Source organism: Abrus precatorius, unplaced genomic scaffold (genome assembly GCF_003935025.1).
Source record: "Abrus precatorius isolate BTA unplaced genomic scaffold, Abrus_2018 Scaffold6, whole genome shotgun sequence".
Lineage (NCBI taxonomy): Eukaryota > Viridiplantae > Streptophyta > Magnoliopsida > Fabales > Fabaceae > Abrus > Abrus precatorius.
The window spans coordinates 10219094-10342343 of NW_020874406.1; the positions used below are offsets into that span (position 1 = coordinate 10219094).

General features: G+C 32.0%; 14 protein-coding genes and 1 pseudogene across 21 annotated transcripts; 6 read left to right on the top strand and 9 right to left on the bottom strand.

The window, feature by feature from the left end:
* Positions 1-10665: 10665 nt before the first annotated feature.
* On the bottom strand, positions 10666-13029 carry LOC113868709 (FCS-Like Zinc finger 8-like). The gene is made up of 3 exons (XM_027504537.1): positions 12704-13029; positions 11816-12595; positions 10666-11295 (listed from the first exon to the last, which is right to left on the bottom strand). The coding sequence occupies exons 2-3, from the start codon at positions 12586-12588 to the stop codon at positions 11208-11210; spliced, it is 861 nt and encodes a 286-aa protein (XP_027360338.1). The 5' UTR covers positions 12589-12595; positions 12704-13029; the 3' UTR covers positions 10666-11207.
* Positions 13030-14629: 1600 nt separating this feature from the next.
* LOC113870145 (uncharacterized N-acetyltransferase YoaA-like) lies at positions 14630-15148 on the bottom strand. Its single transcript, XM_027506745.1, has one exon. It carries the CDS (start codon positions 15143-15145, stop codon positions 14630-14632), a length of 516 nt encoding a protein of 171 aa, XP_027362546.1. The 5' UTR covers positions 15146-15148.
* Positions 15149-19277: 4129 nt separating this feature from the next.
* Positions 19278-21614, top strand: LOC113868391 (40S ribosomal protein S3a). Its single transcript, XM_027503898.1, has 6 exons — positions 19278-19420; positions 19509-19614; positions 20039-20176; positions 20253-20438; positions 20819-21019; positions 21298-21614. The coding sequence occupies exons 1-6, from the start codon at positions 19362-19364 to the stop codon at positions 21391-21393; spliced, it is 786 nt and encodes a 261-aa protein (XP_027359699.1). The 5' UTR covers positions 19278-19361; the 3' UTR covers positions 21394-21614.
* LOC113868392 (uncharacterized N-acetyltransferase YoaA-like) lies at positions 20478-23490 on the bottom strand. The gene has a single exon (XM_027503900.1). The coding sequence runs from the start codon at positions 23222-23224 to the stop codon at positions 22691-22693; it is 534 nt and encodes a 177-aa protein (XP_027359701.1). The 5' UTR covers positions 23225-23490; the 3' UTR covers positions 20478-22690.
* Positions 23144-33954, bottom strand: LOC113868390 (protein NETWORKED 1A-like). The gene is made up of 6 exons (XM_027503897.1): positions 33637-33954; positions 32995-33073; positions 32638-32867; positions 27566-31530; positions 26258-27436; positions 23144-23255 (listed from the first exon to the last, which is right to left on the bottom strand). Exons 3-5 carry the CDS (start codon positions 32738-32740, stop codon positions 26279-26281), a joined length of 5226 nt encoding a protein of 1741 aa, XP_027359698.1. The 5' UTR covers positions 32741-32867; positions 32995-33073; positions 33637-33954; the 3' UTR covers positions 23144-23255; positions 26258-26278.
* A 4157-nt stretch (positions 33955-38111) lies between these two features.
* LOC113869260 (protein tesmin/TSO1-like CXC 2) lies at positions 38112-43812 on the bottom strand. The gene is made up of 10 exons (XM_027505503.1): positions 43557-43812; positions 42142-42302; positions 41292-42021; positions 40187-40650; positions 40009-40083; positions 39442-39622; positions 39263-39358; positions 39118-39184; positions 38809-38959; positions 38112-38718 (listed from the first exon to the last, which is right to left on the bottom strand). Exons 1-10 carry the CDS (start codon positions 43605-43607, stop codon positions 38382-38384), a joined length of 2313 nt encoding a protein of 770 aa, XP_027361304.1. The 5' UTR covers positions 43608-43812; the 3' UTR covers positions 38112-38381.
* Positions 43813-49867: 6055 nt separating this feature from the next.
* On the bottom strand, positions 49868-51045 carry LOC113870147. Its single transcript, XM_027506746.1, has 4 exons — positions 50905-51045; positions 50494-50618; positions 50103-50387; positions 49868-49922 (listed from the first exon to the last, which is right to left on the bottom strand). The coding sequence occupies exons 1-4, from the start codon at positions 51043-51045 to the stop codon at positions 49868-49870; spliced, it is 606 nt and encodes a 201-aa protein (XP_027362547.1).
* A 4538-nt stretch (positions 51046-55583) lies between these two features.
* On the top strand, positions 55584-59143 carry LOC113868736 (serine/threonine-protein kinase STY13-like). 3 transcript variants are annotated; one of them, XM_027504584.1, is made up of 7 exons: positions 55584-55922; positions 56476-56806; positions 57407-57528; positions 57783-57991; positions 58079-58253; positions 58404-58538; positions 58659-59143. In XM_027504584.1, the coding sequence occupies exons 2-7, from the start codon at positions 56482-56484 to the stop codon at positions 58863-58865; spliced, it is 1173 nt and encodes a 390-aa protein (XP_027360385.1). In that variant the 5' UTR covers positions 55584-55922; positions 56476-56481; the 3' UTR covers positions 58866-59143. The 3 variants fall into 3 exon arrangements, with proteins under 3 accessions (XP_027360385.1, XP_027360383.1, XP_027360384.1); XM_027504582.1 differs by having other exon boundaries at positions 55631-56100; positions 56446-56806; XM_027504583.1 differs by having other exon boundaries at positions 55631-55922; positions 56446-56806.
* Positions 59144-60315: 1172 nt separating this feature from the next.
* Positions 60316-62825, top strand: LOC113870148 (annotated as a pseudogene).
* Positions 62826-63636: 811 nt separating this feature from the next.
* Positions 63637-64825, bottom strand: LOC113868737 (protein RDM1). The gene is made up of 2 exons (XM_027504585.1): positions 64590-64825; positions 63637-64045 (listed from the first exon to the last, which is right to left on the bottom strand). The coding sequence occupies exons 1-2, from the start codon at positions 64675-64677 to the stop codon at positions 63666-63668; spliced, it is 468 nt and encodes a 155-aa protein (XP_027360386.1). The 5' UTR covers positions 64678-64825; the 3' UTR covers positions 63637-63665.
* A 725-nt stretch (positions 64826-65550) lies between these two features.
* LOC113869517 (pentatricopeptide repeat-containing protein At3g22670, mitochondrial) lies at positions 65551-67680 on the top strand. The gene has a single exon (XM_027505874.1). The coding sequence runs from the start codon at positions 65676-65678 to the stop codon at positions 67320-67322; it is 1647 nt and encodes a 548-aa protein (XP_027361675.1). The 5' UTR covers positions 65551-65675; the 3' UTR covers positions 67323-67680.
* A 313-nt stretch (positions 67681-67993) lies between these two features.
* On the bottom strand, positions 67994-74566 carry LOC113869067 (DExH-box ATP-dependent RNA helicase DExH16, mitochondrial). 3 transcript variants are annotated; one of them, XM_027505196.1, is made up of 16 exons: positions 74307-74566; positions 73827-73950; positions 73509-73630; positions 73221-73411; positions 72458-72598; positions 72087-72209; positions 71251-71328; positions 70713-70881; positions 70000-70112; positions 69774-69854; positions 69449-69514; positions 69221-69285; positions 69007-69052; positions 68809-68925; positions 68408-68499; positions 67994-68332 (listed from the first exon to the last, which is right to left on the bottom strand). In XM_027505196.1, exons 1-16 carry the CDS (start codon positions 74359-74361, stop codon positions 68224-68226), a joined length of 1692 nt encoding a protein of 563 aa, XP_027360997.1. In that variant the 5' UTR covers positions 74362-74566; the 3' UTR covers positions 67994-68223. The 3 variants fall into 3 exon arrangements, with proteins under 3 accessions (XP_027360997.1, XP_027360998.1, XP_027360999.1); XM_027505197.1 differs by having other exon boundaries at positions 68065-68332; positions 71251-71325; positions 74307-74544; XM_027505198.1 differs by lacking the exon at positions 69449-69514 and having other exon boundaries at positions 68065-68332; positions 74307-74544.
* Positions 74567-82793: 8227 nt separating this feature from the next.
* Positions 82794-92511, top strand: LOC113868768 (12-oxophytodienoate reductase 1-like). Of its 3 annotated transcripts, XM_027504645.1 has the most exons (5): positions 82829-82917; positions 83009-83280; positions 83438-83614; positions 83723-84109; positions 92315-92511. In XM_027504645.1, exons 1-5 carry the CDS (start codon positions 82856-82858, stop codon positions 92509-92511), a joined length of 1095 nt encoding a protein of 364 aa, XP_027360446.1. In that variant the 5' UTR covers positions 82829-82855. The 3 variants fall into 3 exon arrangements, with proteins under 3 accessions (XP_027360445.1, XP_027360446.1, XP_027360447.1); XM_027504644.1 differs by lacking the exon at positions 92315-92511 and having other exon boundaries at positions 82794-82917; positions 83723-84620; XM_027504646.1 differs by lacking the exon at positions 92315-92511 and having other exon boundaries at positions 82877-82917; positions 83039-83280; positions 83723-84611.
* A 6558-nt stretch (positions 92512-99069) lies between these two features.
* LOC113869362 (type IV inositol polyphosphate 5-phosphatase 7-like) lies at positions 99070-103531 on the top strand. Of its 2 annotated transcripts, XM_027505654.1 has the most exons (13): positions 99070-99166; positions 99338-99428; positions 99912-99986; positions 100091-100175; positions 100273-100377; positions 100464-101154; positions 101273-101466; positions 101687-101795; positions 101902-102050; positions 102181-102438; positions 102936-103021; positions 103148-103337; positions 103453-103531. In XM_027505654.1, the coding sequence occupies exons 1-10, from the start codon at positions 99137-99139 to the stop codon at positions 102401-102403; spliced, it is 1752 nt and encodes a 583-aa protein (XP_027361455.1). In that variant the 5' UTR covers positions 99070-99136; the 3' UTR covers positions 102404-102438; positions 102936-103021; positions 103148-103337; positions 103453-103531. The 2 variants fall into 2 exon arrangements, with proteins under 2 accessions (XP_027361455.1, XP_027361454.1); XM_027505653.1 differs by lacking the exon at positions 102936-103021.
* Positions 103532-112902: 9371 nt separating this feature from the next.
* On the bottom strand, positions 112903-113703 carry LOC113870149 (transcription factor TCP12-like). The gene has a single exon (XM_027506747.1). It carries the CDS (start codon positions 113701-113703, stop codon positions 112903-112905), a length of 801 nt encoding a protein of 266 aa, XP_027362548.1.
* Between the last annotated feature and the right edge of the window lie 9547 nt (positions 113704-123250).

Here is a 123250-nt window from a genome sequence, read left to right on the forward strand (position 1 = left end):
TCCTCTAATTCCTAACTCATTAATCCTCTTTTGTGCCTAATTGGTTGAGTTGGATCATTTTATGATGTTTGAATTTTATTTGGGCTTTATTTAATTTTTCCAGTATTTGGCAAATTCTGATGCTGTTTTGATTTCTGAACCATATCTTGAGTTGTAGAACTCCTTTCATTGTGATTCTTGATTTGTAAGAAAGCTAAGAGAAAGTTGCATAATTCCTATGAAGAGGTTATTCCTATGAAGAGGTCAAAAACCAATTTTGATGATAAGAAGCTGAAACTGGGCCTGGAAAAAGTCAGAACGCTGCAGTCGCGGATCCTGAGTAAAGTGCAGTATTTGGGCCATATCTCAGTCCACAGACATCTGATTGAGCCCAATCCAGTGGCGTTTTGAAGCTGACATCCAAGGCTACAATTGTCCTTCAGGCCACAAACCAAAAAGAGGCCGTTTTCATAGCCGAAAAAAATGGAACAAAGTGACAAACGGAATTTTAAATTTTGAATTTTGAATTTAATTTTTTTGGCTCTTCTCTTCTCTCTCTCGCTCTCTCTCCCCTTTACGAATTGTTTCCCTCCATCCATTGAGGCTTAGATTTCCATCTAATTCAAGGATTAAAAGGGACGTGACACTCTTGAGGATTGATCTCACATTGGCATAAATTCAATAATAATTTTGGTTTCATCTCTTCCTTATTTTCTCCTTTTGCTAATTATATTTTCAAATTGAAGTTATTCATTTGGATTGATGATTATGCATCTGTTTGATTACGTATTATTCAATTGATGTATGTAATTAAGTTTTAAGGAACATGAATTGGATTTTCAGGTTTAAAAACTACAATTAACGGCATTGGTAAATTAAATTGGTACAATTCAATTAGGTTCTAGAGTTTTCTGAATTTTAATTAATTATGTGCTAATCGAATGCATGAAGGTTTTCATGTGAATGCTGAGTTTGAATTGAGGTTTCATTCGGATTCATTGTTAATTACCGAATTGTTTGTTGATGTACTCTCTTAAAAATCCGGTGATAGAGTAGTCATTTTTCTTCTTAATTCTTGGATTGAAATTTCAATTTTTGTTCACTCTTCATTCTAATAATAATTAAGTGCTTTTTTGGTTTCTTTTATAAACAAACCCCCCGTTTTATATACTCTCTAAATAGATTAATTTGTCCTTCTGATTCTTTGAGAAACGACCCTAGTTGCTTATTTTGTACTATAGTAATTAGGTGTATTTTGACCCGTGTGCAACCACGTGTCAGGCCGCGGAGTCGAACACCCACATATCATCCTCGGAAGGAAGGATCCACACCTTTACCTTGTTCCTATCCATCTATATAAATAAAAGAAAAGCGATATGAAACAACACAAACGAAGGGGTGAGTTCTCCAAACACAATCATCATATATAGCCATACCCCAAGGAAGGCGGCGTACAGTCACAACTCAATCTAACAATCCATATTCAGTATCATCAAAGGTTCAATCATATGATAGAGAGATAAATGTAATCATAATCATAGCAAATCTCACAAGTATTCAATCATCCCTAATAGTAATGCACATGATGCATGAATGCAGATTTCGATCTCACCCATATAGTCAGTCATGTGTTAATAGCATGCAAATGATGCATGGAGATCCCATTCCTCTATGACTGGTGAGTTGCTCAGCTTTTAGCATAGAGATAGATAGATAGATTCAAGTCATATGGCGATTGGAGGACTCTATTTCCTACTCTGCACAGTGATATCATAGATAGAAAAAATAGAATAATAGCACATCATTGATGTGTAGTGCCATTTGGCACGTTCAGGAATGGACCTCTATGACCCTAGTATTATGGAGTTCATGTCAGGTTTGGCTAAGGTCTTGCAAGCGGGCCATGGCCCAGCTACAGGGAGCTCAGCTGCCATGTGCCACTTAGGTCGAATGTTCCCCCTTTCGCCACCCCCAAAAGGTTTACTTTGGACCGAACTTCTAATACCTACAAATGTGCCTCTGTAATGCCATCAAGTCGTTTCACAAAATAATATATGATGTATGAAGTTGCATTTTCAGTTTTCTTGTGATAGTTTTCTCAATTCATTTCATTTAGCTACTTGGGGCTATTGCACAGTAATAATAGGAGTCACTATGGACTTAACATCATAGCATATAGCATCAAGCTAAAAGTCATCATAGACTTAGCAACATGGATAGATAATCTCCATGAGTCACATGCCTCAGCATGGATAGATAGATACCATGAGTTTCACAATCAATCTCACTGAGTTCATAATAATTTCAAGATAATATAGTTTAGGAACTCAGGGCATAACATATATTTCTCATCATAAGTCATAATCTCATGGTTTTATAATTTCACACTCATGAATAATTTTAGTGCAACACATAATATATTGAACCATAGCTTAGGCAAATCATTCAAGCCTTCATAATTCCTTTCCTTTTTCTCAAGTTACTCTTTATTTCACATTTCAATTCAATCCCTCTTGCGATTTAGCACAGTCCCATTCCTCAATCCTTACAATCTCTCCTTTCAAGTTCATCATAACCATCACATTTATTTTCATTAACCTCTAACACCTTCTAAACCATAAATCATTTCACTCAAACTCTTACCCTCTTGGTTTTCTTCTCTCGGTTTTTTTTTTCCATAAAGGAACACATCATCAAACTTAATTCTTCTCTAAACCATCAATTAAACAAGTTAATTCACAATGATTAAAGGATATTACCTCTCGGTTTCTCACTCTTTATTAGGTTATCTCAATCAAACTTAAGTACTTTTGTTACACCAATTAATTCAATCCATCTCATACACAATCTAAGTCCTTTCCTCTCATTTATCACATTTTTCTTGCATTGTCACTTGCTGATTTTTCATTCTCAATGCTCAATCACTCAAAAGGCAACTAGATCATAATACTTTCAATAATTCCAATCATATTCGTGGTCCATTTCCATCAAACAGCCCTTAAAGGCTCTAGATTATCAACATTGCAATGTTATATAATCATTTTCGCTGCACCTTGTTATAATTCATCATTTCTTTCATAAGGTATGCAATGATGCATGTGATGCTCTCAAATAGCAATTTCATAGCTAAATTCACAATGAATAGTAAGGAAATCTAAATTTCCAGCCAAGCATCACTTCAAATATACCTCAAGGCTCTCAAACACAATTACCAAGGATGAATAGTATATATCTTACATCATTCACATTTTTTCCAGCAAGTTATTCAAGTAAATTTCATGAATTTCCACATCCAAAATCAAGTAATTTCAAGTCTTGCACTAATATGACTAATATTCATCCAAGGTCAATGATGCAAAATTTACAAGCAACCATCAACCTTTCAACAAGCAATTTCAGCATAGTTCAATCAAATCAAGTCATGGCAAGACACTTTCAATTTCACTTTTGCTTCCTTACACAAATTAAGGAATACAAGATAATTTTTTTTTAAAAAAATTTGCAATACTTTTCAATACCAAAATCGAGACCATCCAAGCTAAATTTCACCTTTCCCTTTATAAAATTTTCTCTCATCACTCTTGCCAATCTTTTCCAAATGTTCCAAGATTCCAAAACACATTAATTTCAACCTTTTTCCTCATAATACTCAAAACAGTCCAGCCTTCAAAATCTCATCATTTGTCAAGTCCTTAACAAGCAAAATAGGGAAAAATCAACATGCAAACACAAGGTTCCATCATCCAAGTGAAGCACTTTAATTTTCAGCAAAGGATTATGTTTAAAAAGTCCAAACCGAGGCAATATAAGGCCAATTTAACATTCAAACCCTTAAAATCACTAAAGGAACTCTTTTTATGAAATTAAGTTTGGTAATAAAATGTTCAAGACATGTAAACTCACAGTTCCAAGGTCTCAAAGGTAGATCTTTATTTATTCAAGAGATTTAGCAAGGCAACCTCAAAACCAAAACATACACAAAGGGTTTCCAACACTTTTCAAGTTCAAAATTTCGTACAAAGGTAGAAAGTCACATGCAAAGGTTAAAAACTTAAATTTTCTAAAGGATTTTTTTTTTTTACACAAAACAAAACCGAGACTTTGAAGGTGGGTAGGGTGATTTTCAAGTGAAAATTCAACGTGTAAGTGAAGGAATACAACATGCAAGCTCATGGTTCATGGCCTCAAAGGTGGATGATCATAGAAATCAAGAGTTTGAAACATGCAAAGGCAAAACCGAAATGTGTTCAAGGAAGAAATTACATGCATAAGTCCAAAACTCAAACTTTCCAAAGAATCAAGTCATCCAACATAAACCAAAAATTAGGAATCATAAAAAAAAAACAAGTGAAAGTGAAAACTTGACATGCAAGGGATTCATTCTACTCATTTGAAGTTTTTGAAGACAAAGATGCAAGCTTTTACAAGGTTCTTCACGAAATCAACCAAGGGGAAGTAAACAAAATATAGAAAGGTGAGAACTCCCCCCTTGCCTTTGAGTCTTTGGGCGTGAAATGGTAGGAGAAGAGGCTGGAATTGATGGATCTCGAAGGAAGCTTGCTGGACCGAGAAAACAACACCAAGAGTCTACAAGTTTCTCCTCCAAGGTTGGTTCCTTCCACACGAAAATTGAAGAGAAGATGAAGGACTTGTGTAGTGAGGGAATGGTGGTGTTGTATTTGGAAGTTTTGGATGGAGGATTGGTGAGGTGTGGGGGCTGGAGTCTCTCGGTTTTCCTTGCAAGAATTTAAGAGAGCTTGAGACTTTTGATAGAATGAGAGTGAAAGAGAGTGAGAGAGAATGAGAAGGGATTTTCGGATTTTAGGTAGCAAAATGGGCAAAATGGTGAAGTTGGCCCTTTTATATGGAGGATCAAATCTTTGAGTGGCCAATTGCCACTAAGCACCTCACGGTTGGCTTATTTGGCAAGGTTCCAAAATTTAAAAACTGGACATGCTTTAATTGGTGCAAAATTGAAGTGAAATTGAAGTGAAATTGGTGCAATGGTGCAAGAAAGGTGTCACGGTTTTTAGTGCATGAATAGTGAAATTTTTTAGGCAAACTTACAAGTAAAGTTTGTGCAATTTCAGCAAGCAAAATGCATGGAACAACCTAGGGCTGCATGCACACGGTTTGGATACCACAAATCCGAAAATCGACACAAAATTCCAAAGCTAAGATTTTGGGCAGCAATGCATGAAATTCGATTGGTCAAAAAAATGCGACATAACTAGGTTGACATGTGGACGAGACTTTTGATGTGGCGCTAAATTCAAGAGAATGCAATTGATGAAAATAATCATGGTGTCGGTATTTTAGAAGACATGAAAAGAAAGTTCCAAAATGATTATGTTTGCAATTCGGGAGACAAAAATTTTTTGCATGAAATTCTAGTGGCCGATACTTGATTTCGGAAGATTCAGGTAATCACGATATTTGTAAATGTAGAGACAAAGTTCCGTTGCATGAAAATCTAGTGGCCGATGCTAGATTTGGAAATTTCCATGTAATGATTACTAGATCTCGCGAGATTCCGTGCAACAATTTTGACGGCTAAGAAATCATTACTAAATCTTTGTAATGATTACAAAATCTCACATTTTTTGAGGAAGATACTTATGATTTGACAATTATTTAAATAAGACAAAAATTGACTTTTCGGATAAGACTCTCAGGAGTATTTTAGACAGTACTGCTGAATATAATCAAAGAAATTCTTGGACGATAATGAAACCAAATATATTGCATGTAACCCTAAAATGCCGAATTCAAAAATAAATCAATTATTCTAAAAAATAAAATTCAGCATCTATCCAATTATTACGATGCTAGCAAGCCGAAATTAGCAAGCAATTAAAATTCAAGAACTAATAATCAATAACGAAAATTGGGGCGTTACATGATGGATGAATAGTCATCATTCAGTCTAGTGAGAAACCAAATTACCTTGTCTTGTTCTTTGTAGAGCCTAGCATTCTAGATAGCCAAACAGGAACACTTCACATTGCATGTGCAAAGAGGCATAGGTCTATAGTTTTCCAGCCAAAGATTCTTCAATTCTTTAAAAAAATCAGTAACATTCAAATTTCTTGTTGCAATTTTCAAATTTTAATAATGTCTCCCTGTGCAAATCATTCTTTGATATCTTTCCATACCTCAGATGCCAGATCAATGTACACTTTGCTTTATGCAATTGATGTTGAAACTGAGTGAATTAACCATAAATAAACAAGATTATTACATCTCTCCCACGGCTCAAACATAGGCTTAAAACTTATAGGCATCGTAATTGAACTATTGACAAACTTGAGCTTATTTTTCAAAATCAGTGTTCTCTTCAACAATCGTGAACATGTGTGATAATTATTTCTATTGCCAATCGATGAAACCAGAGAAATCGAAGGATTTTCACTTGGATGGATGTAATAGGGATTTGTAGGATCTTGTGTAGGATTGAGATCATTGTCGTTGACATTTGTGTTCTAGTGCTATTGCCCAAGTCCTCACGTCATTGGAGAAGAAAGAATCGAGCTCTGAAGTTCCAGAGCTTTGATACCATAAAAAATTTAGAGAGAAAACTGAATATACTTGTTGATTGAAGTTTATTGAAAATCAAATCATAGAAACTAATACAACAAGAATTTATATTGCTAGCTTGATGTAATGTTACTACTAAATACACACAACACAGGAAAATAAAACTCTCAACAAAATAACTAGAAAAGTTAATTTCCTAACTAACTATTCTCCATATGGTACTGAGCTGTCTTGCCACTGAACTGTCTTGGTAGCTGGTTCTGTTAGGAAAGACGTTAGAATTATCCTAGCAACTCCATGAATGAGAATTTTGAAGGGGGTGGGATTTAGGTGTATAAGAAAGCATGCATCTAGTAGCACAACACTATCTTGTATGGAGATCACGAGCGAAATATATTCAGTTTATTTTAGTAAAGTGAATGACTACTTTAGTTTGAAGTGAAATCTCGTGCAATTAACATCTAATAAAGTTTTGAGAAAAATGCACCTTCTTCATTATATTATTACTTCCTTTATCTAATCTTTTGTTAGTGCAAGTAATGTCGAATTTGTAAGCAATAAGAACAAAACTTAGCTATTGCTTTACAAAGTCAGACAATTAGCAAATAATTGACTAAGATCGGTCTTGTCCTTCATAATAGCATCAAAATTGGACGCAAGATTAACAAAAATTAAAAGCATGTTAATAATGTGTTCCTAACCTTTCTTTTATAGATAGACATTAAGAACAGCAAAAAATCAGGTGAATTCTAATATCCTTCCTTCTTTTGTAATAAGTGTGTTGATTCAAGCATTGCTTTGGCATAAGTGATTCATATTTGAGTCTGAGTCGTTGATAAAAATAGTTTAAAAATGGATGGCTAAGATTAAAGGTTAAAAAGGTTAACAAATGCAGAGAGAAGTTATCAATGAGGCAGATAAAGAGAGGTAATAATGTAAAACTAATATTTTGGATTCTGCATAACGTAAAACATGCATAAAATTTTTAAATTTTTTGTATAAACTAATCTGCAGAAACCAACACATGAGTGTATAAAGCTCAAGACACAGAATTCTAATATCAATGCATTGTATAATTTTGAAATTGTATGTAATTAAGTCTAATTTATTATCCTTAAAATTTAAATACCCAAACATGTGTTTATGAAAATAAAATTGCGTAGAGATCAAAATGTGGTCTTTACTAGTTGGAACTTAGTATGTGGTTTTTCCTCGTTCTCCTCCGTGGCTATTTCCATAATTTCCTCTGAATCTCATGCACCGTCCTGTCAATCAAAACTAGGTTTCAATTTGTATAACAAAAAACAGGCTGAGATATGACCGAAAAAATCTTACCGGAAAGGGAAAGACCTCTGACAAAGACAAAAAGAAGATAAAATGTTGTTGGAAAAAAGTAAAAATAGAGAAGACAAATAAAAAATATTTTTTTAAAAATGCAACTTTCTACATTGGTTTTCTCATAAAACAGATGCAAAAAGTACTTTTAAAAAAAATATATAACTTTCTACATTAATTTTCTGGAGAGAATTGATTTAGAAATATATTTTTTTCACGTAGTTACTTTTACATCAGTTCTCTCAGAAAAATGATGCAGAAAGTATTTTTAAAAAATAATTTTCTACATTAGTTCTATGAGAAGAACTGATGTAGAAAGTTGTTTTTTACGTAGTAGTTACTTCTATATTGATTATGTTATCCAACTGTTGTAAAAGATTCCAACCTCATTCTCACATGAACCTGGATAAGTTGTACAATTTAATTCTATAACCGACGTGAAAACATTTATGTACAATTTTAAAAGAATGCAATACACGACATCAGTCTGTCCTATAGGAGCTGTTAAATGATGAAAGCGTGGATTTGCAATCATTACCATTTTTTACATCTTAGTTCATATCACATTTTATTGCATTTGTACACCATAAATGGCTCCATCTTTGCAAAAGAAAGGTAGAAGTGCAGAAACTATTTTACCATTGATGAACATTGTCTTTTTTATTTTTGTTTTTAATATTTTTTTCTATAAACTATTGTGCCTACATTGTCCAAATTTGCTATTCTGCTCACTTGGCCAATCCATGGAGCTTTTGAAAATGCAGTGCACCCAGGTAAATCAAAAAAGAGATAAATACAGAGGTTAAATAAGCATCTCACACCCAAAAGGTGCCCCACATAGGTCTTCCCCGAAACCTCCTAATAACTAGGGTAAACAACATAAAAAAAAAAAAAAAGCACTCATTTATATACCGGTTCCTGAAGAGTGAAGAAAAAGAGGATGTTTTGTTAATGAGAATAAGAAAGTGTTTATAGTTGTAGCCATATAAACAAGAATACTCACCTGAAGTGCAAGAACATATACATAGAGAATGTGAGAATTTTTACTTTATTACAGATAAGGAAAGTTTCACAATAACCATAATATTAAATTTACTAATATATCCTTTCAAACATATTATTTATATCACTAGTTACCTCTCTTTCATTTGTTACCGTTAGATTTCATCAACAATTTATAATGTTTCAACACTTTTTAAAAAAATATATGTCTTAGTTATTATAAAAGAAGGAAGAATATTAGAATTTAAAAAAAAAAAAAAAAGAAGGATTGACTACATTCCGTCAGGACATAATCTTGCTGCTGTATAAAAGGATCCTGAACATTTGCAATCTGACATTTTTTTTCACAAACAAGTATGATAGTTGAATGGAAGAATCAGAATGTAATTAATGAGTTTTGAAATTTGAACCACTCTTCATCATACCATTTGAAATTATTTTACTCTTTATTTAGTCACATCAAAAGCAAAAAAATTTGTGTCCCCTATGATGTCTTGCAGGAGAGTGGGCAAAGAAAAATTTCCAAAATCATATACAGGACCAACATGACTTAACTGAAAAAAACAATCACCAACACAATCCTACTTTCAGCTTACTTTTCCATAAGAAAGGCGTGTATTCTCAAAGACCAATTCTAAGGTTTCCTTTTATCACAAAAAGGAAGTAACCAAAAAATCAAATGGAAAAACAAAACCCTACCGACAAGCAACTTATATAGAATGGTCCCTACCCACTAAGTTGGAAAATGCTTTCTATGAGTGGTTTCTGAGTAGTTTATAAGCCGAAAATGTAATGAACATACCCCAGTTAAGGAACAAATAAAACAGGGGAATTCAATTTGGAAAACAAGCAATTGCGTAAGCTAAATTATAGTAACATACTAAGCATACATTTTTACAAATACCAAAAATTTTAAATGCTTGCATTCAAGCTTATGCTAAACTGTATTCTACTTAGGAATATATGTTGCATTAGGGGATTGAATTCAACAACCACATACAACAAACAACAAACAGAGCTTAATTTAACGACGGAACTCTTGTAGAATCCAAACTTGTTCTACACTCATTTCTTTGATCGCCAAGCAACTTAGATATCAGTCAAATCAACAACTAAATCGCCAAACTACATGGAAAAGAAGGCTATCGGTTGTCACCTGGAACGACGGAATCGGAGTGAGGCGAATCTCGGAGAGCTAAGAGACCATGGAAATTGGAGAATTTCATCCACAAATACACCATTCATCAATCAAATTTTGCGCAATTCTCTTATATAATTTTTTTTCTGAGATCATTTACTATTTATAGGTTTTTAAAAATACGAATAAATTGATTCAATTCAAATCTCAAAAAATCATATCAAGTTTAATTATATTTAGTATTATTATCTAAATTAGTTACACTTTAATTTTATACCTTATTTATTCTAAAATTTCTTTGAGTAAACAATGCTGGGATACAAGGAGAACTCTAAACTTATGTTACTAAATAATCTTTTTTACATTAATGTGGCTCGTTCATAACAGCAAAACACGAATTTAATAGCAAAAAGTGTATTGCAGTGGGTGTCTACAATTTCCAATAAAAGAAAACATGATATGTCCCTATGAATAAAATTACTTTTTCTCTCCTTATTTTCTTTCGTATTTTTCCATTCTTAGTAGTCTCTACATTTTTGCAATTGGTTTTTCACTTAATTTTTTTTCTTTCTTCTCTTATCTCTTTGTTTTCTTTCTCAAAGGAAATAAAAATATTGTGATTATAAAGTTTATGAGGAGAGGGCATAAGGAGTAAGGACACAGATGTGATGTGCTTCCCTTCGAAAATATCAATATAGCAACCAACGAAACTAGGGTCGGATGTTAGTTGTTAGTGTCTTTATCTTTTGTCAAGATAACCTCAAATTGGCCCTCTTCTAATCTTCCTTTCGAAATTTGCACGGATTCACTGATCAAAATTTGTCAGAAAACTGTTCCCACATCGTGTGGAGATCCTCAAAAGAATCTAGTTGAAATGAAGTGATTGGTCCTACGTGGGTAATTACAGTTTACTTATAAGCAATAGACAAAGCTCCTAATTCATCGTTTCAAATTCAATAAAAATGACCTAGCCTTTCGCTTTCAATCTTTTCCCACCTTCTACAGAACTACCACCGAGAAAAAGAGAAACAGAGAGAACAAAAGCAAGTACGGTGAGTGATCCAGGATCTTCAAGGCCCACTTCATGTCCCAAAAATTAATCGAGTGTAGACAACTCGTAAAAATGAGAGAGTTATTCTAAGCTCTTTCAAGCAAAGCAAGACTAAGAGTTGTTGGTGAGGATCTAAAGATAAGCCATATGGAAAGGAACATTCAATTATACATCTTCTTCCAATTTGCTCATCCCCTCCTCCAACAGCATCCCCTGGTAACGGCATTCACGGCTGCAAAATGCCCTCTCGCCCCTGAATTACAATCACACAACTACCCTCATAAGCTGTTTGGATTATTAATTAGCCAACATATTTTCACTTCATTTCATTCATAAACAGTGTTTTTATCCTAAGCCACAATTATCAACTGAAAATACTAAATTCAAAATTTTCCAATATTTTGAAATGCCACTTTGACATGGAGCAAAGATGGAAGGAATGATATTGAATTATACATCCATTATGATTATGCTACATTAAATTCACTCTGCTGTCAAAAGCCAAAGCAGAAGGCAATCTGAAACTTAATTGATTTTTTTTTTTTTGAAATAGACAACTGATCAACAATACAGAACAATTAAGACATCATATTAAATTTGATGCAGAGATGAAAACTTGAACTCCACAAACAGGTCAAAGTTACTACTCCTTATCATCCAAGCCCAACGTGCTATTCAGGTGTTCACTTAGAAATCAAATTTTAGAACTTTATATGCATTCGTGCCTAGAATATTACCGTTCTTGTTTATGAGGATACAGAAAATATAATTACCTGTACATGTAGATATCCACACCCTGCCCAAGATTTTTGTTGCAGTAAAAGCAGACGCTCATGAAGCTGTGAGAGGGATAAATGATGTGATGAGGAAGAAACACATTTTCCATGGCAGAAGAAGAGCATCCAGCATCAAAACATCCACTCTCAACGATGCAGTTATCGAATATGTGAGTAGTTCTTGGGTTAGGCCCGTGGGAAATCACGCGAGTGTAGTGCTCAGAGAGCTCCATTTCACTGGCAGAGAGGCACCCAGTGAAAACTCGAGGAGATTTGGAGGTTTGAAGAGCTGAATTGGCAGATCCAAATTTAGATGATGCTGATTTAGGCGATTGAGACGGAGAAGGTGTTGCATGAGGCAGGGGAGGAATCTGAATCTTAAGCTGGGATCCAAACAGCACCATTCTGCTTTGTGAATTTGATGCTATTTGTCCAGGTTTGTCATCAACAAGAGCATCCACAAGGCCTCTTGAATCCAATTTATTCCAATAACGCTTGTGATCACCAATTGGGGTTCTTGGGCTGTTTGTTTCTAACCAAAATGGGTTTTTCATGCCACAAAATGGCTTACTGTCGAGTATGGAGGTGGGACTCATCATAGCCTCAGCTTCATACAACACTTTGGATGCGAAATTGGCGAACAACCTCGGAGAACTGAAGAAAAATGATATGGGCTTCTTGTATTTTTCTGCCATAGATGGCGAGGAACTAGAAACCGCCATCAGAATCGGAGGATGCTCTTGCTGGATCACTTTATCGCCACACTTCATTTTTATTCTGCATGAAATCCCATACCAAAATATGAAAACATTCTTAATAGTCTGTTTATTTTTGTGTGTGTGAGAGTGAGAGGAAGAGAGAGAGAGAGATTATAGGAACAATCACCTGAAAGGACACTGCCATGACTTTGAGAAGAGAGTAACAAATCAAAACCAACTCCAACCTTCTCAACAGTGTTGGAGGCTGCACTTTTGAAGGCTTGTATCGTACTACAGTCTACAACGTATGTGCAAAACTGCAGTCAAAATTCACCTTTATGTGCAGAGTCAGAAACCAGAAATTGGAATCTGTTTCTATCACTAGGCGTTAAACGTTAATATTGTACCTCTATAACCTCCATTTGGAAAGCACAAAGAAAAATAGAGAAAGAAATTGAAAAGCTAAATGGGAATGGTGACATTTTTCCCCGGCTTTGTGGTTCTTTCCTCTTCATCTTCCCCCGTCTGAGAGAAAAGAATCTCAAAAACGACATGCAAAGAGAGGCTCAGTGGTCATGATCAAAGGACCAGACGTGCATGCATCAGACATCAGAAACAAAGGAGGTTTGTTTGTATTTTTGTTCCCTTCTTTTCGCTACCTTTCAATTTTTCGTATTTCTGTCTCCCAGCGCTATTATTTTTTCCAACGTGTCACAATTGCATCGCACCAAACCAAAAACTGGTCCCTAAAATAATCCCATTTCACCACCAAAACAGAAAAGGCCAAATAACAATAAATAGTAATAAGAAAGAGGAAAAGAAGTAACGGTGATAAATGATGAAAGTGTCTTCTTTTCGTGACTAAGTGGGGTTATCTTTTCCCTTTGCCCACTACTTGACTCTACCATCATCAAACCCGCAGCGCAATGGGGAGAAAGTAGAAACAGGAAGCGGTTTTGTGGGTTATTATGGAGACGCGTGTGCATCAGAATCAGTGGTTTTCATACACTCTCCTCTCAGCAATGACAGTTTGCAATGTTACTAACTACATTAACTATGTTTGGCTTTGTTTGAGTGTGAGTGTCCCATAAAATTAACATCATCTGTACAAGGTGGCGTCATATGACTGGAATTTTCTGTCGGCTATATCTGTCTCTGCCTCTTAGCGTCACTGAATCACACACAGACACAGTCACACCCTCAATCCCCATGCACTAGTTTGTCCCATAAAATTAATCTAAATTCATGTTTGTTTTATAATTTGAAAAATATTTAACAAAAAAACATATACCGATAAATATGTGATTCAAAATAATTGAAGGGTGTATTTAAATTTTATGCAACACTTTAAAATCAATTGTATCAATATTTAGATTAAACAGAGACTGAACATGTGTGTGACTCTAAGTGGCGATTGAAATAATCAAGGGGGGGGGGGGGGGCATTTTGGAATGATGGCTGGCCTTGGAGCACAGGTTGATAGTGGTCCATAGATCAGAATCCTTGGTATGAAATTGATCGTCTTTACATTCATTTAACGTGGAGAAATATGAAGAGAAAAGGAAAGAAGTAAAAACAAAGGGCCTGCGAAGTTGGCTTGCATAACTTGAAAAGCTCCAAAGTGTGGTTGAGGAGCTAGTTATCACTCGCATATGCACGAATCATTAAACATAAACACTAGTAGTAATTCCAAGACAGACCAATCTCACTCATCTTATATACTTTATTAAAGCTCCAAACCGTCATTGACGAGATTGTCTCGCAGATACCTCAATATATATATATATATATATATATATGAGAGAGAAATAAAAAATGATAATATTAGAAAATATAATTTAATTAGAATGTATTGACAGTTTTAAATTTTTTACACTGTCATATAATAGTAAATTATTTCATAACTTGTAAAATATTTTGATTTGAAAAAGCTCATGATTCAAATAATGTTTCAGAATAAAAGAGAGACAGAAAATTATAGAATAGGACAAACTTTCATGTTAAATAAAAATGTCACCGTTTCACATAACCCCTTTCCTAGTGAAATCGTTAAAAACATATAAAACTAGTACATATCTGTGGAACATAGAGATGATATATAAGGAGGAATACATCAGTTGAGTTTATCTGTGGCCAAGAAGCTAAAGATAAGGAAATCCTTGATCTCCCCTTTACAAAATGCATACTTCCTAAGCAACCCTTCCATGACGAAACCAAGTTTAAGAAGCACCCTTTGAGACCCCTTATTCTCGACCTCCACCAAAGCCTCAAGTCTCAGCAGCTGAGGAAATTGCTTGAAGACAGTGGGTATTGCCATCTTCAAAGCCTCCGTAACTATTCCTTGTCCCCAATATTCGGCAGCCACAGCGTAGCTAACGTGTGCCTTGCACCGGTAATCACCGGTTTCCGGCTTGACGGAAACATATCCTATGGAACGGTCATGAAGGCATATAGATTGACGCCATGGGTGGGGCATAGCAACCTTCTCTATATACACCAAAGCTTCTTCTTTGGATGTGATGGAGTTCCATCTCAGGTAGCGTGTCACTCTATCGTCACTAGCCCATTTCAGCATGTCATCCGCATCAGATGGCTTGAAAGGTCGTAGACAAATTATTGAGCGATCCATAGCAATTACAATGAACAATAAGATTGTGTTTGTGAGATTTCAATATCATAAGTTTTTTTTTCCTCCAATTCATTGTATGATGTCCCATTCGATTCGGGTCAACAAAGGCGGGCTCATGTAAAGGTGAATATTGGTTTAGCAATAACACGACATTTCCTTCAAATTATATTTTCATAACTATTGATAAAATTATTTAATAATCATCCGATTATATCTGCATGCTATGCAGTTTATAGCATAGTCCAATTCTGAGCGAAGAAATTGTTTTTGGAATAATGACTGCGGCCTACCACCATAAGCATAGTTGTTGTCCACAAATCAATGTGCTTGGGCTGGAATTGATTGGCAATACATTTATCATGCTGTTATTTTATTTATAAAAGTTTTGTTAAAGACATTTTTTAAGATTTTAAAAATTAATGATTTTTATTAAAAATACACTAAATGCTTTCGTTTATAATAAAATTTACTATTTTTAAATAACTCTTCACAAGTTATTAGTTCTCTCCCTTGTATTCCTCTCTCTCTCTCTCTCTCTCTCACAAATATAACACTGCCCAGAAACATTTTCCAATAATTAAAGTTACTTTTTCAACTAAGCAACCGTTTTATACTCCATAACACTATTAGATTTAATTATATTTTTAAAAATTTCTATCTTAAGTGAAGAATACTCCTTCCAAGGAGTGTAGAATATATGATTATTCATTTGATGTGCCAAATATGCACATCTTGTACAAGGAATCGTTTAGAGAACAAGGGAACCAAGATTTGGACGAAAATTACAACACCAATAAAAGAATACAATAACAGCAGAAATTGAAAGAGAAATTAACGCAGAAATAATGAACAAGACCATAAACAAATATCCGTCATCACCACCAGGTAAAGAAACAAGATGGGTGCATGCTAGTAAACAACCAATTCCGGAAACCAAAATAGAAAACAATGGAGCACCGCTGAGGCCATGAAGAAGACTCAGAAACCAGATCCTCCATTGCCATCCTCTGCCTAATGCCTCTGTAACGCTCATTTGCACAGAATGTACTGAAGAAGGGGGAGAGAGAGTGGGTGTTGGCGGTGGCAGATTAAGGGAAGAAATATATGGGAGTGTTAGAGGCAGTTACGAGGAGGTAAAAGGAAAGGATTTAAAGCAACAATGAGTGCCAAAATTGCGGAAGGAAGGGAAAGAAGAGAGAAGAATGTGGAAGACTAGATTAAAACCTACCGTTAAACAAAAATCTCACTACTGTTGGGTTCAAATTTTAAGTCAAAAATAAAATATATGGTAATTTGTCAGAATTATTTAATTAAGTTGTATAAAGTAAAAGAAAATATAGTATATTATAAAGACTCATAAAAATAGTAAATGGGTATACAACTTATGAGATATTTCACGTTAAAGTTGCTGTAAGCATTTCAAACAAATGGACAGGTAGCTAGGCACGTAGGTTGTTGTTTTATCTATAAATTAAGGTACGATCATAAAATATACCGAGTCATATTCATTTCAAACAAGAACATATGCTCGCATCATCAAAAAGTATACGCATGTAAAAAACAAAAACAAGGATGAAATTGAGCATTAAATAGCAAGTATATGCATGATCAGTAACAAAAAGTACCTTTAGGAACTCCGTTTAGACAGGTAATCTGGTCACCCACTGGCAGAAGCTACACAACACAGTTGCATAATGTGAAAAACATAATATTAGTTATAAAAGAAGATTATACATATATGTAATAAGGAAAATAATAGAATCATTTGAGGGCTACTTGATGAATGCTCCTTGCTTGGTGAGAGGAAGAGAAGTAAATGATCGGAGATTGACATCAAGAAGAGAGAGCACGCACGGCAAAGGAATGTCCATGTACCATTGCAGCATGTGCTCCCTTTCTTCTGTCAACCTCCCTAAAGCACATCCTAATACGTTATGTTCTCTTCTTCATTTTTCTTCTCCTTTCCTTTCTTCCAATCTCTTTATTCTTCCACCCATTTAAAACTGAAAAAAAGTTGGTGTTCAACTTAACATTATTTTTCTAAAATATTATATTTCATCATCTCGTCTTGGTCGAGCGAGATAACGTATGCGACGTGTGTTGGTGTAAATAGGGTGCATTTGAAGAGATTGAAGAGGGAAAAAGGGACAAGCTAGCAATAGGGAAGGGTGAAGAGGTAGTGATTTGGTGTCGAAGGAGCATTGGTCCATATGAAGCATTGAATAGTGCTAGAATGTAGAAACTACTAGTTCCTACTGTTCCTTGCTCAGGTATGGTTTCAGTTTGACTGGCCAGACAGCATAGTAGATGCCCTTTATCTCATCTAATTTTACCCAACCCGTACTCCTCTTTGCAGGGATGATAAATGCCTTGTTTCACTATACGCATGTTATTATATTTGTTTCTCAAAATCATACAACTTATATACTATTATTTTTATTTTTTTTCATATTATCACTTGTTTTTTATTTGTATAAATAGAATTTTTCATTGTGATAAGAGAATTTGTTAGACCTAAATAAGTTCTTTTCTTGTGCCTTATTCCCGTTAAACACACACATATATACATGTAACAAGATTTTTCAGTATAAGTCTAAAAATTCTTATATTCGATTTAAATTTTTTATTTAATTTACATCTAACGAGTTATAATTTATTACTTCATTAACTATTAAATATAAATTAAATAAAAAACTCAAATTGATTATAAGAATTTTTAAACTTACAGTAGTGTGAGAAAATCCTATATATATAAATACAAGAGTATACAATTATTAGTTAAAGTTGTAAAAATTAAATAGTGATCTAAGTTTAATCTTAATTTTTTAAGCTATCAGAAAGTAGATCAATGGTTACAATATCAGGAAAAGAATTCAGCAAAGGAATATCTTTGAATTCCAGGACATCAATATCCTACTACAAGCTCCATTATAACTGAAAGAAGTAATCAAGAGTTTCTAGTCTAAAAAATAAGATTGATGGCCAATTTACATGCTGCTAAATAAAAAAAAAAACTTAATGAGATAATTCAACAATTATTTTCAAAAGTTTCTGAAACTATCTTAGAAAAAGAAGAATATAATGAAGATAATGGTTATAGAATCTACTTTCTATTTCACCAAAGATAAAAATATCATTAAAAAGTATTGGCAGAAGAAGACAAAATTATAAAAAACTGGCAAAATTTGAAAAAAAAAAGACAAAAAGTAATTTCAATACAATTATGAGATAATAAAGTCGACAATGCTTGATTAAAGGACAATAATGTGAAGTAAAACATAACAAGAAGATAAGAAAGAATCCATAAATAAATTCTCTAATCTCTCAAGTATAATAGTGAATTTTTCACCCAATTATAATTTAAGAAAAGATAAAATCTACAACCTATAATAGATAAAGATTGATATCTATCTTACATTTGGAATAATCATAAATTATTTTATATCAATAAATAATAAAGTTAGTAATTTAGTTAAAAAAATGTTAGTATTATATGATCTTTAAAATATTAAAGGAATAAGCTTTTTTTTTTTTAAAATATAGTCATGTTTCTATCACAACTTATTTCTCTAAATATTTAACTTTACTTATATCTAATATCTTTAAAAGCACTCAAATTGTTAATCACCTTTGATTTTATATAGTATTCTTTTTCTTAAATTACAATTATTTGTACCTTTTAAATAATTCTTTTCACTTTATCATTTACTTTAATGTATTCCTTGAAATCTCACTTGCTTATACTTTTTTTTTCTTTTTGCAAGAAGATTTTTCCCTCTTCCAAAGGCATTAAATTATGGCATATTATTTAGAGTGTGTTTTGATCATTCAGTTTTACTTTTCTTAAAGATTAGTGTAATTCATAACTTTTATTATTTTAAATTTCCAATTCATTTTTTAACTTTTTTTAAAAAAATTTCGCCCGTATTAACCATGAAAATATATTTTTATCATGAAGGAAAAGTTTTTGGTCCAAAAAAAAACTCTGTAGTCACATGACCAATTCGAATTCGAAAGAATTTTTTACTTTTTGTTTTGGGTCAAGAAGGGTTAGTATTGTAAAGAGATCTATGAGCCCAAAAGAAAGCCCAAGAAGGGTTTTAGGGAATATAAGAAGCGCCACTCGCACTAACAGAGACTGGGAATTAGGGTTTCATCTTTCTCTCGTTGCCGCTGGTGTTGAGCTTGCAGGAGAAGGAGAAGAAGAAGAAGAGCGATGGCCGTCGGCAAGAACAAGAGGATCTCCAAGGGAAAGAAGGGTGGCAAGAAGAAGGCGTTAGTTCTCATTCCCTTAACTTCCTAAGTTCAATCGTTTTCGTATTCTATTTTTGAATTAAGTTTTGTTTCTTCTCTCATTACGCAGCGCTGATCCCTTTGCGAAGAAGGACTGGTACGATATCAAGGCTCCTTCTGTGTTCCAGGTCAAGAATGTTGGCAAGACACTCGTCACTCGTACCCAGGGTACCAAGGTATTTTTCTCTCTATCCACAACTGTGTACAAATCATAAGGTTTTGGATCTACATATACTCGCATCAACGTATAGTGGAATATCGTGTATGGATTAGATTTTTTTTTTGTTTGGCTACACTTCATCAGTGGTATATGTTTTGTTATTTGCATTGAGCAGAATTCTGCTTAATGTATTCTATTGTTCTGCATCTTGACAGCATTTTAATATTTTGATGTCTCGTTGATTTTTTTCTTATAGTATTATAGGTTTATAATAATCCGGTACTCACATTATTGAGTTTGTTTTAAGTGTGAAATATGGATGTGGGTTTTAATAGTTTATTATTACTACTACAAATTGATTTGGCTTACGTGCAATTTAAATTGCTGAGACTTGTGCCTGCTTACATAGATGTTGACACAATGGGTATTTAAAATTACAGATTGCTTCTGAAGGACTCAAACATAGAGTGTTTGAGGTTTCCTTGGCTGATCTTCAAGGTGATGAGGACCATGCTTTCAAGAAGATTCGCTTGAGAGCTGAAGATGTTCAAGGGAAGAATGTTCTGACTAACTTCTGGGTATGTTGGTGGCTGAGCTTCTTTTGATGAATGCTATTGACTTGTGATTGTAATCTAATTAAGCTTATCTCTGTAGGGGATGGATTTCACCACTGACAAGTTGAGGTCATTGGTGCGAAAGTGGCAAACTTTGATTGAAGCTCATGTGGATGTGAAGACCACAGATAATTATACTTTGAGGATGTTCTGCATTGGGTTTACTAAGAGACGTAGTAACCAGGTGAAGAGGACATGCTATGCTCAATCAAGCCAAATTAGACAGGTATATTCTCTGCAACTTTCTTAGCTGTGACTGTGGTAATTGGTTTTGTTTTCAATCTTCATTTTTAAACATAGTATATGTTCTAGCTTATATTAACTTGGGAACATGTTTTTGATTTAATATCTCTCTATTGAAGTACCTGAGCTAATAACATTAATTTAAAAGGGATGTGATGTTTCTTTAATTTTCTGTCATATGTTTACTGGCATTGCAATCCTTTGAATTGAACCCTATTTTTCAGGATTTGCTTCCTGAACATGACAACTGAAAAATGGTTTTTGTCTCTTGTTACATCATATTTTGTTTTAGATTTTATATTTATTTTGGGGAGATGGGCAATTGCATGTCTAACTGTTTAAAACACACCTTTATCTGTTCAGATCCGAAGGAAGATGAGAGAGATCATGATCAACCAGGCAACCTCCTGTGATCTGAAAGAATTGGTCCGTAAGTTCATTCCTGAGATGATCGGAAAAGAGATTGAGAAGGCAACATCTAGCATCTATCCTTTACAGAATGTATTTATCCGTAAAGTTAAGATCCTGAAAGCCCCAAAGTTTGATCTTGGGAAACTGATGGAGGTATGTCTTTTTGCTTGGAAATTTTACTTGCACTTCTGATTCTTGTATCTAATGAAAAATGTTTTAATATGTTCATGATTCTGCATAGAAATTCTATTCAATCTTTAATGTTTTAATGTCTTTTTGTTCTCGGTTGATTTATAGACCATTTTAAACGGAGTCCTTTGGAACGGAAGCAATTTTTCAAGAAATTTCTTATGAATTGGTTTTGGTTGCAAGCATGTGGTTTAAAACCTGATCAGTAGTGGTATTAATGCTTATGTTTTCAAACCATGTAGGTTCATGGTGATTACTCAGAAGATGTTGGTACAAAGGTGGACAGACCTGCTGATGAAACCATGGTTGAGGGAGCCACTGAAGTAGTTGGAGCTTGATCTGGCTATGGATTTTTGTTTGTTTAGGTTTCCTTTTTACTTTTACTAATTTATTGCAGTTTTGTTTAGACATTGAGAAACATTTGTTTGCAATCTAAATCTGGATTTTTGGTTTGGCGAATTTAAGTACTGTTGCAATAACTAAGCACGTCATGAAGACGTTAATCTTGTTTCCTTGTGTGTTCTCATCTTATAATTCGTGCATTATTTGCATATTGTTTTTAGCGTCAAGGTTTTCTTGCAAACGAGATATTTTGTTGGCGCCTATGGAATTGATCTTGTACCAAGTACGAGATAGTAACAGGCTTATTTAGCGGTCCTTCAGCCTGTTTGCCATTGTACTGTTTTCTTTTTGTTTCAGTTCGCCTAATTATTTACTGACAGCTGTTAAACCAAAAGGTGATTCACAATGTTCATATATCGTAGTGATTCATCGAATCTTTATTACAACCAAATATGATAAATTCATTCTGCTTTCAGGATCAGATATGTGGTGTGATAGATTTATTATTTGGATATTAAGTTAAAATATCAAACTTGATATTATATATTTATTAATAATTGATGATTTGTTTTTCTATACATTTTAAAATAACTATCAGAATTGAAGAGACGGTTAATGTTTCAAAATTGTTATATACATGGAAGAATCGAAATTGTCAGAATGTTATTTTATATTGTTGTAAAACTGTCTTTAGAGAGTAACTTGGAATGAAATCGTGTTTTTTTTTATAATTCCCTGGCAAGACTACACTTTATATTGCTGAAAGCCAAGTGAGGTTTTAAGGGCTAAATTTGATTTATTAATGTAATTAATTGAGGGCTCAATGTGACACGAATTCGACTCGTATGTCTTGTAATGAAATTATTAGACGTGACAGTATTCCGTTTTACATTTTGAAGGAAATTAATAAGTTATTCGTTCGTGTTTCCTTATTTGGTAATGGGATCTTCCAAGGGCAAGTAAGATATTAGTTTCAAAGAGCAGAAGCATATAATTTTCAAGCTCCAATCATGCAAATGAAGTTTGAAGAAGACAAATGGTGACGTGTCTGCTATAGTTCCATTGGCCACCTTACGGGAGTAGCCGCCTTTGTTGAATGTGAAGTCTCTGGCTGTGCCATCATACAAGTCATGGAAAATTGTATGGATCATTAATTTATTTTACTTGGATTAATTCTCATCTCGGGATTTTAGACAGCGGAATCCAAAGATGGTAAAAGAAATCAAAGTTGAGGATATTGATGATTAAATCATATATTAATTCCAATTTCCAAATGAAACATGGTAAAAGAAATCAAAGTTGAGGATCAGTGGAAAGAAGACTAAACATGACCATATCTGTGCTTTTTCCCTTGACAAAGCCATACTTTCTGAGAATTCCCTCTCTTTGGAAACCAACCTTCTCCAACACTCTCTGAGACCCAACATTTTGCACGTCAACAAGAGCTTCTACCCTCTCCAACTCTTCCAACTCATTGAATGCAGCCTTCACTGCTTGTTTCACAGCTACCGTGGCAATCCCTTGACCCCAGTATTTGGAGGCAATAACATAGCCAAGTTCCACGGCTTTCTCCCTTGAGGTCAGAGAAATACACCCAATTGCACCACCCTTTAGGCATATTGCTCTGCACCATACAAACTTGTTGGGTATGTCTTGGATGAACTTTATGCCATCTTCTTTGGTAGTGTTAGGTTCCCAAGAGCAAAATCTCGCCACCTTTTCATCATTCCTCCACACCATGAGATCATCGAGGTCAGAAAATTGAAGGGGTCGAAGGGATATTTGAGTCAGATCAACGCTTTCTTTCTCCATTTCGTTTGGATGCATACCGTCGATTGATCAGGTTGTAAGCTTTTGCCTATTTATAGGAAAAGAAAAGGAATGTGCAGTGCATGGAAGATGGGTATACTTTTACGCAGACAGTCGACGATTTTGACTCAAATTTTTTAAGGAACCATTATATATTGACTAAAATATTTAATCAAAATTCAGATTAGTTATATATAATTTTATAAATTTTTTAAAATAATATATTAGTAAGGTAGAATGATTGATATTGGGAGTGTTTAAATTTTTTTTAATATAGAAATGTAAGTAGTAAAAGATTTTTTTGGAAGAGCACACCTTCATAGCAAGGCCGGCTACCATGGTTGACTATGAAGGAACAAATTATTACGTGGTGTAGACCATGTTTCCATTATTCCCATGCCATCACATCCATGATCTCTATCAGATCATCTCCTGTCTATGCTATCAACCAATCTCTAGGTAGAAAGTGAAAAAAAAAAAAAATCGATTCAAATAAAAGATTTAATGGGGTTTGTCTAAGTTGCCCTATGTGGTGTAACTCTATCTTAAGTCTGTAGTCATGAAGATTAGAGTATCAAAATTTGTATTAACTTTTTAAAAACAAAATTTCAATACTAGTTATTTACACGCTTTTATAAGGTGTTGTGTTGATATGCTTTTTTTAATTAATAAAATAAATTGTAATTTTCTATCGTTTTAAAAAAGATTTGAAAGATAAAATCTTACAATATTATTACTTTTCTGATAAACAAAACCTAGCCAATAGCAAGTTTAGTGAGTTAAACAAATTAACAAATTTAATTTGATTTTTATTAAATTTAAAAATATTTACAAATGCAAGAGAAACGTACTAGTTACTTTTCTGAATCCTAAACAATCTTTTTGACCGAACTGAAAGGAAACAAAGTATATACTTCTACTAAAGCAAAAAGAAGTATATATTTCTACTAAGACAGCATAAGTCAGTAAAACTCAAAACATCTCATTTTATGTTTTCAAAGTGGCGGGTTCTAATATCCTCCATTCTTTTGTAAAAAGTAAAAAAAAGAAATTTTTTGCAAAAGTTATCATGTATTATGAACCGTTGATTTTAATCGAATGGTTAAGAATGAATTACAGGATACTGATTATTCAAATTAGATTTTGAAAAGATATATTGGTAATTTGTACTTTTATTTTTCTTCATGTTTTGTTCCTCTTCTTCTTCTTGGTGTTGGTCATCTTGTTTTCTTCAGCGTTATATTAAAAATTATATTTACAGAATAACAGGTAGGTGTAGAGTGTTTACAATATTAAAAACATGAAATTTTAAATATTAAGTATGTATAAAGTTAAGATAAAAAGAACATCAGGTTGTGGAGATTTAATATAAAAAGTAGGAGGTAACTATATTATTACAATGAAATTGGTTGTGCAATTTAGAGACGGTGAAAAAAATAATGAATATTGGATAATTTCTGCAAGGGATCGAGAGTTAAAAGATGAACAATAGTTTGTGGGCCTTTACATTTGCATCGGTTGTGTTATAAAATCAATATAATTAGGTGAACACCTTTTATATTTGCGCATGAATTCAATTTGCATCGGGTCTGTGGCAAGTCTGATGTTATTAAGCAACCACTTTATACATTTTCCGCATGGACTGTATTTACATCGGTTGTGTTGGGTTTATGTTGCTAATTTTTACATCGGTTATCTGAGAAAACCCATGTAGAAATTACATTTTAATTTTTTAAATATATTTTATAAAGAATTATTGCTTCGGTCATCCAATTCAACTGATGTAGAAGTGACTTTTTCCAACCACATTTCATGTTCTTCCAGCCATGTCTCATTGGAATCCAGATTGATAGGCCAGTGCATGTAATTCAGAGGAAATTATGAAGGAAGTCATAGAGGAGAAATCTCATTTTTGTTAATTTTATCAAACAAATTTCAAAGTTTAGATGGAAAAAAAATTTGGGAATGAAGTAGGTTGAGAAAAAACAAGAGAGATGAAAATGAAGGAGTTGCAGAGGAAATTATGAAGGAAGTCATAGAGGAGAAATCTCATCTTAGTTAATTTTATCCAACAAATTTCAAAGTTTAAATGAAAAAAAAAACTAGAAACGAAGAAGGTTGAGAAGAATAAGAGAGATGAAAATAGAGTTGTCGTATAGATGAAGAAGAAAGAGATAAAGGAGAAGTAGTTATGTACATCGGTTATCTGAGAAAACCCATGTAGAAATTACATTTTAATTTTTTAAATATATTTTATAAAGAATTATTGCTTCAGTCATCCAATTCAACTGATGTAGAATTGACTTTTTTCAACCACGTTTCATGTTCTTCCAGCCATGTCTCATTGGAATCCAGATTGATAGGCCAATGCATGTAATTTAGAGGAAATAATGAAGGAAGTCACAGAGAAGAAATCTCATCTTAGTTAATTTTATCCAACAAATTTCAAAGTTTAGATAAAAAAAAATTTTGGGAATGAAGGAGGTTGAGAAGAAACAAAAGAGATGAAAATGGAGGAGCAGTCGTAAAGATGAAGAGGAAAGAGATAAAGGAGAAGTAACAATTTACTTATTTACCCTTCTTTAACATTTTATTACTCAATGTAGTTATCGGTTCCTTTTACCTTTTCATCAATTAATCTTAGTCATTCATTTTATATCTACAAATATCAACGGTTCAAAGTTAATTTCTTTTTACTTATTGAAAAGCATTGTATTTACTTTTTACAAAATAAAGGAGTATATTAAAACCCGCCTTCCAAAGTAAGGAACTAAGGATAATATAAAGTGTTCCAAGTAAGGATAACATAAAGTGCAAATTCATTGCAGGGAAAGTCTTATTTACTGTTACAAAGCGATTCTTCACACAAGTCACTCTTAACATATCTTTTGGAAGCTAAAACATACATACAGATATGAAAAAAGTTGCTATGATCAGATAATCCTAAACTGATAATCTCTTATTTCTCATGATAAAGCTTCAATTTTACTAGCTCAGTTAAGAATTTGATACGCCTGTTATAGAAACGTCCCAAATGAATAAAGTACTCACAACATTCAGTCTCTAAATTCCTTAGTCCTCATTAGTTGAAGGCCTTGAACATCCACAAGCACACACCTTACGCCGCCTTCTGCTATTTTTCTTCCCAATGTGAATGAAGTCCCTCAGCAACACACCTGTTGGTCTAGAGAATCTGTTTTTCCCTTTGTAGTTGACATCAGCCAATTTCAGCAAAATGTATTGGATGTTCTGCACCTCAAACTGCAACCGTCCTATTTGTTCAGAACCTCTTCGAGCTTGCTCTGTTACTCTTCTTCTTTGGATTTGTCCTCCATGGTTCTCCAACTGCATTGAAGCATCTGTGTCTGAAGATGAGGTTCTCTCATCAATATCCTTTACCAGTTGATCATATATGCCTATTTGGTGCATGACAGCTTCCTCAACATCCTCCATATGTCTTTTAACTGTTTCATATTCAACTTCATTTACCTTCTTGTTCTTCTTCTTTGTCTCTGGCTCCTTTTTCAAATCTTGTAGAGTCATTTTAAGAATGGCCAATTTCTGAGAATCTGAAGCAAGCCTCTCCAAGATCTTCCTCTTGCTATCTTCAGTTGTCTCTTTTCTAGTCATCGACAACTCCAGCTTGTCAATGCCCAATTCCTTCTCTGTCTCCAATTCTGAAGAGTAATTTTGACATTTTTCTGAGTTGCTTGACTCATGACATGTAATTACATCCTCTATTGAAGTAGAACTAAGCTTATTTTCTTCAGTAATATCATGTTGATCAGTTTCACATAACTCAAAGGTATGATCATCAGTCCTACTATTATGCCCTCTGGTGCAATACTTGGAGTCTGCATCATCCGAGTTGTGATCAAGTGGAATATCTTTCATCAATGACCTTTTTTGAGATTTTGTTCTCCATGCTTTGTGGTCTCTTGTGCAGTCTTCCTTAATTTTCATCACTTTTCTGTTGTCAATTTCTGGATATGTAGCAATATCCAAATTTGAATCCTTGGTCAATTCTGTCAGAGCTCCTTCTTCAACATTGGAAGTTAGATTTTCCTCTTTGACATGTCTTTCCAGTTCTTCAAACATTACCTTTTCAACAGCTCTAATCTTTGTCTGCATATTCAGCAAATCTGCAACCGCATCCAGTATTAAGGTGCTTTCATTTTGCCTTAAACTTGGATAGCTATTTTCATGTAGACAGGACTCAATCACTACATCCTGGACAAACATTCATGATAGGCATGGATAAGTTGAAAATATATGTGAACTGCATAAGATGTTTTGACAAGAGAAAAGGAAGAAGTAAAAAACGAAAGTACATAATATTGTGTGAAAACATAATGCTACCTTTTGTTCTATGTTGCCTACAGTAAAAGTTTTGTTGGTCCAAAGAAAGTAAGTGTGCTCGAGAGATGCAAAATCATCTTTCAAAGAAGCAATGACAGGAGTATATGCAGATAACTTCCCCTTCAGTCCTCCAATTTCATTTTCTAGTAAACTGATTCTTTCTATCATCTGTTCAATCGCCATGCTTTTTGCAGCACTTTCATCATCAAGTCTCCTGCAAACTCCAGTAAGCTCAGCAACCTTACCTTTCAGCAGTCCTTCACTGATGGATGAAATCTGAAGATCCAAATAGAATGCAGCAGCTTCAGCCTCCAAACGTTGGAGTTCATTTGTTTTATCCAGCAACTCTGAATTCACTGTTTGTTCCCTAACCTTTTGTAGTTCAACTTCATGCAGTAATGATCTCATCGCAGACATAAAACTTCCATTTTCTTCAGTAAGTTGTTCAATTTCTTTTTTCTGGTTCATAAAATTTTCTGATAGTTCAAGAATCTGCCTGTCTAGAGCTCCTCTGATCAATCTTGATTCTTCTTGATCCGTCTTCATCTCCTTAATGCATTTGCAAAATTCAGCATTCAATGCCTCAGCAACCTTTAACCTTTTCTCCATTTCTAGCAGCTCAACTTCTTTCTTCCTAAGAAGATTCTCTGAATTTTCAACTTGATGACATAAATGACAATTTGCATACTTGATTTCCTGCAGCTCTTTGTTCATCCTCTTAGTAGACTCGTTCAGATAAACATTCTCTGCTTCTTTCACCTCAAACTCCTTTCTTAACACGTCAAGTTCCTGATTGAGGTCATTGTTCAAACGGCTAAGATTGCTGCTTAGATGTCCAGAGAGTGCTTTTTGTTCAATGACTTTCTCGGTGAGAAAGCTCTCATAAACCAAACTGAGGTTTCTTAGAGCTAGTACCTCATGGAGTATTGCACTGTTTTCATCTTCAGCAATGGACATTGCTTTTTTGAGGTCCAAAACACTCCGAAGAAATGAATTTTTCTCCTCAACCATCTTACTATTTTCTTCCTGAAGCATTTGATTTGTTCTCCATGAATCTATCAACTCCGCTTGCAGAGCTGCCAATTTGGACTTTGATGTATTCTCCTTTTCTTCTCCATTAGCCACATCAATCTGCAGTTTCTTGTTCTTCTCTAGAAGTTCACCCTTATCTTTCTGCAACGTTACATTAAGCTCTCTCATGTTTTCCAGCTCTTGCTCCATGATCTTTTTCTCTGACTCCAGTTCTTCTCTCTCATATTGATGTTGCTGAAGTGAAGTTAGGAGGGCAGAGTTCTCCACAACCAGCTGGTGCTTCTCCTCTTGGATTTTCACAATAGCAATTTTCAAGCCCTCAATGTTGTCCAAAACATGTGATATGGGTATTTCCTCTTGCTTGGTTCCTTTGTCATGCCCACTATCTGGATCAATCTGAAGAGCCTGACACAACTGATGAATAGCCATTTTAAGCTTTCTAATTTCATGCAACAAAAACTCTTCTTCCATCAGTTGCATAAGATTTTCTGTCTCCAACTCAGAGATAACTTTGTTAGAAAATTTTGATGCCTCTACATGCTTTTCACATTCAGTTAACAAGGCCATGTTCTTCTGCTCTAGATCTTCTATACTATTTTGCATGATGAACATCTCGACCTGAGCATTTATAGCTTTGTCAAGTTCTTTTTCAAATTTCATCTTCCCCAACTGCAGTTCTTCCTGTAGTACATGAACAAGATTCTCCAAATTTGTTAGTCGGGCTTCACTTGAGTGTGTATGATTAGCATACTTTTCTTTTTGCACCAAAATTGAAGCACGGAGTTCTTCTACTTGATTGTCTGTGTTTTCTTTGTCCTTCTCCACATCAGCTAATTTTTCTTCTAATTGTATAAACATATTTTCCAGGTTGCTTAGTTTGGCCTCAACGCTCTCCAACCGAGATACTAGGATGCTTCTTTCATTTAGAAGACTGTACTTTTCATCATTTAGCAACTTGCAGATTTCTTCCAAGTCAGTTGATTTAGCCTTCAAACCTTCAAGCTCACTGTTTGCATCCGAGAGGGACTTCTCTAGCAAGACATTCTTCTCCAATAACTTTGGCATACTTTCAGCGGTAATTTGTAACTGTGTAAGTAGGGCTGATTTCTCATCAACAAGAGTGGATTTTTCTTCCTGGAGAACTTGGCAAGACTCTTGAAATTTCCTCACCGTTGCCCTTAGCTCATCTAACTCATCATTTAATCTTGACAGGGAAAATTCCATGAAGGCATTTTCTATCAGAAGTTCATCCATATCCTTCGATTTTTCACGAAGAACATCTTTCTCATTGCGTTCCGTTTTGCATAGCTCCTTTGCCATTGAGTTCTCATTTTGTAAATCTTTCAGAGATGCTGCAAAACATTTAGGATTCAGACCTAAAGTCTGTAATTGCTCCAACATAGCCTGATATTTGTTATTCAAATGCTGGATATCATCCTTTATTTGATGAGCGTCCTGCAGGAGGGCATTGCTTTCTTCAGCATTTACAACAAACTCTCGTTCAAGTTTCTCTTTGATCTCCTTCAATTTAGAGATTTCAGTTTGCTGTTTTCTTAATAATGACTTAGTGGAAGAGAGAGTAAGTTCATGCAAAAGTCTGTTATCTTCCACATTCTCTTGCACTTCTTCTTTAAAACCTTGTTTGGAAAGCTCCAAGTCCTTCAACAGCTGAAGCCCATATTTAAGCTCCAAAACAAGAGTTCCTTGCTCCTGTTGTGATTTGGAGTACAACTTCTGTAAAGTCTGCAGAGTGGATTCAATTTGAAGAAAGTGAGAATGTTCTTCATGCATTAGAGTCTGCAGTCTCTCTATCTCAGTTTGCTTCTCTAGAAGTTCTTGATCCTTCATAGCGATCTTCTGCACCAGACTTTCAGCCTCTGACCGAAGAGATTGATTTGATTTCTCCAACACATCATAATGTTTTTCAGCAGTCTTAAGTTTTTCAGCCCCTTTCTCAATTTCTCTTTGTAGTTTTTCAGAATTTTCTTGGGCACGCAAAATTTCATTCTCCATTTTAGCTATTTTCTCCAAGCATTGATGGTAAAGGACAGCTACAGATTCTTTCTCTTCATTCAGTTCAACAAGATTTTGTCTCAGTGCTTTAACTTCCAGTTCTGCTCTTTCAAGTTGCTCATTTAACATCCTGGAATTCTCCTCAGCAAGGGTTATCTTGGCCTCCAAAACTGAAATCTTTTCAAGACACTGCTTATATTGAAGAAAACCAGCGTCTTTCTGAACTTCCAATCTGCTAAGTTCTTCTTTTAGATTTTTGGCTTCAATTTCTACCTTAGCAGCTCTCTCATCAAGTCCCTTGGCATCCAGCTGGGCCAGAGATAACATGGTCTCCAGTTTAGCTATAATTTCTAGACACTGGTTGTACTGAACTTGACCAGCATCCTTCTCAACTTTTAGCTGTGCCAGGGCTTCGTTCAATATTTTAGTTTCAATTTCAGCTTTACTTGCTCGTTCATCAAGGCCTCCCACATCTTTTTGTGCCTTATTAAGATCACCTTCCATTTTGGTTATCTTCTCCAAACTCTTCTGATACTGAAGAAAGATAGCATCCTTGTCAGACTGTATTTTGGCCAGGGCTTTCCTTAAGGTTTGAACTTCACTATCTGCTCTCCCTGAATGGTCAGCCTCTCTTGGTGTGTGTGATTCAGCACCGGGTCCTGAAGAACCATAAGGTGAATCATCAGTCAGAATGTAATGTGCTTGGTTGGGAAATGCTTCTTGTATGGTTTTATGGGCATAGCGTAGCTCTCCCATTGCATGATCATATCTCTCTGCTAATGCACGGTATGCTCGGTAGAACTCCTCCACTAATTTCATGAGTTCCGGTCGCTTCTTATAGTACATTTCTGCCCTCCTAGCAAATGAATCTGCTTCCTCTTCAATGAGCTTTATCATTGCTTTGACTTTGGTATCTATGTCTATGTAAACATAACATCACTTTAATTTGTTGGACTAAACAATAGAAGCATGGATACAAATCAACCATCATTTCCTTAATTTCTCACACTTATATAACATCTTTCACAAATTATAACAACTGGATTTGTCATTCATAAACTGTTTGCAACCACTTTTTCTTAAGCGTTAACTCAAAATTTAACTTTTAGCAATTCTTTTATTCTACTTCCATGTAATTTCTTAGATGTTAGTTGCAGAGGTGCTATTTTATGTAAGTTTTAATGCCAAATGAGAATATTACACGGTCGAACAGTGAGTCAAAAAAAAAAAAAAATAGTAGTTCAACCTTTTCTGGGTGATTGCATTTAGAATTGGCACCATCGGCACCCTTTCAAAAGGAAATCTTGTGTGCAACCTTCAAATGCCATTTGCATATAAAATAACCACCAAAACAAAATAAGAACCATATTTATTATATAGATACTCATGCAAGCTTGAGTCTTAATTTCCCTCATCAATTTAACATAATGAATTCCAATTTCATGATTACGTTGGCCTGCAAGCAACAACATGCAAAGTGTGTATATATTATTCCCGCGGGGTAGTTTATGGCTTACACTTTTAGAAGACTGGTGATAAATAGACATTATGATTATGACACAATGACCGAGGAATTTTTATTTTTGGCACTAAACAGATATTAGCTTGAAAGTAGTAAACACCAAAAGAGTGATTAGGCTATAATGAAGAATTTCATTACAGTGAACAATTGTATTCTTATGAAATTTGGATAAAAGATGAGTAACAATTTAGTGTGCCTAATATTTAAAATTTATGGACATCTATCGTGTGCTTAAATTCTTCATTCCAGAGAAAGCGACCTGATATTTTACAGGGCTTTCTATCTGTTACTTTCTTATTGCGGATTGTGGAAAGATATTCTTTTGGTAGATCTTAATGTGCAAAGCACTTACCACTGGTTGTGTAACTTTAGTCTCGTCATTATGGCAGCAAATTTAACCCAGTTGCAAACCAGATAACGTTACAAGTAACAAGTTCAAAACAATATATTCAGAACACTTTAGCACAATTGTAGATATATATATATGTAGAGGAAAAAGACACACCTGCAAGGTTTTCCTGAAGCCATTTTGAATTCTTTGGGCTAATGTGGCTATCCCACCACCAAGAATATGAGCGCCTAGACTCGGAATGTGACAGGGTTGCCATGACTCCAGCGAAGAACTACAACACAAATAGTCTTGATACTGCTAGAGCCTGGTGTTGGACTTCCACCACCAGTGACAGTGTTTTGCTAATTTGAGACCCTACAATTGAGTTTAGCCATTTCTTGTACCTACATCGAATAAATGTATTAATAGTACATTTAATAAGAATTGCTCCAGATTCATGAGTCCAACTTTACTCCCATGGCTTAATGCATAAGAAAGTATTAAACTCTTTTAACATAGAAGTTGTATTACCTACCAAATTGGACACAGCTCCAGTTAATCAGTGAAGGAAACTTGTTTCAAATTTTCAGACAATTTGCTATCAGGGGGACTGCCAAAGAAAGGAACAAGAAAGAGTAAAAAAAAAACGTCTTTAAACTGCAGGGAAAGTGCATAAGCATGAAATACCAAATGCATACTAGAAGCATCGATCCTTCAGCATGATGAATTTTATCAAAATAAAAGACTTCCAAATGTGAAACACAGTTCCAAAATCCAAACACAATAAGAAAATACATTTTCTATCTTGCTCAAATTTTGTATGCATTTATTGGTTGATTTAATGGAGAAATTTTCCTTCAAGCAAGGGTAATTTCCATGATCAAGCAACAGACCCGAAGGTAACCGGAAAAAAAATGTACTCGCAAAACGACCAACAAAGATGTCAAGAGCAGAGGAAATATAACAATGAACACTGGTATTTGGTAGCATCCTATGCAAAATGATTACTGATGATCATGAAGGGTTAAAGGAGAGGACAGAAATAGACAAAAAGTTTAAAGAAAAGGTACATCAAAAGGAACAAAAGCTAATGATCATGAGCAAAACGAATGATGAATTCAACAAAAGCATACCCTTGTAATAGCTATAGCCTATATAAGAGCAAGTTCTTACCAAGTGAATGAACTTGATCAACGACAACTTAGAGGAGCAAAATGTTATCAAACCAGCCAAATGGGTATCCAGAAAACCACACAAAGTTCATGCTTTGGAACAATTCAGATCAACCACACCCCAAAACGATGGAATCAAACAATGGGATCCTCATCAGCAGCTGATAACAGAATCCTAAACAGCTGCAAAACTTGAATTTTACCCCATTTTCTGAATCGCAAGACACAAAGTGGCAACCTTCATTTAGTGTCTTTGAAGTGGGACATTGGCAATATAAAATTGTGGCGTGTCGGCTCTGACACTGTATGTATGACTCATCAACTGTAAAAAGGACAACCAACACACACTGATCACAGCAAAATCAGAATGTTCTGGTTTAATTTTAATTCTCTTGTTTTAGAGAGGTTATTATAATTATAATAATTTCGTTACAGTATCCTTTAAGGAAAAGATGCGTGTGAATGCATAGTAAGCGGAGTCTCCCATTCCAACAAACATTAATGAGATCCAAAATCATGATTATGCTTTAATCACTATAATTAATTCGGAGATATTAAGCATTGTAAAACGGTCGTATTCTTCAGTATTAGAGCAAAGGAAGTATGGAATGTAAAGTTTGTAATCTAATTATGAGGTTCTATGTTTTATATAATCTCTATTCCTTCCCACCTTGCAAATAGAATGACAATAATTGGAATAAAGTGGGAATGCTAAAGCCAAAAGCTGTGGTGGTTGGAAGAGTTTGTCTTTTGTAAAGTACAAATGCATTAAACAAATTGTAAATCCTATAATACTTGTTTTCAAATATACATTACAAATAATTTCCTTTAGAGAATATGATAAAATACATAATGGTTGTGTATTACTAGCATAAGATTCTTGACTCTACTACTAACATGGAACACACATATATGATAGTCAAGGTGTTTGGTCAGAAAGAGAAAGTGTCCCACCCAATAATTAATGATTCACAACAGCAAACCCAAAAGGAAATACTTATGGTCACTGGTGATGCCCAGTTGTTACCATTAGTGAATATTGTAATCATTTCATAGTGGTCAAAATAAATATTTAAATTAACTGAAAATTTAATTTGGCTTATCAGTTAACCATTATTGCAAACAGTTTCATCCGCAATTAATAGATCAAAGTGGACAAGTTCTCCTGTGTTAATAATATATCCTATTCTTCACAACTTTTGTTTGAGTCTTGGATACTTTTTATGCTAGATACCTTTTTATATAATATAAATTTCATAAATTTAATTGTTCAATTATTTGATATTGTCTTGTGTATCAAATTTTAGATAAATTGAATATTAATAAATAATATATTTGTAGCTGATATAACATTTTGAAATAATAATAATAATAATATATTACAATAAATTTAATTGATGAAATATTAAATAATTTTTAAATTATATAAAAATTAATGACTTGATCTACTTAATAAAAATAGCGATGATTCAATTGATAAAATTTAATATTTATAAAAAAATATTAAGTGAACTAAGTATTTCAAAATTTATTCTTTGAGTAAGTGAGCTTATTTCTTTTCTTTATTATTAATTTTTTTTATATCTTTATATAAATAACACAAATAGAAACACACTAAACACGAGTATATATTAAAAAAAATATGAAAACGTGTGCTTTTCAGCGACAAAATATATTTTCTTTGAGAAGTGTCAAATGATGTAAAGATTTAAAAGAAAACAAATTAAATGGAGTTGAATCGTCACAAACTGTATCACAATCTAGAATCTGATAAGTGTTATATTTTTATTATCAAATATAATCCATGATGAAAGAAGGAATTAAAAATAGAAGAAACACAGGTTTATTGAATATGCAATTTGATGACAAGTTAGCTAGTTGACACCGTTGATTTTTGGTCACAACCCACGTGATGCATTTGAATTGACAATCATTTTAGATAATATAATGTAAGAAAATCATTTTATACCGACTATCCATAATAGCAAGACCTTCTCAGTTAATAGTTATTTAAAAATTGGTAAAATACAGTACATCTCCACTGATAGTGTACGAGTACTGGCTAGAAATTATATACTCATTATATATTGTTTACCAGTAAAAATTGATTTTTTATTCTGGAATAAAGAACATATTTTTTAATAAAAATATTATTTTAAATATAATTTAGAGTATAAAATAAAATAAAACCTTATATTTGGCTCATGTTTCTTGCTCTTTGGCATCTAAAAAATAGTGCTGCTTTCTCTAAATTTGTTGGCTTCTGAAAAACTGAGAACTATGTTTTGAAAACGTGCTCACGTGTCTCTGGTCCTATTTATCGTATCAACTAAAACTCCTGTTTCTCCATAACTACAGAAACTGTTGGTAGTTGCCGACATTTCGCGAAATCAAGTTTTATTTTGTTGACTTCTCTTTTCTTTTATTTATTTATTTATTTATCAGACTCTTATAGAATTATTATTTTTTATTCATACATTTTAAATATTTTTAGTTTTAGATTTTCTTACTTGCCCTTAAAAGAAAGTAGCATGTAGCATGTAACATGAAAAATGACCAATGACAACATCTAACATAAAAGTAACAATTAAAAAAAAAAACTAAAATGTATTTGAAGGATTAAAAATCCTATTTATTATTATTTCTTTGAACATTAAAAATGAGATAAAAAAAATAAATTGGGTATGACATCGCTTGGTTGACAACAGTGGTTCACCTCTTTTACGAGGCAAAGACAATTTAGAGCCCACTTCAATCAACCTTCTTCCTTTTGTAGGTACTATTTGATATTTGATGTTACTACCTAACAAAACTAAGAACAAGTACTTGCAGAGGTTGAAAATCACCGACCCACATGATGTGATCTTGCTCCATACAATGGCCCCTCTCTTTATATCATTGGTTGTAAGCAAAGATGAATGAGACATGTATTGGTACACACGTATGGTATGTATGTATGTATGTTGGTTCTATCTCTAGTGATTGAGAAACTTGAGTTATATCTTATGCACCTCTGTTCTTAAAGAGCAACACAACCCTCACCAACCAAAAGAGCAACTTAGTGTCTTCCAAGTCTAGAATTAGAAAGCGTTGTGGAAAAGCTACTCTTACGGTCCCAACCCCGTTTCCGAAAAGATTATGAATGAGATTGTGTTTTCCTTTTTTGGTAGCTTTGCAAGCCGTACGGGTCATTATTTCACCAATTGTGCAGGGTGGCGTGCTAAAAGTTCAAGACAGAACAGAGAGGGTGGGTGCTGTGGGGATTCACAATTTTATTGTGCAATCAATAACTCACTTATACACAATTGATCATGTATTCAATTTTCCCTTGGTTGTTTCTTTGTGGATTTTGTTCATAGATTCTTGGGATTAAGATGTCACAAAATGTTGATATCTCTACCAAGTTCAAGTAACCACCTTTGTCCCGTTTTATTAAAGAGTGAATTTACTTAAGGGGTCCAAATAATTATATAATGCTTTCTGAAGGCAACTCTTTGTTCAAAATCTCTGTTGAATATGGAACATATGCAGGTCATAATTGAATGATCTTGTTATCGCATTACCGAGCCCAAATTCTGGATCCATTAACTAAGGTTAGGCTATCTCACATAATGATTACTCAAGTTAGTTGGTGTTGACAACGTTCAAAATCTTTGGTATAATCAGTGCCACACTTGTTACAACAGTGGTCAACTACTTCTGAATTATTTTTTTGATTTGACTACTGATTAAATAAAAAAATATCAAATTTATTAAAATTTAAAAATGCATTAAAAACCATAAATACAGTGTATTAATAACATTATTAATAAAAGTTTTCTAATCTTAATTTCTCAAAAATACCCTAACAGCCTTTATTACTATTTTCCTTTTTTAAACCAATTCTTAACATTGATAACGTAAAACTCTTAACAAATATAGTTAATAATTATAGAATCATCGTACGTTTTAATTTATCCTAGAGCAATATGTGCCATTATCTTTTGTTGTGACTGTTTTATTGAAGGAAAAATTCTTGCATATACCACGAAACTGCAAGAATGACATTGCAACTCTATAATAAAACAAATAAATTAATAATGATAACAATAGTTATGATTCAGACGGGAGTAGAGGTTAGCACTTTCAAATTCATGTGACGATGCATAGTGGTCAAAAATATTCCATTTTCATAATGGTTTCCTTGCTCGTACCAAATCAAGACCATGGAGTGATAGCTGGCAGGTAATAATGATTAAAAGAGTAAATAAATTTTAACAAAAGATTTCATACTAATATACAAATAAGTATTTCTTTTATTCATAAACTAAGATGGGTGGTAAGCATTTGCTCTGACAAGAAGGGTCCACAGCAAGGTGTATATAGAAATTTTAGATTGGTTACAACTATACATCTCGTTTGGTTGATAAAGTTGCAATATGATTCTCATTCACTTTTTGGGACAAGTCAACACAAGCTTAGATGAAAATAATTTACAGCAAAGCTCATTAGGAACTTAATCACAACCAAATGTCCAAAATCATAACAGAAAAACGTAAAGATTAATCCCTGTAATGATTATAACCATTACTTCAATAGTACATTATGGAAGGAATGCAACATATTATTACAAAAGTAAAACAAAGCTCAATATACATAAACCTAAGCATAACTTCTACTGCAACAAACTAAAACATGCTTAAAGAAAAAGGAGGGGGGGGGGGGGGAGGAGAGGAGGACTAACTTACAAGGAAAAATATCCCCATTCTAAGGGTGAGGGGTGAGAGAAGGAAATGAAGGAATGGCTTGTAATCTCAACTTCCTCACACCTCTGCGACTAGGAGATGATCCCAAGTCACAGTTGGGAGAGGAGATTCTCTTTCCATTTGGAGAAGAAGTTTTGATGCAAGTGATAGGAGAGCTATCACCTCGGAGAATTTCTGGCATTTCGTCATCTGGGACAGTTTGAAAATGCTTAGCTTGAGACCAGAGATGATTTGGTTTTCCAAGCTTTTGGCTGGCAAACAATGCAGAACCAGAGATGGTTGTAACAAAAGACCTTGGTGGCTTTCCCTTTGATGAAAAGGGCAACGGAAGCAATGGCCTGTCCCACAGAAATTCAATAACATTTAATCAATAAGGGATATTAGTTTTGTCATCTCATCTCAGCTGACAAAAAGTCAGCATGTCAAACCTGGAAAGCCGTAATGGTGTTGACACAATAGCAGAATCTGGATGATCTTCAGCATTCTGAATTTCCGTTTTCTGCAGGGCTTTTTCCGCCACACCCTTGTCAGATGCTTCTGTTTCTTCTGAGTCAGTTTCTAGGCATATAGGAGCAGAACCTGAACCAGAAGTAAAGAAGGAAAAATCAACAAGCTATTTAACTACAGGAAAACTGTTATCATGTAAAACAAGCAAAATGCTAAACTTCTAATATGCCAAATTGAAAGTCAATTTGATGGTCTTGATTGGCAATATACTGCAGTCATAAGGGACTTACCATCCTTTCTACCATAAGCATTCTTGCACCCTTCACATCTACAGCTAATGGAGCAACCAACCCCACCCTTCAAAAGAAAACTACCATTTGTAATTCACATTATAACTGAAATTGGGAGCATACGTGATATAACAAGGGTGAAAACCTGATAACATTCACAATATTTCTTTAGGCAGTTCGATTTCTTGCAGTTGCATCCTCTTTTGTGTCGTGCTGAAGCTGGAGTTTTGTTTGGATCATCCTGAAAGAAGATAATAATTAATACACTATAAAATGTGGTTTAAATTGCACAGGAGAAAAACTGAATTAAATTTATTTTCTAACCCCAATATCAGGTACAGAATCAGAACTTCTGATGACTTTAGGAGCAAATGCAAGAGGGTTACGAGATTCAATCTGCTTGCGAGTTTGAAGAACAGTGTCTTCATGAATTGGTTTGTTGAAGCACTCCTGACAGGAGCAGGGCTCTATGCAGTAGACACCAGCGGCAAAGCACTCACAATAGCTAATAAAAAAACAAGGGAAAAAGTATAAAATAAGGTTGATTTCAAGTACTGGGAGGAAATTCACAGGCAATAATATCCTGTAGACCATAACAGGACTGATTAAACATGGAGAATTGACACCAATTCATTTGGTGTAAGTCATTTAAACTCTACAGAATATAAAACTTAGCTTACATGGTTTTCTAGGTTTTAATCAAAGACTAGTTGAAGGATGATTATTAGATGATACTATATGAGAATTCAAAATTAAAGCTGCATTAGTGTGGTACAACTTAATAAAGCTAGGACAATAGAACTTCATCAACACATACATACAGTACACTACCCAAACTCATTGCTGCAACCCAAAAGTAGAGAGTTAAAAGGAGGATTTATTTCAGCTTACAGCTTCAAACACTTCGATTTTTTGCAATTACATCGTTTACAGCCCTCAGTTTCTCCAGCTGGCTCCAACTTACGCCTGCAAATTCAATGCGGTATAAGGTTAATGAAGAAAGTAAAAACTCAAAATAATGGACTGAATTTATCAAGCATAAGCACGGGTAATCAATAACTGCATTTGCCTTTTCTTTTTGGGGCTACTCTGATTGAAGTCTTCACCAGCCATGTATGCCTGGTAACAATCTTCAGCTGGTTGAACCCCATTGTCTGATGGATCCAATTCTCTTTCAGATGATACAGGTACCAATGCTAGTTGCTGATCATCTTGGCTAGTAGAGATTTGCAAAGAAGAGCTGGGCAGATTGAGTTGTGTTCCAGAAGATGATTTTTCATTTTGTATGCCATTGTAATCTTTTAAGGCAGCAAGTGCATTCAAGTGTAAACCAATTCCCCGCAGGATGCCCCTCTGAAAATTTCCATTGCGTTTTGCAGGAAGCTGTTGCTTTTCATTACCAACATTCCTCTCATCAGACTGTAGCACACCAGAACTGGTGTTTGAATTATCATCTGAGTTCTTCCTTCGCACACTGGCCATCTCAAAGTCTAGACAGCGCCTCCGTATAGCACGGTGCGTGACAGAAACAAGCTTCAAACAAAACACAAAAGTGCTTCTAGAGTGATTGATGTGTTAAATACATTATTAAAACAAGTAGAAAGAAAAAAAAATTAAGTTCCAAATATTTGTAAACCACAAAAAGAACACAAAATGCCATATAACATTTCTTTACTACAGCATGTACTAGGCAATGCAAAATGAAGCACAATATTAATTGAAAACAAATTAGATTTAATCTTGTTGTGATGTATTTAAAAAAACAATGATTGGCTAAAGACCATGAAAATTTGATTTTTTACCGAGTTCAATGGCATCATGTGATACATATAGCCAATCTCACTTAATGGGATAAGGCTTGGAGTTGGAAGGGAGGATACCAATAATAATATGCAATCATACACATAAAAATGTGGAAACGGATGTTTATATGATTTAATAGTATAACAGTATATGTAACAGGATAATGCACAATTTTTACAGTTGAACATTTTTGAGGAAAATGTTTTGTAAGTGTACTTTGTATGAATCAGTACTGATACTCAAACCAAGATCAATGCAACAGATCCTAGAAAACCATGCCTTTGTGATAAACTCAGAAATATCCAACTAAATGCAAGAAAAATTATACTACACATAATTCACTTCAACACTGACTTATTTCACTTTCCTACCTCATCATTTGCCTTCTCGTTTGGATTGCTAGTCATCAAAGCAACATTGGCAAGATTACCCTGTGTTTGCTCTCTGTCTGTGGCTGTTATTGGCTCAGAACAGTGATCTTCAATTTCATGTTCAGAACCTGAAGCAACTGAATCAACAATGTGTATTTTCCTACCATTATCGATGGTAGATTGTGGAAGCAGAGGCATAAAATCACAAACTCGTATAGAAGAGTCCAAGGGTTTGTGCATCAGACCCTTAAAAGCTTCTGCTTCACCTGGGGAATTAAAAATTAACATATCAGTGGCATTGGGAATTAAACTATCCCAATAACAGTCTGGACCCTCATCCTTTGGTTCAATCTGACATATTTCTTGAAAATGAACTTCACCCTCAACTGGATCCGTTTTACAGCCTTCCTGAACATAGGCAACATCTGATGCTGCCTCACCAGGCAACTCCAAAAGAGAGTTAGCCTCATCACCACAAAGTGGAGGATCATAGCCAGGGCTACCACAATTATATTTTAAAGTTTGTGGTAGCTCAACTGAGAATTTTGTGTGCTCACTCAATAGCTCAATTGAAGAATCTCCTACAGAAATCCCCTTATCAGTGTTTTCCTGTAATTTGCCGGAGTTATGATGTGGACGTGTAGAATCTGCAAGAGTCTCCTCACTCGAGTGAACTTTATTTACATCTTCAGATAAAACCTTGGGCTTTGAAGCATCCAGTGGGTATTGTCTAGAGATGAATAATTGGTAACCATCAGAAATGGGTCACTAAAACATCTATATAAATAAACAAAACTCAATAATCAAAGAACATCAAATAGGATAAAAAATTAAAAGTTTTCAAGGTTACCTTCGGAGAAATCTTGATTCCTTGAGACAGCTGACATGGGGTGATGTAAAAACAGATGGAGGTGAAGAAAAGCTTAGTGAATTGAAAGTCTGACTAATGTGAACAGACTTGACAGGCTTTATAGGAGACAAACTATTGATATAGTTGAATACAGGTGAATCCTGCATACAGCAAAGGTGAAAAATATAATTGAAGTGAATGGATTGAAGGATTATCTTATAAACACACAGAAAAGAAGAGTAACTTTTGTTATTATAAAAAACCATGGAGAGTTATTTCACAGGATACCAACAACTGCAGCAAATCTGAAAATAACTTTTTACCGGACCAGATCAAACAAGGATTGCTCATTAAGCATTATAGATTTGCACATAACAGATGCAATAATGTAGAAAGGGAAGGCTCATATCAATCACCCATGCATGGATAACCCATTTCTACAACATTTTCATACAACACACTTTTTCTCTTTATCTGTCTTTGTCACATCACTTATCTCATAACACACTTCATTCTTCTCTTCTTATCTCTCTCTATTGTGAATAAAAATTGCTAGGTAAAAATGTGGTACAAATAAAATAACTCAAAAGTTCGCCCGCGCGAGAGAGAAATACAATTGTCCCAAAACAGAAGAATGTATGAACTGAAAAAGTGAGACCAGAATGTGACTCTTTATCAAGTTTGTCGTGAAACATTACTATTAAAACTTTAGGGCCAGTGGAATCTGGCCATAGAAAATTAACTTACTCTCAGATATACATCGGCAGAAGTAAAAAGACTGGGAGAGAGAAATTAAGCAAAAGGGAAGAAAAGAAACTAATGGAATTTTCTCAATTTGATTGCAAATACCAAATAATTTTTTTTAAAAATAAAAGCAAGTAAACATATGCGATTTAAAATATCAACTGCAACCCTCCAAGTTTAGACTTCTATCAACACTGTATAGCCCTAAAGAAAAAGAAGGGAAAATTTTCCATAAACACCAAAGAAAAAACACATGAAACCCAAAGCCCAAAGCAAAAATTAGAAACTATTAAAAGGACTTGTAAACTGAACTTGACAATAGATCTACAGCACTGAAGTAATTCACAAGATGACATACAAGTTTTGCCTCAAAAACTCCCAAAATAGAAACTTACCCGCAGAAAGAAGTTCCCCAAATCCCTGAACAAATTAAAAAGAAAAACATTTTCGAAAAAGGCCAAAAAGAACAAGAAGAATAAATCTTGGAAACTAAAACAAGAAAAAGAAAAAACCCAAACGGGGAAATTTGAGATAGAAAAGAAAAGACTTCATAATCCAAGGCATGCAGACAAACCCCAGAAAGAAATTGCAGTGAAAACCGCAGAACCCACAAAATTAAAGATGAAAAAGAATAGAAAAATGAAGAATTGGAAATGGGGTGTCAAGCAAACCTCAAACTTAGAGCAGGGAGGGTTGATCTGGTTCCTCTCTGGTGTGTCCATGTCCAGAGAGGTAGCACCACTACATTACTCTCTCTCACACACACTCTTTCTCTCTCTACTTTGTGAGTCTTTCTCTCTTTCTAAATGGACTTTGGCTAAGGGATGAGAATTCAAGAAGCGGGAAGGCGGGAGAAGAAAGATTTTCTGGTGGGGACAACCCCGGACCACAAGCAAACCTCTCCACAGCTGTCTCTCTATTGTGTCTCCTTTCTTTCTCTCTCTTTTATTTTCTTTTATTTGCAAAAGTAATAAGAATCCAGATTCTCTCTATCTTTACTGTATCTCAATTATCTTCTTATACGGTGTCTTTAATATTTACATTATTAATTTAATTAACTGTTTTCAGTGAAGTTCTTCTTCCTATGATTACCCTCAAATTACTCTTTTATCATTTGGCGTTTTCTGCCTCTATTCAGTGATCATAACACAATGTTATGTGACTATTGCTAATGCTTTCTTCTGTGTCAACCTCCTTTCTTAGTGCTGTTTCTTTATACTTTTGAATAAAAAATTGTATATCTGGATTATACCGTTTTTATTTTTGCCTTCAAAGACATTAAAATCTTAAATTGTATTTATTTATGACATAAATATGCAATCATCCCAAAACTTCTTTATAAATAAATGCTAAATGAAAATTTTTAAGATAAAAACTGTTTGAAACTGTACCCAAAAGAAATTTGTCAGTGGGATCAAATGTCTGTATATTTGTTTACCAAACTTCTACTTAAAATTAAACCAATAGAATAAAAAATATTGCTTTAGTTGTGTGAATAGAAAGAGGTAGGTACTACAATCATGATCATATTCCAACCGCAATGAATAATCTATTTACATCTCCAGCGTATTTGGAAGACTGTGATTTAGTTAGCTCCAAACCCTTTTCTTTGTATGTACTCAGCTATCAAAAGAAATTTTCATATCCTCTCAAAGTTTTTTGTGCTTGAGAGGACTCTAAACTCACCATCAATTTCCAGCCTATGTCAAAAACCATATAGAAAACGTCTTAGGCTCATGCATCATAGTTTGATTCCATTTGATAAAAAATGATTAGCTTGTTTAATGATGACAACATTCAAGGCAAGACATTGTTAAATTATCTTGTCTAATAAATAGTCATTATATTTTGTTTATGTGAAAATTATAATAAAGTGATTAATACTGTAATAATAAATTTAAAAGAATATTTCATATTTTTAAAAATTAACAGTTATGATTATTTTATTTAGAAAGATCTAAAATATTTTTTTAACATTGTAATTTTTTTTAAAAAATTTTAACAGAAGTTGAAAGATAAGAGAGGGATTCGAAATGTGGCCAAATCTCAGCCATGATCATAAGATAGGCAACCTCTATAAGATAGTCTACAAGTTTTTGGGCGGGGTTAATTTGAAAAGGGTGTGGTCTGGTGTAAGTGAGGCACACAGAAACTGAGGAAGACTCGCGTGCATTGTACGTTGATGAAGCATACTTGATTATGGGACAAACTGAAAGACAGGAGGCTCCATTCTCTAATGAAGAGCGCAAACCCATATCACGCACTTCCACGTAGCAAAATTTAATATCCAATTATCGACATACGTAGGTTGGTTGTCAACCTAAGACCTTATGCTCTGTCTGTTGGGCTGTTTCCATCAAGCCTTTTGCAATTCATTAATCAAGGTTTTTATCGTGTGCCTATAATTATATTATATTATTAGCTCAAAATCTTAAGAGTGAATTGAAATATTTAAAAATACTTATTATATTTTTAATATATGTAACATTGTATATTTATTATTTTACATATAATGTTTTAAATACATTGAAATAATATAACTTAATACATTAATAATATTAAATGTTATAATTTTTTATAAAGCTTATTTTATCATGTACAATATTGTACATGTCAAAAAAATTAATTTATATAAAAAAATATTTATTATAAATTATAAAATTTAATACATTAATCCTATTCAATGTTATAATTTATGATAAAAATTTATCATTTATTATTTAAAATATTAACAAGTCAAATTTTGTATGTAATAAATGTTTTTCTAAAATAAGAATATTATTTTATCTATTTAAACACAATATTAAAAATTAAGATTAATAAAATTGACAATTTTATGGCATAAAAATATTAAATGGAAATTCTATGAGATACTTTTAAAAATATGAAAAAAAAATATATTTTTTATTCTCGCACAAGCACTTTTCAAAAACATTATACAAGACTTAAGAAAATAATAAATTCTCTTGAAATTTAGGAAAAAAATGACAAAATTATGTTTTTTTTTAGTACTATGTGTTTTTAGCATTGCATTTAAAAAAATTAAAAATAAAAGACACAAGCAATAGGAAAGATAAAGTTAGAAATAATAATATTTTTGTTGTAATATATAAGAATAGATTATTTATAAAAAAAAAAAACTACAATTACAGTTATTTCAGTATATGGGAAGTTTTTTTTTTTTTTTTTCAATACACTCATTAAACTTTCATAGATAATCATGTAATTGAGAAAATTTTGACAAAAAAAGAAATCCAAATGAGCAACTAGTGCTTGTCCTTTTAATCATGTTTATAGAAAAAAGAGAGCGGAAAATAAAAACTCACTTGAATTCTTTATATAATTTAAAAAAAAATAAAAATTCTAAACCTCAACAATTCACAAGTGTACGATGATGATGCTCTTATGTATGATCCGTAAATGTACATTTATTCAAGGTAGAGGTCCAAAATTAATATGTTCATGATTTTTGCCCCTACCTTATCCTTCCTTTGTGTTCCCAATCTCCACCGTTTTCTCTTTTCCAAAGATTAAGAGGTCCCCTTTAATGGGGCAGGTGGTCCCTAAAGCATGTAACTCACATATACAAGTGTTGCTCACGTGATTTATCCCGCTCTCATCAATACAAAATAGTGAAAAACAAAATATACAATTTAATAAACAAATGAAATATAATGATGTGAGAGTGGAGTGGTCAATGACTCAAGAGTGTGCTGTGTCTTTTGATTTGGTTCTTTTCCAAGCATCTCACCACATTTCCAGGGAGGTGAAGTTCATGCGAATGCGAAATCATAGTGTTGACTATTGGAGTAACATTCGTACTTTGTCTGTCACGTGACATATCACTGGCAAGGACATCCTGGCTACAAACTTTATCCTACACATTCTCACTGATTAATAATAGCAATAATGCAGTATTGGTCTTTTTAGATAACTTAGCTGACAAATGAAGCATATTCAACTCAAGATTAGTTTCTTTTTATGTGGGCTACATTAACACATGTTCTTTTGGCAGTTTCATTTATAAAATATTGAACATTGATCACTTGCTACTGTGACCTTGTATTGGAAATGAATAATAAGGGAAGTGTTTGAGGGGAAGAGAGTGTCAGAGAGTGTAGATTTTTATTTAGAAAAGAATAGAGTTTGACAAATATTATAGAGTTGCTGGCATGGATATGTCCAAAATATATACCAAAAGTCTTTGATTAAGTATTAATCTATTTGGTGGGTGAAGTCTATTCTTTTGGTGTCAGGAGAAATATAATCCATTAGAAGCTCATGTGCTTCCCAGATAATGCCAATAATGTTTAATTGCTTTTGTTTAATCATTTAATTATTATTGTACTGCTTACAATTCTTCATTATTTTTGTTTGACTTAGTGTACCTTTCTGAAGGAAACTTCTTGCATGGGTATGGCCAATCCAAACAAGCCATGCTAATTTTAGGGTTTTCTTTTCCAGTTTTAGACATTTTATTAAATCATTCATTAAGAAAAATCATAATTACAAAGAATAAGCACACTATATTTTATTAAATGGCAAAATTCAACATATGCACCGGTCAAGTAATTAAAATTTGTTTCCCAGGGACACTTATGGTTTCTTTAACAAGTGACTTAAACCTCGTAATATCCAGCGATGCTTCGGTTTCTTTTAAAAGAAGTGTTCTTTATAATATTTTATAAATTAAGAAAGTATTGTATGTCCTCTTACTTGTAAAATAATTATTATATTAATTTTATATTAAATATATATAATAGATAGCTAAATAGTATTTTATTTAAAAAATATAAATAATTTTTAAGTTTTAATTTTTAAATAATAAAAAATTATTATCGTCAATTTTTAAAAAATATAAAATATTTTCTCAAATCTATAGACGTTAATAAATACTCAAGTTCATTCCTTCTAAATCCATGTATATGTCCCGGCCTTGTGACTTTGATCCAGTTTAGTAATATAAATTTTTAGTTTTTATTATTATAAAGCTAGTATAATTATTTGAGAAAAAGAGTTCTACCAATTAAAAGTATTATATTAAAAATTAACTACTAATTTTTTTAATTTTATGATTAATATTTTATGTAATTTTCATTCATACAAAATAATTATATTTTTTCTTTTAATAATTTAACATATTTTAATTAATTTTATCAATCAGTTCTAATTTAATAAACTAAGACCTAATTTAGATAAATTTTTAAAGTAATATTTATATAAAAAATTAATAAAATTTCTCTTATAAGTTAGAAACAACGTGTGTTTATTAATTTTTTTAGAAGTTTTTTCATTTAATTTTTTAAAATTTTTAAAAAATAAATAATTTTTAATTTATAAGAAAATATTTATTTTTTATACTATTTTTTCTATAAATACTTCTAAAAATATATTCCAGCTCCAAATTATAAATTATAATGACCTTCTAGTCTAACGCTAATAATACATTCCTGAAACAGAAACTGTCAAAGGATAATTTGCAAAATTGTGAAATTTAATTGTCGGACTTAATTATAATAGAACCAGCATATTGAAATATATTAAAAAATTAAAAATTTACAAATATAAATTTTTTAATATTCTACTTTTTAAAATTAAATCTTAAATATTATAAAATAATAGAAAATAACATATATTAAATCACAAAAATAATTTTATAAATGTATTCATGCTATTAATCTTTTTAATAATTATCATATTCTATACATATATAGTTTAATTAACCTTGTTTCTTCTTTATTTTTAAAATCCACCTTCAAAACATGCCCTAAACATGTTGAATCATGTTAACATTTTTTTCACGGATCCTTAATAATCGAACGATGCAATGAAAATTCATGATATTGATTCATTATATATATTTTATATAATAAATATAAGTCATGTTCTTAAATGAGAACATTTTAGGATCTTAAATATTCATTATTATAACAAAAAATATTTACTCCTTTTTAAATTATAAAAATTATTAAATTTAAAATAATCATATAACATACATTTTTTTTTATTTAACAATAATACCTATACCGCTCATGAAAATTGACTAATTATATTATAAATATAATAATTACTATCTAATGAGAACAATTATAGAAATGGTTCACATTTTTCTACATTTTATGAATTTGAATGCTTACTTTTTAATGAGATGTTTTTAAAAAAAATTTGTTCTTTATTATAATCAAGCTACTAACATCACCTGCATTAAGTATTATTTTTACTTCTTTTAAACATTATCAATTAAATTTAGCTAGTCTAACTTTAAATTGAATTTTAACTCTTAATATGCCATATAATATATATATATATATATATATATATATGAGATAAATTAAATTTTAACACATCATATTAAATTAATAGATTATAACAGTTCTGCTAGATTTGAACATGATTACTTTAAGTGAAGAATACATGAGTTTAACCTAAAAAAATAGACATAATAATAATAATAATAATAATAATAATAATAATAATAATAATAATAATAATAATAATAATAATAATAATAATAATATCGTATCTTAATTAAAAAATATTTTTTTATATTTTCCACATTTAAAAAATATTTTAATTAATTTTTTAAAAAATTTCGTATGGTATAATTTTGCCATTATTTTATAAAAAACTGAAGCTATAATAGAGGAACTTGATACATGGTAGTTGAACTTACAAATACCGTGATGGCTTTATTTGTGAAGTTATTTGAACAAACAGAATACACAAAGTTGCGTAAAAGATGAAGAGAAAGAAAGCCACATCACTGTTCCACTCCCTCCCAAGAGTGAAGACGGGCTAGTAATAGTATCAAACATTAGCTTATTTACAAGCTTATCATAAAAAATATGAAATGAAAAAAATATAAATATATATATATCCAATATCTTATCACCTTCTCATCTTCCATTTTCAAATTCTGAAAACTAAAGATGGAAGCGAATGCACCACTTAATCGGCCACCACTTTGATTAAGGGAAATAGATCAACGCCTGCGGCTTTCAATTCCCACCGACTTCAATGTCTCAGCGGTTCTAGGACTGCAACAAACCACCTTCATTAATGTTTAATCACAAATACAAGTACCATATTTATGCCATTCCAATAAACGTAAACTTGCATGATAAACATACGTATGAAAATAAGAATAATCAGTGGAATATAAACGTTTTTGTATTGTATTTGTTGTGGAAACACAAGGTGTAAAAGAAGGAACTTACTGAGTGAAAGGATTGGGGTGAACAGGGTCGTTGAGTGTGGCCTTGTTTTCTTGAATATAAGACATTTTCCTTAAGAAGGAACCATCAATGAATTTGGTGGCGGATTTGATGGTGCGATCGGGATCATACACCTCTGGCATGGATTCTCTTCTTTTCTTGTTGACATGAACAGATGGAGACCGTGCCAGTTGTTGATAAGCAGTGTGTGATCCAATTGTCAAAGCCACAACCACCATTCCACACACAATATACACCGGTGCAAACTCAGCCTTCAGAGTGCTCATGCTACCGTCACCAGTTACATACACATCATAGTATTAATTTCCAATTAATATCAATATAAGATAAAAGTGTAACAAATGTTTTATTGATAGCTGGAGGCACCCCACACCTTGAGGTGGAAGCATGGTGAGCAGCATCTACTGTTGGGGACATGGGCTTCAATTTTGGAGTGGTGGGGGTGGCAAATGATCGCGTTCCTCCTCCCAATTGAGTCAGCATTGATCGCCAATTCTTCTGCATGTGTAGAAGAAACCAATTATATAGCACTAATAAACAAAATCTGATTTAAAAGAGGAAACAGTTCATACAAATTATATGTAACGTTTAGTATAAGAATAAGGTTAATCATATAGTGTGAAAATCATAATGAAGATATTTATAAAGGTAAAAATGGCAACAGGCATTGATTTACCGCTGCCCTGAAAGCCATTTCTTGTTGTAGGATTAGAACAAATGAAGCATACAGAAAAGACGTTGTTGTAGGCCATAGGAGAATTCATGGGAATCCATTTATATAGACTTGACTTGAGTGTAGAAGACCCATCAGAACCAACCACGTGGCATCCATTGAAGACTTAGCACACGTGGTGGAACAATATAGGGCAGCATTTGTCACCACATAAGAGACGACCCTTCCCAAACCCACATTTTCCTGTTCCATTTGTGGATAATCCAAACCGCTACAGAGTCGGTAAAACCGTTAATGACTAGGTAACTGTACAAGTGATCAAATCAAATCCCTCAACGCCAGTTTTAGAGACTGGGTATGCCTTTGAATCCATCAAACTCAATTTATGAATGCAAATCCTTGAAAACAATTGTTAAATAAATGGGAAAAAGGTAATAACATTTTAAAATTATGCAAATAAATTATTAAAATATAAAAAGACAATCTACAAAGAACATGTGAGTAAATTTATTGTCAAGAAAAGAATACTTTTTATATTTGAGGCAATGGTCTCGGAGTCGGAACTTGCAAATTAAATGACGAAAAGTAAAAGTCAATACTAGACTACAAAGGAAAATGTCAGACAGAACTCAGAAATAAAGAATGTCAGAATACGTTGTTACAACATACATATGGACAATTCTAACGAAACAGTTCTCTGTGGACTGTGGCATGTGTGGAGCACAAACCCTTATGTTATTAGAGTCTTTTCCTTTTCAACATGTCACGTTGCTCACGAACTTTCCCAGATATACTGTTTCCTTTTCTTATTTGTTTTAGAATCCAATATTTTTCTATGTATGACAGTACAAAGTACCAGTATTTAATTGTCCTTATCCATTCTCAATTTGTTACAAAACGTTGCATTTTACACCTCAAATTCAAATCATTTTGAGCTATGTAAAATACCATTCAACGTTAATTGGGACGATGTTGCGTCTAGCATTGAATGTCCTGTTCTGCTTTTCCTTTTCCTTTTCCTTTTCCTTTTATTTTCTGTGTATTTGAAAGAGTTTGATGAAAATAGTTAAAGATTTTTACAATTTTTAAATTTATTTTAATAAGATTTATATATAATTTATCAAAATAAATAATTTTCAGTTTATATCAATTTATAAAAATGAGTAAATAAAGACAAAATTAAAGCCATACCCAAAGGCACCTTATGCATAAGAGCTTAACAAGTTTGGGACGTATCTATCTATATATGTTTGTGGCATTGGAGTGGGCCATTGAATGCATTAAGGTCATCTTTATCATAATGGACCACTTTAGGCTTACATCATACAAACGTAGGTGAATGTTTATGAACATTGATGAAACCTCTGCCAAATTTAATGGACATGGGCCTAATATGAAGCTATGAACTCTTTAGTTAAACCAACATGTTTAAGAAAAGCTTGAGCCCAAAAGAAAAACCAACGTCTGCTAATAAAAAGCAAGAAAAAGTATATTTGTTTTAATTTATGAAAATTGGAGAAGCACAGAATGATATGATTTAAGTAAAAGAAAAAATATATTATAAATGAAAAATTGTATATGTGAATTAAATTGTATTCTAAATTTATTTTTAATAATAATAATAATATTCTTTGTTTTTTGGCATATAATAATATTCTTTATGATTAAAAAAATTGATCGGCAGAATATTATCGGTTGTCACGTTCTCTACTCTGCTAGATTCTGAAAACAGCTTCTTCCTTTGGACCATTCTCCGCCGACCTAAAATCAAAATTGACATGCAATGCTCATTCATAGTTCATACACACTTTGGAAAACACAAGCACTCGTAATAAAAAATGATTAATTAATAAAATTCAGTGTAAGAGATTTAATTAAACAGTTAAAAACTATACAAATTAAGTATAAACAAAGAATAAAATATAATAAAATAAAAGGGCTTACTTGAGAAAATATGTTTTTCATAATTTAGATGTTTGAGAGTAAGTGGAAAGACAGAAAAAATGTGAGCAACAAAGGGGGAGAAGACTATGGTAGTTTTCGTATTTTTATAATGCTTATTTATTTTAAATAATATGTTATACAATTAAAATATATTTTAAAAAATAAAACTATTTTTTCTAAGAAATAAATATGGTAGTAAATATTTTTATTCTAATTTTTACTCATTTAATTAAGTAAAAATTAAACATATTTATCTCACTTTTTATTTATTTTTTGTTTATTAAAAAAACTACAAAAAATAATAAAAATATAAAAAGAACTAAAGGACTAGGTTTTTTCTGAAGAACAAGCTTAATCCATTGCAAGTATAACTCACTTGGACTCGTCAAAAATTAGGTTCGGAGAATCGGGACGAGCCTAAATAACACGGATCCTGAACCATTAAATGCAATTTATTTTGGCACTCTTATTAAGAGAGTTTTTTTTTAATAATATTATTTATATGAATTTTTTTTCTTTTAGCTTTTATTATTTTTAATTTAAATTTTTAATTATTTTCAATCAATTGTACACATTTTCTATAACCTTAATTTTCTCATCATATATATATATATATATATATTCTATAACCTTAATTTTCTCATCATATATATATATATATATATATATATAAATTATACCTATGTTATTTTTTATATTTCTAAATTAATTATTTAGTTTTGATTTACACATTAAAATTAATTAATTCTAATGAACGCGCGTATGTTTGTCTTAAATTATTCATGCCCAAATATTGCATTGTGTATCTAACCTATCAAAGTTGAGTTGGGTAAGAGGTTTGAGATGTAATAATATAATTGTATATTCAGTGGTTTAAGTTTGAATAATAAATTAAACAAATTCTTATATAAATAATAATTTTTCTTTTTTATTACATGTTTATATATATATATATATATATATATATATATATATATATATATATATATATATATGATGCTTTTGAATGAGAGTATATTTAATAAAAAATATATTTTATTTTAAAATTGCCTACAAGACTCTTTGATGTGAGAAAAAAATATTACTATGATAAATTATACAAAATATTTCATTAAAATAATATATTTTTTAATAAACTTTTTAAACTCTTCCAAATTTACTTGACATTGCACTCTATTCTTATGGGCAACAATTAAACCATATTGACTTGTTAAAATAGATTCATCAAAGCATGCCAATAGATTCAACATTACTGTAGAGTTTGACTTCATAATAGATTTAAAAATATATTTAATTTATATATGAGTGTTTTGTTGTATTTTCTATTTCTGACACTATAATATCATTATAAAATATTTGTATAGAAATTTAAATATATAAACTAGTTAATAAATAAGTGTGGATTATAAAATTTATTTTAACGCAAACAATTTAATTTAATTATGAAATGCTAATAACGTTTCAACGTTCTGTCTATTTTACTTGAAAAATGAATTCTTTATACTGTATATATATTTCAATGTAAACTGAAATCATTTAACTATATATTTTGATGATTAAAAATTATTATTATTATTAAATTTAATTTTTACTTAACAAGTGGTAAGTACGTTAGGAAGTATTTCTGAAAATATCTCGGAGTGCGAGAGATGATTAATTTCAAAATGAATTGAAATTATTGATAAATAAATGTTGAGAAGTAATTGAAATATTTTTATGATTATTTTTAAAGTTTAATTATGCTTTTAATTTCTATAATTATATATATATATAATTTTTTTAATTTTAATTATTTATATTTAATCTCTAAAAATTTTAAAACATATAATTTTTATTATTTTAATTTTAATTATTCATATTTAATATCTCTAACTTTCTAAACGTGCAATTTTGTTCTCTCAATTTTAATTATTCACATTTATAATATTTTATATTTTTATTTAAATATTTTATATATTTTTCCTATAATTATTTATATAAATTAATAAAATATCAACTGTAATTATATTTTTATTAAATGTTAGATAATTTTTTTAAATAAAAAACTTAGTTTAAATTTATTAATTTTATAATTAGCTCATACGTTTTCAACAAGTATATAATTTTAAAAATTATTTGATATTTTATCATGTATAAAATTTAAAATCTAACTTTGCACAATAATAAAAAATATAATATTATTTAATAAGTAAATTAATAAAATATAATTTATTTTTTACTTATTTATTAAATGAAGTAAGTAATTAAGAGTTACTTTTTGACCTCTTTAATTCATATTATGTGTAATTTAAATTAATTAATTAATTATAGTGATTTAAGTCTTTTAATTTTATTTTAGTTAAAATTATCAAATTATTAATTTTTATAAAAGAAAGATCAAATTAAAGTTTTAATAAAATAAATTCTTCTACTTACAAATGGATCAAATATATTTACAAAATCTTTAGGCAAACAATTTCCCTATAATAATAAGATTTGGTTTATTATAATAGAACAGAATACACTTATTATTATTATCTTCTTATTCTTATTTTCTTTATATGTGCACCCTTATTCCATTTATTGCAATTAACGTCATCATGAAACAAGTAAAACGACAAAAATCACTTGTGACCGACAATTTGTGATTGTAATAAAAACAATGTACTAAGTGTATATATATATATATATTTGGTCCTTGTTTGTTTAGATGTATTGGGAGAAAAAGAAGGGGAATGAGGCGAGAATTAAGAGAAAAACTGCATGTGTATGAGGATTAGGAATCAAGGTGTCCTTTCTAACCGAAAAGACATGTCGTCAACAGACAAACGGTATATTTTAAAAACATAGGAGAAGTGAAACGAGGTAAGGTTGTTGGCATTTTGCTTCAAGTTTTCAATTACACCTTATTTTGAAAGAGTCTTTCTGTAATCTCTCTCCTCCACCCCATTTAAGGGAACACGCGCGCTTCTTTCTGCAATCTTTACCGCTGGTTTTGTTTTGTTTTGTTTTTTTCTGCCTTTGCCCCTTCAAAATCGCTTCTTTACCAAATTTACGTTTCATTTGAGGGATGCATTGTTGGGATCCTATTCCTGTTGGCATCTCAGAGTTGCTGATGACCACCTCGGCAATGCTTACCTTCTGCTTTTCTCTTATTACAAAATCCAACAAACCCTTTTCTTTCTTAGCTTAGAATACCTCGAAAGGTATCCATTCATTCACTCTTCACGCACCTACTTTTTTTTTTTTTGGGAAAAAAAAAGTCAAATTTTTCGGCTATGGCTTCTCTTCCTTATTTTGCTAATTCTTGATCTGTTTTTGCTTGTGTGTCTTTCTCGTTCGCTTGATGCTTCTTCTGCCCGTTTTGTGGTTGCTGCTTTCAAGGTTTGTGCTTTGGCATATACTTTTTTTTTTTTTTCAAAGATTTTTCTGGTTCACTGGTCTTGGTCGTCGAATAGTGCGAAATGGGTCATTTTCTGATAGCTATGCATTTCTTTATTCCGGTACTATTTTCTCAAGTGAAGATAGTCAATAAAACAAATGGTTGGAGAGAGAAAATTCTGTGTTTGTTTGAATCACGGAATGTCAATTTTCTAAACAGGATATAATATATATTTTGAAGGGATGTTGCTCCTATCTATCAGTTATTATCAAGCAAACATATTTTTCAAACCTTTTTGTTTTCTGAATTGAATCCTCTTTTGAATATAATTATTTTACCATCTTTAGGGTTGTCCAAATTCGTCTTGGAATTTGAAGTTGTGAATGTTGAAGATGGGTTCTGAAGGCGAGGGTGTTAGGACACCAAAGATGGAATTGGAAGCAGAAGGAACTTTAAATTCAAAGATGAAGGGTGTTGGAAACCAGAGCAGTAAAGACATGATTTTCAGAGCTGACAGAATTGATCTTAAGAGTTTGGACGCCCAGCTAGAAAAGCACTTGAGCAGGGTTTGGTCGAGAAGCCTTGATACAAAAAGGCCTACAGAAGAGTGGGAGATTGATCTGGCCAAATTGGATTTACGGTATGTTGTGGCTCATGGGGCCTATGGTACTGTATACAGGGGTACATATGATAACCTAGACGTTGCAGGTATTTGCATTTCAATTATTTATACAAAATACATGTTATGCACTTTTAGTTTGGCTCTTTTTATCCTTTTAAAATAATGAGTGATAAGAAATTGAAATCTGTTATTCAACGCTGAGAGTTTGGCACTCTTAGCCATAATGTTGAATAAGAATAACTAATGATTTGAGTTGCAACTGTTTTTTTTCTCTTTTTGCAAAAGAGAATTTATCAAAGAGAATAAGGCGGGTTTTGCCTATTTTTTTCCTCCTTGAGGTTATCTGTTGGTCTAATGACACAACCTGATTTTTAATAATGAAGTTAAATGGTGAAATCATGTGTTTTAAAGCCACTTTGCTGGTTGGCTGCCTTCATCCTTCTTGCTAATAAAACTAAAGCTTATAGAATTTTTAAAATAAGTGGAGTTCTTTTGATTTTATCAAACAAAAATATTTAATCCTTGTATTCACTTAATGTCAAAAAATGTTTTAAGAATGTGTGGTATAAATATGGGATGGGGAATCTAGCAGTATACTAATTCTATTATCCTTTTGGGTCTCTTAGACTAGGGAGGAATAAGAGATGATTTCTGTAACTCCTGTATTGTCATCTTGAATTTTTTAGTGAAAGTGTTGGACTGGGGTGAGGATGGTGTAGCCACTGCTGCTGAAACTGCTGCTTTACGGGCATCTTTTAGGCAGGAGGTTGCTGTCTGGCACAAACTTGAGCATCCAAATGTGACAAAAGTAACAATTCATAGTCTTCAATCTCATTTATTTAAATTAATGGCTGCTACTAGATAGTTAGCAGAGTTGAAGAAAGAAGTGGCTGTTATAGATAATATATTGCTGTTAATAATGACATTCATGGAACTCCACCGTTTTCTTCAGCATGCTTTCACAGGGGATATGAATTAGATTAATTGTTCTGCACAGAAATTTTGTTTTGATGAATTAACTTTTTCAGATTAGTAAATGTCTTGTACTCATTTCTGCAACAGTTTATTGGAGCTTCAATGGGTGTTTCAAGTCTTAAGATTCCCTCGAAAAACTCTTCGAGTGGGACTGAAGAGACCCTTCCTTCTAGAGCATGTTGTGTTCTTGTTGAGTTTCTCTCTGGTGGGACACTAAAGCAATACTTGATCAGAAATAGGCGGAAGAAACTTGCTTATAAGATTGTGATTCAGCTGGCTTTGGACCTCTCTAGGGGGTACGTCCAATATTTTTCATTTGTACTCTTACAAGATTCTAATATATCTTTTGCCAGTATAAATTGTTTGTTTTTCCCAATATGCAGTCTTAGTTATCTGCATTCGAAGAAGATTGTTCATCGCGATGTGAAATCAGAGAATATGTTACTAGATGCCAACCGGAATCTAAAAATAGCTGATTTTGGAGTTGCTCGGGTTGAAGCTATGAATCCAAGTGACATGACGGGTGAAACTGGAACCCTTGGATACATGGCCCCTGAGGTTGGTGTTTTCATGGGATTGATTCAACGATATATTAAATGATTTCAAATACATATGCAAGATGCAAATAACAAGTTACTTGCAAGGTGTTGTTTCTATTACTATTTGTATGCATACATTCAAACCTTAATCTTGGCATTACATCTGTAGGTTCTGGATGGGAAGCCTTACAACAGGAGGTGTGATGTCTATAGCTTTGGCATTTGCTTGTGGGAAATTTATTGCTGTGATATGCCTTATCCAGATCTAAGCTTTGCTGATGTATCATCTGCAGTTGTTCGCCAGGTAAGTTCATGTGACGAATTATTTGTGGAAACATTACACCGTGGCATGTTTTCCTAACTTTTAAAGTGCCTAAGATACATGCATGGATTTCAATTTCATAATTTTTGTATTGTTGCACAGAATTTGCGACCAGAAATTCCGAGGTGCTGTCCAAGCGCCTTGGCAAATATCATGCGCAAATGTTGGGATGCAAATCCAAACAAGCGTCCAGAAATGGAGGAGGTGGTGAGAATGCTGGAGGCACTTGATACAAGCAAAGGTGGTGGAATGATACCTGAAGATCAGGCTTCGGGTTGCTTTTGTTTTGCACCAACCCGTGGTCCCTAATTCTTGATCTTCATGTTCTGTGTTGAAGAGATGAGATGAAGAAGCACTGCAACTGGCAATTGATATTTTATGGTTTTGCCAGTTTACAGCTGAACATCCTTTTCTGATGGCGAGGATGGTTGTGAAAAGAAAGGAAGGGAATTGCATTTTTTTTTTAAATTTTTGGCTAAAGGAGCTAATCTTTTGCTTCTTACATAAGATATTGTATTTAGTACTGAGAACTGGTTCCATTTGTGCATGAAAATGGGTTATAATGTCTAATCAAAATTTCCCCTTCTACTACTTGTGCCTGGCTACCAAGAGTAACGTTATTCTGTATACCTAGTTTATACAAGATGTGTGTCTGCTTTTGTGAGAAATTCAATCTGACAAGTTCTGTTTTTTGTGAAGGACTCGGTGAATTCTGATTGGGAAAAGTCTCGAGATTTTGTAGACAAAATGATTATGTGAAACGTGTATAAGTTATTCAATCATATAAAATTCGGTGGAAAAAATGGTTGGGATTTTCTGATTTTATAAATATATAAGTAAAATTGATGGTGTTAAATTAATTGTGCATATTTTTATGTGCTTTATATGCTCTACATACATATAGGGGTTAGTCATAACCCTGCGTGCCCTACTCTTTTGACATGAGGAACAAATGGGAGTCGGAATTCAGCACAATAGGTTCCAGAAATTGTGCTACCAGTATTAATCATTTGAATGATAAATTATAATGAGTGTTTGATTGTGCTCAAATGCATATTTTGTGTTGAAAGTATGTGTCCTTATTACTAAAATGGAATATGATATATTATATTCTCTCTCTAAATTAAGACTATAAGTTAAGAGATGTAATTTTTTTGATATCTTAAAAATTAAAAAATATTTATGTTTTTTTCAAATAAATCACTAATTTCATTATGTAAGACAACATAAAATACTCTCTCATTCTATATAACACTGTATAATTTACCTAAATTAATTATCCTAATTTACATTTATATGTCACATCATTTTGCTATAATATTTATAAACAAATTAAGTCCATAACATTTATAAATCATATTTATTGATTAAATTTTTATCAATTAACTAGATACATAGGATTTTTATCAATTAAATATTTTTTCCCTTATATTGTTAGATTCATAAAAACATGGTATCATGGGCCCATATTTGTCCTTTTTTTTTTTAACAAAAAAGTTTTTTAACATGTTGTACATAATAAAAATTAATATTTAATTAAAAATGATATGATATCAAAAAAAATATTATGTTAATAATATTAAATATTATGTTTTTTAAAATAAAAATTTACAATTTATTAATTTGTTAGATGTGTTATCCTTATTTTATACTGGATTGGAGTTGGAACTGGAGAAGACATACACATTCGGTGATGCTGCTAACTGATTCGTTTTGCTTTTGAATTGCACTTCCAACACACCCAAATACCGTCACGGCCATGGCTGCGACCCTTCATCCATCTTCTATTCTTTCACTCGCCCCAATCCAAAAGGAACCCATTACCACAAGCTCATCTTCAAAGTTACTTGTTAACTGCAAATCCATGAAGGAGCTGAAGCAGACACTGTGACATGATGAAGAAAGGCCTGTCACAAAACTCGTGGTGTTGACCTTAACAAGCTTATAGCTGCTTGTGTCCAGATAGGTACCCATGAGAGCCTCGACTATGCTCGCAATGCTATAGAGGAGAACGAGGGAACCGTGGCTTCATTGTTCATGTATAATTGTCTGATTAGAGGTTATGCATCAGCTGGGTTAGGTGACCAAGCAATCTTGCTTTACGTTCAGATGATGGTGATGGGCGGCATTGTGCCTGACAAGTTCACGTTCCCTTTTTTGGTGAGTGCATGCTCCAAGATTTTGGCGTTTTCTGAGGGTGTTCAAGTTCATGGGGCGGTTGTTAAGATGGGTTTGGAGGAAAATATCTTTGTTCGGAATTCTTTGATACATTTCTATGCTGAATGTGGCAGGGTTGATTTGGGGAAAAAGGTGTTTGACAGAATGCTTGAGAGAAATGTTGTGTCTTGGACCAGTTTAATCAATGGTTATGCTGGGAGGGACTTGGCAAAGGAGGCTGTTTCTCTGTTCTTTGAGATGGTTGAGGATGGTGTGGAACCCAATCCGTTGACCATGGTTTGTGTTATATCTGCTTGTGCCAAGTTGAAGGATTTTGAATTGGGTAAAAACGTGTGTGCTTATGTAAGCAAGTTGGGTGTGAAACTCAATACACTCATGGCGAATGCACTGGTTGATATGCACATGAAATGTGGGGATATATGTGCTGCCAGGAGAATTTTTGATGAATGTACTGATAAGAATTTGGTTATGTACAATACTATCATGTCAAATTATGTACACCATGGGCAGGCCAGTGAGGTGCTACTAATATTGGATGAGATGCTGCAAAAGGGACCACGACCAGATAAGGTTACCATGCTATCTACTATTGCAGCCTGTGCTCAGTTAGGTGATCTTTCTGTTGGGAAGTCAGCCCATGCTTATGTCTTGCGGAATGGACTTCAAGGTTGGGATAACATTTCCAATGTCATCATTGACATTTAAATGAAATGCGGCAGAAGAGAAGCAGCATGCAAAGTTTTTGAGCATATGTTAAACAAGACGGTGGTGACTTGGAATTCGTTAATTGCAGGTTTGGCTAGAGATGGTGATGTGGAATTAGCTTGGAGAATCTTTGATGAGATGCTGGAGAGGGATCTTGTATCTTGGAACACTCTGATTGGTGCAATGGTTCGAGCGAGCATGTTTGAGGAAGCCATTGAGCTATTCAGGTAGATGCAAAACCAGGGGATTGAAGGAGATGGAGTGACAATGGTGGGGATTGCTTCTGCCTGTGGATATTTAGGGGCTCTTGATCTTGCTAAGTGGGTCTATATTTACACTGAGAAAAATGACATTCACATTGACCTGCAGCTTGGCACAGCTTTGGTTGATATGTTTTCTAGGTGTGGTGATGCCCCAAGTGCTACGCATGTTTTCAAAAAAATGGAAAAACGGGATGTGTCTGCCTGGACTGCTGCCATCGGAGTTATGGCAATGGAGGGAAATACCAAAGGTGCTATTGATCTTTGAAAAGAGATGCTCCAGCAAAAGGTGAAACCAGATGATGTTGTTTTTGTGGCACTATTGACAGCATGTAGCCATGGAGGCTCTGTGGACCAAGGGAGGCAACTTTTTTGGTCAATGGAAGAAAACCATGGAATAAGTCCTCGGATTGTCCACCATGGATGTATGGTTGATTTGCTTGGTCGAGCTGGGTTGTTGGAAGAAGCTCTTGATCTCATACAAAGCATGCCAATGGAACCTAATGATGTTATGTGGGGATCTCTGCTAGCAGCTTGTCGCAAACACAAAAATGTTGAATTGGCACATTATGCAGCTGAAAAGATAACACAACTAGGTCCTGAAAGAGTTGGGATTCATGTTCTGTTATCCAATATATGCATCAGCTGAAAAATGGACTGATGTAGCAAGACTGCAAGAGTGAGGATGCAGATGAAGGAGAAAGGGGTCCAGAAAGTGCCTGGATCAAGCTCAATAGAGGTTCACGGATTGATTCACGAGTTCACCTCAGGTGACGAATCACACGCAGAGAACACGCAGATTGGATTAATGCTACATGAAATAAACTGCAGGCTAAGCAAGGCAGGGTATGTTCCTGATACAACCAATGTGTTACTTGATGTTGATGAGCAGGGAAAGGAGCAGTTGCTCAGCAGGCACAGTGAGAAACTAGCTGTGGCTTATGGACTAATTTCTACCGGTCTAGGTACACCCTTACGTGTAGTCAAAAACCTTCGGATGTGTTCTGATTGTCATTCATTTGCAAAATTCATGTTAGAACTATACAATAGGGAAATTACAGTTAGAGATAATAACAGGTATCATTTTTTCAAGGAAGGACTCTGTTCTTGTAGAGATTATTGGTAATAGATTTACTAAGAGCAACTTCTCACCTTTGGTTTACAAAACAACTTCACCATTGGCAATCTAAGTCAAACATTTACTAATGAGCTCCTATTTTTCATAAATGGAAGATATTATAAAAGCAGGCAGAAACCAAAGGACTTACTTTTTGTTTTACATTGTGCAAGAAGGAAATATGATTTTGTTCAACTCCATTGTAAAATAATGTGTAAAATGTTGAACAATACAAAGGGGGAAGAAAACTGAACAATAAATAACAGATGTCCCAGAAGCGTTGGCAGAAAGCAAAGGCCACCACGTTAGGGAATACAAATTCTCGTTGACAAGATGTATTTTACATTGAACATCATGCGCATGCAGATTTGAAATTTTGAAACAAGAATAAGTTTAGTATCATATATGGTTTTAATTTCCTCAATGCAAAAGCAACATTTTGCTACTTTTCTATTAAATAAAATTTGATTAACAGGTGTTAACAAAAATGCCCGTTTAATTTATCTTTTCTAGTAATTATACATCTAAACATAATTTGATTGACACTATCCAAACAACATTCCAAACTCACTTGTGCCTGCAAGAAGTGTGGATTTCCTTTGTTCGATAGGTTTGGGGTGACTGAAAAATCTTTCAATCCAGGATTTTGACCATGATGGGAATATCACGTATCTCAGCAAGCTGGGAGACAAATACTGAGACGCAGCCATGTACAAAATGAAAAATAGTCAAAACCAGAAAAGTAAGGAGGACAGGATCAAGGAAGTGGTTCCATTTTGCTTATTCCTAAAGGAAAACATCTCTGAAACAAGTTGCAAGATACAGTCAAAGCCTCTAAACTAAATGGCTTCATGATGTGTGCTCAAAAGTAGGGAATATGTAATCAACAAAACTATTGAACATTGGATCCACCTTCCACAGCTCAGCAACATGAAAATACGAGGAGGTTTGTCGATGGATTTCTTCAATGAGCCAGATGGTGGCTTCAGCTTTGCAGGGATGAATTATGTCGTCCAAGGGCTTATATTCATCGTCACTGCCAATCCTCAACTGATCCCACTGCTTAAGGAGAACATTTGTGAGGTAATGAAGAGGCTGCCCATATAACTGCTTAATGGATCTGCCTAATCCCATCCATGAGGTAAATGGAATCACAGAGCCTCTGTGGCTTGGAACTGGAATCTGCTTCATGAAATCCTGATACATTTGTGCGCGTCTGATGAGTATATCTGCATACAATCATAAAAATGCCAAGCAGCCTAAGATTAACAGGTAAATTAAGAAAGATACACACAGGTTCTCCACAGTATTGATAAGAAGTTTGTCAAAATGGTAACACCAATGAGTTACGTTAAGAGCTAAGAATCTTGAAAGAGAATGACACAAAGGTATGCCATTTTCAAAATTGATAAGAAAAAAAGAAAAATCTTCCATCTGTGTTCTCTTAGCAGTTACACTTGAAAGCAATTGTCAAAATAAAGATTTTGAACAATGTGAAAAAAATACAAAATAAAAATAAAAATAAAAAAAACAAAAACAATTCTTGTGGTAGGTTAAATACATGTTACTGACATTGCCGCAAGATTAAAACTTTATAAAGCAAAGTTAACATCTCACTAATAATTAACATAAAAAAAGAAAATGATAAATAAGATGCTTCAAAAGTAAAAACGATCCATTTATATCGTATCAATCAAAATATTATTAACAGGTAACTAATTGAAGTGAAGTGATAGCATTAACATCTTAATTGAAGGGATGTATCGTGTTTACCTTGGTGGTTGATGAGTATGGGGGGATCAGAATGAAGGGAATTTGGGGAAGAAGAGACATTAATTTGATTATCACATGACATATCCATCTCAGAAGAGTGAACGAATGAATGAAACAAAAACCCTAATTGAAACGGTTGAACAAAGTCTCAGATTGCATCGAAGTGCACACTGCAAACCCTCAGCAAGCTATGCTCTCAGTTCCCCCCAATTTGCTTTTCTCTTACTTCAAACGTCTCGTTCGGTCACTGCTTATTAATATACATATGACTTTGTGGTATCCTCTTGATAACCATTTTTTTTTTTTTTTATAAAATGTGTATGTGTATTTATCATTTTCAAAATATGCATTCAGTGAAAAAAATATTAACATTAATATTACTAAAAATGATAAAATTTTGCTTAAATAAAATTTTGTTAATTATTATCTTTATTAAAAATAATTTTTTTATTTTATTTTATGTTTATAAAAAAAACATCAATATCAACTTTTTAGAGTTAAATTTAACTATCTAATAATAATAAAATTTTACTAAAAAATATTTATTATACTTTTTATATACTTAAACCTAAACTTAATCTCAATATTTAAAATTAATAATGTTTTTATACTAATATTTTAAAGTACAGGTTAATAAATTAAAAAATATTAAAATTAGGATAAAAATGTATTAATAATAGTTTCAATATTTTTTAATTAGTGTTATAAGAACATAGGTTAACATTTTTTAATGCATTTATTACATAATAATCAATTTTTTTATTTTATTAAAGACTAATAATAAATAAAACTTTTATAAGTATTACCGCCATTTTAAAACTACATTTGATTAGACTTTTTTCAAGTTAAGATTGATAATAAAAATGTTTATTTTTAAAAATTATATATTTAATATTTTTTTTCAAAAATTATATAGTATATTTTAATTTAATAATATGTTCAATAAATTCTGCTCATCAGTCACCACTGATCATTGGGGTTAGACATCATTATCGGAACAAACTTGGTCTTATGTTTTGAGTGCAAAGTAAACCTTCCGACTCACATTGAAACCTCTCTTCTCCATATTCAGAGTACCCCCAAAAAATGCTCTCTAGGGTCCGATTCCTCAACCTCTTCGTTCACCGTGTTTCCCCAACAATCACCACCGTCAATGGCTCGTATCGCTCCCTTTACAGCAACCCTTTCTGCACCATTGTTAAGTCGCAAGAGTCACCGGAACTCCCACCTTGGGTCAATTTCTCCGACAAGCCACCCCCTCGAAAGGCAAACTCAGATGATGACTTCGTTATTCCTTCACTTGCCTATTGGGTCGACACCCACATGCTCAGTGCCAAGCCCATAGTTGTGAAACAAACTTTCAAGGAAAACAAGGTCGAAGATGTCGAATCAATAACCGTGGTTCTAAAGAAACGGTTCTCTTCTCCTGAGTTAGTTGCTCCAGCACTTGATGGACTCGGTTTTAAGGTTTCAAATAGTTTGGTGAAACAGGTTCTGAAGAGATTCAGCAACGACTGGGTCCCAGCTTTCGGATTTTTCAAATGGGCCAAAGCTCAAACAGGTTACCAGCATTCTCCTGAACTGTACAACTTGATGGTTGACATCTTGGGGAAGTCCAATAATTTTGATCTTATGTGGGAATTGGTGGAGGAAATGGCACAGCTTGAAGGCTATGTGACATTGTACACTATGGCTAACGTAATGAGGAGGCTTGCTAAGGCTTGCAAGCATCAAGAAGCCATTGAAGCATTTCACAGAATGGGGGAGTTTGGTGTCAAGAAGGACACTGAAGCGTTGAATGTGCTGATGGATGCATTGGTGAAAGGAAATAGTGTTGAGCGTGCCCACGGTGTTTTTTTGGAATTCAAGAGTGGGGTTCCTTTGAATTCTCATTCTTTCAATGTTTTGATGCATGGGTGGTGCAAAGCTAGAAACTTTGACAAGGCCCAGAAAGCAATGGAGGAGATGAAGGAACATGGGTTTGTCCCTGATGTTTTCTCATATACGTGTTTCATTGAAGCATATTGCCGTGAGAAGGATTTCCGCAAGGTGGATCAAGTTTTAGAGGAGATGAGGGGAAATGGGTGCACCCCTAATGCTGTGACTTATACCATTGTGATGCTTGCTTTGGGGAAGGCAGGCCAACTGACTAAAGCTTTGCAGGTTTATGATAAAATGAAGAGTGATGGCTGTGTTCCCGACACTGCATTTTATAACTCATTGATATTCATTCTTGGCAGTGCCGGCAGGTTAAGGGATGCTTGCGAAGTGTTTGAGGATATGCCCAAGCAAGGGGTGGTGCGTGATGTGTTGACATACTCTACTATGATTAATATTGCTTGTGAATACTCACGAGAAGAGACTGCTTTTAGGTTGCTTAAGGAAATGGAAGATGGATCATGCAAGCCTAATGTTGAGACGTATCATCCGTTGCTCAAGATGTGCTGCAAGAAGAAGAGAATGAAGTTGATCAAGTTTTTGTTGGATCACATGCTCAAAAATGATGTCAGCCTTGATTTGGGAACTTATACTCTCTTGGTACATCGTACGTGTAAAAGTGGAAAACTTGAGCATGCTTGCTTATTCTTTGAGGAAATGGTCTGGCGGGGATTTACTCCCAAGCCCAACACCCTCCCGCTATTGGTTCGAATGCTCCAGTCCAAGAGGATGTTTAAGGAGCAAGAACATGTTCAGAAATTAATGGAACGCGTCTCCGAGTCACCAAATATTTAGTGGTTTTGGCATGGATTTACTTCCTGAAGTCAGCAAAATGCTTTTGCTTAATTCTTCATTTCATAAAATAGAAACTACCTTAGTTTTTTGTGTGTCAGTGGTTTTTTTCTAAATAGCGTGGAATCTGCACTAATATCCGTTTTATTTGCTCAATCACAGCCTAGAGTGTGCTTGCTTTTTCAAGGTGATTCATGCATGCGTATCTTCATACTCAATAGACGTGATTACCGATTAAGAGAAGACGGGTGGGTAGTTCTTATTTTCACTATCAAATGTGAAAATCGTAATCAGAAACGTTAACAAAACACTTTGTAACACATTTTCACAACACTTTACTTTCCAATAACATTTACGTTTCTGTTATTTGAATTCAACGCACTCAGTTCCACCTCCTTCACTAGACACATTTTAAAATTTGTTATACACCGTACTTAAATTGTCGCAACCAGAAAGTCATGTAAACAACTATGACTTCCAGGGTTAGTATTAAACAGTTCTTGTCTTCAGATATTGGGGTTAATAGACAATCCAGACCTCTCAAATAACGATGCTCTTGGCTGATCGTATAATAGGAGACCACCTCGCAGTAGAAAGACTTTAGTAAAGATTGACAAGCATTTTTGTTCAATTCCAGTACAGCTTGAAAATGAGCCCAAACAAACAAGTTTTAAAAAATGTAATCGATGATATTTGTTTTCATCATTTAGGTGAATCATTATAGAATGAGTATAAACATGTCCTGATAAAAAAAATGACAACCAACAAGAGGTAGAAAAGGGTAAAAAAGAACCTACAAATGTACATCATATTTGATCTTGATTGTGAAACTTATACAATGCACAACATTCTGTAAGTGTGGGAAGGGATAGTGGTGCTGGAACGGGAAGGGAACAACTTAAAGCTATTGCCTTATGTGTTGGGATAATAGAGAACTCGACATTTTACGCGAAGGCAACCTTCTAGCCATTGGCTTCTGCCACCCGAGTCTTTCTAGGAATTCCTCAATCAACCTATAAATTCAAATTGATAAATATGTACTACAGGGATAAAAGCAGTAAACCAAATAAAAACTAATTAACACGCACATGCTGCAAATGGCCTTTTGGGAAGAAGCCAGTTCACGGTCTGGGAAAGATTCTTCCAACCGAAAGCTCAACCAAACATAGAGATCCAAGACCTGCAGTTTTAGCACCAATTAAAACTTGTGAATAAATAGAAAGTTAATTACTTCAAAATCAGTTAAAAACTGGACTTGTTATAACAATTTTCCAACAAACTGAACGAAGGAAAAATATTGCCAACTCTTTACAGTGCTCATGATTTTTAAAATGACGATTTACGTCATGACATTGCAAATGACCATGACCATTGATTGAACCCTCACAATTAGGTTGTAAAGCAACAACTGAGGGTTGCACTTGCACCAAGGCTCACCCTCTCACTGGACCATTCAAGTGAACTGAAAAATAAATACAACAAAAATAACCTTGTGGATGGATTCGAGCTCCTTAAGAGCATCTGGTGTCCTAGGCACTTTAAGTGACCCTGGTGTGAACATTTCTCGAAGCCGGACAAGGCCTTTCTTTGCGTAATTCTCTGCAAACTGGTTCATCATAAGTTGCATCATTTTTACGACCATTCAAACTAACATTAAGCTATATCATACTAACGATATGATAGTTACCTGTGTCAGGCCTTGAGATGAAATCTCATCATCCATGTCAGCTGGACTGGATATTCAAAGTATTGGTTAGAAAATAACTGAAAAGGTTAACGGATATAAAAAACAGATACTATAATTTGTTTGTTCCACTAGGTTTTAAATTCATAGAATTGTCCTACAAACTTGGATATTGCATTCTGAAATTTCGTTATTTTCTGAAAAGATAAGAATATACCTGATAACAAAAAGGTATTTCTCATGCAATCCAAGGGGAAGCTCATCAATAACAGAAGCCACTTTCTATCGCCAGCATGTATAAACACAACCCACCAAACAAAAGGGAACCCAGTAGATAATATCAAATAAAGAAGGAATTTGATAACTGACATTACAAATGAATAACGAGATAGCATTGATAAGAAATATCCATGATTCAATGGCAAGGAAGCTATTAAAGACATACCAATAATTGATCACAATTAACAATGAAATAGTTTTCAGATAATTTTGCATTGTCAAGAAAATGTTCCTGCAATATAAAAAAAAAGATATATAATTATGTCGTTTTGGGAAGTAATAAGATAATGCATTTCAATGTTAAGAAACTTAAAGATCTCCAACTTTGATGATTTGACACATGAAGTTGAGTGGAATTTGATGCTGGCCCACTGGGTAAGTAATTTTCTTTGCACTTGTAATGGACAACAATAAACAACAACACTGTTTATAGAGTACTACAGATGACATAATGGAAGAGAGAGCAGGGCAGCAACAGGGAGATAACTTACTAGTATTTGATAGAAACCATTTTTTGGGTGTAATCGTGAATACATATACATCAGATCAAAGGTAGGAAGCAACCCAGCACGCTGCATAAGGTAAATCATCAACAATAAATTTGAAATAAAGTAAGCAAAGTCAAATAAAAAGTGCATATTTACTAGAAGAAGCTTTTAATGTTCAGTTTTGCCTAGGTTATACTGAGAATAGAGGAGTAGTTAGCCATCAGGTTACCTCTAAAGTGGGTGATGGAGAATTCAATGATGAATGGAGCAAGGGTAGATCCTCTGCATCCATGCATGTTACTTCTCCTACGGGAAAATTTGACCCATATCTGCCGGCTCTCCCTGCAAGCATACATGCATTCAATGCAACCAAGAATAACATACAAACTTAAACCAGAAGTTTAAATTCTAATTTACAACGTAGCACATATTTTTCCATGAAACATCTTTTGATGGTCCTACAAAGAATCTTGACAGTTCTGAACTGTATCATAGAAGCAAATAAATCAAAATATCAACTTATTTAAAGCACAATTTTGAACTCAGATAAGTACCTATCTTGAAGTATCCAGCAACACTCAGCATTCAACAAAGATAAGGTATAAATAATAAGGATGCTTTGATGTCTACTTATCCAAGCTATACAAGTTAATTTCAATTTCAATACATAGGTACAGCTGCATACTTCATGATAAAAGATAGGAATAGAAAAATTATGCAGTGCTAATCCTTAAATGTTACTCAGCTTGAAAATTGACATAACATTTGTAGAATCTCCAAAATAATTGAGTTACATGCTCACTTAGTCAAGATAATATATCTTTTAATTGACAAAAAGAATTCAAAACAACATAACATATCATCATGTCATTATATATCAGCCACAATCCTTTAATCAGAATCAGAAACAAGACCAATCTACTCGTATGAAAATCATGCTACCTGCAATCTGTTTGATCTCAGGTACAGTCAGCTCCCGCATCTCAAAACCATCAAACTTCTTCAAGGTTGAAAATATGATCCTAGAGATGTTTAGATTGAGACCCATTCCAATGGCATCACTGGCCACAAGAACATCAAACTCACTACTTGCATCATTGAACATGCTTGCCTGCAGTCCTAATGAAACTCTAAAATCAGCAAATCCTTGGCATAGATTAGGGACAATACAATGGAAAAATGAAATATTTATCAACATATACCAATAAATATAGAAGTGAACAGAGATAAACCTATAAACTGAAAACAAAAGAGAAGGGATTTACAAAAACAATCACAAATAACACTGAAACCACATAAACTGGTTATGGTCAGCATCAACATTTTTGTCAATCACACAAAAATCACAAAGGAACAAAACATATGGCATGATTATTGTGTGGGACGTAAATGTTAACTATTAAAGAATTACATTACCATGAAACAAGTGTAATTCAAAAGGAAAACCTAAAACTACATAGAGAGAGGTAGGAGCTCATACCTGCCTTGTTCGAGTCTCTGGTGGCAGTGAACCATAAACTACTGAACAAAGATGCCTTCCTTCTTTTTGAACTCTCTTCTGAGCAATAGGAATATTAACTTTTATAAGTTAGTTTGCAGTGGAGAAACTAACTTGCAAAACATGCAATTGAATCTGTTTTCTGATATGATTGAATCGTATACCCTAGTAAATCACACACTTTCAACTATAACTAAACCATAGTTGAACCATAGTTGAATTAGAAATGCTTGAACTAAAAACTTAGCCCATTCATGGTTTAACTAAATCAACCTGCTGTCGTCATATACAGTTCCAGAGTTAGCTTCACTATGCAAATCACATCTTCTGCTTAGGGGCCATTATATACAAGTGTTGGAGTTAGAGACCTAGAGTATGTTTGTTTCTTTTTTTAAAAAGGGTTTTCTGTTTTTAAAAGTAAAATATAGTACAAATTTACATTATATTTTATTTTTAAAAACAGAAAACTCTTTTTAAAAAAGAAAACAAACATACTCCTAGACTCTGCTAGTAAAATCTCATTGTTAAGGTTTAGTTATCTTATAATTCTCTTCTCAACCTAAAGGTCCTGTCTCATCTTACTGAAATCAGTTGCAACCTTTGTTAAATTGTAAACTTTTGATATACCACTTCACCAATATTCAAAATAAATTCCTAAAAAAGTCAGATCACCTCATTTTCCAGAGCTACTTAACATGACAAACAGCAAAAGAGGAAATAACAACAGTGAAAATGAATAAACACACATTTAGACGTAAAACAAAATATGAAAGCATGCAAGTTAATTTCAAGAGCAGTTAAATAATGTAAAATCGCACCTTCAACCTGTATATCTCCCGACGTGAAAAGGTTACAAGGCAATCACCATTTCTCACATTAGAGACAGATCCAAGAGGAACCTTCAGTGGGACTAAAGGTGACAATCTTTCATAAAATTGAATCTGCAGCATGTATGAAGAAGAAAATTTAGCCAAAGAGATTCAAACAACACTTCAATAAAAACACCTTGAATAAGCAGAGCCACAGAGGGCCTTGACAACAGTTGTTAGTTAGCACAGTGACAAATCAGGATAATGAAATTACTACAAGAAATTATTGGTCTAATCTATCTGCTCCCTTCCTATGCCCCGCAAGAAGTATGGTTCTTGGTATTGTTCAGAGACTCAATAAAAAACACAAGTTTCAGTACCTCCACTTCATCACCAGTAACTGTCAGTATCTCCCGAATAAGGGGAACAGCAGCTGGATCACCACAAAGGTGAAGTTCATCAGCAGCAATTCCTAGTAAAGCACGAGTAAACGCATATCCCCTTGTAGTACACCCTATCATCTGGATATAGAAAGAAAGATAAAGGTTAGAAGGGAAAATAAGTCACAATAACAAGCATATCATGAAAGGTTATAACAAATATTTCCATTAAGATGTCTCACATTGGCTAAAAATAGAGTTAGAATACCCTTTATAAGAGTTTGGGTAGTTCTTCTCTTATGAGCTAATTTTTGGGGGGTGAGTTAAGCCAAAGTTTCTTAATATGGCATCAAAGCCTATCAAGTTTGAATGTTAGACTATCCACAGATGATCAATCTTGTTGGGCCACTTAGAGATGTCTAGTTCTGCAAATTTCACGCACCAAATGTCTAGTTCTGAACATGAGTAGTTATCCTCCCTATGAGCTAACTTATAAGAATGAGTTAGGCCCAAATTTCCTAATAATTTCCATAAAATGAACTAGTAAGATTATTTCAATCATATATTCATAACACCATTAAAATTGAAACTTTACCTGAGAAGATTATTGTAAGAACAAGACCTTTAGGGTGGAACCTAAAGTGCTATGGTTCTACCCTTTTTATGTGAATTTATTATGTTGGACCACATAAAACCAAGTAATTGTAGGAGCTATTATAGATATAAAATGAAAAAGGAATATCCCAATGAAAATTTTACTTGCCTGAATTTCATCAATAATAGCACATTGATAATCAGCTGATACATCGGCCATTTCAACTGTAACAGCCTTGTGATTTGCACCATCAACTTCCTCTCTCTCCTGACCTGTAATGAGATCACAAGGAACTTTTGCCTTGTTCAACCGTTTTGCTATTTCCCATGCCAACAACCTTAAAGGGCCGCAATATAATCCTGCAAAGTACAAAAATACTTAGTCTCCCTACAAAGTTTTCATCCTCCCACGTTATTATTTATCTCTACCATTGCAAAAGATGGATGAGTAATTTACCAGAAGCACTTGACTCAAGTTGCTTCAGGGCATTATGTGTTTTACCACTATTTGTTGGACCAACATGCAGGATAACCCTACGATGTTTCCTTCGGGCCTGTGGATACCACGTATGAGGGCAACTAAGACAACCAACAATTAAGCATCAGCATTCAAGACCGTTAAATGTAAACTAAAATAACATAACCATGACCATTGTCATAAAGATTTATAATTCATAAAGATTTATAATTATATAAAGTTTAGTTAACAGCTTTTTACAGCAAATATAAGCAGTTTTACTTTCAAACTAACAAAATATGCTACATGTATACTTACGTCAAATCAGTAAAATCACTACTGATGGGACCATTACTGCTGCTATAAGGGTGTACTTTGTTTGCAGCACTACCTAAACATTGGAAGTTGAACTGAAAGTATAGACGAAGAGGCCGTCTGTCACCTGGATAAGCAGTAAGGTGATGAGATATAATCAACACCATATAAACAGCAAAAGTTTACATTGGAATTCAGACAAGAACAATAGCACAAGAGTTATATTACATTGGGTTCAAAAGCACCAAATAAACACGAATTAGCAATGTAAACACCCATGTCCTGATTGATGAAAGGACAACTTGAATTTAGAGTCTTGATATAAAAAAATGTAAGATGTCAGGAATAAACTAATTGTTCCGAGTTGAAGGGAATAAAATTAAAAGTGTTTGATAGTGAAATTTTGGGCAAAAGGGGAAAGGCAGAAAAAGAATAAGGAAAACAAAATGTGGAATATAATAACAAGGAATTGAAGGAGCGAACCGAGAAGAGGGCGAGTGAATGCATTGAGGCTGCGGCGAAGAAGAAAGGAAGCCATTGTTGTTGGATTGAGAAGATAGTGTGAAAGTGAAGTTAGAAAGAAAGGGGTCAAATAGATAAAGAATTGGAGAAGAAGGGAACGGAAACAGTAACATGCGATTGCGGTAGCTATGCTCTGTGGATGGATCCAAAACGTTGCTTTGTTTGACCACACAACCACCGAACCTCACTCTCCGCCTCTTCAACCACGCAACAGGAGTATTACAACGTTACTCAAAATATTAATGATTAATATATTTAAAAATTGATCAATATTTTTATAATTAAAAATTATTAGTTAATTTTTGTAAAAATTTAACAGAATAATATCTAACTTCATATATTATAATATAAAGAATGATTATTATTATTTATAAATTATAAATATATTAATAATATTAATATTTATATATTTTTCTTTTTTCCATGAAAACATTTTTCATATTATTTCACATTAACTTTTTTTCTTTCTTTTAGTGCTTGTTTAAACTTTGAGAATTAAAATCCTGTATGTTCCACCAAGAATGATTATAGAGGCAAAATTTGTTTAAAAGGCACGAAGAAAAAGAGAGATAAGATAAAGTAAAAATGATAAATTAGTTGATTTGGAATATATTTAGATTAACTTATGAATAATTTATAAAAAAATGTATTATATTCTGTTCATTTCAATAAATTTATTAATATTAACATAAATTTATGAAATATTTAAAATTTGTCAAACTTATTTACAAAGATCATCACATAAAATATATTTTATAAAACTGTTTTGGATGCTTATGCTAATTATTAATTAAATAAAATATTACAGTCCAACAAAAGTAGTAATATGAGCCTAATCTGCAACCAATGTCCAAGTCAACATAGAAAAGATGAGGGTGCATAGAATCACCTAATAGAAAAAAATAAAAGTTGAACAGAACTCTGGCACTGAGACACTGCAAAGTAATACAGATTTCTTTAAGAAGCAAAGAATAGAGAGTGGCATGAGACTGATTTTTGACACTGAAGGAAAAGGTGAAGCATCAGAAACAGAGTCATCAGCATAAGAGGTTGCTCAGGACTATCAACTTAATGTAAGCAACCAGTTTCTTGAAAGACTCGACCTACTCATACTTAGTAGAATATCAAGAGAATATAGATAACTCATTAGAAACCAAAGGAATATCTGTTACCTTTCTAGAATAACATATTTTAGCTAAGAATTGGAACTCGTCGCCTCCATTTGCATAAAGCAACCTTATTTTAGACTCACGTAATTAATATACATTTTGTTCATATTCACACAAACAACTATAAATACATGTTCATAATGTATCAAAACCATCAAGAAATTACAAGCATTTCTCCTTAACAGCAACTTATTTCTCTCCTGCTTATGTTCTTCTTCCTTTTTCTATACTTCTTAAGCTTATGAATCCTCTAATCCCTCTCTTTAAATTTCGTTCCAAAACAACTGGCAATTCCACTAAAAAAGTATAGAGCTTATGAAAAAAGAATAACAGAATGTCACATGCAAGTGGCTATCTTTCAATCTGGAAGACTCTTAGATGATGAAGATGTACAACAGGGGCGGGGTGCCCCATCAAAGGATCCTAACAACGGTGAAGTAATGTTGATTTTCTAACTTTTGGTATTGAGAATTACTTCTCCCAATTCTCAAAATAAAGAAAAGAGAGATGAACATTTAGCATGTTAATTGCTACATGAAAAAGAATAATTTATTTTAAATGGTCTTCAATTTCTTGCTTAAGCCATTGTGTTTTGAGTAGCAAAGGCTAAGGGAGGTATAAATATTGGACAATTAGTTTATAGATTTTGTACCTACCTTAGAGGCTTAGATGATGGGAAAAATGCCAAGATAAGACAAGAACTATGATAATATTGTAGATGATCTCTATGCAAACACCATTTTTCTTCCACATTTCTCTTGATTCAGTACGACATCTGCTTGTTGCGTTTATTAGCTTGTTATTTCTTGATTGAAATGAAATTTACTAGAACCTTATATAAACATATAATGACATCCCTTTATTTCAATTTTAATTAAGAATGAGTTTACATTCTCATCACCTAAGGGATTGTTTGGATCCACATCGTATTGCAACATTTGATTTCTTCTGTGGCGACCTGGAACTGGAAACTACATCCTAGGATCTTGATGGCATAATGACTAAAACCTTGTGATTTGAAACAGTAAATGGATAAGTTGCAATCTTAAAGTTGAATCACTAAAAACTAAATGCTATTATTATTATTATTATTATTATTATTATTATTATTACCTATTAACTAATTTTATTCACAATGTCTTGAAGTTGTAGTGAGATATATCACTGTGTGCATCCTTTATTAGCACGTGCTTTATGGATATCACAACTTATGTATGATTAGTTTTACTTTAAAAGGAAAAAAGAAGCAAAGGTACTTTAGGACCACATCAAAGAAGTATTATTAATGGGATAACTCATAAGCACATTTGATAAATGTTGCAAGTTGCACTTTCGATGACTGGTAAGTGTGAGCTTAAAGAGAAAGAAGGTGAAAGCATATTATTTCATTTGATCGCCTCCTAAATATCAAAAGAAGAATAAGATATTTTGTTCAAATATGTTCATTTCAAGAAGTTCTTACAACTATCACATAGCTAAGCTAAGTATACAATCTTTGAATTTTTAATTTGGCAATTTATTCATTTTCCTATATACGTCGACTAATGAGGTGTGTTTTGTTAGAAGGAGAGCGATCCAATGCTTATAGTGAGCAATGGATATAAAAGTAAGTCCTTTGAAAGAATGCAAGAGAACAAAACTCATAAATTAAATTAAAAATGAGTCTCACATTTGATAAGACAACTAAGCATCTTTTTAAGTATGCCTCCCTCATGACTTGTTTCTTTCTTCTAAGAGAACGACTGCATTTTATAATTGAAAAATGAAAAAAAGAAAAATATAAGACAATAAAAATTGTTCCTACAAAGTAAATCCATTTCAAAGGTTACCTAGGTCATAATCCTACAATAAATTCAAACTCTACATTCATTCTTGATCTTTCGAGGCATCAACAATCAAGAGCTCCAATAGTAACACTTGTAGAGATGAAAATGAATGCATGGCAAAAACAAAGCGTACAAACTAAAGAGCATAACAGTATCTAATTGGAAGAGTAACAACATGTTGCTTCTTACTACAAAAATAATATATGATATGTACATCTACATCATACATCTTCATAGTTTTATGTAAATTTAATTTAATAATAAATAATTGCATTGTATAATTATCAAATCATATAGTATGATTAATTATATAAGTCAATAACATGTACACATATTGTCAGGCTTATTGGCCAAAAATATTATATTATATGCTTGATTGAACTTAGATATTAGATAATATTTATATGTTCATATCAACATCTCTTGTTTTACATCAAGCGGTTGAGATAAACAAAAAGGAAGTCTAGATTAATTTAGCTTGTTATAAATACTAATAGAAACAACAGTATATTTTACAAGGGAAAGATATGTAACTTGATGAACTTATACAAAGTGAATCTTACAATAAATTGTATCATGAACAACAAATTCGCGTAAAAGAGAAATAAACATACCTTTATTAAGCACATGTTGTATTAAATCTATATAACCCCTAATTTTATTATTATTTGCATTTTTTTTACACTTGCTAATTCATAAATTTATAATGCATAAATAAAATATTTAAGATGACAAGTGTACTTATTTAATATATGGTGCTTGTATAAAGATTATGGTAATGATGATTGAATGTTATTATATCTAATATTCTTACCTTTTATGATATTATATTTATCTTTATCAATTCATATAATAAGTTAAAAAATTGAGATACTTACAATTTAATACTAGTAATACAAAAAATATCAAATATACATGCCACAAAAACATGTCACAAAGTCTTCAAAGAACATTAATATCATAAGAATTTTCAACATACAAAATATCTCATTATGAATATCACGCACTATGTGTCACAATGAATCATATTACATTGTGAATATGCGCAACATCACGTCACAATGAATCATATCTCATGTAAATATTGCACAACTACAAATGCTATAAGGAATTTCCAATCTAAAAATATTTTTTTCTCTTCAAAGTAACAAAATACAAAGACAAAAGTTCTTAAAATAACACATTTATAAATCAATAAAGTGTCATAATGAAAAAGCATAAGAAACATCATAGTACAATTTATTATATTTGACATGATTTTGCTCCTATTTGTCTTTTTCCGGTCAAAGGGCGAGAATACTCTATATCAAGGATTTTCAAGCCAACTTTCAATTTGTCAATGCAAGCAAAAGAAAAAACAAAAACAACCAACAGAGGTGAAGTTGAGATTATCAAACCAGGTGCCTTCAAAATCAAAGAAAATCAGTTGCAAGAGGACAAACTTTTACGAACGATAATAAAATTAAATCCTCTAGAGAAAGCAAGGTGCAAGAACTTGGAAAAGCATCAAAATAAGAAAAAATGATAGAAACAACAATAAAATAAAGATATTGAGAGAGAGAAAATGAAGCTTGAAATTCAAGATAGACAATAAGGGTTGAGAAGGGTGACCTATGAATGACAAAGAGTGAGAGCGAAAAATATTTTGAATCATCAATAACTTTTAAGGAATTTTGAGTCTGAACATAAAGTGAGAAACACTTGAAAATAGACGCCTGAAAGAACAAGCTACTTGTTGTCTCTTAGAAATGTGGCACTTCATGTAAAGCTCTTTGAATAACGAGAAGCAAAGCTTTTTAGTATGACTTTCAATTTTATAGCCATATACATAATTTGACGAGGACTAGAAGTATTAGAAAGGCTCATGGTATCAAATTTGAAAGCTTTAGAAGAATAGAAATATGTTCAAGAGAAGGAACGATCTGGTTCCAACCAACAATGAAGGATTAATGTAGCAAAGCCAAAAAAAAAAAAAAAAAAACAGAATGGCAGATAGAGCACAACACTTAAAGACCTTCAAAAGCCAACTCATAGGCCGAACATGAAAAATAGTAGAAAGCAACAAAAGAAGAGGAAGAAAAGAAACTTATCAAATATAATAGAACAATTATTTCACATCAAAAGGTAAATTTCTAATTTTTTACAAAAATATTATTTTTCATTGTCAAGCTTCTTGCAGCAAGTCAAATCAAATTACGTAACTCTAATCTATTATAAAACAATGAATATTACTTTATAAAAGTATACTTAAACAACTTAGTATGTCTTATAAAGAAGCAAGTGTAAATAAAATTCACTAAAGGGAAAAAGTAAATCTTTCGTCCTTGAAATTCAAAAGAGATGTTTGTTTTATGAAGACAAAAGAAGAGCACTTAAAAATGTCAACACTAGAAACAACTTCTTAAAGTACAATGGCGTCCAAGGAAATTCTTGATAGAATAGACTTGAGCATAGCAGAAAAGGACCTATTGCAGTAGAAGAAGTCGCAACTGGATTACAACAAGATGAAGCTAGGAATCTGACGCAAATGTTCATAATAAATAGAAAAGAAGTCATTACCTAAAGGAGGAGTAGGATCAAAGTCACGCTAAGAAAAAAGTATGTCAAGCACCAAACACACTAAAGCATTAGACAGTTCAAAACAAGGAAGAGGAAGCTAGGGGAAGATGCTGGAAGCAACCAAGGCTGGTTCAGATGGAAGAGTTTAGAAGTCTGTCTTTGACGAAGCATTATTTTGAGATAAGCAGAATCACGAGAAGGAGAAGAAGCTATAAAAGCGTAAAAGAAGAGACAAAAGGTAATAAATGTTCATCAGAAAAAGCATCAAGAAGATGTCACAACTAAAAGAAACAATGGTAAATGCAAAGGGATTGGAAAAATCAATTAAACTGCTCAAAGATGACAAAAAATTGGAGCTCAATGAAGAGGTTCTTTTCAGTAAGTGAATGTTTCGCCCAAGAAATATTTGAACACACAAAATTTATTTCATGGGCGCAAGGAGGCAATTGTTTTGAACGCTTATGCCAATTACAGCCTAACAAAGGTGGTAACATGAGCGTACACCCCACATCTGCAACTAACGTCCAAGTCAACATAGAAAAAGACAAAAGCTTAGGAGAACCATAAAGTAATACAGATTTCTTTAAGAAGCAAAGCATACAACGTGGCATGAGACTAATTTTTGACACTACAAAGTCATGTATTCCAATAACATGCGATGCAATCCTAGTTGTTCATGAACACAAAAGGTTACTTGAGACCACTAACTTAATGTAAGTGACCAATTTTTGAAAGACTCGAGTACTCATACTCAATGGAATATCAAGAGAACAGATAGCTCATCAGAAATGAAAGGAATATCTGTTACCTTTCCAGAACAACATATTTTAGCTAAGAATTGGAACTTGTCTCCCGTCTGCATAAAGCAGCCTTATTTTGGGCTCATTTAATTAATATAAATTTTATTCATATTCACACAAATAACTATAAATACATGTTTGTAATGTATCAAAACCTTCAAGAAATTACACGCATTTTCTCTTAACATAAGCTTATTTCTCTCTGCCTTCATTCTTCTTTCTTTCTCTCTACTTTTTAAGCTTACGAATCCTTTAGTTTCTCTCTTTAAATTTTATTTCAAAATATATTTAAAAATTGATCAATATTTTTTATAATTAAAAAATTATTAGTTAATTTTTATAAAAATTTAATAGAATAATATCTAACTTAATATATTATAATATAAAGAATTATTATTATTATTTACAAAAATTTATATATTTTTCTTTTTTTATTACATCATCTTTTACATATTTTTTTTAATGATTCTTTTATCTATCTCTAAGAATATATATTCAATGGATTGTCTGTAAAACCATTTTTTATACTATTTCACATTAGGTTTTTTCTTTATTCCTTTTAGTGCTTGTTTAAACTTTAAAAACTAAAATCCTGTATGCTCCACTAAAAATGATGAATTAACTGATTTAGGATATACTTAGATTTACTTGTGAATAATTTATAAAGAAAAACTCTATTACTTTCATAATTTATATTTAGTTTATTTCAATAAATTTATTAGTATCAACGTAACTTTGTAAAAACATTTAAAATTTATCAAACTTTTTTATAAATATCATCACATAAAATATATTTTATAAGACATTTTTAAAAAATTAATAAGGATCAATAACAGACATACAGTGAAAATTAATTAATAATGTTAGATCCACATTCATATATTGTTTGATGTGAAGGTAGCATAGTAGCTACGAATTTTTAACATAAACAAAATAAAAAAATAGATATTAAACTACATGCTTCAGTCAGAATCTATTTAAAAACTGATTTTATATGTAATAAAAGTTGACTTAAATTGATTTTAAATTTTTTAGTTTTTAAATAAGAGTTAATTATAGTTAATTTTTTTAGTCTTACATTATGACAAAATAACAATATAACAGTTGATTATAGTAGATTTTTACTGCGTAAGTCGATTAAGTGTAAATTTTGCTAGATGTCAATTTTAATAGATTTCAATTCAAAAACTAATATTGATTTTAATAGATTATAATTCAAAACAAAAGTTGATTATAGAATATTTTAGTATCCACTAACATGTATTAAAAATATCTCGTATTATAAATATACAACTTTCAATTCTATATTGTTTGAGATTGAATGTGAAAATTATGATGAAATGACATGGATCTTTATTTATCTTTTTATATATTACAATGGTGAAATTGTAAATAAAGAGATATTGATATGAAATATTTTAGTATGATCATGCATTCATATTTTATATTTAAATAAATTAAATTAATTAAAAATATTATATAAATAAATAAAATTAATTTAAATCAATGTGATTAGTTATTTTTTTCATTTTTCTATTAACTATAATTTAAGCATACTTTTAATTTATAGAAAAATATTAATTATAAAATTTAAAATAAAAATAAATATTTTTAAAAATATTCAAATATATATTTAAAACATAAAAATGAAAAAAATAAATATGATTTTAGTGTAAAAAATAATTTTTAAATATTTAAATTTTAATAATTTAAGACATTTTCAAAATGTACTAAAATCTATTAAAATTGACATATTTTACAATAAAATATTTTAAAAAAATACTTTAATAGACTTCTACTGAACAGTAAAAATTTAATATAATCAACTTTTATATATTTAATATAAAATTTAATATTTAAAAATTGATTTTTTCCAATATTTTTGGTCAAGATTTTTTCACTTGAACAAGTGAAAAGAACCTATGGGCTGCGCGGGATGGGTTTGCTTGGTTTGGGTGATGTCATAGGTGAGGTGGTGGCGTTAAGGGTCAAAGTCAAAGCTGACTGCTGCTACGCAATGGCACACGCCACCGCAGAAACCACTCTCGTTCTTCTATAAATACCACTCACTCTCTCTTTACAATTCTCATTTCTCGTCCAAGTTCAGTCTCTGTTATTCATCATCACTCTCCACTCTTATTATTTCATCTTCTGAAATGGCAGCGCCTAATCCTCTTCTCACTCCTTACAAAATGGGCCAATTCGATCTCTCCCATAGGTACCTACTGATACACTGTTCATGAATCATTCCTCTATTTTCCCATTCCAATTTACCATTTTACTGATTGATTTTCATTATTGAATTTCAGAGTTGTTTTGGCACCCCTCACTCGACAGAGATCTTACGGCAACGTTCCTCAACCCCACGCCATTCTCTATTATTCTCAGAGAACTTCCAAAGGAGGCCTTCTCATTACTGAAGCCACTGGCGTTTCCGACACCGCTCAAGGCTATCCCCAGACCCCTGGCATATGGACGAAGGAGCAAGTCCAAGCTTGGAAGCCCATTGTCGATGCCGTTCATGCCAAAGGTGGTATATTCTTTTGTCAAATTTGGCATGTTGGAAGGGTTTCAGATTCAGGTATTTGCTGTTTATTATTTCATTCCTCAATTCAATTTTACTTTTAACCTATTCAAGTATCAAGAGCTTATTGTTTTTATGTTTGGGTTTAAGGTTAACTAACTATATAAATTCTCATTTTTTAAACAAATTAATGGAATAATTTTTTTTTTCACAGAGTATCAGCCCAATGGACAAGCACCGATATCTTCTACAGACAAGCCACTCTCGCCGCAAATTCGGAGTAATGGCATTGATGAAGTGCAATTCACGCCACCAAGGAGGCTAAGGACAGATGAAATTCCTAGTGTTGTCAATGACTTCAGACTTGCTGCAAGGAATGCTATGGAAGCTGGTAACTTGCCTCACCTTTTAGTTTCTTCAAATTGCGATTTTATAGTTTCAGATGATAGACTGTTGTTGCTTTACTAATCATGTATGGTGTTACTGGTGCAAATTGTAGGTTTTGATGGGGTTGAGATTCATGGGGCTCATGGTTACCTGCTTGAGCAATTCATGAAAGATAAAGTGAATGACCGAACAGATGAATATGGTGGATCGCTTGAGAACCGTTGCCGATTTCCTCTGGAAATTGTTGAAGCTGTTGTGAATGAGATAGGGGCGGAGAGAGTTGGAATTAGGTTGTCACCTTTTGCAGAATATGCAGAATGTGGAGACTCAAATCCTAAACAACTCGGCCTTTATATGGTGAATGCCCTGAATAAATATGGTATTTTGTACTGCCACATGGTAGAACCCAGAATGAAAACTGTTGGAGAAAAAGTTGAATGCCCTCACAGCTTGGTGCCTATGAGAAAGGCCTTCAATGGCACTTTTATTGCTGCAGGAGGTTATGACCGGAAAGACGGCATCGATGCCGTGGCTGAAAACAGGACAGATCTTGTTGCTTATGGTCGTTTGTTCCTGGCTAATCCAGATTTGCCTAATAGATTTTCACTTGATGCTACTCTCAACAAGTATATCAGGGAGACATTCTACACTAATGATCCGGTTCTTGGTTATACAGACTACCCGTTTCTTGAATAATGCAACCAATGTTGTAACATCCAAGGGTCTAACTAAGAGCCTCCTTTCACAATAAGCTTTTCTTCCATTACACATTCCTGTTTGAATTTGGTTGGTTTGTGTAGATGATTTATTGGCATATTCTTTACATAGTTCTCTGCTCACGCTTTGGATCCAGTTGACACTTGTTCAACGTGGTGAAGGCATATAGTATGTAAAACTATTATAGTTGTAATAATGTCGCTGGATGCCAACAAGAAGTGTTAGGCAAAAGCTATGTACCTGATTTGTAATACCATACGAACTTTGTGCTAATAAGACGATTATTTCTGTACCCAAATTTGTTCATAGGTATTAGCAACCTTCATGATACTAACAACTCCCGACTGATTAATACTATAGAAAAGAGCCAATTTTCTTGCTCTTTGAAAAGAGGTCAAAGGCGAGGAAGATTTTTCTCCTTTTTTTATTGGATCCACTCTATTTTTTATTAGGTCAACGTAAAGGAAATTTATAAAAAAGTTCTTAAAATTTATTAGAAAACAATCATTTGCGTGGCGCATGATGTTGCAAAATTTCCAAGATGAGACTGTTCAGCAGAGATGGTAATGGGTAGGGTATGAGTAGGGTACTACAGTACTCATTTCCATACTCGCGTTTTAAAAAAATACCCGTACCCGATCCCATACCCGCGTGAGTATAAACATTAATCCCTGTACCCGTACCCTTTGGATACTCGCATACCCGTCTTGTACCCATTACCTGCGCTTGTTAAAGAAAAAAATATTTATAAAGAAAAATATGTTTATATAACTTCACATAAGTAGCATAATAATACAAAAATTCAATATGTAGTTGTCAAACAAGGTATAAACATAGATAACAAACAAATATTCAAAGATCATAAACGTTAAATGTATCTTAATATAATAATTTTTTAAACTAAAATTCTTAGAAATAATAAGCAAAACTAAACACACAAGTTATTTGTCAGTGATAATAGAGTTAAGTTTGAAAACTAATTCACTTAGTATCTTCTTGTGACGGCATTGAAAACTAATTCTAATTAATAACGTTTCATAGTTGTTAAGTTTTAGTGAGACAGACATTGAGAATGAGAATAGAGTTAGAGTAGAGAAGTTCAATATTAACAACAGAAAGTGGATACATAAAATATTTTTTTTAACTTTTGAATTTGAAATTGTAAGAAAAATAATATATTTAATTAAAATAATATAATATAATTAATATATATATATATATATATATTAATACTAGTATTTTTTAACTCATATACTATACGAAAGTATTTTATCAAAAATATAAATTTTTGAAAAATTATTTTAGTGAATTAAATATTTATAATGTATATAAATTTTAAAAGAAAGAATTTGAATAAAAGATAAATAGTTACAATAAAATTTTATAATAAAGAAATATACGTGTATATTAAAAAAATTATACTTTTTTATCTGAAAAAATTAACAAATAAAAATTAACAATAATTTTTTATATTTATATCTTTTCAAAAACTTCTTTGAATGTGAATAAATAGTAAGAATAATATTATTTAGATTCAATATATTATAGTTGTACTTATAATACATATGTTGCATAGAAAAATATTATTTTCAATTAAAATATAAAAAATAAAATTTAAATATTATTAATAAATAATAAGTTTATGGTAATAGTAGGTGATTGTAAAATTTATAAAATATTTATAATATATTTATTATTTATCATTCACTTTATGATTTAAACATCAATATGATTTTATTAACAAAAATATTTGTGTAAAAAATATTTTATGTGTGTCATATATAAATAATATTTTAAAAAAAGTCAATCTCATATTAACTATGTAATAATTAAATTGTGTTAGCCTAATTAAATGATATAAAATAGTAAATAAATTTTTCTATTAAAAATATAAACCAAAATAAATTTTTTAGTTTACTTTATTATTAAATATATTTTTATATTAATCTTATATAACTTCACATAAGTAATATAATAATACAAAAATTCAATGCATAATTGTAGAATAAAGTTCAAGCATATATATATATGCGGGTATGGGGCGGGGTGGGTACTTAGATACCCATACCCACACCCATTCCCATTAAAATTTGCGGACTTTTACCCATACCCATACCCGTACCTGTATAGCGGATAAATATTTGCAGGTGCCCATCAGGTACTTTACCCATTGTCATCCCTAAGGTAGTTAAAATCGGGATTTTACTTTAAATCATAAAAGAAAGTGAAAATCGTAAATCGTAAAATCGTAAATTGAATCGTAAGATTTTATAAATTCATATATATAATATAAATTCATGTTATTCATATAAAATATCATAAATTAAGAGAAAAAAGCTTTAAATCAGTAAAAGCACTTAAACAATGTAGCACTCACAAATCATAATTTATTCCATAACAATGTAATGCATTTACATGAGTAAAAAATAGACCAGAACAGAAAATATGCAAGAACAACAACAATAGATTTAGTTGTAGACCAGGTTGCACGCACTAGGAGGACTATTAAATGTTCACAACAATGTTAGGGTTCAAAGCTGCTAGAGTCAAATTAGATTCCATAAAAAGGAGATATATGAAAGAGGCATCAGCTACGATAGGGTTCAACAAAATAGACTTTGCGGAAAATTTTTTAAATCGAAGTGAAATCGTGAAATCTCATAATTTGAGGGATTTTATGATTCAAATCGGGATTTTACAAGGATTTTACTCAATTAGGATTTTATCCACGATTTAAATCGGTGAAACTTCCAAAATCGTAAAATTGTAAGATTTTAAGATTCAAATCGGGATTTTAACTACCTTGTTCATCCATACTGTTCAGTACCTAACGAAGGCATCCCAAAATTCAACACAGTACCATATAACCCCATGTACGAGTTCCTTCCAAAGTTGCAATTAAACTGTATAGGCAAGAAATTTGAAATTAAATTTAAAAGACTAAAATAAAAATAAAATAAAATTGAAAGACTAAATTAAAATGAAAAATAAAATTAGAGAATTAAAATATTTATTTTACCCAAAAAAAATACTAAGCAAATTCATAAATTTGGCGATTTTGAAGGACGTCTATTATGGTCTTTATGGTACTTATTTGAAATACATCTATCATATAAGCAATTTCAAATTCTTTTTTCACAATGGGTATTTGAATTTGATGGTTAATATTGCAGTACAGAAAAATTGACGATATAAGTAAATTTTGGTGAATGATAGTTATGTAATTTCGTCAAATTTGGTGGCTTATCTGCATGTAAGTTGATTAAGTAATTGTAATGTTTATTTTATTTATTATTTTGTTAAAAATCCTTCACATTCTTGAGCATTTGAGACCATAGTAAAAAAGAAGAAATGAGATGATGGAAGGAGATGATTTATTTTGCATGTAGAGTGGAACGGTGTGCTAAGAGATTGTGACAGGTGAGTTATTTTCTTTCTCCATCCCGTATAGAAGAAACCTGAATGTGTTGAAGAATTTTGTGGAAGGTGGGTTGTTAATCTATGTTATTTTTGCATTAATTTGGAAAAAAAAAAGTGAGATGAGATGAAATTTTGTTTGTTGTGTTAATTTAGTTCAAAGGTGTGAGAAATAATAAATTTTAAGTACATAAATTTTTTGGTATAGTTCATGAAGAGGTTGTGCTATGAGGTATTTTTATTTTAAGTTTTATTTTGATGGATTTTTTTTACTAAATATATATGATATCTTGTACAACAATGTTATTTGTTATGGACTGTGATAAATGATTTGTTTATTTTGTGTCTTCTTCATGTTTGATATATTGAATGAGGTTTGTGTTTGATAGTTCTGTTTTTTTATTTATTATTATTAAATATGTATCGGGTAAAGCAATGAAATTGTTATTTGCAGAATAAATAATCCTTATCTGTTTGTGGCATAAAAATTTTAGGTAGAATAAATGAAGATAGTTTAGTTATTATTTATTGAATAAGAGTTTGATTATTTATTTGTTGTAATAATTTTTATTATTATACATGGTTTGGTGTTACATGTTTGTCCTAAAACAAATATTTACCCTTTGTGATGATACGTTTATGTTTTTTAATTTGATTGAAAAAATTTGAATGTTTCCTATATGGTTATGGTTTACAATTTTTTGTTTGCAATGGTGCATTTCAACATATGGTAATTATATTTGTGATAACAATTTTGTATATATGATTCAATTTTTAAATTTGTGTGTAGAGGCATTGTATATGACTTAATATTTTAGGATATTTTAACATGGTGTTATAATTTATCAGAAACATTGATATGATATAATAATGTGATGAAATATTTTTTTGATATGTGTATGCTTTTTTAAATTTTTGTGCAAAGGGTGAAAATGACATAGTTTTGTTGTTTATTACATGCTATTGTTGAAGATTGAATGTGTTGTCAGGGATGTAAAAACACAAGTTAAGGTGATCTTATTAGTATAATTGAAAGTTTTGAAGTTTGACTTGTTTGTAATATAATATTTAGTTATAGCATTTTCTATTGATTTCATATGTTTGCTCAAGATCATTCTTTCATTCCATTCTTGAAATTATTTCACTGCATGACCGAATTGATACTAAAAATTAGAGTAAATGTTAAGAGAGTTGATATAAAACTATTTCTTAGCCATGGGTGATAAATATTAGGTTCAATTTATGATTTGAATGATGGGGGTTGATTGAAATTTTTGTATGAGGGAGAACACGTCTTCAAGATTAGAGTGTATGATACATTTCTTAATGAAATAGTGCACTCATATTGTGTAAGACATTGCAAAACTTCATCTCAATGTATGGCAGAAGCATGACATGAACTTGCAAGATAGTTTAGTAATGAAATTTTGTTTGACAATGAATTTGAAGATAACAGGTTTCATTTCTTGTTTTAGAAATGTCTTTTTGTATTACAACAAACTTTTTGGTAAGTTGATGTTGTTTTTAAATATAAAATATGTATTATGTTACATTATATAATGGATGAATGATTTATAAATTTTGTATTACATAATAGGTTTTGCCTATTGAATTTTGTGCTAAAGGTCTAGGTCTAGTATATAAACCTAAAAAGTACTTACTTCAACTTAGCGATAGTAACTTGTTTGAAGTTGAGGTGCATTGGACTGGAAGAAAAAAGGGATTTTCATATCTGAAGTTTGGATGACATCAATTTTATCTTATGAATGACATTAATGTTAAAAATATCCTCAGATTTAGCATAAAAAACAATAGAAACAAAATTATCTATGTCAGAGAGTTATAATAATTAGTTGTAACAACAATTAAGGGCAAAACTAATTCATATTCATAAACTTGACATTTGAAATTGAAAATCATTTGGTTTCATTGTAAGAAAATATTTTTTTGCAGTAACATAACCATAAATCACATACCTACATACCTAATATCAAATAATATAACAACTATTAATGTTACATAAGTTAAAAATGCACAGGGATAATTTATTTTCAAGTAAGAAAGACTGAGAATTTGTAATGATAAAGTGCAGAGTGTGTTGTCTTATCAAAGATCAAAGTTTATAACTTATCTAGGTGTATGTAGTAGTATTTGTCAATATTATTGTTCATGAATAAATATATTTATTAAAAAGTAATAAAGAGAATTTTAAATTGAATTCTCATAATATTATTTTGTGTAGATTATTTTTAATTACCAAGAATAAAATGATTTAATTGTTTGAACTTAAATAGTATGTAATAAAGTAAAATAAAATATAAGAGAATTATACAAGAAGATAATCAAAACATCAAGAAAATTGCACAATTTCTAACAAGAAAACTATTCGAGATGAATGTAGAGTTTTTAGTTTCACATTTATACCAAGTTCAATTTTAGTTTAATCTCAATCCTAGTTTTCCTATAACCGCTAATAAATCATACTAAAATTACTAGCATCCAATAATCATACAATATTAGTATTATTTTTCCTAAACTATTAGTCCCAATAGTGGTGCAATACAAAAAGATAGAGAAAACATAAATAATCTGAGTTTATTAATTTAATAACCTATTGAAAAAGACTAAGTTTGATCCACTTAATTTTTTATCTTATTTTACTTTATAGTTTCATTTTCTACATGTGGTATGATTGCATAAAATGCAATCAATTATAATATTTTAAGAGTTATCATATAAACATGTTAAATTAAAATCAGTATAGAAAGAAAACTATGATTGTCATTAAACATAAAAATCGCATAAAGTGTACAAGGAGTTCATCATAATCTCAACTATAGATTTAGTTACTCAAAATAAAATAAACAAGAAAATTAATTGTAAAAAAATCTATATTTATTTGAATTGGAAATGGAAACTATAAAAACTCCCGTAAGAAAAAGACACAAAAAGATTTTTTGTTTGCAAAAAGCACTTTCAATCACTTGCTTAAACTCTGGAAAGATATTTTATGTATTCACCAATGATCTCTACTCTCAAGCAATTTCAAGAGTCGTCAAAAGTAGGCTAGATAAAAGTTCTTCCACCTTATGTTCCTTTAAATAGGGTTTCCAAAATTCTTAAAACTTTTTTAATTTAAATCACCAGATAAGAAACACGACAATGCATACGCTTAAGCACGGTTGTGCTTAGCCGCAAAGCACTCTGAGGTTGACTGTTAAGCAAAGTCGTGCTTTATGCTATTTTTCTTTAGATTTTCTCCAACTGTAATCAAAATGCTTCTTCAATTTGTTGGTGATCTTCTCATGTTAGGCTATAACAAATCATAGCAAAATTACTGTCAAATCTATCAAATAATGACCAAGTGTATGAAAATAAGTTATAAATACTTCAAAATACAAATTATTAATCTCGTCATACTTGAGATTTGTTTATTCTGAGACCTCAAGCAAAGTTCCTAGCTAACAAAAAAGAATAAATTGAAACATATTATCATAAAAAGTAAACTAAAAACTTACAAAATAAGAAGAACAGGAAAGAGTAATATGAATAAACATAAACACCACGTAGAATAGAACACACCCCGTTGAAACTTTGTCTAAAAATTAACAACTATTTAAGAGAAAATCTATAATGTTATATAATGACAAATATTATAATGAATTGAATTTCTTACAACTTTTAGAACTTGTAATGTACTGATTATTAAAAAAATGCACCTACTATGAATGAAATAGTGGTCACTTAAGTTTTTAAAAATAGAAATTTTTTTGGAAAGGTTAGCCAAAAATATCATTTTAACAAACAGTATTTTGTATACATTCCAATTAATAAGTGAAACTAAGTTTATGTGAAAGTAAATATAAAAATAAGTCATATTAAAACACCCCTACAAAGATGAAAGTTTTGAATTCACTTTGTTAAGGAGATGTAGTGCATAATAAGACATCAAGTAGAAAACAGAGTATATTAAGAGCACCATAACATTAGTTAATAGCCAAAATGTTTGGTTCATGCACCCTAAAAAACATTACCTTTTGTTTCCATTGTCATTTCTACCGAAATCCATTTTACTTTTCCTCTTTAAATTTGTCTTCTTGTTGGCCTTCGCCTATGTCTTCGTCCTCTTCTTCACCTTGTCTTTGTTTTCGTTTTACCTTTTACCTCAGACTAAGTCTTTATCCTCATCTTTGTCTGCGGTGTCCTCTTTGTCTTCCTATACATTTTTGTCTATATCTTGGCTTTTTTGCTGAAATGGGGCAAATAGAGAAACTAATTCTCTATATAGCATTATTGCCAAATAAATTCGCTATCTGGGATGAGAAATGCCATGTGGTATAAGTGTTAGAAGATGCAGTGCTGACATAAAATAATTTAAAAGTACCATCAAACTACTTAGAGACACTAAAGAAAGCTAAACAAGTGTTGCATTAATAACGGAAAGAAATTTAAAAAAATCATCAATGACTGCGATTGTAACATGTGGACGTTCTCTATAGTGTCAGACAGCTCAGATCCGACCTTGTGGCTATGAGAAAGGCCTTCAATGGCACTTTTATTGCTGTAGGAGGTTATGATAGGAAAGATGGGATCAATGCCATAGCTGAAAACAGGGCATATCTTGTTGCTTATGGTCGTTTGTTCTTGGCTAATCCAGATTTGCCAAAGAGATTTGAGATTGATGCTCCTCTCAACAAGTATCACAGGGACACTTTCTACACTTCTGATCCTGTTATTGGTTACACTGACTACCCATTTCTTGAATGAAAATATTAACCAATGATGTAGCATCGTCCAAGTGTAGACCCTTCTTTTATAATAGCCATTTTTTCTATCACACATTCATATTTGAATTTTATTGATCTGTGTAATAAAGCTTCGGATCCAGGTTAACACATTTTCTATATGGTGAGTGCATAGCCATAGAGTATGTAAAACTATTATTGTTGTAATAATATCAGTGAATTACAAGTCCAAATTGCAATTAACCGTATTGGAAGGCAAGAAATTGAAGAGCTGATAAATGCAAATTTATTAAGACTAGACTTTTTGATCATTCATAGAAAATATATAAATATTCTTTAATTTTTAAGATATTAGAAAAATTATAAATATTAATTTAGAATAAGTTTATAATACTCTCTTAGGATTCAAGCAACTAAACTTTTTTTGATCAATAATTAAGATTTCAATGTTTTCTTGTTTTGATCGATTTTTAATTTTTTTTGTCGACTGGAATGTTGGTGCAACACTGACACTGTAACCTCACCCACTGGACAGCTTTTCACGAGGCAATCTCTTAATGGGCTCTGTCAAGTTTAAGCCCAATGTTCTTGTCCTATTCAAGAAGGTTTTGGTTTTGGTTTTCTAATCAACTTAACTAAGTCCAGTTACTTATTTGAATCGGGCTAAAGGTTAATCAATTTTATTTTGGGCCAACAGATAAGTCCAGATATTCGGCTATGGACGACCTGTAAAATTTATTTTGAATAAATAATTTTTATTATTTTTAAGATTTAAAAAAAAATAATAGATATATATTTAAAAATATATATTAAATTATTTAATAACTAATTACATGTTAAAAATAAATTCAAACATCCTATAACAAAGGTAACACATGATATATATAAAATGATTTCTTTTATTTTTTAAAATTATATTTTAATAAAATATAAATATATACCTTTTGTAGTTTATATTTCTATATATTTAATTTTAAAAACTTAAAAATAAAAATTAATTATTTATATACTACATTTGGGCTTATTCAAACATATTTTCAAAACTTTACGGAAGAGGCAATGCCTCCTTCTGTAGACAAGATAATAATAATAATAAAAAAAAACCAGTTATATTTTATTAAAAGGAATTCTTTCGAGTTTTGACCTTGAATTTTATTTATTGTCAGACTCAGTAGGTAGATTTTTATTGTTTTAAGTAAAATATACTTAAAAAAGGGATAGGGATTCACTCACTTGAAAAGCAAGTTTGTCAATCTTAATTCATTTAATGTTTTTTAATCGATATTTAATTTCATCAATTTAATTTCTATGTTAAATTTTTGGGCTAAATCAAATAAATTTGCAAAAAAAAAAAACACTAAAAACTAATTGATGTCTTATTAAAAAAAATCCCCTGTTGATATATAATATATTTTTTTAAAATATAAGTAAATAGTAATATTGTATATTTATAAAAGTTTAATTTATCAAAAAATTAAAAGTGGACATTGAATTTAGGTGAACTTCAATTATAATATCTGAATTCGTCACTCTGAACTATGAGAAAAAGCTTTACACAACAATTACCTCCCAACATGAAGATTAATGTCACAGTGTGCTAGTGAAAAATTCTACTTGAAGACTATAAACATCTGTATCATTTCTTTATGATTAACTGCGAGGGATTTTTCTAACAGATTTCTTCCCCCTAATTAATGTTTTGAATGTAAGATTAACAAGTCAACTGCATTTTTGTACTTACACCTGTCAAATAGCTACATTTCAGGTAACTACATACCATTGAGCCAATGGCCATTCCAGGTGAATTATTGTATTGTTGAACTTGTACCTATAAATATTAGTTGTGGTCCAATAATGCATTTAAAATTTTACCCACCAGCAATAAATTTTTACCCCATTTTGGAAGTGAAAGAATACACATATTTGAGCTAGGAAGAAGAAACTTAAAGGCTGCACAAATTGGAGAAGCAAAATCATTATACAATTATGATGAATGATTTCCCTGCATTGGCAGTTTGGCAAAATGGGAAATGCGGTTGAACTACTCCAATAAAATGCTTACCAAAAACTACACCACTTGACCCTGCCATGTTTTCCTAATTATGACAACCTTTTCCACCTTGTATACTTGTAATCAAAATTCTATGACAACCTAGGAACTACATAGATTTTCATCACTCTAGCTCTTCTACTTTCTTATTAAAATATAAGTTGGTCATTTCCACAGTGACCCGTGTAAATTTTTAATTATTGCTCACACGTTAAAAAAAACTAAAAAAGGGAAAAAAATTATGAGAGGTGGATTTTTCCTTTAACCTTGAAAAAATGTATATCTAAAATGTGTTTAGTATACAAGTGAGAGGTCTACATCATAGGTATACTCTTGTACAATTTGCTTGTGTGTGTCTTCCCCTTTAATGCAAAAGATAGTGACGGATGAGAACTTTGTTACATTTTGAATACTAAAGTACCCCAAACCCAAAATGCATTCCATGGTAAGGGTAGGGAAGAAAAAAAAGGAACCCAATGGGGTCTCCCTCTCAAAGCAGGAAAAGCAAGAAAGAATCAAACTTAACTAGAAGACAGTAAAAAGAGAGAGAGAGAAGAAAAAATGGGTTGCTGCCCCCTTTGACTGCCTCGATAGTTTTACCATGGATATTACTAGGTAGGTTATTTAAGAAGACAAAAAGCAAAAGCAAGAAGCAGATCTTCTTCCAGTTCTTTTTGGTTTTTTGTGACCTTTATTTTGTATCTGCAATTATCAATTATTTGCGAGGAAGATAATCCTAGTTAAGATTTGTTTGACTGACAAATCAATGTTAATGTGATTTTGTTACGAAAATGTGTTTATCATGTTAAATATGAATGAAGATTGTGTGTGTTAATAAATATGTTTTTTATTAAAATCTACAGCAAGAGTAGTGGAGGAGTAATAGTTACATTTTTTACATAATTTTTAAAATTTTTTAACTAGTGTCATAAGCACATGTATTCGGATTTTTCTCAATTATTATTATTTGTTGAATTACAAGGGCTGAGAGCCAGAAATATTACCATTGTGATTATAATTATACAAACACCAACTTCGTGTTAATTCGTTATGATGAGAGTACAACAATGAATACGTATTGTCCCAAGTTCCAACCAGTCAATGCTCTTCAATTATTAGTTTAATTGTGTGACCAATTAATGCTTTCCTAAAATAAAAATCCAATCCTCTTCATCATCAAGATACCTTATGATAACACTACGCAAGACTCATTTTCTTGTCTGTTTCTTTCTTCTTGTTGAATAATGAGTACTGTTTTAGCTTCAGATTCTACTGCACATATAAGAAAGGTTTGGTGCAATACCGTGTTGTTGATTCAAATCTAACTAACGGTGTTCCCCTTCATACCACCACCACTTGATGGCATTACGAATATTTCTATTGCTTTTTCTGTTGGGAAAAAAAGTGTCATGGTTTCTTTTAAGATATGCTTAGTGCTGCTCTTTTTTATATCGTTATCATAGTCATTTCCCATATACATGTTTCCATGTAGAACTGTCTTTTAAGACCTATAATAGTTTGAACTCTCTTGAATATATTCACATAAAATCAAACATTTCTGCCTTTTCCTTTCAAGATTTGTGATTATTGGGTATATTATTAAACTCCTATTATACGCACCTAAAGAATACTGTTTGTCTTGTATGACTTGAATTATGTTTAAAATACATCAATATTGATTTTTATGTAATTTCTTTAACCCTACCCAAGTAACATATTTTGATGGTCAAGTATTTAATGTCATGCAAACAAAAAGGAAAACTCAAATTTTGTGTCTCTTAACTAGAATGATAGGAAGTTGAGCATCCAAATATCATCCTTTTTCATCATATCCTTATTGAATCCTTAAACGTTGATTCAACTTAGATACCACTGAAGAAGATGCCGTGTATCTTGTAGATTGTCAATACTCAAAGATGGAAGACAAATAGATGAAGACTTTGCACATCCGAAATTGTGGGACCACTTCATTTTTGCTTTAGACATATGCAATTACCATATGTGGCCCAATTCTCTTTAGTCTTTGCTACACAATTCTCCCCTTTACAAGTTTATTTGGACTATTCAAATGCCCACCTTTTCCTTCCTCATTGCCTCAAATCATTCCAAAGAGCCACATTTAACGACCCATAAACGTAATCGTGCTCTTAAATTCCTGCAAAAAGGAAAAGTAGATCACACCATCACCTATACTATTCAGTGAAGGTAAGAATAGAGTCATGTTAAGAGACACCATTCATAAATACATATTATATTTTGCATCCACTAATATTTTTAAAAAAAATTATGATTATAATGAAAGTTTTTATGCAATAATTTATAGAATCTAATATTTTATGCAACATTTTTGCATAAAGAGAAGATTATATTATGCTGATAAGATAACCTTGATTTGATCGCTATGGAAGTCCACTCATTACTCATGTCTTTGAAAAATTCACAAGGCAGAAGGGGTTCCAATTGGCCCCCCCATTTGGTGCTTAATTTGATCCTACATGCTTCAACCAAATATAACTTTTATGCATTTATTTCCCTATCCACGATTTCTTCGCCCGAATTTGATTAGACCCATTTGCTTTGTCCTTTTCTCATTAGTTCCTGAAATTCTGAATTTTGTGAATTCAAACTAAATGGTTGCTAAACTCGTTATACCTTTGACCCGTATTAATTTTGTTATATTGTCGAGGCCGCGGCTAGTGGTTATTTTTTTGGCTTAAGGTGTCAAAAAGTATTAGCAAGACAGTTAATACAAACAGACAGTGATTAGTGGAGGTTTATGAAATTGTTAAGTATTTCTTTTGGAGGGTGGAATTGTGAGATGGAATCCCTTTCTTTTCTTCTCATATTTTTAAATAACAATAATATGCTTCGAATAGCAGTATTGCGCCGTTAGCTACATATATTTAGTCATTCATCCATATTTAATATACTATAGATAATTAGATAGTCGGGCCCCAACAATCATGAGGTTTAGACAAAACCCAAATTTATTTGACAAGAAACACAAAATCTTGAAGGGTTAGGCAGATTCATGTGGTCAATGGGGGAGCTCAAACTTGTGAATCCAATTAGCCAAAAGTTCATTTTGTTAGATACATGGATTGTTGAATGCTCGAGAAATTCAAAAGCTGCAGCATGGGCGGCGTCCAAAACTGTAAAGGAAAATCAAACATATATATTTTTTCCTTTGTGTTAATTGAATAGAAGTTCCTCCTAATGCATAAATTAACTCAAGACTAATCCCATACAAGTGAAAATAAAAAGAGGTATAAATAGACTCATTTAGCAACTACACTAAAAGTTGGCGGTAGCTTCTAAGAGTTAAAGGTAGTGAAGTCCCAACACCACAAATTGAGGTGAGTTGCCCTTGTTTCCAAGGACAGTGAGACTAGGTAAATAGGTTAAGTGCAAAAAAGGCCTTGAAGTTGATAGGCAAAACACCCCACAGTCCGTGGCATGCACCACACCTATGACCAATCTATAGAAGCCAACACCACATTGCTCCATAAATTGTAACGTCATAAGATGGCAAATATAAGAGGGACAGAAAAATAAGTTTTTGGAGGGACTCATTCACGTACCCAAAATGGAACACTAGAATTTTATTTTGCTTTTGTTTTAGAGCTGTATAAGGTGAGGGTCGTCAAGACCATCATAATTCATACAACACAAGTATACTTGTGTTCCAAACATTCCTTGTCCAACAAAAGAAGAAACACAACAAATATACACATAGATATGTAGTCCAAATACATACATATGTTCACAACGACCCTTTTATCTTTTTCCTTGTTCAACTGCTTTTACTTTGATTGGAAGACCAAAACGGGAAGAAAGATTACAGCTATAAGATACTGCTAGATCTCACTCACTTTGCTGACTAGGGGCAGCCTTTGTTCATCTGACCGAAACGTTTTATGTTCAGAAATGTTAAAGCTAAACAGCCTGCCCGTTGCCCCCTCCATGTTTGCCTTGTCTTGAACTGAGGTTACAATTATTTTTTTCTTTCAAAATTAAATAATTATTATTTAATTGAATAACAAAAAAGCTCTTCTCTACACTCACTCACTGCGCTTTATTCTGTTCAAATTCGATACTTTGCTGTTGTTGCAAAGAACGAGGCCAAATGTTTCCAAGAGAGAGAAACACAGCTTGAATCTCTCTCTCTCTCTCTCTCTCGCATTGTCTTGTTCTACTTCAGAATCTCATCTCACTTCCACGCATTAAAGACTTAAAGGCGTTGCTTCTCTTTCTAGTTGGTTGCATATTTACGGGGACTTTGCTTCCTTGTTCTTACACTTTTAAGAGTGTGGCTGTGGCATCACATCACAAGAGGGAAACACAACAACACCCCTTCTCCATTCTGCTGTATCTCTCCTTTGCTAATTTTATTTTATTTTCTCCCTTGTGTTGGGGAAGAGCACCAGATGAGAGCTTGTTCTTGTTCCTCTGTTGTCAAAGAAAGAGAGAGGGTGGAAGTTGGTGAAAGGGCCTTCACAAAAAGACAATTTTGTTCCTTCAATTTCTGAGAATTTTGGGTGACTCTTGGAAAACAACATAGCATACTTGAGGAGCTGTATGAGGTAGAAGATCAACAATGAGAGATGGGAATTCCAAGAAAAGCAAGGTTTTTTACCCTCTTTACTCTCTTCTGCTGATGAAAGATGGTTTTTTCTTTTTCTTTGGAAGGGAGGGGTTGTCCTGGGAAATGGAATTAAACATTTTGATTGTGCTGTTATTTGCATCTTTCAATTTTTTGGCAACTTGTTAAATGTTTTGTGTGTTTGGCGTGATGAAGCTCTCATGGTCGAAGAGAATGGTCAGAAAGTTCTTCAATATCAAAGGCAAAGCTGAGGACTCCTACCAATCAAATGGTGCTACTTATGGAGGTGGGTATCTTCGTTTTCTTCAAAAATTCCACTGTCTAAGAGTGATCGTTTTCAACAAAAATGGGGCACCAACATGGTGCGTGCTTCAATCCAATAAGATGCTAAAGCATTGTAGAATTCCGTGGTTCTATTTGAGTGGTGGAGAAACCGAGGGGATTAGATAAACAGCACCACACTTAGAAACAGAATTCAAACCTAGTATCATTCGTTAAGTTCTGTCTGATTTTGTTTTTATCTAAGAATGACAAGTTTTGCAAAACACTGACTCATGTCGGAAACTTACCTTTGTCTGAATTTTTATATCTACCGATTCTGTTTCTTACCGAATTTGTTGGCAGCCAAACGAAGAGCAAGCATATTTAAGACTCTAATATGCTTTTGGCTACTTTCACCTATAGACACAAGGCATTCCCATTTTTCTCCCCAAGGTTTGACCTCTTGTCAATTGTAATTTGATGCATTGAAATTTGTTTCCTTCTTCAGGAGGTGACGTGGAATACAGAAGCAGGAACAGCTTCTCCGAGAGAGAGCCGTGCACGATCAAAAAGAGCAAAACAGGTATACAATTACCCAATCCATTCTTTGAATCATTACCAATTTGAGAATCCTCATTTTTTATTTGTTCATACAAATTTTTTACAACCTCTCATTGTGATGTGCAGAGAAGTTTAGCAGGAACACAGAGCAGGTCAGGCGTGGAAGAATGAATCTTGACCATCCTCGAATTATTGATGTCCAAAACTATAGGTATGCTGCTCCTGTGATTTTACCTTTTCATCAAGAAAAAAAGTCATGCTTTGATGTGATCGATTTCTCATGAGTGCTTCCTTTTCTTTATGAGCAGCATTTTCGTTGCTACTTGGAATGTGGCTGGAAGATCCCCACCTAGTAATTTGAGTATAGATGATTGGCTTCATGCATCACCGCCTGCAGATATTTATGTTCTTGGGTAGGGTTTGGTGCTTGTCAACATCTTTTCCTAGCAAACGTAGTACTAGTTGTTGCTAATGACACCTTTCTACCTTTGTGTTTCAGATTTCAAGAGATAGTTCCCCTGAATGCTGGTAACATCTTAGGTGCAGAAGACAATGGCCCTGCCAAAAAATGGCTGGCTCTCATTGGAAAGTCTTTAAACAATCTTCCCGGTACTAGTGGAGGTGGTGGATATTATACACCATCACCAATTCCTCAGCCAGTGGTAGAATTGAATGCAGATTTTGAGGGATCGGCTAGGCAAAAAAACTCGTCATTCTTCCATCGGCGATCATTCCAGACAACTTCTAGCAGCTGGGGAATGGACAATGATCCTTCAACTGTTCAACCACGTCTAGATCGAAGATTCAGTGTCTGTGATCGTGTGATTTTTGGTCACAGGAAGAGTGATTTTGATCCCAGTTTTAGGTGGGGTTATAGGCCTAGTGACTATTCCAGGGCAAGTGATTACTCCAGACCCAGTGACTATTCAAGATGGGGTTCATCCGATGATGATAATGGCCTTGGAGATTCGCCAAGCACAGTCTTATTTTCACCAATGTCTTATGGTGGACCTCCCTGTGTTGAAGATGGACACGGTATGCCAGGGCGATCAAGGTACTGCCTTGTTGCGAGTAAGCAAATGGTAGGAATATTTCTTACCATATGGGTGAGAAGTGAATTGAAGGATCATGTTCGAAACATGAAAGTATCATGTGTTGGCAGAGGATTGATGGGTTATCTTGGAAACAAGGTGAATTTTAAATCAGTCATGATTGTCCTTAGTTTTATTCTTGCTTTGATATACTCAGCAAAAAATGCTGATTTCTTGATATTGGTTTACATGAGAGTTATTATGCTTGTATTTGCAGGGATCCATTTCAATTAGCATGTCTCTGCATGAGACAAGCTTTTGCTTCATTTGTAGCCACTTGACCTCAGGACAGAAAGAGGGTGATGAACTAAGAAGAAATTCTGATGTGATGGAGATTCTTAAAAAGACAAGGTTTCCACGTGTACATGGTGCTGACAATGAGAAGTCCCCAGAGACTATCCTTGAGCATGAGTAAGAATTTACTTGCATACATTACTATGATTAGTATTTTTTTTAACATGCGTATGAAATTTGAGGCCCTTCTCGCATGCTAACGCATTGTCTAGATTTCTTAACACATTAACAATTATGTCTCCCTACAATTCCCAAACCATTTATGATTGTGTTCTATTTTCATTTATCAGTTTTGCTTTAGATTTCAAATGTTCTAATTTTGGATTCATTTATTTAGTCGAATAATATGGCTTGGAGATCTGAATTATCGGATTGCCCTCTCCTACCGTTCTGCTAAGGCACTTGTTGAGATGCAAAACTGGAGAGCATTGTTGGAAAATGATCAGGTATGTCTATAACCACTTCCATTTCCTAGTTTTTCTTTTAACTTTAATTGTATTGTTGTAAAACAAAAACAATCAAAGTTAACACGTATATGGGCATTCCTGGCAGTTGAGAATAGAGCAGAAGAGAGGTCGTGCATTTGTGGGATGGAATGAAGGGAAGATTTATTTTCCTCCAACATACAAATATTCAACTAACTCAGATAGGTATGCAGGAGATGATATGCACCCAAAGGAGAAAAGGCGAACACCTGCTTGGTAAGAACTTCTTCAGTCACTTAGCCAGAGTAATAGCCATTTTGCTAAAAAGGCAAATATGATCATAAAATTTTGTCAAATTGTTGCAACTTATGCCAAAATAAATTTTTTATTTTTATTTTTTGTATAGGTGTGACCGTATTTTGTGGTATGGAGAAGGTCTCCATCAATTATCTTATGTCCGCGGGGAATCAAGGTTTTCAGACCACAGGCCAGTTTACGGCATCTTTTGGGCTGAGGTTGAGTCAAGTCATGGAAAATTGAAGAAAAGTATGAGCTGTTCTCGTTCCAGAATTGAGGTGGAGGAACTCTTGCCATATTCCCACGGATATACTGAACTAAGCTTTTTCTAAACATGGAAGGAAGGCTACTAGATATGAGATTTCAGGTACTCTCCAAGCCTTATGCATATGCTCACAATTACAAAAATACAAGATTCTTGCTTGTATTGCAAACTTCGGTACCTGAAATGATTTTTTTCTTTTTAATTTCATGCACATATAGTCATACATAAAAATAAAAAAACAAAACCTAGGTGGAGCTCTAAGCAAAGGCTCATGGGCCCTTTTTCTTATCTTATTGTTGCCTAGACCAAAAGTACAAGGTTCAGATGCTGTGACTGAATTATATTATATCTGAGCATAATAATGTGGATACAGATATGTTTCTTTGCCACTACCTGTGTCTTTCATTTCTATATATGCAAAGTGATTTCATCAATCCGTTAGCATAAATAATAGAATATGTTCACTGCATGGTCTGATAAATCACCATATCATTCTTTTCTGCTTTAAAGTCCTTTTGTTTTTTCCCTTGTTGTCATTTTCAGTTATTTTCCCCTCTGAATTAGAAATCTTACATGCACCTATACCTATTCCTATTCAGCACCCGGTCAACAAGCGGGAATCACTTTGAAGAAATTTATCCATGAAGGTTGATAGGGACAGCCCATTTCCCACATACCGAAAAAGGTTAGTTTTTTTTGTTTTTCTCTTTCATGCTTTTCTTGGTTCTTCTGCTTTTGTTCTCAACCTCTTTGTTTAATTTTAAATTTACTTTATCTTTGTGAGGTGCTAATATGTAATTTTGTTACACAGCCATCAGCCATGCCTTGCCTAACACATGTTAAGGACACAGTTCCTCATCATAATCTCGTTAGCTACTCACGCCAGCTTCAGTAATCAATACTGTGCAAGTGTGCATTATTTGATAGCCAATTAACAAACACTCAACTTTACAATGTCTCAAAACTCCGTACATTTTTTGGCAATCCCGCGCAATCATTAGGTACTATATTATTCTTTTCTCATTAATGTTGGTTTCTGTTTCTATAAATTAGTAAATTACTAGTGATACGCACGCTGCACGCATACTCATGATCAATGCTTTTTTTGTTGTGCAGGAGGCGGAGGGAGATAATTTTTTTATTAATGATTCTTTAATTGTTTTTGGAGAATATTCATGATGACTGAATGAAGGTGAAAGATTGAAAATAATCATTTGGGTACTAACCTTTTTTTTTTTTTTTACTGTTTCTAATGCGGAGATTATGAGAATTTTGATGTATACCGATTGCTACACTGGTGAAAAAGAAATTGTACAAAGAGAAAAAAGAAAGAAAATTCCAGTTAATTAATAGAATTACAGAGCTTCCACTGCTCATTTTCTGACTCTGTCTGCATTATTAATTATTTTACTGATAAAGTTACCTTGATATCAAATAATATTCCTCTCCTGCTCTTCTTTTTATTGTTGAGCTCATTAACAAACTAAAAAGGCTTAGACAGGTTCACAGGTTTCAAAAGTATATGGAGGTTAATGCCCCCTCTTCCAAAATTCTATATCCAATGTTCTTTAGTTCCTTGCCATAACTTTTTTGGTCTGTGTATTATGGGAATAAGGATTGCCAAACAACAAAAACAAATTAAGCATTAACAACGCGAACAACGGATCTCCATGAAACTTTTGGTTTCATATTCATACGAAAACATATTATCCAAACGGTTCAAGCTCTTTTTAGAGTGGCATTGAACGCCCCTTCACGTGACAAAATGTAAATGAGGGTACGCTTTGGAAAATTTTAGAAAAGAAGCTATTTCATGTCGCTAAGCATGTGAGGATCGATGTGCCTTAAAAGTTTGGAATAGTAACTACAATAGTGTCCAACGCCTTGCAACATAAGTAAATAAATAGCTTATCTAGTCATATAAATTGCAGGGATTGTAACAAGCGGGAACTATTGATAAAAGTTTCTTTCTTTAATAGAAAAAAAATAAACAATTCATTTCCAGTAAATTTAATGAGATTTTCCCGGCCAGAAAAGGCAAAATACAGTGTTTAATGATGTTTTTAATTATACTGTTCTACTTTTTGTCAAATATGTTGTTGAAGAAGCAATCAAAATAATGACAGGAGCTTGCATGTGTTAATAATGACAGTGTCCCTTGTCACCCTGATTCTGTTCTTGTGAGTGGGGAACTAGTTCAAAGAAAGTTATCCTTAAGAGTTTTGATAGAGATGTGGCATGGTGCATGGACTGTAAAAAAGGTAGATTTGTTATGACTTTTCCTAGTGCTGTTGCAGTTCTTCAGCCAGAGCCATTTTGTTGGATTTGTGCTTTGTATTTCTGATTCAGTTCCTTTATGGTTAGTCTCTTTCATCTATTTTGTGATTCATATAATTTGTTGAGGACCATAGCTTTTTCTGAAATTCTAATTTTCCAAGACTTTATAAAAATCTGAGCATGGACAAAGGTCACAAAGATTTCAGTTGAAGCCTAACAAAAAGTGTTCCCTTGGTACACCAATTATCATTTGAAGCAACGAGTAAAGAGATAATTAAAGTAATATTTAGCTGAAATAAATATAAAAAAATTTCTGCTCTGTCCCTCTATAATAAGTGTATGAACTTGCAATGAACTAATAATCAACTGGTCACATTGTCTTTTCTTGAAAGCTAAATCATGCATTAGATCATCTCTCTTTAATGCGCTCCCTTTCCCTTGTGGCCAAACCTGATTTGGAATAATGTTCCTCAAAATAACATTTTTATTATCAATGGGACTTATAACTAAAAAGAAACAAAGTTGAAACATCCTAACCAATCTAGAAAAAAACACATCCTAAAAATCTCTTTCAAGAAAGGAAGTACTCGATTTAATTAAATTTTAAGTATAATGGACAAAGGAAGATGCATTAATAAAATTTTTAGAATAATATTAATTACATACTCTAACACATTTTTCATTTGTTATTAATTAAAATTTATAAAAAATTATAAAAAGTATACAAGTCTCGCTCTTAAATTGATATTTTTTATAATTTTTAATTTTTAATAAATTTTAACAAATAATAAAGAGTATGTTATTTTAAAATTTTTGGAATAAATCATTATTTAGCAAATATATCCTTCCAGATTACTTTTCGGCTCCTAAACTGGGCCCTTTAAAACTGTGGTCCTGGCCAGGCCCTATTAACAGGCCTGCTCCCCCAAACATTTTTCAAAATGCTATCCAAAAAGCTTCACCTTAAAGCTCGTTTATTTACAAAACGACAAAAACAGTTGTTTACAAGCATGCATTTTATCATAAAATCAATCGTTTTAGAGGACTCAAATTGGTTGTAATAACCCCTGACTTAAACAGCTTCCCACTTCATTAGTTGTTGAGATAAAGTGCTTCATGGAAATTGAATGTATCAGCTTCATAAGTTATCTTTTCTCTATTCTTTGATTACAATCAATAAATATGAACTTGATACAACTTAGAGTGTGTTTAAATAACAGTTTATTTAAGTATTTATCAACTTTTTTTTTAAATGATGACTTATCTCTTAAATTTAATAATAGAATTTATTAAAATAAACTAAAAAAATATATCAAGATTCAATAACGTTCTTTAAAACAAACTAAAAATAGTTTGAAAGAGTCAAAAAGTCTTCCAAATAAGCCCATAATCAATAATTAAGAAGAGGAAGATTAGCAATATATTATTTTAAACGCATTATTATTTGTTTATATTTTTAAAAAGTTAAAATATTTTTTAAAACTTCTTTTAAAATATACATATTTTAACTTTAAAAAATTTATCACATAATATATATTAAAAATATGTTTAGAAAATGTGTTATAAAGTTTTTTAAAATTAATAATAAAAAATGATAATCATCATTTTAAGTATACTGTTCTAAAAATAAACAACAGAAACTTTATTGAAAAGCAGGTTAATGAATTCATCTCATAATATATCTTTAAAACATTGATTAATATCTCTAACAATGCCACCACTAGTCATAATTACAGTTGAATATATATTTTTAATTTTAAAAAATATATTTAAAATTATTTAATAATTATATATAGTCTATTAGTGAAAAAAAATTATTAGTCCCTCCTAATGATAATTTATACACAGCTTTGCTATCACTATTAGAGATAAGAATAAGAAAGAAAGAGTCTTACAAAATATAGGACACATGTAACTCAAAACCTTAAAATAATAAATGTAACAGTCATTTTTTTTAACGATCCTTAGCTAGTCTATATCTTATCATATGTAGTATTTCTTATTTATTCGCACTTAATTCTAACAATTAATAATAATAAAAAATATTTATTGTATTTTTATAATTTTAATACAATAAATATGTATTTTTTTTAAATATTTAAACTCAGCCCTTTACAAAAAGAAAAAACCTCTATTCAATAAGATTATAACAATTAAATATTTTTTACGGTAACTATTAAAATTAACTCGTCAACAAAAGATATTTATCGATTATAACTTGAAAATATAGCTATATATTTTAAGAATTTTTTGTAAAGAATATTTGCTTATATTGTATCTCATAATTTTCATACCTATAGCCATGCAACATAGTTAAAAACATTAATGATGTTTACAATAAATAATGGGAAGATGGAGAAAAGAATTAAGCCAAATAAACATAAACATTCATCATTGTCATATTCCGAGTTGATAAATATTAAAGTATTGTTTGCGATTTCAAAAATAAATTTTGTAAGTTATATATCAACACACTACAGTGATTTTAAATTTTCAATAAATTGTTTACTTTTAATTTTTTAACTAACTTGCTTAAGATGTTTGCAGAATTTAAAATTTTTAAGTGACATTCTTTAATTTAATAATTTAAAATTAAAAAATAAAATATCATAAAACCTTTTAATTATTTTATATTATGTTTATAATTATGGTTCTCTTGTTTCAAAATAAAATATTACTATAAATTTTCTTTATTTCTAAATAATCTAACTCTTTATATATACTGGATTATCGATGAAATTTATTACCTTTCTGTCCAAACTAGCATGGCCCCTTTTATACTGAAAGTAATGTGTACACAACCCGAGGTAAAAAGAGCTAAATTTCTACGTTTAAAAACAATTAGTTATAATTATATATATAAAAAATTCTGATAAAAAAAAAGAAGTAAAATTTTATATCAACTGCGTCTAATCCAAATATTTTAGTTTTCGTGACATTTAAAAAAAAATCTATTGTATCCTTTATAATTAAAAGAGTTTAATATTCTTTCTTACACGTAAAATATTATCATTAATTTTATGTTAATAAATAATAAAATTAGTAATTTAGTTTTAAAAAAAAAGCATTAATATTTAAGATATTAAAAACTTTACAACTGTTAATACAAAAATAATATAAAATATTTTCTTAAATTTAAAGGTGTCATAACAAATAATTTTTTTTTAAGAAAACAGAGTTTCACTAAACAAAAATTATTATAAAAAAAATGGCAAAAGAAAAATCATTCAGTGAACCAACTAATAAGAGTGATAATTCGGCTCACATAATTAGCTGTTTTATTTACAAAAGTACTATTATAAAAGAAAGGGAATGAGCAGAGTAAACGAGTAATGATATATTCGCATTCCACTTAATATTAGTAGCAAAAGCAATTAGAGAAATTTAACTTGGTAAACTATTTTGCTACAAATTACTCAAGTTAATTTGTGTATGTGAACATAAAATCTCTTTAAATTTTCTTAAAGTAATGCAGTTTATGCATTCATAAATATCATTTTTGAGTATTATATATGAGAAAGAACAATAATTTTTCGTAACTCTTGCCAGTGCTCATATTGTCTTCTGAAAACTATGGTTCTTGAATTGTTGGCGGTCGAGAAAACGTGAAAGGTTAAGTGAGGTTTGGTCAAAGTGGAATCTGTTAATGTTAAAAGGTGATATGATATATATCGTGCAGGGTGCAGCTAGCTAGGGTTCATAATGCATCTAGTTAAAAGTACAGTTGTACAATCGTATTCTTGAATTAAAAATGATCAAAATATGAGGAACAACTCTTTTATGTTGGAAGGAAATTCAGGCTATAGCTATATTCTACAACTTAGACGTAATCATTTTTGCATGTCACTTGGTCAAATCCAACCTAATTCTCGCACTCTTGCTCGTAAAAAACCCAACAAACCGTTAATTTGAGTTACAGTGGCACTTGAGTAAAACTGCAACTCAAATTCAAGCCTAAGCTGTTGCCCAAGCCACACAATTTCAGAGCAGTCATAAAGTGATCACTGCTATTTATAGTGTAGATCACATTCGGCTTCTCATGGTTTTGGTCGGATGCAAGCAATACAAAAAAGGATAACTGCAGAGCTACATATACATATAGAGAGAGTAGTCATAAAAAAATCTTTCAGATCTATTATAATATTGAATATATCACTAAGAGCTATTAAAAATAGATTTAAATATATTTTCAATTCTTATATCTCTGTCAAAATTTAAATTTTAGTCTTTTTTAAAAAATTTATTAGTTTATAACTTTGTTTAACTCAGCCATTTTTAATCTCTCTCACTAATCATACTGTGGTGCAAAGAAAAAAAAATAGCATGACACAAAATTAATATCTTAAATAGTCACGTCATCACCAAAGATCAAAAGTGTTAAATTTAAAAAATAATAGTAATCTTTTTTTAAATAATTAAATTAAATTATTATAAAAATATACAAACTAAAAATATTATAAAAATTTTTAGTTTTATGATATTCATACCAGAACTTTTAAAAGATATATAGCAGAAAAATATTATAAACGTACGCCGAAACCTAAAAAGAGACAGGTGCCACCATTCTAAGGTATAGAAGTTGATTATATTCAAGTCAGAGTTCAAGTTGATCTAATCTAATTTAATGCCGTACTATAATATTTCATTATTTAATCATTTCAAAATTAATAAATTATAAGAATTTTTATTTAAATTAATGTTTTTTTCGTATTATGATAGATTTTGTTTCGAAATAGTAAAATATTCTTCAATGTAATTTGTTATTTACACCTTTATAATTTTCTAACCAGCGTTTGATGAATTTAAAAAGTTAACCAAATAAAAATTTGGATAAAACTGCGAAATCCTCAGCCTAAATCATCAAAATCTGTCATTCAATCTGCAGTGATCGTACACTAATGCAATATTGCTATCTGCTAATTCACTCTCTCTGCAGTATAAAGGAATATATTGTTACTGCACTCTCTCTCTCTCTCTTCATCAAGGTTATCATTTATCAGTATCATTGCGTGGTGCTTGTATCATTTCTTCCTCAAAGTTAGTATCAACTGTACTGAATTAGATTGTTGAGAAATTATTCAGGATTTTCAGCTCCTTCCTCTCAATCATAATCTTCAAGAGGACTTTTTACTTTTTAGTATAATGTTGGTAACTCTCTAGCGTTTGACACTTTCCTCGCAGGACGCCTCCACAGAAAATGCAGATATGAATGAACGACAAATTTGGAAGCCAACTATGTAATAATAAATTAAGGTGATTAATGATTATGTTCAGAATTTTCTTTTACAAAACATACAGTATCACGTATATCTTTAATATTATTTTCTAATTAAGATTGAAATTTCGCTTTATTAACCTGTTTAACGTTAACGTTTATTGTATATAGTATTTGTATGTTTTATTTTTCCCCTCTAAGATTTTATATCTAATCCTACATGTCTTTCTCCTATCACTCGATTTGAGTGTAACAAGAACTGTCATTTTCTCTGTTTGATCCATGTTATCTAAACCTTATATAACGTCGATGATAAAATTATACTGAAATTTGTAATTTCTTTTGAATAATTAAGAATATAGAAAAGTCAATAAATATTGCAAATAAAAACCAAGTCGCATCGATGGATTAAAGTCGGACCAAAACATGAACCAACATCAGATTTTTTTTAACTGCAAAGACAACATGTATTAATTATACTTTTTCATTTACTATGTTGTGGAATGCTTAGGCTTCTGTAAAAAATGAAGGCAGATCCAACGGTCCTAAACAAGGGGATTCCTTAGACGTCTTTTCTCTCTTTTTCAGTAATAGAAGGATTAAGTATCCGTTTATTTTAAAATTAAGTAAAATTAATATGAACCATATATTTTTATTAAATTTTTACGTGTATTATATTAAAAGTATAAAAAATAAGTTTCTAACAAAAAACAAACAAACTTTTAGGGTTGGGGTAAATAGCTTGGAAATTTCTCATGTACAGTATGCTGACAATACTCTCTTGATAAGAAAAGTATCTATTAATATTCTATGGTGTTTAAAACAATTCTCAAATGTTATGAAGCAGTGTCAGACCTAAAGGTGGACTGAACTTTTTTTTTCTTCTAAAAAGTAGCCTTATATATTGATGTTAACGTAGTAAATTACTTCTTAGTAACGGCATTAAAGTTTTTTACTTACAAAATTGACTATATTCCCTTTTAAATTTTGAGATTGCCTATTAGAGCCAGCCCTAAGAAAATGGATGCAGTCTCCTATTTTTTTTTCTGTGACACTAATTGAGGCTCTCTCTATTTGGAAACATTTACACCTGTCATTGGGGGTAGCTAGGATAACTAATAAATTTTGTGTTTTTCAATCTTCTATTATATTATTTATCTTTGTTTAAGCTGTCAACAAAAATTTTAGAATTTTGGTCGCATTCAAAGGTTGTTCCTGTGTGGTTTAGAAGGAAATGTGAAAATTTCTCGAGTAAATGGAGAATCTATATAAGCTTAAATTTGAAGGTAGGCTCAAAATAAAAAATCAACAATGGTTTAACTTGATTTTATTGGGAAGGCGGTGAGGGAGATTCCCCCAAGAAGAGGTATACTATCTAACATAAAATTCTAAGGTCCAAAATTCAAAATTTGAGGATCCCAGTAATATTTTGCCAAAAGAAGTTCTTCATCATGGCGGAGAGATATTTGCTATAATGACAAATGCAGTGTATTTGTCTTAGACTGATTTCAAAATGGGGTGAACAATGCAAGTAATGACCACACATTATCCAATTTTAGCATGACACTAGGCTGGGGTCAAATTATAGCTTGAAAGTCTCTTTTCATAGACCTTATCTCATTTGAGAGAATAAAAGTATATTCATTAAAGATGAATTGGATTTGGTAGTTAGAAAAATCCAGTCTTTATTCCATAAAATCAACTTATATTCTTCTTTGTAACCCCAACTTCTATATATGACAAGATCATATCTAGAAGTTTAGAACTAAAGTTCTTGTCTACATAAATGCTTGACCGCTCTTAAAATTCCCACATTTTCATGGCAACTCTTTAAGAACGTCATCGCTACAACTTTTGTTTTGGCTTGTTGATTTTTATTACATCACATCTGGAATTATTTGTTTCCCTAAAACTATTAATCACATTGCTACAAATCTAAAAATACACCCATCCATTCAATCATTTCATTTACGATACAACTTGGTCCGTCAACCTATATAGACAGATTGATTTGAGTATTGCTAGCTGTTACAAAAGATTATTGTGCCTGTAGTAACTAATGTTTTGTTCATCAATTGAAATTGCTCTAGTAGGATTTATGATTATTATCAGACCAAAGTCATTGTCAACTCTTGAGTGCATGAATTTCTATGTTCTCATCGTCCATATTCTTCTTATTCAGAAATGTATACGTAAATATGTGTATCTAGGCTACATATATCGGTTAGACCAAGAGTTCGTCAATTCACTCTTCGGGAGAAAGAGCGGTCAACATATATAGTTGATAGGAAGACAGTAAATATACTTGAAAGAGATGATGAGCAAGTTCAAGATTGAATCCCAAAATTTTAGTATGATAGAGATCTAACTGATCTTTTGCTATCACAGTAGGAAAACATCTTGGTTGTCCAATTAATGGACAGTGTGTAGTTACTTATCCATGATTTCATCAAGAAAGAGAAAATGAATTTTTCTTTCATAATTTTTTGAAATAAATGAGGATATCATATTATATTATTCTTTCGTGTTTGAGCCAATGCATACCTAGTCTCTCTTTGTACCAGAAGTTAGTCGTTTCTTTTCATAACAGGTTATTCTTAGAGCAGACTAATTTTATACTAATTAGCATATCCCCGAATCTATGGGCAACAATATAAATAAAATAGAAAAAGCTGCTAGAGAGTGGCTGTAGTACTTGAGACTAGTTTAGTCCAATCACACTTACATATCAGTGGTGTGAAATAATACACGGAGCAACCTTTATCCACCACACTCAATTATCAGCAAGAAATTAATCGGCGACAACATTGCAAAGTGGGAATATTGGGCAGGAAATTAAGCTAACTGGTAGAGAAGGCAAGAAAGATGTTTCCATGACCCTTCTAGAAAGCAAAATATTCATTCTGATTGATCAAATATATTACGGAACAGATGAAATTGAAAACTAACATGTCAGTGTCGACGCTGATTATTTGGCGCACTCCGTCCAAGAATTTCCGAAGATTTGAAACTCTACAAATCAGGACTCAAATTTCTAAGCATCATATTATGATTGAAAGCGTAAAATAGCAGATCTATAGATTAAGGTAATATGTACCTGTAGACAGATTCATACTAACAGATTCTTCAATAACGTCAAAACAATCCGTGTATGCTTCACTGCCATTAGGCCATCTTGCACTTGCACAAGTCTGAGGCTGAATGGGTGGTACCAATTGTTGTTGGATTTGAGGATTTGAAGTGCGCAACATTTTGGTACTTGTCCTTTCTCTTGCTCTCGCTCTCGCCCTTACCCTACACTCCTTTTTTGCCTGAAAGCAAACACGTTCCTTCTTCAGCTTCTTCTCTTTGGTACCTTCCATCAGCATTTTGTTATCATGTGAATTATGAACCCCTTGTTGTCCTTGTATCTCAGAAGAGAAGCAGAAGCACATGGCAGGCCCACTGCACCTGTGCTTGCTTCCAGCAAGTTCCTTAATTGCATTCTCACACTTGGCGAAGAGCCACTTGAGAGTGTTGCTTGGCTTGTCATGCTCCAGCATGTCCTGAAGATCAAAGAACTTTCGGGCTATTTCACTGGACAACCTCACCCTACGATCCCTCAAACCCTGAGACGTGTGAATCTTGCTGTGCCCATCTTTCTTGGTGCTCATAATTCTACCATTGTCATTGTTAATGGTCTGCTTTTGAAGAGTAATAGCATAGTCTGCAACAGTCAAATCTGAGATTGGAACCGCAAGTGGGTGAGCGTCATAAAGGAGGGTGTTAATTTCAAAAGCATTTTCAGATTCAGTCAAGAAAGGAAGAGGAGGGTAATAAGATGGTGATGAGGGTAAGCTTGGGAAAGGGTTGGTGGGGTAATTGGAAGAGAACATCTCCAAATTGGAGGGAATGTCACAGATGAAAACCCTAGCTAGCTTTGTGACTCTAATTATATACCATTGTCCATATAGCAGATCTATTTGTAGAATTAAAATCTCTTTAAATCTCTTTCAAATTATGGTACAATATATATATAAGTATGACCCCCATTTCGAAAATTAACAAGTTGTGGTTGCAGAAAGTAAGATGCAGAAGGGGGAGTTGAGTTTAGGGTGGTTTTGGGATAGGGAGAGGGATAAGTGGAGAACACAGTATGAGAAAGACGACAACATGAGAAAGACACACAGAAATTGAAGTGGGTCTCTGCACCACATTATGTGGAAATGGCGTAACAAAGCACGGACTATAAGAAAAGCAAATCAAGCAGCCTGTGTTTTCGAATGAAGGGCCCGTTTAAATAATTATAAAGTTATTAAAGTACGTCGAAATTTGTGAAATATTTTTTTATTATTTTGTTAATGTAAAATATTAAGATTGATTTTAACCATTTAAAAGTAATAATTTTTTTACCAATTAAACTATATTGGGAATATAATTTTTATATTAATTATTATATATAGAATATTAGTATAAAAATTTAATTTTATTACAATACTTATTATATTAATGATGCAAAAGTATAATAAATAATTTTAATAAAGTTATTATTTTAGATATTTACACTTGAAGTCAAATGCTAAAAGCTAACAGTTCTAAAAAAACTTAAATTGTATATTTTTAGAATTTTCAAAAATTATGTTTTATCTCATTATATAGAAGGACCTTTTTTCTTGTTTATTCTTAACATTTTTGGCAATTAATGTTAATTAACCCAATTATCAGTTGTGCTGTTTTAGAAGATAAAATAATATTTTTTGTAATAAAACTACAAAGCTAATATTTAATAACATTAACCAAAAGTTGCGAGTACATAATTTATAATTTGTAGCTGCATGTAAAACTAGAAGTTAGTATGTAACAGAAGGTTTATGATTACGTATATGATTAAGTGAATTATATTTTTTTTATGAAATGTATATTAATATAACACTAAAATTAAATACTTTCATTTTATTTATTGATTGATTATCAATTAATTAATTTTAATTAAATATTTATTTTATGTCAATCAATTAATTGAGTAAAGGGTAATAGTGGTCTCTGGTACAATGAGGGAGAAAAAAAAGTTTTTTTTTGTTAGACATAATTATTATACAAGATTAAAAATTTAAAATATTAAAATGAAAATGACAAAAATTTATTCATAGCTAAGTTTTAAAATTTAAATGTTATTTCAAGTAATATTTTAAATTTTAAATTTTAAATATTATGAGTACTTTTTATTTGTTATTTATTAAATAATTTTATTGAATTATTGAGCAAATCAATAAATTAAAAGATCCTAACTAAGCTTTAAATTTGCATTGCCAAACACATTTTTGATTTTTGATTAATAGAGTTTGAATTATGTGAAATTTTAATATTATTTGTAATTATTTATATGTATTTAGTTTTAGAATCATATGAATTTATATATTTTTTATAAGTTTTTTTTCATCACCAGTGCTAAATATCTTCTATAAGTGTAATATAATTTTTTTTATTTTTTTAAATAAAGTATCACTCCTACAGGTGTAATATTTACTTATTATTATTTTTAAATATAGCACTATAGTAAAATATCATATAAATTTGTATTATATATTATATTTTTAAAAATAAAAGACTATTTTTAAAATAAAAATTAAACATGCTCTTAATTTTTTTTTATCATTTTTTAAAATCATCGATATGTATTTTAAAAACAAAAAAAAAGTGCATGAGAGAAATTTTTCTGCAAGAAATATTTATGGAGATGTAATGGTCCATGATACCGAAGTTGAAGCAGAAGAGGATGAAAATGATTTTGTCACTAGGCCAATGTTAAGGAGCAGACCCAAACACAATAGAGTTAGGCCAAAGTATTTTGGAGACTATGATTGTACTGTTAAGGGTAGATTGAAATAGGTGACAGAACTTATTATGGGCATAAGGGCTGGGTAGTACTACCTTAGTAGTTAGGATTCTTTGATATTGCTATTTTTTGTTTGTGACATGTCCCTTCCTCTAGTTGCTTGAAAATAAAAAAATCTTCCAAGAGGAGATGCACGCAAGGATGACCAACTTGGAAGCCCAAATGGTCGCTCGAATTAACACTGAATTCTATCATAAGTTTGTCAAGCACTACACTTCAATAGCTGCCCCTCTCACCAATTTACTCAAGAAGGACTCATTTGCTTGGTTAACCGAAACTCAACAATCATTTGATTAATTGAAGGTTGCCATGACTTAAGTCCCAGTTTTGTCATTGCCTAAGTTTTAAGAGGATTTTATCCTGGAAACTGTTGCTTATCGGCAAGGAATAATGGCAGTTCTATTGCAAAATAACCACCCTATTTTGTATTTCAGCAAAAAGTTCTGCCCTAAATTACTCTCATCCCCTACTTATGTCAGAGAATTGCATGCAATCACAGCTACGATCAAGAAGTGGCGTACTTATTTGTTAGGTAGACAGTTCATTGTCCTTATTGATCAGTGTAGCCTTAGGGAGCTAATGACTCAAGTAGTGTAGATGTTGGAATAACAATACTATTTGTCCAAGTTATTTGGTTACACATATGAGATAGTATACTAGCCGGGGGTGACTAACAGAGTAGTAAATGCTTTGAGCAAGGTGCATGGAAACCCTACTCAAATGATGGGGCTAACTGTTCCATAATGTGACTTAGTAGAAAAAATTCAAGCAACCTATAATTCTGAACCTAACGTCCAGGCATTCTTCATTGCCCGGGGGAATATCCAAAATTTAAAATTGTTAAAGGGGTTCTCCTTTATCGTAATAAAATTTACCTCTCCAAATGATCGCATTTTAAATAAGTTTTATTGAAAGAGTTCCATGCCACACTGATGGCTAGACATGCACGAATACATAGAACTTATGGAAGGCTGTGTCACAATTTCTTTTGTCAAAGCATGCGTTGTTTGTCAACAAGTTAAGTCCCCTACACACCTTCTTTATGGGCTACTACAATCTCTTGAGCCTCCCATGCCAGTATGGGAAGATATCTCATTTGATTTTATCATAGGGCTCCCTTCGTTCCAAACATACAATATTATTTTGGTTGTGGTTGACAGGTTTTTGAAGGCTGCCCACTTCGAAATGCTCCCCACTAACTTCACGGCGGTAAGAATTTTAGAATTATTTGCATTCATGGTTTGTAAGTTGCATGGCATGCCAAAGAGTATCGTTTCAGATGGTGACCCAGTCTTTATGAGCAGCTTTTGCCAAGAGCTTTTTCAAGTAAGTGGCACCGAACTTCGAATGTCTTCAGCTTATCATCCACAAAGTGATGGCCAAACAAAAGCCGTAAATAAAATGTAGGAGCAATATTTAAGGGTGTTTGTTCACACGGAACCAAAGCTATGGGGAAAATACCTCCATTGGGTTGAATGACACTATAATTCAGCCAAGCATACAACTATCAAAGTCACAACTTATGTGGTCGTTTATGGCCAGCCACCTCCCTTATTACCACAATATATTGTGGGTACTAGCCATAATGAAGCTGTTGATTCAGACTTAGCTGCACGACAGGAACTGTTGAATAAATTACGTTCCAAGTTACTCAAAGCCTAATCTATAATGAAGTATTATGCAGATAAAAAAAAGTTGTCTCATCCCTTCCAAGTAGGTGATCAAGTTCTAGTTAAATTGAAACTATATCGTCAGGTAATGGTAGGAAACATTAGAGCTTCAAGGCTTACTCAACGCTTTTATGGTCCTTTCTGTATTGTGAAGCAAATTGGTGATGTTGCTTTTCAGATAGAGTTACCTGATGGAGTTTAGATTCACCTCATTTTTCATGTTTCTAAATTGAAACTATTTAGCAATAATATTGATACTCTTGCTTTAGAGTTACCTCCTGTAGCTTATAATAATCAACCTAAATTACAAACTCTTGAGATATTGGATTGGCGTAATTCTCTCATGTCTAGTGCATGTGAGGTGCTGTACAGTGGAAAGGCTTGTTTCTTGATGACACTAGTTGGGAAGATCTTGAGCTGCTACTCAAAGAATATCTAAACTTGCACCTTGAGGAAAAGGTGTTTATTGAAGGGAAGGGGATGTAAAGGCCCATGATAATGAAGCTGAAACAAAGAGGATGAAAGTAATTTTGTCACCAGCCCGATGTTGAGGAGCAAGCCCAAACGCAATAGTATTTTGGGGACTATAATTGTACTATTAGGGGTAGATTGAAGTAGGTAACATGACTTATTGTTGGCATGGGGGTTGGGTAGTACTTTCTTGGTAGTTAGGATTCTTTGGTATTGCTGTTTTTTTGTTTGTGACGTGTCCCTTCCTTTGGTAGGCACCACCTTGTTATATGTATTTATTTTTTGTATTGAATGAGATATAGAAGGAATTATCAGTACTTACTTTTTTGTTTATGAAGGAAGCCAAACTTATAAAATAGGCATTACAAGCAACATGCATGATCCATAGAATGGCAGAAAACACAAATCATATGAGTAAAAATAACAAGTAAAAGTTTGAAGCTTAAATATGGTCACCACAAACATGGTCAAATTCAATTTAAATAGATCTTCAGTAAACAAAAAAAAAAATTTGTTATTTCTTACTTGTACCTGAGTTTGATTCTAAGATAATTGAAAACTGAATTCTCTTTGATTTATGCAACTAGATGTCCAATTTTATAAGTTTTTTTATAAATTTTTGCTATGGAACATGACTCTTTTCGCTTAAGCAAGTGACTTTTTAGCTTTTTGACGGTGGTTTCCACCCATTTTTATTTTAACAAAAGCACTTCTCAATCATAGTCTTTAAAAAAATTAAAACATATCTTCATCATTATTTACACCTTCTTCTTACGTATTACTTCTTTAAATCATGAACATAAGGAAAATATGGATATGCACTTTGTGCTTGTTTATAGTTTGCTCTTCACATCTTCATGGAATTTCCTTAAGTCCATGATTTCATGGTAGAATTTTCAAGCTTAGTCATCGAGTTTTTGGTGGCCAACACTTTAGGTTTTAGTGCTTTATGGCACTATTTTTGAGTTGCTTTCTATGGTTGCAGGTATGACTGTGGTAGTTCTTGCACTCTATGTTTTAAGGTCAAATATTCATAAGTAAATGTACTCATCAAAGAGTAATAAAGGGTTTTAAAATAAGTTCTTAAAATATCGACCCATAATGATTATTTTTAAGTATCAAAAATATCTTAATTCAATTGTTTGAACTTAAAAGGTGTGAAATTAAATCAAATAAGAGTTTAAATTCAAGAGAAATTAGAGAATAAAGAAAGTAACACAACATATAACAATAAACTATTTGAGATGAATTTTATGGCATGTGATTTTATCTTTACATTTTTTTATGTTCACTTTTAAATTAATTCTAGTTTCGATTTTCTTATGATTGTCAACTATTCGTATTAAATTTATTAACATGCAATGTTAACAGTATTTTTCTTAAACTATTATTTCAAATAGTCATGCGAAGAAGAGAGAATATAAATAATCTATGAGTTGTTGATTTAATAACGATATAAGGAGAAGAATTAAACATGATCCACCTAATCATTTGTCTTGTTTTATCCTATAGGATTCATTAACTAAGTGTGGTACGATCACCTACAATATAATTAATTATAGTATGTCTAAGAATTGTCAATTCTAAATATACAATTATAGCACAATAATATAAACACCAATCAAAAAAAAAATTGAAATTATCATTAATCATAAAGAGAACATAAAGTTAGGCAAATAATCTATTATGGCCCGAGTTATGGATTTAGCTAGACACAATGTAATAGGAAATCGAAACAATAATAAATTAATTTATAATCATTTAAATAGTTAATGCAAACCAAAAAAGTTACAATAAAGAAGAGATGAAAAGAGTTTTTGAACCCAAGATGCACTTCCCAAAGCTCTAAAAGTCGTTAACAGTTGACTAAAACCAAGATGTACAAGTCACAGTCCTCTATAAATAGGGTTTCAAAATCTTAAAAGTTCTTTAAATTTAAATCTCTCGAAGGCAAGCATAATCGTGCTACCAATTATGCATGCTCGTGCATGGTTTACGAAGTACTCCCGCACTTGATGGTGAAACATGGGCATGTTTGCTATTACATTTCACTAATTTAGCCTCAAAATGATTCTAGAATTTAGTTGTGATCTTCTCATACTAAACCACACAATTAATATAATAATTAATATAAAATTCAAATCAAATAAGGGTCAAACATGTAGATATAGGTTGTAAAAATATATTAAAATACAAACTTATCAGTATGATTGTAATAGTACTTGCAAATTCTAGTCATGTGGATCACCATCGTGGTGTTGTTGGCTTTTTTTTTTGGAAGTCTAAGAGGACTTTAGTTATGGAGAATAGAAAAATTACGAGAAAATTTTTTATTGACAAAGGGTTTGTTGAAAGAATAGAATATTATGGTCGCTATTTGTACTAAATATCTAAAAAAGTGATGTAAATTAAAAGTCGTCAGAAAGCTAAAAAGTCACATGCTTAAACAAAAGAGTCATGTTCAACAGTAGAAAATTACTCGTTTAAGCAAAATTTGTTATTTTTGCTTAAATTTACTTAAGTGAAAATAAAATTGAATGTCTAATATTTGCACAAACTAAAAAGAGAATCTTAATCTCTTGTATTGCGGGGGCTTAGACTAACGCTTGTATGTATTGAAGTTCCTTCAACCAAATCACACATTGATCCACTTTCAAAGACCTTAACAATTCATTGATGGGGATAACTAACTAAAATAAATATATTCAAAATTGATATAATTAGTGTATAAAGTTTGTTGCTTATGCAAAATGGCTATTTTTTAGATTTTCAAAAAAGAAATATCATCATCACACATGTCATGTTCTAAAAATAATAATAAATAAAACATCACATCTTGCAATGTAATATTTCAAAAATAGTAATAAAAAATTAAAGACAAATCTTGTCCTTTTAAAAATTTGTATTGCATTGTAAGTCTAATATTTAACATTAACGTAATAAAAAAAAATTTAGATAAAGAAATAATTAAATTTTAGTATTATTTTATAATTTTATTTTATTTTATTTTCTAGTAAATAAACCAATATTGTTAGATATTATAGTAAAATTAAAAATTTTTAAATTAATAATAAGTTTTAATAAAATTTTTATAAAATTATCTAAAATTTTATAAGAGATCAGGTTAAAGTTTGAAAAAAAATTCTTTTCCTATTTTAAATAGATTTTAATATTTTGTTTGATCATAGAATTTAATAGTTATAAATAAAAAATAAAACATTTTCTTGAACTAAAAATATTAAATTTTTAAAAAAATAAATAAATTGCACCTAATTTTAATTTAAAAAATAAAAATATAATTAAGCTAAATATTAAATTAATAACTCATGTTATTAAGTTAATGAATCAATTGTTATTTAGTTATTCCACTTAACTAACAGTTTAAGGTTTTATTCAACTCAAATAAATAGTTTCTTATAGAAAAATATATTTAGTTTAAGAAATTTTAAAATTTTTAATTTCAAATTTTTTATTCTTTCAAATTGTTCTATTGTAGTATAATTCAAATTTTGTGCTATTTTAACAAATATATGCATAGATTACACTGATAAAATAACCTTTATTTATGTGTAGTAAATAAAAAGTTATATAAAAGAACATAGACGAAGTAAATAGAAAAGCTCAAAGAACTCGTGGCTCTTCTTTCTTTCTTTTGAGAGACACTTACGGAGCAGTGCTAGGGTTTCTTACTCTCATTGCCTTGGAAGGTCACGTAGCTTCTGCATTGAGGAAAACACATCGCAGGATCACGTGAGAAAAGAGATATGATTCCTATCCACTATTTTGGTGTGCTGGGAGTATGGAGCATCACGAAGCGATAAAGCAATCCATGAAGGAGTTGGATCTCATGGATCAGAGCACCAAAAAAGTCAAAATGGGCATAGAAAGTTCATTGAAGACCTTGATCTTGCACATGCAAGAGGACTAAAGACCAGATATCTTGAAAGCAAATAAGGTGTTTTCTAAATCTAGGGTTTCTAATTCTTGCTCGTATAAAGATGTTGTGTTCAAATGTTAAGTGCTAGAAATTCATGTTTTATCATTAATTTGACACTCTTTTTGGGTTAAAATGTAAATAATTCTAGGCAGAAATCTCCAAGTAGATAATTTAACTAATTTAAGAAGTACAAAAATGATAGCTTTTTGGGGTAAAACTTCTCTCTTTTTGGTGCAGGAATTAAATAGGACAACATTTCAAGGCTATAGCCTCATCTCAAAGCTGCAACCTTGAGGCATTACAAAAGAGAGAGAGAGAGAGAGAGAAGAAGAGAAACTTCATATTTTTATAGCCAAAGCCTTGGGAGCTTTCTTTATCATGAAGTATTTTTCACAATTGCAGCCGTGAATATATAACTGTAGTCGTGGAATTAAAATATGCATAAATTCTCCTATTTTGAAAACCCGTATAAAAAAAGTGCCCTTGGAAAGGAGATAAAAACATTCAGAAAGACATAAGATTAAAAAGACACACATTTAGAGAGAGAGAGAGAGAAAACCAAGAGAAAAACAGAGCAAACAAAGACGTGGAGAGGATCGCTTGAGAACGAGGATCACATCTTCATTTCTTCTTGTTCTTCTTGTAATTTCATTTTGTATATTGCTATGACCCTCACCATGAGTTTATATGATATTCTCTTGGATTAGATTCAATATAACTCTTAACTCTATTACTTCTTGAGTTTATATGATATTCAGTTTGCTTACTCGAGTATGACTTTATTCTTAATGCTTAACTCGGTTTGATCAACCATTTTATGATCTTTGGCTTTTGAACTCTATTGGAAAATGCTTTCAAAAACCCGAACTAAATCACACACCTAACAATCTCTTGTACTAGGAATAAACTTGGGTTTGTTAGCCACTTATGTTCAGGTTATTATTATTAATGCAAGGTATTAATCTTACATCATAGAGGGATCATGTCTTAGGATTTATCACATTAAGACTTAATTTTAAGGGATCTGGTTAAGTCATATAATGAATGTGGAAGTAATAGAATTGAAATCATATTTATTCAATGAAGATAAAATAGTTAAAAAGTATGTTTGAGTCCAATCCCTTTCTCGCATAAGGTTTTCTACTAAATTTCATTTTGTTGCTTTTATATACTTTAGTACAAATCAATGTTTTAATCATTCTCTCCATTTTTGTATTCAAACAAGACACAAAATTACTTTTATCACCAAATCCCTGAGGACGATATTGTATTACTACAAAGAAACTTGGTCCACTTGGCAATTGTGTTGAAAATCATCACCATAGAGTCGAATGATCTTGATATAACTCTAAATGATGAAGAAATAGTAAAATATGTTCTGGATGATTTTAATATTCTACCTAAGAATGAAGATTCGTTTGATTTACCTAAAAACCTAGATCTATATCCTAATATTAGAATTCCCTTAG

What these genes read in the sequence shown, in the direction of transcription:
- LOC113868709 (XM_027504537.1), bottom strand. Translation starts at nt 12,588, where the DNA reads ATGAAGTGTGGCGATAAAGTGATCCAGCAAGAGCATCCTCCGATTCTG. An exon ending in GTGGATATCTACATGTACAG is followed by an intron (nt 11,296 to 11,815) that starts GTAATTATATTT and finishes ATTGTAATTCAG; the next exon opens with GGGCGAGAGGGCATTTTGCA.
- LOC113870145 (XM_027506745.1), bottom strand. Translation starts at nt 15,145, where the DNA reads ATGGATCGCTCAATAATTTGTCTACGACCTTTCAAGCCATCTGATGCG.
- LOC113868391 (XM_027503898.1), top strand. Translation starts at nt 19,362, where the DNA reads ATGGCCGTCGGCAAGAACAAGAGGATCTCCAAGGGAAAGAAGGGTGGC. An exon ending in ATGTTCTGACTAACTTCTGG is followed by an intron (nt 20,177 to 20,252) that starts GTATGTTGGTGG and finishes TTATCTCTGTAG; the next exon opens with GGGATGGATTTCACCACTGA. An exon ending in ATCTTGGGAAACTGATGGAG is followed by an intron (nt 21,020 to 21,297) that starts GTATGTCTTTTT and finishes CAAACCATGTAG; the next exon opens with GTTCATGGTGATTACTCAGA.
- LOC113868392 (XM_027503900.1), bottom strand. Translation starts at nt 23,224, where the DNA reads ATGCATCCAAACGAAATGGAGAAAGAAAGCGTTGATCTGACTCAAATA.
- LOC113868390 (XM_027503897.1), bottom strand. Translation starts at nt 32,740, where the DNA reads ATGGCAACCCTGTCACATTCCGAGTCTAGGCGCTCATATTCTTGGTGG. An exon ending in GCTTCAGGAAAACCTTGCAG is followed by an intron (nt 31,531 to 32,637) that starts GTGTGTCTTTTT and finishes ATGTTTACATAG; the next exon opens with ACATAGATACCAAAGTCAAA. An exon ending in TAGGCAACATAGAACAAAAG is followed by an intron (nt 27,437 to 27,565) that starts GTAGCATTATGT and finishes ATGTTTGTCCAG; the next exon opens with GATGTAGTGATTGAGTCCTG.
- LOC113869260 (XM_027505503.1), bottom strand. Translation starts at nt 43,607, where the DNA reads ATGGACACACCAGAGAGGAACCAGATCAACCCTCCCTGCTCTAAGTTT. An exon ending in CTCCCTGCTCTAAGTTTGAG is followed by an intron (nt 42,303 to 43,556) that starts GTTTGCTTGACA and finishes TGCTGTATGCAG; the next exon opens with GATTCACCTGTATTCAACTA. An exon ending in TGCTTATGGTAGAAAGGATG is followed by an intron (nt 38,960 to 39,117) that starts GTAAGTCCCTTA and finishes CTTCTGGTTCAG; the next exon opens with GTTCTGCTCCTATATGCCTA.
- LOC113870147 (XM_027506746.1), bottom strand. Translation starts at nt 51,045, where the DNA reads ATGGAACAGGAAAATGTGGGTTTGGGAAGGGTCGTCTCTTATGTGGTG. An exon ending in CACCATGCTTCCACCTCAAG is followed by an intron (nt 50,388 to 50,493) that starts GTGTGGGGTGCC and finishes TGGTGACGGTAG; the next exon opens with CATGAGCACTCTGAAGGCTG. An exon ending in CACCCCAATCCTTTCACTCA is followed by an intron (nt 49,923 to 50,102) that starts GTAAGTTCCTTC and finishes GGTTTGTTGCAG; the next exon opens with TCCTAGAACCGCTGAGACAT.
- LOC113868736 (XM_027504584.1), top strand. Translation starts at nt 56,482, where the DNA reads ATGTTGAAGATGGGTTCTGAAGGCGAGGGTGTTAGGACACCAAAGATG. An exon ending in TGATAACCTAGACGTTGCAG is followed by an intron (nt 56,807 to 57,406) that starts GTATTTGCATTT and finishes TGAATTTTTTAG; the next exon opens with TGAAAGTGTTGGACTGGGGT. An exon ending in TTGGATACATGGCCCCTGAG is followed by an intron (nt 58,254 to 58,403) that starts GTTGGTGTTTTC and finishes TTACATCTGTAG; the next exon opens with GTTCTGGATGGGAAGCCTTA.
- LOC113868737 (XM_027504585.1), bottom strand. Translation starts at nt 64,677, where the DNA reads ATGGATATGTCATGTGATAATCAAATTAATGTCTCTTCTTCCCCAAAT. An exon ending in CATACTCATCAACCACCAAG is followed by an intron (nt 64,046 to 64,589) that starts GTAAACACGATA and finishes GATTGTATGCAG; the next exon opens with ATATACTCATCAGACGCGCA.
- LOC113869517 (XM_027505874.1), top strand. Translation starts at nt 65,676, where the DNA reads ATGCTCTCTAGGGTCCGATTCCTCAACCTCTTCGTTCACCGTGTTTCC.
- LOC113869067 (XM_027505196.1), bottom strand. Translation starts at nt 74,361, where the DNA reads ATGGCTTCCTTTCTTCTTCGCCGCAGCCTCAATGCATTCACTCGCCCT. An exon ending in TTAATTGTGATCAATTATTG is followed by an intron (nt 69,286 to 69,448) that starts GTATGTCTTTAA and finishes TGCTGGCGATAG; the next exon opens with AAAGTGGCTTCTGTTATTGA. An exon ending in CATCTCAAGGCCTGACACAG is followed by an intron (nt 68,926 to 69,006) that starts GTAACTATCATA and finishes ATGATGAACCAG; the next exon opens with TTTGCAGAGAATTACGCAAA.
- LOC113868768 (XM_027504644.1), top strand. Translation starts at nt 82,856, where the DNA reads ATGGCAGCGCCTAATCCTCTTCTCACTCCTTACAAAATGGGCCAATTC. An exon ending in CAATTCGATCTCTCCCATAG is followed by an intron (nt 82,918 to 83,008) that starts GTACCTACTGAT and finishes ATTGAATTTCAG; the next exon opens with AGTTGTTTTGGCACCCCTCA. An exon ending in AAGGAATGCTATGGAAGCTG is followed by an intron (nt 83,615 to 83,722) that starts GTAACTTGCCTC and finishes TGCAAATTGTAG; the next exon opens with GTTTTGATGGGGTTGAGATT.
- LOC113869362 (XM_027505654.1), top strand. Translation starts at nt 99,137, where the DNA reads ATGAGAGATGGGAATTCCAAGAAAAGCAAG. An exon ending in GGAATTCCAAGAAAAGCAAG is followed by an intron (nt 99,167 to 99,337) that starts GTTTTTTACCCT and finishes GGCGTGATGAAG; the next exon opens with CTCTCATGGTCGAAGAGAAT. An exon ending in GCAGATATTTATGTTCTTGG is followed by an intron (nt 100,378 to 100,463) that starts GTAGGGTTTGGT and finishes TTTGTGTTTCAG; the next exon opens with ATTTCAAGAGATAGTTCCCC.
- LOC113870149 (XM_027506747.1), bottom strand. Translation starts at nt 113,703, where the DNA reads ATGTTCTCTTCCAATTACCCCACCAACCCTTTCCCAAGCTTACCCTCA.